The sequence below is a fragment of the Rhinoraja longicauda genome, chromosome 39, assembly GCF_053455715.1.
Source record: "Rhinoraja longicauda isolate Sanriku21f chromosome 39, sRhiLon1.1, whole genome shotgun sequence".
NCBI classification, from domain to species: domain Eukaryota; kingdom Metazoa; phylum Chordata; class Chondrichthyes; order Rajiformes; family Arhynchobatidae; genus Rhinoraja; species Rhinoraja longicauda.
The window spans coordinates 2,820,264-2,958,431 of NC_135991.1; the positions used below are offsets into that span (position 1 = coordinate 2,820,264).

Sequence of the window (138,168 nt, forward strand, 5' to 3'; positions counted from 1 at the left end):
TGGTGTCAGATCGGGGGCCTGCTTCAGGATTAATCGAAAGGACGACAGCAGACGACATTTGTGAGTAATTACTGCAGAGAGACGACTGTGGGGCCTACATTGTTTCCATTGATAGAGGGGCGGATTTATCAGGAGAATGGAGCAGCTGAAGCCCCCTAGGCAAATGAGTTTTGAGGCAAGGGACCTGCCAATGGAGTGGAGACAATGGAGGGAAGAGTTTGAGCTCTATGTTGATTTGAGCATGGAAGGAAAGAGGACAAGACAACGAGGAAACTGCTAATGTACCTAGTTGGACCGCAAGGGAGGGAGCTCTACCAAACGCTCGAGACACGGACGCCGGAGGGCAACGTACAAGAGGTTACGCTAGCGCAGGCACTCGATGCTTTCGAAAGCATTGTCAACCCGTGAGGAACGAGACCATCGACAGTATAGATTCTTTATAAGGAGCCAAGAGAGAGGGGAGACTTTTGATTCATTTTTAATAGAACTGAAGCTCTTGGCAGCTCATTGCGGTTTCAGAGAGTTGAAGGATTCACTGATACGTGATAGAATAATATGCGGCATAAGGGATGACATGCTGCGGGAAAGACTTCTCCGAGAAACCTCACTTGACTTAGAAAAGTGTGTGAAGGCATGCCAGGCTTCGGTGCTGGCCAAGGCCAGAGTTGATGTCCTGGTAGGGGACCAGCAAGAAGATGTCTGTGCAGTGAGGCAGGAGAGGAAACGATACCAGCCAACCATACAGTGCAAATACTGTGGATACAAACATGAGAGAAAGAAGGAGAAATGTCCGGCATATGGCAGGAGTGTTTCAAATGCCATCAGAAAGATCATTACACCTCACAATGCATGGAAAAGCAGGGACAGCAGAAGAAAGAAAAGAAAGGGGAAAAAACCTGTGCATGGAAGTGGAGAGTTCCAGTGATGAGGATGATGACAGTCAGGAGGATGATGAAATTCACACAATGGAACTGCAACCAGAAGCAGGAAAAGCAGAAAAGTGTGCACAGGATTGAGGAGACTCAATTCCCAAAGAAAATCTTTGCGACCATGATGCTGAAAGGGAAGGAAGTAAAATTCCAGGTGGACAGTGGAGCCACATGTAACATCATTCCCAAGATGCATGCGAAGGATGTGGATGAAACCAAGCAAGTATTGTCCATGTACAACAATACGACAGTGGTGCCTCTTGGGAAAAGCAAGCTGAGACTGGTGAACCCGAAGAATGGAAGGAAATACAAAGTAGAGTTTGTAGTCCTGGAGGAAGACTGCATTCCAATCCTGGGTAGCAGGGCAGCCCAGCAAGATGGGGGCTCATCTCAGTGTGTAAAGAGAACATAATGACTCTGAATGGCAGTGAAATCCCTCTGACCAAGGAAAGATTGATAGCGGAGTATGCTGATGTGTTTGAAGGGACAGGTAAATTTGAGGGCAAGTACCATCTGCTGGTAGCTGATAGCATAACGCCGGGGTGATCCACCCACCACGAAGAATCCCTGTAGCCTTACGGAGTAAACTGAAAGAGGAGTTAGGCAGACTGACAGAAGCGGGAAATAATTGCCCCAGTAGAGACCCACACACCATGGGTATCCAGCCTTGTGTGTGTAGAAAAGCCCAATGGGAAGTTGAGAGTGTGTTTAGATCCGAGGGATCTGAACAAGGGGCTTAAAATAAGTCATTACCCAAGGACGACGATCGAAGATGTCCTCACCGACCTGAATGATGCCAAGGTCTTTAGCACGTTTGATGCCAAGAATGGGGTTTGGCATGTGGAACTGGATGATGAGAGTTCTCAGCTTACGACATTTAACACACCATATGGTAGATATAGGTGGAGACGCATGCCGTTTGGTCTGACCACGGCACCTGAGGAGTTCCAGCGATGACAGAACCAAGTGCTGGAGGGCCTGGAAGGAGTGAGGTCTGTTGCTGACGACATCCTAGTGTTTGGGGAAAGGAAAAAACGGCAGAGGGAAGCAGAAAGAGACCATGACAGGAAGGTTTAAAGCTCTGATGGAGAGATGTCGTGACCGTGACCTGAAGCTGAACATAGAGAAGGCAAAGCTGAAGGTGAAGGAAGTCACTTTCATAGGACATAGAGTCTCTGCTGCAGGACTGAAACCAGATCCAGGAAGGTAGAAGCCGTGCTACATATGCCTAACCCAACGGATGTCCAAGGAGGTCAGCGATTTATTGGCTTTGTTAACTACTTGAGCAAATTCCTTCCTGGATTAAGCGACCTATGTGAACCGCTACGCAAGCTGACACAGAAGGATGTAGTTTGGTGGTGGGCACAGGTGCATGACAGGGCGGTAATGGACATAAAGAAGCTAGTAACTGCTGAGCCAGTACTCAGATACTATGATCCATCCAAGGAGCTGACAGTACAGGCCGACGCGTCAGAAACTGGACTTGGTGCGGCGCTGATGCAGGAGGGGGCATCCTGTTGCCTATGCCAGCAGGGCCCTGACGGATGCAGAGACCAGATATGCACAAATAGAAAAAGAATTGCTGCCAGTGATGTTTGGTCTAGAGAGGTTCCATGTGTACACATATGGAAGGCCAGTGAATGTGCAGTCAGACCATAAACCACTAGAGATAATCGCCACGAAACCACTTCATCGGGCACCAAAGAGATTGCAGAGGATGCTGGTGCAGATGCAGACCGATGATATAACAATAAGATACAGACCAGGGAAGGAGATGCAGCTTGCAGACACGCTGAGCAGAGCATATATTCAGACTGGCAAGACTGACAAGACCATGAGAGAACTGGAGACTGTAAACCTGGCAAGGCACATCCCAATAGCACAGCCTCTGCTAAATGGCATAAGGGATGCAACAGGAGAAGATGAGACTATGCAGAAACTGCAAGAGGTGATCAAACGAGGCTGGCCAGAGAACAAGAAGGATGTTGACCCAGAGCTACTTTCCTATTTCCATGTGAGGGACGAGCTGAGTGTTGGAGATGGTCTCATATTTAGGGGAGAGAGAGTAATCATCCCTAAAGCCAGGAGACGCGACATGCTCACAAGAGTACATGATTCCCACATTGGTGTGAATGGCTGTCTAAGAAGGGCAAGAGAATGTCTGCACTGGCCCAGAATGAGTGCAGAAATCAAGGACTTCATACAAAAATGTGAGACATGTCAAGCTCAAGGGAAAGAGCAACCAAAAGAAACGCTGCATTCCCATGAAATTCCAGAGAGACCATGGCGAAGGTGGGTGCAGATTTTGTTCCACTTGGATGGAAGGAACTATTTGATCACTGTGGACTATTTCTCAGGATATTGGGAAATAGACTATCTAGAGAAAACACTGGCAGTGAATGTCATCCATAAAATGAAAGGCAGTTCGCAAGATATGGAATACCAGATCAGCTCATCACAGATAATGGGCCACAGTTCACAGCTGAGGAGGTCAAGAGATTTACCAAGAAGTGGCAATTTGAACATACGAGCACATCACCCTATTATCCACAGAGTAATGGAAAGGTGGAGAGCAGTGTGAAAGTTGCGAAGTCATTGCTGAGGAAGGCTAAGGGTGCCGGAGCTGATCCTTACCTGAGCCTACTAGCTTTTCGCAACACACCAACACCTGGCATGAGTAGCAGTCCAGTTCAAAGATTGATGAACAGACGTACCAGGACCATTCTACCGACTACTCAGAGGCTACTCAACCCTGAAATTCCAAAAAAAGTAAGAGATGAGTTAAGAGCAGCTAGAGAACAGACAAGCAGACTACTACAACAGAGGATCTCAAGATCTGATTCCCCTGAAAGCTGGTGATCACTTCGAGTGAAGCCGACCGATAATCGACATCAGTCCTGGAGGAAGGCTGTGGTTGTAGGCCTTGTTGAACAACCCAGATCTTATAAAGTCAGAACCGAGGACAGCGTCATCTATCGTCGGAATCGGCGCATCTGAGGAAGACCAACGAGCCATTTTCATCGCGTTGATGTTGACCTGGATGACCTGGTGACGTTGCCTGAACCGGAGCGAGAAACTCGACCTATGAGCCGACCACCGACCTATGCCGACCTATGCCCAGGGAGCATCAAACCCTGACAACAAGATCTGGTAGATGCGTTCGAAAACCACGCTATCTGCAGGATTATGTGCCCACATAAGAATAGGGGCCTGTACATGTAGTTGAATATAGATGTAAAGGATATTAGGTATGTTTAAAAAGTTAATGTTATATTTTTGGTTATAGTTTGATATGTATTGTTTTATGTAGAAGTGAGAATCTATGCTATTAGCTGGTATAGTCAATTAGAGATATTATATTTTGTTGTAGTAAAGATGGTTTCTTTTGTTGTTTTAGCTAATATAAAATGGATGCTTATTTTAGGGGAAAGCAGTAAGATGGATGCTTGTGGCAGAAACGTTATCCTTGGGAACAGAATGTGTTTGTCCCTTTACGAATGATAAGGAGTGTACAGAAGAGATGGGCTATTGTCCTCTCCCACTCTGTCTGACTGCGAGTACTGTGTATTGAAACAGTAAAGCAAGGTCATGCAGCTGCGAGATTGCTCGTCTATAGAGATAAGAAAGTTTCTTTCTGAGTAACAACTCCTTATTTGGGTGCGTGTGAAAGTAGGGAAAGTTTGAATCCACGCTATGTAAATTGATGCGTTTCTCTAAAAACATGTGACTTATATTAATGGTTTGGTTTTTGAGCATGTGACCTGTATCAATGATTTTGTCTTCTCTGTAACCATGGAAATTGTATTAGATGTGTAATTGGTCATTGTATTAGATGTGTAATTGGTCCTTGATTTCTTTTTGTCACACCTCTCTTTTTCTGTATAAAAAAGTAAACAATGGTGGAGAAGTTGTTCTTCCCCTCCCCTGAGTTGAGGTCTCTTTAGACACTAGTGTTGTGTCTGGAGATCTTCTCGGGAAGAAACCCCATGGTGGAATAAATCTGATGTGCTAATCCAGTATCACGTGTGATTATTCAGACTGAAGGTAAAGAATTTATTTAACAGAAGTAGTGGCTAATAAAACTGAATAAATAAAAAGGGAAAGGGAATGAGGAACCAGACATGTGTTGTTCAAAGTTTAGATAATTCCGAGAACTGAACTAAGATGCCATGGAAGAATTTAATTTATGGCTATACATGTAAAGTCCCTGTACATATCTGTTTTGTAAATAAAGGGGGATGTTATGGGAATAGCGCACTCTGTGGTGCAGTACCGGGCATATATCACCCATGGGGCTGTAGCCAGAGTGATCCTGAATTATAATGGCTGAACCCAAGACTCGAGTGTAAAGCCTCTGTTAATTACTTGTGTAGCTGTACTGTAGCAGGTTACAGAAAGGAAACACAATAACAAAACACCCCCCTCCCTCCCTCACCCCCCCTCCCCTCAACCCCCCCTCCCTCAACCCCCCCCTCACCCCCCTCCCCCTCTCTTCTCCCTCTCTCCCTCTTTGCTCCCTCCTCTCTCTCCCCCCTCTCTCTCCCCCCCTCTCTCCTCCCCCTTCTCTCTCCCCCCTCTATCCCCCCTCTCCCCCACTTTCTCCCCCCTCTCCCCTCTCTACCCCCTCTCTCCCCCCCTCTCTCTCTCCCCCTCTCTCTCCCCGCTCTCTCCCCCCCTCTATCCCGCCATCTCACCCACTTCTCTCGCCCCTCTCTCTCCCCCCTCTCTCCCCTCCTCTCTCTCCCCCCTCTATCCCCCCCTCTCCCCCACTTCTCTCCCCCCTCTCTCTCCCCGCCACTCTCTCCCCCCTCTCTCACTCCTCTCTCTCACCCTCTCTCCCCCCTCCCTCCCACCACCTCTCTCCCGCCCCCCTCTGCATCTGCAGTTGCTGCCTGCACGAGTGGAGAGGGGGGGGGGGTGATGGTCAGATGGAGGTGGGGGGCAGAGACGAGTGATAGGGGGGTGTGATGGTCAGGTGGGGGTCGGGGCAGAGACGAGTGAGAGGGGGGTAATGGTCAAGTGGGGGTGGGGGGCAGAGACTGCCACACTTGAGGAAGGACGTCCTTGCTATTTAGGCAGTGCAGCGTAGGTTCACCAGGTTAATCCCCGGGATGGCGGGACTGTCGTATGAGGAAAGATTGGAAAGACTGGGCTTGTATTCACTGGAGTTTAGAAGGATGAGAGGGGATCTTATAGAGACGTAATAAAATGACTGGACAAGCTAGATGCAGGAAACCAGGGGCCACACAGTCTAAGAATAAAGGGGAGGCCGTTTAAAACTGAGGTGAGGAGGAACGTTTCCAGTAGTGAATGTGTGGGATTCTCTGCCACAGAGAGCAGTGAAGGCTGATTCACTGGATGGGTTTAAGAGAGAGTTACATAGAGCTCTAGAGGCTAGTGAAATCAAGGGATATGGTGAGAAGGCAGGCACGGGTTATTGATTGTGGATGATCAGCCGTAATCACAGTGAATGGCGGTGCGCACAAGGCTCGAAGGGCCGAATGGACTCCTCCTGCACGTGTTGTTTGTGTCTCTGTGTCAATAGACAATAGGTGCAGGAGGAGGCCATTCGGCCCTTCGACACAGCACCACCATTAAATATGATCATGGCTGATCATTCTCAATCAGTACCCCGTTCCTGCCTTCTCCCCATACCCCCTGACTCCGCTATCCTTAAGAGCTCTATCTAGCTCTCTCTTGAATGCATTTAGAGAATTGGCCTCCACTGCCCTCTGAGGCAGAGAATTCCACAGATTCACAACTCTCTGACCTGAAAAAGTTTTTCCCTCATCTCCGTTCTAAATGGCCGACCCCTTATTCTAAAACCATGGCCCTTGTTCTAGGACTCCCCCCAACATTGGGAACATGTCTCCTGTCTCTACCATGTCCAACCCCTTAATAATCTGATATGTTTCGATAAGATCCCCTCTCATCCTTCTAAATTCCAGTGTATACAAGCCTAGTCGCTCCAGTATTTCAATATATGACAGTCCCCGCCATTCCGGGAATTAACCTAGTAAACCTACGCTGCACGCCTTCAATAGCAAGAATATCCTTCCTCAAATTTGGAGACCAAAACTGCACACAGTACTCCAGGTGCGGTCTGACTAGGGCCCCGTACAACTGCAGAAGGACCTGCAGTGTATTTATGATATAGTTTATTGTGTATTTATGATATAGTTTATTGTGTATTTATGATATAGTTTATTGTGTATTATATGTCATAAGCCCTCTCTCTCTCTCTCTCTCTCTCTCTCTCTCTCTCTCTCTCTCTCTCTCTCTCTCTCTCTCTCTCTCTCTCTCTCTCTCTCTCTCTCTCTCTCTCTCTCTCTCTCCTCTCTCTCTCTCTCTCTCTCTCTCTCTCTCTCTCTCTACAAAATGTTGCGTAATGGTATATCTCCATTTTTTTTCTGTCACCCTCCTCTTTCTTTCTGCATGCCGTTTCTTCAGCACGCCTTCTGCCACTAAGAAGCCATGTCCTCACATATTCTTCGGGGTTGAATTTTGACAGAGGAGGTCCCACCACCTTAATAAATAGAAGAGTTGAGAGATGATCAGTTAAAGTCGTGCACGTTGTGGTGTGACATCGCAGAAATTCCTGCCACTGAAGCTTCTTTCACATTCTGCTGTCGATACCGGAATTGTATTTACAGCCGTTACCAGCTGCTGAAAATCTGCAGAAACTATCTTCCCTTTAGAGTCCTTGAATTCTCTGAAGGGTCTGACACAAAGCCGACCATTTAAGCCAAATTGTTCTGCCATTTCTTCTACATCATTATCCCCAAAGGTAAAAAGTGAATCTTCTGGAATATTGTTAATATCTAAATATTTCAACTTGTTAATTAACTTTTTTATATTTATCATTGGAAGCTGTTGTAGATTCAAGCAGCCTGGATTTCATATTATTGACCAAAGTCCTCAAAAACTGTTGTCTATGTATAGTAGGTACTTTACCAGCTCTCAAATTTATTCCATTAAATATCACCTGGCTTGTTGCTTTCTCCACTTGAGTATAAAATTTTTCCTGGCTTCTCTATTTGACATTCAAACAGTCTTGATAGTTCGTTTAATTTCCTCATGTGCTTTACTAAGAGTGCAATTTCAGTTCTGCAGTTGAAGTGACAGTTCAGACAACTATAGCAAAACTGTCCATCAACAAGCCCAAATTATTTACAAAAGCTGATGACTAATACTTTTTTCAGCCCCTCGTACTTTGCTCACTCTGCACTAGATCTTGAAGCATCACAGCGTGCTTTTCCAAAATGCTCCCAAATAGCTTTATAAGACTGCCACGTTGCCTTTACAGTTCAGTAAGACGAAGCAACCCATCTCACACTGAAAACACAACCAATCTTCAACAGTTGACAGTGAAGAGCCTCAGCACATGCAGTTAACTCATCCTGATTCTTTGGAGACCTATGATATAAGGAATACAATTTATCACAAAATATCTGAAAATGATTCAAACCTGCAACTTCATTTATAGCATCACCTACACTGAGTTCAAGCCTGTGACTGGCAGAGTGCCAAACAGTTGCATTAGGGAATCATCAAGAAATAGTTTTGCAACCCCTGCATTTCGTCCTAACATTACTGATGCACCATCAGTTACAAGTGATATCACATTTTTTTTAGGTATTGTATTGAAAAAACCCCCTCTTTGTAAGCAACTTAGAAGCCCATCATATATAGATTTTGCATTTGCACTAAGTTTCATATGTTCTAAGTCAAAATAGAATGATATAGGTTGGGAAGATTCACCAACTGCTGCTCTCAAGCAGACTACTAGAACAGTTTTCCTATTAATAGTAGTAGATTCATCAATCATAATAGAATTTTAAATTGTTTTGAAATTATATTTTCCACCATTTGTGTACAATATTATATACAGTTCTAAAAACTCGACCTGTTTTTGCCTCGTCCTTTTTCAGTGACATATACACTACATTTCCGATTGCTTTTTTTCAGCTGTTTCATTGGTTTTTTGGCATCTGATATGAGCTTCACTATTTTTGTGCTTAAAAATCTTTTTTCTTAAAACTCATTAACTGTTTTGCTTTGTCATCACTCACTGCTACTTCACATTAACACTGCACCACTCACGAGACAAATGAATTCCTTGTGTCCGTTCAAGTCCAAGATGACACTTGCTGCATACACTACATCCGAGTTTTCTGTTTTTAACAATTAGCCAGAGATATTCTTTCTTTTGTTTAAGTACATTTCTTGTGTCAAACAGTCTGGAAGATCACATTTTTTAATATCTTTTGAAATGTCTTCACATGCAGCATCAGGTGAAACGGCTGCATCAGTTACATTGTCATTTTCAAGTAATTTTGTCTTCTTTTCTGGCTGAGTGATTTCATTATCATTTATTTCTTCATCGATCCGAAGACGCTGTCTTTCAAAGTATCCCAGTATGCTCATTTTCACAGGGGTACACAAATCTGAAATTTATAGATATTTGATAGTGATTTGATATCGACATATAATAAAATTTGATAGTGATATATAATAAAATATTTCCACTTGCACTATTGTTTTGCTAAATAAAACCACTGTCACAGCCCCTGGTGGTGAGCCACACGAGGTACATAACCTTCGGCTCGTCAGAGGTCACGTGGTGCCCCGGGGCGGTATGTGTTTTGGCGCGGGCGGCAGATAAAGGAGTGAGTGGAGAGAGAGTAAGTGGTGCAGTGAAATAAAGTGTTGTCGGATAAACTTGGTCTGCTGCCTCGTTCTTGGATGGACACCTCCGTGTCCACTACACCACCCACAATAAAACATTCACCACTCACGATTTAGGCTGGAAAAAAACTATTGGTACTAATTATTTAATTTTCTCCCCATCCATTCTAATTTAACTGAAGCAACTGAGCCACAGCGGCAGAGAGGCACAGCGGCAAATAAAATAATGTGGAATAATAAAATAACGTGACTTTACCTGAGCCCGTGCTCGCTGTCCGGTCGCCCCGACAGTGAGTTTAAGATATTCTCCCTTAAATTTGATTTAAAGGAACGTGGTCATTAATACATGGTCAAAGCCCAATTACATTTACTGAGGAATGTGGATCGATGTATTGATGTATTGCTAGGTGGGATTGCTAGGTGGGGTTACTAGGGGGGGTTGCTAGGTGGGCTTACTGGGGGGGTTGCTAGGGGGGTTGCTAGGTGGGGTTGCTAGGTGGGGTTGCTAGGTGGGGTTGCTAGGTGGGGTTCCTAGGGAGGTTGCTAAGGGGGGAGTGGTTCTTGATGGAGTTGCCAGGGGGGTTGTTAGGTGGGGTGGCAAGTTGGGGTTGCTAGGGGGGGTTGCTAGGTGGGGTTGCTAGGTGGGGTTGCTAGGTGGGGTTGCTAGGTGTGGTTGCTAGGTGGGGTTGCTAGGTGTGGTTGATAGGTGGGGTTGCTACGGGCGTTGCTAGGTGGGGTTGCTAGGCGAGTTTGCTAGGTGGGGTTGCCAGGGGGTTCCTAGGGGGGTTGCTAGGTGGGGTTGCCAGGGGGGGTTCCTAGGGGGGGTTGCTAGGTGGGTTGCTAGGTGGGGTTGTTAGGGGTGGTTGCGAGGTGGGGTTGCTAGGTGGGTTTGCTAAGGGGGGTTGCTAGGTGGGGTTACTAGGTGGGGTTGCTAAGTGGGGTTGCTAGGTGGGGTTGCTAGGTGGGGTTGCTAGGTGGAGTTGCTAGGTGGGGTTGCTAGGGGGGGTTGCTAGGTGGGGTTGCTAGGTGGGGTGGCTGGGGTGAATTGCTAAAGGGGGTTGCTAGGTGGGGTTGCTAGGGGGGGTTGCTGGGTGGGGTTGCTAGGGTGGGTTGCTAGGTAGGGTTGCTAGGGGGTTGCTAGGTAGGGTTGCTAGGGGGAGTTGCCAGGGGGGGTTCCTAGGGGGGGTTTCTAAGGGGGGAGTGGTTCTTGGTGGAGTTGCCAGGGGGGGTTGCTAGGCGGGGTTGCTAGCGAAGATTGCTAGGTGGGATTGCTAGGTGGGAATGCTAGGTGGGGTTGCTAAGGGGTTTGCTAGGTGGGGTTGCTAGGGGGAGGGGTTTATCTAGGTGGGGTTGCTAGGTGGTGTTGCTATGTGAGGTTGCTAGGGAAGTTTGCTAGGTGGGATTGCTAGGGGGATGGTTTTGTTAGGTGGGGTTCCTAGGTGGGGTTGCTAGGTGGGGTTGCAAGCTGGGGTTGCTAGGCCGGTTTGCTAGGCGGGGTTGCTATGCGGGGTTGCTAGGCGGGGTTGCTAGGTAGGGTTGCTAGGTGGGGTTGCTAGGTAGGGTTGCTAGGTAGGGTTTCTCGGTGGGGTTGCTAGGTGGGGTTGCTAGGGACGTTGCTAGGTGGGGTTGGTAGGGGGGTTGCTAGGGGTGGTTGCTAGGTGTGGTTGATGTGTGTGTTTGACAGGTGGAGTTGTTAGGGGGATGCGAGCTGCGGTTGCTAGGGGGAGTTGCTAGCGGGTGTTGCTAGGTGGGGTTGCTAGGGGGAGTTGCTAGGTGGGGTTGCTAGCAGGGGTTGCTAGGTGGGGTTGGTAGGTGGGGAGTGGTTTTGCTCGGTGTGCTTGCTAGGGTGGGTTGCTATGGGGAGGGGTTTTGCTAGCGGGGGTTGCTAGGGGTGGTTGCTAGGTGGGGTTGCTAGGGGGATTGCTGGGGTTTTTCTAGCGAGGATGGGTTTGTTAGCGTGGGTTGCTAAGGGGGGTTGCTAGGTGGGGTTGCTAGGGGGAGGGGTTTTGCTAGAGGGGTTGCTATGTGGGGTTGCTAGGTGGGGTTGCTAGGTGGGGTTGCTAGAGGGAGTGGTTTTGCTGGCGGGGGTTGCTAGGGGGGGTTGCTAGGTGGGGTTGCTAGGGGAGGGGTTTATCTAGGTGGGGTTGCTAGGTGGGGTTGCCATGTGGGGTTGCTAGGGAAGTTTGCTAGGTGGGATTGCTAGGCGGAGGGGTTTTGCTAGGTGGGGTTCCTAGGTGGGGTTGCTAGGGGGCTTGCTAAGGGGGGAGTGGTTGCTAGGGGTGGTTGCTAGGGTGGTTTTCTAGGTGGGGTTGCTAGGTGGAGGGGTTTTGCTAGGGGGGGTTGCTAGGTGAGTTTGCTAGGGGGCTTGCTAAGGGGGAGTGGTTGCTAGGTGGGGTTGCTAGGGGGGTTGTTAGGGGGGAGGTGTTGCTAGGTGGGGTTGCTAGTGGGGTTGCTAGGGGGGGTTAGGGTGGGAGGGGTTTTGCTAGATGGGGTTAGACAACAGACAATAGGTGCAGGAGGAGGCCATTCGGCCCTTCGAGCCAGCACCGCCAATCAATGTGATCATGGCTGATCATTCTCAATCAGTACCCCGTTCCTGCTTTCTCCCTATACTCTCCCCTTTCTCCCCTGACTCCGCTATCCTTAACAGCTCTATCCAGCTCTCTCTTGAATGCATTCAGAGAATTGGCCTCCACTGCCCTCTGAGGCAGAGAATTCCACAGATTCACAACTCTCTGACTGAAAAAGTTTTTCTTCATCTCTGTTCTAAATGGCCTACCTCTTATTCTTAAACCGTGGCCCTTGTTCTGGACTCCCCCAAAATTGGGAACATGTTTCCTGCCTCTAACGTGTCCAACCCCTTAATAATCTTATACATTTCGGTAAGATCTCCTCTGATCCTTCTAAATTCCAGTGTATACAAGCCTAGTCGCTCCAGTCTTTCAACAAATGACAGTCCCGCCATTCCGGGAATTAACCTAGTAAACCTACGCTGCACGCCCTCAATAGCAAGAATATCCTTCCTCAAATGTGGAGACCAAAACTGTACACAGTACTCCAGGTGCCGTCTCACCAGGGCCCGGTACAACTGCAGAAGGACCTCTTTGCTCCTATTCTCAACTCCTCTTGTTATGAAGGCCAACATTCCATTGGCTTTCTTCACTGCCTGCTTCCTTTCAGTGACAGATGCACTAGGACACCCAGATCCTGTTGTACGTCCCCTTTTCCTAACTTGACACCATTCAGATAATAATCTGCCTTCCTATTCTTACCATCAAAGTGGATAACCTCACACGTATCCACATTAAACTGCATCTGCCATGCATCCGCCCACTCCCACACCCTGTCCAAGTCACCCTGCAACCTCACAGCAGCTTCCTCACAGTTCACACTGCCACCCAGCTTTGTATCATCTGCAAATTTGCTAATGGTACTTTTAATCCCTTCATCCAAGTCTTTAATTTATATTGTAAATAGCTGCGGTCCCAGCACCGAGCCTTGCGGCACCCTACTAGTTACTGCCTGCCATTCTGAAAGGGACCCATTGATCCCCACTCTTTGCTTTCTGTCTGTCAACCAATTTTCTATCCATGTCAGTACCCTAACTCCAATACCATGTGCTCTAATTTTGCCCACTAATCTCCTATGTGGAACCTTGTCGAAGGCTTTCTGAAAGTCAAGGTACACCACATCCGCCGGCTCTCCCCTGTTAATTTTCCTAGTTACATCCTCAAAGAATTCGAGGATTAGTCAAGCATGATTTCCCCTTCGTAAATCCATGCTGACTCGGAACGATCCTGTTACTGCTATACAAATGCTCTGCAATTTCGTCTTTTATAATTGACTTCAGCATCTTCCTCACCACTGATGTCAGACTAACTGGTCTATAATTTCCCGTTTTCTCTCTCCCTCCTTTCTTAAAAAATGGGACAACATTAGCTACCCCCCAATCCACAGGAACTGATTCTGAATCTATAGAACATTGGAAAATAATCACCAATGCGTCCACAATTTCCAGAGCCACCTCCTTAAGTACCCTGGGATGCAGACCATCAGGCCCTGGGGATTTATCAGCCTTCAGTCCCATCAGTCTACCCAACACCATTTCCTGCCTAATATGAATCTCCTTCAGTTCCTCCGTCACCCTAGGATCTCTGGCCACTAGAATATCTGGGAGATCGCTTGTATCTTCCTTAGTGAAGACAGATCCAAAGTACTGGTTAAACTCCTCTGCCATTTCCTTGTTCCCCATTATAAATCCCCCCGCTTCTGTCTTCAAGGGACCTACATTTGCCTTGACTATTTTTTTCCTCTTCAATTACCTAAAGAAGCTTTTACTATCCTCCTTTATATTATTGGCTCGTTTCTCCCCGTATTGCCTTTTTAGTCATCTTCTGTTGCTCTTTAAAAGAGTCCCTATCCTCTGGCTTCCCACTCTTCTTTGCTATGTTATACTTCTGCTCTTTTATTTTTATGTTGTCCTTGACTTCCCTTGTCAGCCACGGGTGCCTCTTACTCCCCTTAGAATCGTTCCTCCTCTTTGGGATAAATTGATCCTGCAATTTGTGCATTATTCCCAGGAATACCTGCCATTGCCGTTCCACCGTCTTCCCTGCTAGGGCCTCCTTCCAGTCAACTCTGGCCAGCTCCTGCCTCATGCCACTGTAATCCCGTTTGCTATACTGTAATACTGACACTTCCGATTTTCCCTTCTCCCTCTCAATTTGTAGAGTAAAACTTATCATATTGTGGTAAGTGTTGTGTGTGAGGGGGGGGGGGGGGGGGGGGGGAGACTGACTTTGAGACCCACATGAACTGACCATCGCAGCCTCTGATCCCTTGCCGGGGATCGACGCTCCAACCTCGGCCTGCAGACTTCAACATCGAGCAGCTCGCAGTCTCGGGTTCTACTAGCCGCGACCCGGGGTCCGATCGCCCGGCGCGGGGAGCTTGATCGCCCCGTTGTGGAGGGCCCAACCGGCGGCTTTGGGAGCCAAGATCGCCCCGTCAACGGGAGGCTCGAGCCCCCCGACCGTGGGAGGACAAAGAAGGGAAGTGAAGTTTTGTTTTACTTCCATCACAGTGAGGAATGTGGAGGAGTCACTGGGTGGATGTTCATGTTAAAATGTAGTTTGTGTGTTCTGTTGCTTTTTATTCGGGTGACTAAGACAAATGAAATTCCTCGTATGTTGCAAAACATACTTGGCTAATAAAGTATGATTATGATGGAAGGCAGCAACTCAACAGCTGTGCCACCATGCCACCCCATGCTTGAATCGGGAGTAAATAACTCACGAGTCAAGTAAAAAAGTAGATAAGTAAATAAGTGCTGGAGGAACGTGGGGGGTTCAGCAACCTCTGAAGAAATGGACAGATGACTTATCGGGTCAGGAGCCTTCGGACTGGAATACGGGAGAAAGCTGGAAATGAGGTGGGGGTGGGGCACTGCCTGACAGGTGATGGGTGGATACAGGTGAGTGGGTGATGGGCAGATGGGTGGAGTAAGTGACAAAGGCTGAAGGTGAAAGTGAGAAAACGTGTCGGACAAGGACAAGAGCTGTAAAATATAAAGCCAGAGGGAGGTGGGGTGGGAAAGTAAAGGGGAAATATGGGACAAGGAGATGGGAGATGAGCGTACTGACGAGGGAAATCCCCTCTTCCCCTTCACTCCCCACCCTGGTGTGCACATTCCTCACTAACCCCGCTAACCTCACTAACCCTGGTCCTTTCCTTTCTGATGTATGCTCAGTGCTCTCCTTATTTGGCATTTTGTCCCTTTCACCTTGAGCCTTTGGCACTGACTCCATCCATATGCTCTTCACCCCTCACACCTACCCACCCATTTACTTGCTGGCTTTGTCCTGCGTGCCTCTGCCTCTTTTCATTCTCTTTCATCATTCTGAGGGAAGTTCCTGATCTGAGGTGTCATCTGTCCGTTCCACTTGCGGTCAGGCAGATTGTGCCTGAACTGCTGAATGCCTCCAGCACTTTGTGTTTAGACATAGCCATGTTCCCCGTTTAAAGTAATTGTAGTTGGCCCCTGTTACGGGGAAAGTAGAGTTTAATATTGTGGCTGAGTCTCACAACGTTATTAATCCTGCCCTTCCAAGGACTGTAGTTTTTGCAATTGGTTTAAATCACAGATTTGGACACATCTGCATTGCCACAATTTCCTCGCCCCTCTTCCTCTGAAGGATTGACCAATTCCAGTTGGTTTCCACCCAATGTCTCCAAAGACTGGGTCAGGTGGTGCTAGAAATATTATGGGAGTATATATTTTGTATAGTGCACGAAATTCAGACATTCAAGTGTAACTGTGCAGCGTGTGTACTCTTAGGCATTCCTCAGTTAGCCTGGCATTATTCCTCAGTTAGCAGTCCTTAGATCCCTTATTCAATATTTGGTCCTTAGACTTAATCCTTAGGCATTCCTACTTTGGTAACCTTTGACTTAGGGATTACCTGTACACCATTATCTTTTTGTCTTGTCACATTTGGATGAAAGATAATAGTGGTAAGAGAAGAGATAAGGAAAGACATAGGCCTTTGGGTGATGGATGGATGTGAGGGATGGACTAGCAGGGAAATAAGGGTGGCGAGGTATGAAGGGATGTGAGCATCAAGATACAGATAAATTACTGAATGGGATTTAATGGTGACGGGACAGACGGGTGACTGCAAAGAAATGAATGACTGAAGAAAGGAGTGTGGGTATGAGGTAATGTAAAGAAGATAAGGGTTGGAATAATCCTATAAACATAGACTGCCCGATGTACTAAATGGACAGTCAGGGCAGTCAGGGCAGTCATGCAGTTGACTTCCTGATTGTTCCAGCCGTTGTTTGCAAATAAAGGCTTTTAACTTCTCGAAGAAATCTCCGTGTCGCCTGTCTTAATTTCGAAGCTAAAGAAAACCACGACAAAATTGGCGCAGCGAGCAGGGTCGGAAAGAGGCCCGTTCAATAACGGACGACAAGCTAAAGGCACTTCCAAGCCTGTCAGGGACTCCCCGGTTCAACAGGTAAAGGGTAGCCACTTGGACTAACAGCCTGTTGAAAACGGGGGACCTCTGGTGACACAGGAGCGCCCAGGCGGTCCAAGGGCCTCTCCGATCCAACAGACCCTATCGTTAAATTACTCTAAAAAAGGAGAGCCGGAGGATTGCTGGAGAAGGCTGCGCAGTGGGGCAAGTGGATAATAGTCGAGTAAGATTGTGTGACGTCAATAAGACCTTGTGGATACCGCCCTAAGAGGATAGGGGACTGGATAGACGAGGTGTCCTGTGGATACCGCTCTAGTTAACTAGGGATCTGCACGGGCAAGATAAGACGTCCTGTGGATACCACTCTGGTTGGCTAGGGGTCTGGCCGGGCAGGATAAGATGATCTGTGGATACCGCTCCAGTTAACTAGGGATCACTCTGGTTAGCTAGGGGTCTGGACGGGCAGGATAAAACGTCCTGTGGATACCGCTCTAAGTGAGTAGGGGTCTGTACGGGCAGAACAAGAATTGGAATAATTGGATAACATAAAAAATAAAATGGCAAAATATTAAAGGAATATAGTAGAACTGTAGAAGATAGAAATAGCGTAGTAGGTAGCATAGTGACTATAGAGACGTAACGGAGTGAGAACAAGGACTGCATTTAAACTGATTGACCAAGTGCACTAAAATAAGGCACGTACAATGAATAAAATAACTGCAGTTGAACTACTAAGTAAGAAATTCCCCATATCCAAAGAGGATATTAAAAAACATTCTGAAAAATGGGAAAAAAGGACGAAAAAATTGGTTACGAAATGGCCCAAGGAAGGCACGTTTGATATAAACATGTATGATGAAATGGAAGTGTTAATTAAGAACTATAAGCCTAAGGATAAATCAGAAACCCGAGTAACGAAAAAGGAAAAATAACTAGACGTGCTTAAATTGTTTAGAATTGAAGGAGAAAGGCTGAGGAAAACATACCAGGGAAAGAATACCACCCCAAACAAGGGTGAAAATCCCGAAAAACAGCATGAAAGTCAGGAGCTTCAGGAGAAAAAATCAACTATGTACCCAAGCCTAAGGGACCCTGGGTATCCCCCTCCCTATTCCGGCCAGGACGGAATAAAGCAGTGTCCTTTGGTGAAGGGAATAGTGGAGATAGAGGGAGAAGTCACAACTTGGAACGATGAGCAAGACATAAAGGAATATAGACAGAGAAGGGGGCAGCGAGAAAAGGATGAAGCAAGAAGAACGGGAACTAGAAGCAGACATCAGAAGGTTGCAGGACCTCAGGGACATAAATATTTATGAGACCCGTCAGGCAGCAAATGGGGAGTATGAGGGAGACAGCAACGCAGAAACACAGGCATGCAATCAGCAGGCATCAGAGAGAGGGCAAAGCTGTGAGAATGAAGCAGAATTAGAAAGTGATGGGGAAAGAATAATGGAGTGTAGAAGGGAAATAGAGGCATCCATGAAGCGCTTAGAGATGGAGATGAGGGAGTTGGAAAAAAGATATGGAAAGAGAAAGAAAGGAAAGCCAGGGGTACGCCAAGAGAAGAATGAGGTGGAAAGTATACAGATAGAACCACAACAGGAGATGGTGAACGAGAGACAGGAGCTGAGGAGTGGAATGATGCCATTACTTTTGAAAAAGGCAGGACAAACCCAGTATATTCCTTGGGCGACCCGTGACCTAGAAGGGCTGAGAAATGCCTTGCCCAACATATATGACGGGGCAGGAAAATGGATTAGGGCCTTTGAGGATGAAACTATGGAACGGTTATTGGCTATGGGAGATTTGAAGGCACTACTGGTGAAGGTAATGGGAACCACGAAATTCGCAGAGCTGTTTGAAATGGCTGGGATAAAAAACGCAAATAACCCGATGATTGATGGCCAGTCATTTGACCTAGTCAGACCGAGGGTATGGCAGGCCCTCCGAAACTGTTAACCGCTCAAGGTGGACCTAAAGATATTGAAAGGAGACCCGCTGGGGGGACACGGAGAACCCAGTGGCTTATCTGGAGGATCAACTGAAAAAGTGGAGACTCGAAACCGAACAAAACATCAAAGGACCCAAACATTCTTTCCAGGTGAGACAGAGGTTCACCTGCACCTCCTCCAACCTCATCTATTGCATCCGCTGCTCTAGATGTCAACTGATCTATATCGGCGAAACCAAGCGCAGGCTCGGCGATCGCTTCGCTGAACACCTGCGCTCGGTCCGCATTAACGCAACTGATCTCCCGGTGGCCCAGCACTTTAACTCCCCCTCCCATTCCCAGTCTGACCTCTCTGTCATGGGCCTCCTCCAGTGCAATAGTGAGGCCCGCCGGAAATTGGAGGAGCAGCACCTCATATTTCGCCTGGGCAGTTTGCAGCCCGGTGGTATGAACGTCGACTTCTCCAACTTCAGATAGCTCCTCTGTCCCTCCCTTCCCCTCCTCCTTCCCAGAGCTCCCTCTATCTTCCTGTCTCCACCTATATCCTTCCTTTGTCCCACCCCCGACATCAGTCTGAAGAAGGGTCTCGACCCGAAACGTCACCCATTCCTTCTCTCCCGAGATGCTGCCTGACCTGCTGAGTTACTCCAGCATTTTGTGAATAAATCGATTTGTAGCAGCATCTGCAGTTATTTTCTTATAAAACATAGACGGTAACGAGTTGATGACCGCTTTGTTTCGGACCGCTATAGTGGACGCCATGTCTCCTCAAGTTAAGTCCAGACTGGAGGAGGTGGTGGAATTGTCAACCATATCCCACTCCCAGTTCAGGGACCACCTGGTTCATGCAGTCGACAAATATCGTAAGGAGAGACAAAAAATGGTGAACCAACAAGAAGAGGTGCAGAGAAAGGTGATGCAAATGCAACTAGAAGAACTAAAAACGTTAATCCCATGCCAATAATAAATGTCTTTGGGGAGCTTCTCCTCAAATGTTCTATCAGGGGCAAGGCAGACCAGGGAATCAGCCCCGACCGGATTGGGGCCCTCAAGGGGGAGCACAAGGAAGGGGAAGAGGAAGGCTAGTAGGCAGACAGGTAGTTGATAGAATATGTTGGGGATGTAATCAGGTAGGGCACCTGAGGAGGAACTGCCCACACCGTCCGTGTCCCAGCCCGTACCAACAGGGACCCACAGGGGATGAGCAGGGTTTTAACCCAGAGCAAGTCCCAGCGGGCTCGGCCGGAGGCCCGATTGGACTCGTGAACCCCTATGCTAGATACTAGGGGTGCCCAGAGAACCCGGATGGGAAGGGACTTTACCCAATGATAACACAGGAGGCAGAAGAAGAACCCATGGTTCAGGTAATTTTGGGGGGACGGCTAACACGTATGATGATAGACACTGGAGCTACATATACTTGTGTGCAGCCGCAGTATGTCTCCCACCTTCCCATGTCAGGAAAATTTATTAAAACTGTAGGGTTCTCGGGAAAAACACAGTTAACGCGATACACGACCCCCGTAAGTTTGAGAATGAACAATAAGGAAATAGTATTGCCGGTATTGGTGTCCAAAGCAACCCCCATTAATCTGCTAGGTATGGATGCCTTGTTGAAACTGGAATTAAAGTTAGAATGTACCAAAAATGGCCTGAACGTAGAGAAATTGAATACCCAGTTGTTTATGGGGGAAGCTAGGAAAGCTAATGTATTTTGGATAGGAAATATAGAAGATCAAATTTGGAATACGTGGAATAGATGGAAAGAGGGAGTAATGACCATATTACCCGAAGCAACCCCGCCCAAAACGGAACTACATTGTACAATACGTTTTGACGAAACCCAGGGCATAGGGCAGGAAAGGTTGTGGCGCCTGGGAACATACGGTCAGCATCACTTAAGGGCAGAAGCTATAATAGTGGAAAACAAGGGGCAGCCTTACAGATCAAATGGAAAATCTTTTTTGACAAATGGTATGGGGTGCCGGGAGCTGCACCCCATGTGACATTACTAGTAAATAAGGGATATCAGTCCAGGGACTTGGGGCTCATGATGAAGCAAGTAAACACTATTGCTAACTGGAAAAAAATTACACCGAAGGTATGGAAATCTGAGGACGATAATTATATCAAGATAGTGGTGAGCATAGATATGGTGGGAACGACAAAAGAGGTTGAAATTAGTCCCCAGCTACATCTCTGTTTATTACAGAAGGGAGAATGTCAGACAAAGGAAGACATGTTGAACAGGCCGCCACGTGGCCTGTGGTCACAACATGATACATATGTTGGAAAAGTGAAATCCGCAAACCCGGTAGAAATAGAACTAAAGCAGGGGGCAATTTTGCCAAGGAAACCGCAATACCCCTTAAAGCCAGAAGCAGAGGAAGGCACAGCAATAACTATAGAGGGTTTGTTGGAGGCGGGAGTACTCGTCAAGACAAAAACTCCTTGTAACACCCCGCTGTTGCCAGTTTTAAAAGCAGACAAGTCAAGGTGGAGATTAGTACATGATTTACGAGCAGTCAACGAGGTGGTGAAAGATTGGCCAGCAGTGGTTCCAAACCCACACACACTGCTGACTAACATTCCACCGGAGGCAGCGTGCTTTTCAGTGATAGATCTTTGTTCAGCATTCTTTAGTGTGCCTTTAGCGGAAAGATGCCAGTTTTTGTTTGCGTTTAAGAATAAGGGGTAGGCCATTTAGAACAGAGATGAGGAAAAACTTTTTTAGTCAGAGAGTTGTGAATCTGTGGAATTCTCTGCCTCAGAGAGCAGTGGAGGCCAATTCTCTGAATGCATTCAAGAGAGAGCTAGATAGACCTCTTAAGGATAGCGGAGTCAGGGGGTATGGGGAGAAAGCAGGAATGGGGTACTGATTGAGAATGATCAGCCATGATCACATTGAATGGCGGTGCTGGCTCGAAGGGCCGAATGGCCTCCTCCTGCACCTATTGTCTATTGTCTATTGTCTATTTACTTACAGGGGCATTCAATATACTTATACTAGGATGCCGCAGGGATTTAAACACTCGCCTCATGTTTTCAATCAGGTACTGAAGGCAGATTTGGAAGGTATATCCCTACATCATACGTTCATACAGTATGTGGATGATTTGTTGGAGCAATGTGAGCAAGACACCCTGACTCTTTTGGAAAGGCTGGCATACGGAGGCCACAAAGTGTCCAGGAAGAAGTTGCAGTTTTGTAAGCAACAGGTGGATTATTTAGGACGACTGATCTCCGAAGGGGTAAAAGCTATAGCACCAGGTCAAATTGAGGCAATAATTAAAGCTCCCAAGCCTCAGACAGTAAAGCAAATGATGACATTTTTGGGAATGTCTGGATATAGCTCAGACTGGATTGGAGAATATGCTGAAATTGTGATGCCATTGAGAAAAATACTGAAGGAAGCGGGACACACAAATTTGAGAAATGTTTTACAATTGAATGAGGAGGCGGAGACAGCTTTTAACACCATTAAGCGAGAGTTACAGTCAGCCCGAGCCCTGGCCCTGCCAAATTATGAGAGAATCTTTCATCTGTATGTTTCCAACATGCGGGAGGGCTTCGCTGCAGCAGTACTGATGCAGGAAACAGGCATAGGTAAAGCTAAGCAGCCTGTAGCATACTACAGTACAAAATTGGATGAGGTGGCGCAGGGTTACCCACCCTGCTATCAGGGACTGGCTGTGTTGCACTATGCGTACAACAAAGCCTCATCTATAACCATGGGCTATCCTGTAACTTTATATACACACCATAAAGTAGTAGAGCTGTTGGAGAAGAGGAAGTTTGTATTAACACCGGCCAGAATCATAGCATTTCAAATGCTGTTGACATTCCCAGACATTACAATACAGAGATGCATCACAAGTAACATAGCTGATTATGTTCCGCTTGACTATGAGGGGGAACCCCATGATTGCGTTGGGGAAACGATGGTTTTTTCTAAATTAAGGACGGACTTACAATCAGAACCATTGAATGATGAGGACAAGAAGGTTCTGTTTGTGGATGGTTCATGCTATACGGATTATGATGTCAATCATGCAGGATTTGCAGTAGTGCAGCAGGACCAATCAGGTTTCCAAACAATCAGATTAGAAGCTTGCCCACAACCTTGTTCAGCCCAGTTAGCAGAGATTAAGGCTTTAACAACAGCGTGTGAAATAATGGAGGGTGAGAAAGCTGACATTTACACAGATTCAGCATATGCACATGGGGTCTGTCACCTGTTTGGGGCAGTATGGAAGCAGCGAGGCTTCAAGAAAAGCAATGGGGACCCTATACTGCATTTTCAGCTAATTTCAGACCTAATAAAGGCACTGACTAAACCTAAGGCACTAGCTGTCGTTAAATGCCAGGCACATAAAAAGGGAAACGACATGATCACGAAGGGCAATCATGCTGCAGACGAAGCAGCCAGAAAAGCGTCTGGATGCCAATCAGCTATTATTGCCCCGCAGGTAGATTTGGACCCACAACCCACACAGGAGGATATAGTTGCGATGCGAGTTAGGGCTACTTTAGCTGAACAAACAATGTGGAGACAGTGGGGAACCAAACAGAATGTAGAGGGCCTGTGGACTACGGACGAAGGGTTGCTGGTAGTACCTACACCTCTGCTGACCATTCTCATTTTAGAACCACATGGGCTAGATCACTGCGCAAGGGGGGAAGTGTTAAGGAAGATAAAGAGAGATGGGTTTTGGTCACTCTATCTACAGGCTTCAGTAGATTACATTTTGTCACGATGTGAGATATGTGCTCAAAACAATGTTAGAAAGGGAATAACAACACCTATAGAACATATACCTGTGCCCGAAGGACCATTTAGGCACCTGGTTATTGACTATGTGGACATGCTGAAAAAAGTAAGAGGGAAAAGGTATATGCTGGTATTAATTGATAGATTTACCAGATGGGTGGAGGCAGTACCATCTAAGGATTTAGGTGAAGGAACTGTAGTCAAGTTTCTGACAAATGAGGTCATCCCACGATTCGGCATACCAACCGAAATCAGCTCCGACAATGGAGCGGCTTTTATTCAAAAAACAGTTAAGTTGGTGCTGCAAGCCCTGAGAGTGAAACAAAGATTTGGGTGTATATACCACCCTCAGTCTCAGGGCATGGTAGAAAGAGTTAATGGAACATTGAAGGCTAAATTAAACACGATTTGCGCAACTACAAAGTTAAACTGGATTGATGCCCTGCCATTGGCATTAATGAGCTGTCGCATGCAAACTAATCAAAGAACTCATTTAACACCACATGAGATGCTGACTGGCAGACCCATGCCGATGCCTAGATGGAGAGGTCCTTACAAGGGACCAAGCCTGGAACAATTAGAGGTGGAACTTAAACAATACATGCAACAGTTAACTATGATACACAAGTCTATTTACACACAGGAAAAGCAAAAGGAGCCAGAGGCAGACCAGGGAGAAGGACCTATTAAACCCGGAGATCAGGTCTATGTGCGAGCCTTTCGACGAAGGTGGAATGAGCCGAGAAGGGAAGGACCGTTCACAGTAACTAAGGCCTCACCGACTGCTGTTCAGGTAGAGGGCCGGTCCACGTGGTACCATCTCAATCATTGTACAAGGACTGTCCCACAGGCACAACCTGTGAATGACCTCGAGGTAAACGGGCAAGAGAACGAAAATACAGGAGAAGGGGTAAGCGAGCGTGAGAACGAAAACGCAGGGGAAGGATCAAGCATTGACCAGATCATAAAGGAAGTCTTGGGGGACATTAGTGACTCTGAGGTTGTTGAAGATGAGGTTGTGTGCGTCTGTCCTCCTCGCGACAATGTGGACAGGGGCGACGGGGTCGGGGACAATAGTGCTTCTCCCGAATCAGACCGTGCCTCTCCCGAATCAGATCTGGGAGCCCTCGATTTTACAGCTTTGGACTGGGTGGAACCAGACTGGTCCTAATACTACCCTGCTAGAGTTAGGGGAACAGGGGCGGGATCGAAGGAACATTGAGGATAGGGATGGCGATGACTCACATAACAGTCGCATGGCGCCCAGCGACCACTAATGATTGGTATAAGTGGGCACAGTATACTGCACACACTATGCAACGATCACAATGTATCGTATGCGCCAAAGCCAAGGAAAAAATACTGGCTATACCAGACCCTCACAACTATACGCATTGTTCAAGATTAGACTCTTCAGAGGACATAGAATCTTGGCATATTAATGTTTACTGCCCAATCCAGTGTTTAAATGAAGCAGGATCATCCCAAGTGACGCCCTCAGAGTACTGTGCCGTATGGAATTTTACACAGGTCAGAAAACCTCACCCCATGCCACCGCAAGGGGTTAAGATAAATATAACGGAACAATTTGAGTGTTATTCTGCATTAAATGGCAGACGTCCAGTAGGGAGATTCCCAGGCAATTGTAAAAAGATCTGGATGTGCAATCAGGAAAATCCGACTCAGCTTGCTCTACGGGTGCCCATGCACAGTGGTATTGCCCTACTGCCAAGGTGTGACGCTATTTTGAGAGCAGATATAGCCATAGCAGATAGATTTTGGATGTGCGGGGGTGGCCCCAAGAATGTACTTCCACGTAACTGGACTGGGCTATGTGAAAGGGTAATGTTAGTCCAATCGGTCCTCGTGATCAGCCCACAGGAGGCATTTGAGAACACTCGGCAAAAGAGAGCGTTTGACCAAATGCCAAAGGGCGTCTACCTGGATGCGATAGGGCAACCACGGGGAATCCCCAATGAATTCAAAGCTATGAATGAGATTACTGCTGGGTTGGAATCAATATTTTTTTGGATCACACCTGCGAAAAACACAGAATGGATCAGCTACATTTACTAAAATCAGCAAAGGTTTATTAATTAAACTGAGGATGCACTATCAGCCTTAGGGGAACAGCTTGATGCCACTAGCAAAATGGCATGGCAAAACAGGCAGGCCCTGGATTGGTTATTGGCTGAAAAAGGAGGGGTCTGTGTCCTTTTTGGAGAACACTGTTGTACGTTTATACCCAATAACACCAGTCCGGATGGGCTTTTCACTAAAGCAATGGAAAAATTGAGAAATCTGAGGAAAGAGGTTAAACAGAATGCAGGTTACGGGCACCAACTCTTTGGCTGGCTTGAAAACATTCTAGGCGGATGGGGTGCGTGGTCGGTTAAAGTCGGGATGACTATTGGAATCACCCTGCTTATAATTGCTATTGTGTTGTGTTGTGTTTTTCCATGTATTAAATCTCTTCTAGTGAACGCTACTGCGAATCAGCTGCCGTTGTTCTAGGATACGGGCAAATTACACCTCCAAGAGAAACAGATCCCTCCGATAGAATACTATACTGTTGAGCAATTTACTCTGGAGGATTACTAAGAACGAAGTTGTAAGGGAAGCTGGGTCTTTTTCCCTACCCTAGACATATGGGGGTAGGTTTTTGGCCGAGTGACCCAGGATGTTAGCATGTTGGAAGGAGAACCCTGACAAACTGCACATTATTTATACAATCCTAAGTTGGGGAGCTAATGGTTGAGAGTGGATTTATGATTTGAGTTAACAACATGTTTTCTTTTTCTGTGAGACAATGTAGGTCTCAAAGGGGGGAATATGGGAGATAATACGATATTATTTTATACATTAGACATTGTTACGATATTATTTTATACATTAAACATTGTTGTTTAAGGTTTGTAACTACTTAGGCATTAGGCGCCTCTCTGTAACTAATTAAGGCGCTCTAGACATTCCTTACCCTTGACACGTGTTGGTAACTGCTCAGGCGGCACTCCTTTGCTTCAGCCTTTACCTATCCCTGTCAAAAGATAATTAATGGTGGAGCGAGGAGGAGAAACATATGAGTTGGAATGATGGATGAACCAGAATAGAATATAATGGTGGCAGATAAAGAAAGACATAGGCCTTGGGGTGATGAATGGATGTGAGGGATGGACTAGCAGGGAAATAAGGGTGGCGAAGTATGAAGGGATGTGAACATTGAGATAAGGATAAATTACTGAATGGGATTTAATGGTGGCAGGACAGACGGGTGACTGCAAAGAAATGAATGACTGAAGAAAGGAGCGTGGGTATGAGCTAATGTAAAGAAGATAAGGTTTGGAATAATCCTATAAACATAGACTGCCCGATGTACTAAGTGGGCAGTCAGATGGTTGACATCCTGATTGTTCCAGCCGTTGTTTGCAAATAAAGGCTTTTAACTTCTTGAAGAATTCTCCGTGTCATCTGCTTCATTTTGATCACCGGTAACCACAACAATGGACGTTCAAAGTTTATCGCAACAAGGATGATGAGAGAACAAAATGTTTCCGGGTTTCCTCTAACAGTGAAATTTTATGCTTCATTATCATTGCGAATAAACTTAGACATAGACCTTCAGCTGAGGTTAACTGAGCAGATAACTTTATTATTAACGGACTCTCGCAAACCCCTCCAGAATTCTTTCACGTTTTTTTTCTCATAAATATTTCAATACCTCAAAGGTAAATACATAGTTCCCTATAGTTGTTTCCCGGTTACAATAGACAATAGACAATAGGTGCAGGAGTAGGCCATTCGACCCTTCGAGCCAGCACGGCCATTCAATGCGATCATAGCTGATCATTCTCAATCAGTACCCCGTTCCTGCCTTCTCCCCATACCCCATGACTCCGCTATCCTTAAGAGCTCTATCTAGCTCTCTCTTGAATGTATTCAGAGAATTGGCCTCCACTGCCCTCTGAGGCAGAGAATTCCACAGATACACAACTCTGACTGAAAATGTTTTTCCTCATCTCTGTTCTAAATGGCCTACCCCTTATTCTTAAACTATCGCCCCTGGTTCTGGACTCCCCCAACATTGGGAACATGTTTCCTGCCTCCAATGTGTACAAACCCTTAATAATCTTATACGTTGTGATAAGATCCCCTCTCATCCTTCTAAATTCCAGTGTATATTACTTGCAAGCTAGCGCACTGTGATATATTGGCAAAACCCATGTATGTTTGCTTAAACATGTCCCACCTTCACTTGATTACGAACATAAGGAAATATGCAATGCAAAAAATGCAATTTCTGGCGAGGAATGTTGAGTGTTGAATGGTGACTGTGAAGTTGCCTGGTCTATGACTGACCCGCCATGGTACCCCAGCATTTCATGTGCATGTTTACCATTATGAATACAAATGGTTCAGTAATGATGGAGAAACTGGATGGAGTGTTGGGTGTGTTGTCCGCATTTCTAGCTGGGATATTGGCAATTGGGAGATCACATTTTTACAACAAACCGGGGCAAAAATAGACATTCTGTCGGAATAATTTATTTTCATCGACTGAGGCAATTATCAACAACCACCAGGGGATATTTCACCGCCTTCTTCAACTTCTCTCTGAATTTAGCCTGGGTCACTGCGTAAATGAAGGAATTCGTGCAGAAGCTGAGGGTCGACAGCATATTGGCGCTTTCTTGGAGAATGTAACGTGGATTTCTGAAACTGAAACCGGAGATGTAAGAACCGCCTTTAATCCGAACGAGCATAAAATTAATGACATACGTAACCCACAAGAGCAGAAAATTGGCGGAGATGCTGAAAAGTAAAATGATGGATTTTCTCCGGTTCTCCATTTCTCCATCTTTCCCACCCTCACGCTCCTTGTTACCACGAAGTGCACTGCGGATTCTGTTGGACACAAATATGTGTCTGACAGTCAGAACATTGAACGAAAAGATCAGAAGGAAAGGAAGAGAAGGTGTCAAAACGCGATCCAGCCAATCGTAGGCTTGCCAGACAGGTTCAGTGAAGAAGCTCAACTTAAAGTCACAAAACCAGGGCACTCCGTCCACTATATACAATGGTTGGTATGTAAAGTAGAAAGGGACGTTCTTTACACCGCTCACGACACACACAGCAGCGATTACCACAGCCGCGGTTTTCTCAGTGCAGTAACTATGTTTTAACTTCCGACAGCAAATGGCTGCGAATCGATCGAAGGTGAATGCCACCGTCAGCCACACCGAGGAATCCCTGCTGGTATAAATCATCACCGTGCTGAAACTACAGGCGGGAGTGGTGGAGAACACGCTGTTGATAAAGTAGATCCCGGTGATTCGATTCAGTATCACGGCGGAGACGATAACCAGTAGATCCGTCACCGACATGGCCACCAGGTAATAAGTAACACACTTGGAGAGTCCACACCTCGCTCTCGATAGGATCACAACGGCCGCTATGTTCGCTGTTAAGGGTAAAGGAGTAACGATAAAGGAACATTGGATGTAGTAACGTAGTGAGTAGTTACCAAAAAAATGTTCGAAAACGTCGTGGCGGATAGGTTGCAACGAATTCGACCGATTCCTGGGATTGCGGGACCGTGAGGGGTGGGATTGGCTCACTGGGGTTTAGGAGAACGAGAAATGATCCGACAAAGAGCATCAGCATTCAAACAATACAGTACGGGAGGAGGAGAGGGGGGGGGGGGGGTGTTTCTGATAACATCCAGAATCAAGATCCACGTGCAGTTTATACCAGGCATCCCTTTCCAACCGTGAGCTGGAGAAATATCATCCCACAAAGGGCGGTGAACCTCCGGTGCAGAAAGCAGTGGAGGCCACGTCATTGCACATATGCTGGAGGAGGTATCTGTTACTTTTATCAACGGTGAAAGGCTCCAGAGAGGAATCGGGAGCTGAATACCAAAATGCACGATCACCCATGGTCCCGGTGAACCTTTTGCCTCAGCGAACAAAGAACATTTCTTTCATTATCATCCCCTATTATCTGCATTTTTATACCTTACCTTTCCATATCTCTGTCCCCCCCTCTCCCCCGACTCACAGTCTGAAGAAGAGTCTCGACCAGAAACGGCACCCGTTATTTTTCTCCAGAGATGCTGCTTGAGCGGCTGAATGATTCCAGCATCGTGTGTCTGGTTTCAGTGTAAACCAGCATCTGCAGTTCCTTCCTACACATTGCCAAATTGATTTATTTCATTTTAAAGCAGGAAAGGGAGTAGACAATTCAGCTTGTCTCGCAGAAATGTCACCTCGTCTTCTGATTCGGCAACGTATCCCCCAAACACAGGCACCGAGACGGTCCCAGTGCTTATGTCCTAACATGTTGCAAAGGCAAAATAGAATAGAATGCAATAAATTCACCAAAAGTTTGTTCCGGATAATATTTAAATATAAAGTGAAGTACAATAAAATCGAACAAAACATTAAATTATCGAAATTACTCTCTCCGAAAAATAGATCCGTAATGCAGTTAATAAGATGAAAAATACAGCAGAAAATACCCAACTGGACAGCATCACATCATTGAACATAGTTTTAAATGTAATATGTTCTACAACAGACTTGCACCAAAAAATGAAAATTAATATCCACTTAGTGCCACTTAATGTGCCTGCGGAACTATGCACACGATTGAACCTCACCTTTTTACAGTTATAGTGCAGAATGATAATTAATGCATGATATCATATCTGTTAAAACAAACGATTCTGAAACAGCGGATGTCAATATTTTATGACTGATAATCGCTCATAAATTAATCTTAAGGTGGAAGGGAAAGCCGCACACTGATATTCACATCATCTTAATTAATATGCCAAAAGCGGAAACGTTATCAATAAGCCTTCACAAGCCGGAGAGAGCTACAGCAGAATGTCACTGAGTATCAGCAGCATCGCACACAGATCAGCAAAGAATGGAGGCTGGATACATAGAAACATAGAAAATAGGTGCAGGAGTGGGCCCTTCGGCCCTTCGAGCCTGCACGGCCATTCAATATGATCATGGCTGATCATCCAGCTCAGTAACCTGTACCTGCCTTCTTTCCATACCCCCTGATCCCTTTAGCCACAAGGGCCACATCTAACTACCTCTTAAATATAGCCAATGGACTGGCCTCAACTACCTTCTGTGGCAGAGAATTCCACAGACTCACCACTCTCTGTGTGAAGAAATGTTTTCTCATCTCGGTCCTAAAAGACTTCCCCTTTATCCTTAAGCTGTGACCCCTTGTTCTGGACTTCCCCAACATCGGGAACAATCTACGCGATTGCAGTGGACGATTTACAGGCTAAGATGACCTAAATCCCATGAAATTAGGAGTCACAGTTATGGATACACTGAAATTTAGCCGTTCAACAAAGGAGCAACTTACGTGGAACGCCAATGATTGCGAGAAAGGGATAGTAAATGGCGAACAAAAGCCCACTTGCTGGTCCGTGCATTTTCTTCAATGGGCGACCAGTATTCCCCAAACATCCAGCATATCACGTTTATATATTCAGCGAGAATCCCTGGTGAGTCAATTTATCTTCATTCAGATTCATGGCATTGTTGTTGTTTAGCACTCCGCTGTCTCGGAATACATGTACGAAATGGGAACAAATAAAATAAATTGGATACTCAATACATTCTGAACGTTGCCCTGCCAAAATAATATCTAGATGTTTCTTCCCTGCTCTGTTTATTGTCTGGCGTTACTGTAACTCCAACGTTCGAGCATTTAGACAATAGACAATAGGTGCAGGAGGAGGCCATTCGGCCCTTCGAGCCTGTACGCACCGCCATTCAATGTGATCATGGCTGATCATTCTCAATCAGTACCCCATTCCTGCCTTCTCCCCATACCCCCTGACTCCGCTATCCTTAAGTGCTCTATCTAGCTCTCTCTTGAATGTATTCAGAGAATTGGCCTCCACTGCCCTCTGAGGCAGAGAATTCCACAGATTCACAACTCTCTGACTAAAAAGGTTTTTCCTCATCTCTGTTCTAAATGGCCTACCCCTTATTCTTAAACTGTGGCCCCTGATTCTGGACTTCCCCAACATTGGGAACATGTTTCCTACCTCTAACGTGTCCAACCCCTTAATAATTGTATATGTTTCGATAAGATCTCCTCTTATCCTTCTAAATTCCAGTGTATGCAAGCCTAGTCGCTCCAGTCTTTCAACATATGAAAGTCCCGCCATTCCGGGAATTAACCTAGTAAACCTACGCTACACGACCTCAATAGCAATATCATATCCAATGAATTCTAACGAAATGCTAAAAAACTCAGCCTGCAATAAAGCATCACTTCAACAACATTCAATTTTGCTAAACGCGCACAGTAACATTAATGTGACCAAGCAAGATTAGTCCAGTCATGTTATTTCTGGTGAGTAAATATAGTTGGAGCATTCAAAGTCTACCGCTCACCTGCCTCATCATTGCCGATTTAATTTTTACCTCTTTCTTTTCATTTCCATTTAATGGTCGCTCTATTTGTTATACCATCTTTGTTTATCTTTACAAAATACCCTTTCAGAATGGCCTAAGTAAATCGGATTGCACAAGTGAGTAGCTTGATTAAAGTACATCCTACCTTCCTTTAAAGTGGAACGTTCCCCCTCCATCAGTCCCACCTGCCAGCGGTTGGCCCATATATTTCCCATTCATGCACCTATCTAAATGTGTTTTAATTATTTTTACAGTACCTGCCTAAACTACCCCATCTAGCAGCTCCTTTCGTACACCCCCGATGCTTTGTGTGAAAATAATTCCTTTTCTGCCCTGATAATTCGTTCTTCTTTTACATTTGAGCTTATGTTTTCTGGCCCTGGTTTATGTTTCCCCCAAGCTGGATACAAGCCACTGCACGTTCCCCCAATCTATTTCTCTCACAATAGTATCTACCTTTGCAAGAGCACATCTCATTTTCCTGCGCTCCATGAAAGAAAGTCCGAGCCTCCCCACATCCCTCCCTGTATTTCAGTCCCTCGGGTCTTGGCAACATATAATTCTTCAATGCTCACCAACATAATTGCAACAGTAGGGTGGACAAACCTGAACTAAGTACTCCGAATGCGGCCTCGCCAACGCCTTGTACAATGTTGACATGACATACTCATGGCCCTGGCTGATGAAGACCAATGCACCGAAAGCCTTAATTAATAATCTATCTATCGGTGAGATCAGTCTGAAAAAGGGTCTCGACCCGAAACGTCACTCATTCCCTCTCTCCTCGAGGCCTCCTGACCTGCTGAGTTACTCCAGCATTTTGTGATACCTTCGATATCTACTGGTGGTACCAATTTCTAGGAAATATGTGCCCACGCTCCCAGATACTTCAGCTGTACAACAGGCCGTAGAGTTCCGGTATGGACGTATGATGATGTAATGCTCAGTGTATATTCAAGCATCCATGTGTGCCTCCCTGTTGACTACAATAATTCTAAATTTCGATTTTAATTTTGCATCCATTGTCCCTCCTGAATCCCTCTCGCCTTTTCACTCATTCCTTTTCTCGTTATCCATTGATGTAATTGCGCCACTTGGTTGATTCAACGAAAGGTGTTGTTGGAAAACATGATAAGCACAAGGTAAAAGCTTCGTCTGGAACTGGCCACATTTGTCTGGTTTGTATGTTGAAAAACATTTAGGCACGCATATCTTTATTGAAGGCAAATCAGGACACCGAGCACAACTTTTTGTTTTAATTCTCTGCCACAAAAGGTAGTTGAGGCCAGTTCATTGGCTATATTTAAGGGGGAGCTAGATGTAGCCCTTGTGGCTAAAGGGATCAGGGGGTATGGAGAGAAGGCAGGTACAGGTTACTGAGCTGGATGATCATCCATGATCATATTGAATGGCGGTGCGTACAGGCTCGAAGGGCCGAATGGCCTACTCCTGCACCTATTTTCTTTGTTTCTATGTTTCTAACTCGCAGTCCAAGGAGCGCAGAGTAGAACGCAGTCAGCACGAACCATGGAACCCAAAGTACGGATCACAAAGCACGGAACACAGAGCACTGGGCGTCAAGCACAAAACGTGATCTTCATCGAGCTACCAGTCGAATGGAGAAGTGTTGCCCCTCTGTTTAAGAAAGGCATGGCGAATAGAAGGGAATTGCATGCCGGCGAGCATTACGTCCGTGGTGGTGGGGAAGTTATCGGATAAGATTCTTCTGGTTACAAGGAGATGAGACAGCCTATAGGGATGAAATCCAAAGGCTGGCAGCATGGTGTTCAGTGAACAATCTGGTCCTGAACTCCTCCAAAACAAAGGAACTTATAATTGACTTTAGAAAAACCAGTGGAGATTACGACCCACTCTACATCAATGGGGTCTGTGTGGAAAGGGTACCAGCTTTCAGGTTCCTGGGTACGCACATCTTACCTGGTCTACCAACACCATCACCACAGTAAAGAAAGCACAGCAGAGACTCCACTTCCTGAGGATCCTCAGGAAAACCAACCTGCAGGAGAAGCTCATGTTGTCCTTCTATCGCTGCTCCATCGAGAGTGTGCTGGCATACTGTATAACCACATGGTATGCCAGCTGCTCAGAAAAGGACAGGAAGGCCCTTCAGAGGGTCATCACGACGGCCCAGAAGATCATCGGCTGCTCACTGCCCTCCCTGGAGTACCTGTTCAGCCTACGCTGTAGAGCAGGCAAAATAATAAAAGATCCATCCCACCCCGGCCACCGTCTGTTTGTTCATCTGCCCTCTGGTCGACGTTTCAGGTCGATCAAATCCCGAACAAACAGACTTAAGAACAGTTTTTACCCCAGGGCCATACGAGAACTGAACACTACCTTTGCACTAGGCAACACCGTTAAAAAATCTTGTACTTAATATAATTGTATTTAATTGTATTTATGTATTTATTTGTTTTTGCATTTATTGCATATATGTTTGTACGCACCGTCAGGATTGGCTATTTTTTAATTTCGTTGTACTCGTTGCAATGACAATAAATGAATATTATTATTATTATTATTATTAAGGTGAAGGGCAGCAGATTTAATAGGAGTCTGAGGGGTAACTCTTTCACACAAATGGTGGCGGGTGCATGGAACATGCTACAGAGGAGGATGGGTCTGGCCAAACGTTTAAGAAACAGTTAGACAGGTACATGGATATAACCGTTTTGTAGGGATATGGACCAAACACGGGCAGGTGGGACTCGTGCAGCTGGGACATGTAAGCCTGTGTGGGCAGTTTGGATCGAAGGGCCTGTTTCCACGCTGTATCGCTCTATCACGATGACTCTATGGATAAAATATACTCGCATCCAGAAAAGGGTGGATTTTATTAGGGTATATTTTACAAATTCTTGCTATTGAGGGCGTGCAGCGTAGGTTTACTAGGTTAATTGCCGGAATGGCGGGACTGTCATATGTTGAAAGACTGGAGTGACTAGGCTTGTATACACTGGAATTTAGAAGGATGAGAGGGGATCTTATCGAAACGTATAAGATTATTAAGGGGTTGGACACATTAGAGGCAGGAAACACGTTCCCAATGTTGGGGTAGTCCAGAACCAGGGGCCACAGTTTAAGAATAAGGGGTAGGCCATTTAGAACAGAGATGAGGAAAAACTTTTTCAGTCAGAGAGTTGTGAATCTGTGGAATTCTCTGCCTCAGAGGGCAGTGGAGGCCAATTCTCTGAATGCATTCAAGAGAGAGCTAGATAGAGCTCTTAAGTATAACGGAGTCAGGGGGTATGGGGAGAAAGCAGGAACGGGGTACTGATTGAGAATGATCAGCCATGATCAAATTGAATGGCGGTTCTGGCTCGAAGGGCCGAATGGCCTCCTCCTGTACCTATTGTCTATTGTCTAAATGGTTGAATGTTTGAGAAAATGCGATGATGTTGGGGAGACAGAAAGAACTGCAAATGCAGGTAACGTGCGTTTAGTACAAAGTATTGGGGTAACTCAACGGTTCAGGCTGTACATCTGGAGACCCCAGACATACGACATTGACCCAATCGGCGGCGCCAGCAAAACGAGAGATTGTTGGACGTCGTCACACCGAGGGGACAGGTTGAGGTGGGTGTCAACGAAGAAGAGGATAAAAAGTGAGTGTAGGACACCCCAGTGGCTGAAACCCTTCAAAACTAGAACACCATCTCAGGAGCATTCGGGGTGGAGTAGCAGTCAGCGCTGTGGCTCCCCAAACCTTGCGCGAAAGCTCAACAAGGAACAAGGCCATCGGACAGAGCCGTAGAGGTGGGTGACTCGATAATTGGAGGCGCGGACAGAAGATCCATCGGCAGCAGTCGAGAGTACTGCCTCCCTGGTGCCAGAGTCCAGGATGTCTCGGTGCGGCTGTATGGCATCCTCAAGAGGGGTCGGGGGGGAGGGGTCGGAAGTTGTGGTTTATGTTGGCACAAAATATATAAGTAGCAAGAGGAAGTAGGTTCTGCAACATGAGTTTAGGGAATGAGCTAGAAGGCTGAAAACCAGGACCCCCAGTATAGTTATCTCGAGTGTGCATCCGGTACCTCGTGCTCGTGAGGGTAAAAACAGAGAGATAGGGGATATGAATGTGTGGCTGAGCAGTTGGTGCAGGGGAGAGGATTTAGATGTCTGGACCATTAGGGTCTCCTCTGGGGGAAGAATGACCAATACAAATGGGATGGCTTGTATATTAACTGCAGGGTTATCAACATGGCAGGCAGGTCTGTTTAGGCTACACGGGTGGGTTAAACAAGATTGGCAAGAGTGTGGAGTCTCATACATGACAGAGACTGGTGAGACGTTAGATGTTGGTATGGAGGGTGGTGAGAGAAAGGCTAGAGGACAGAATGGGCAGGGGAAAGGCGGAGAGGGATGGAGGACGATTATTAGAAACTGCATGGATTTTAATGCAAGAGGCCTGGCTGGTGAGGCAGATGGGCTTTGGGTGCGACTGAAAATTTGCAGCCAATACTGAAAACTGGTTAAGAGAGGGGCAGGACTGCCAGCTCAATGTTCCGGGATGCACATTCGTTAGGAGAAACGGGGGTGGTGGCAAAAGAGGCGAGAGGGTTGCATTAATGGTTATAAATATATAAGGGGGAAATGTTAACTAGAGAGAGTGCGGGACCCTTCCGATATCAAAGCGGTGATGTGTGCAGCGACAGGAGGTGGGCAAGGTCCTCAATGAGTAAAGTGTGCAGCGACAGGAGGTGGGCAAGGTCCTCAATGAGTATTTGTCGTCCGTATTACCGAGGAAAAAAGACCAGGATGACGGAGGAACATAGGGAAGTTAACGGAAGTGCCTTGTGAGTAGTCAGTGTTACGGTCGAAGAAGTAAGGTAGGCACGGTTGTGTATGACGGGCGACCAATCTCCGGGGCCTGATCAGGTCTATACGAGGACATTGTGGGAACTGTAGAGGAAATTGCGGGAGGCCTGGTTGAAATTTACGAATCGTCTTGAAATGCAGGAGAGGTGCCGGAAGACTGGAGAGTGGCAAATGTCGTGCCATTATTCAAGAAGGGCTGCAGGGAATATGCTGGGAACTATAGGGCAGTAAGATTAACATCTGTAATCGGAAAGTTCTCAGAGAGTATTCTGAGGGATAGGACCAACAGGCGATAGGATAGGCAAGGGCTAATTAGGGATAGCATGGTTTTGGATAGATCACCCGCTGGTGCCTGAACAGGTGATTTGCCCATCCGAGTCCTTCACTGTTTTCCGGGCGGACAGAACGGAATAATCCGGGAAATCCAAGGGCGGAGGAGTCTGCTTCTTGACCAATAATAACTGGTAGATAAGGTGGTTAAAAGGGCGTTTGGCACATTGCATTCATCAGTCAGAGAACTGAGTACAAAATTTCGGAAGTACTGTTGCAGTTGTATAAGACGATGGCGAGGCAACATTTAGAGTATTGTATTGAGTTCTGGACACCGTATTATAGGAAATATGTTGTCAATCGTGAAAGGCTGCAGTGACGGTTACGAGGATGTTGCCACGACTGGGGGGTCTGAGGTATTGGGGGAGATTAAGTAGGCTGGGACTCTTTTCGTTGGAGCGCGGAAGGAGAATAAGGGATCATAAAGAGCCATGATAGGAATAGATCGGGGAGAAACACTCTTGCTCAGAGTTAGTGAACCGAGGACCAGAGGACATAGGTTTAGCGTGCAGGGCAAAAGAGTGAATAGGAATATGTTTTTCACACAAAGGATGGTGGGTGTGTGGGACAGGCGGCCGGAGGTCTTAGTTGAGGCAGTGGCTAAACCAACGTTTAGGAAACAGCTACACAGGTACATGGATATGACAGGATTGGAGGTATATGGACCAAACGCTGGCAGGTGGGACGAAACCAGCTGGGACTTATTGGCCGTTGTGGGCACGTTGTCCCGATGGATCTGTTTCCACGCTGTATCACTCTATGACTCCACGACCCTATCATAAATTAAAGGAAGAAGGCGTTAAAAATTACTAATACCACCCCATTGTTGGACATGATGCACAGCTGGAGAAGGTGTTGAAGAATTATTTTTAAGTTCGCCTTCGTTAGTTAGGGTATTGATTATGGAATTTGGGACAGTCATGATATGTAACTTTTGACAAGGTGATGACGAGACTGCACTTAGATTATTGTATTCAGTTTTGGTCACCGTCTTGCTGGACGAATGCCATTATGTTGGAAATAGAGAGATGATTGGGGAGGATTTTGCTTGTACTCGAGATCCGGAAATACAAAGGAGGCTTTGACAGACTTGGACTTTATTTCTCGGAGCGCATCTGAAGCCAATCTTAATGCTGTGTACAAAATCATGATTATAGGCTTGGCGAATGCAGTCTTTTCGCTTGGGGCGAGAAATCAAGAACTAAGGGCAAAGGTTTAACATAAGCGCAAGAAGATTTAATGACCACCTGAGAGGCTAGGTTTTCAATCCAAGGGCTGTAGGCATATGCAATGAGCAGCCAGTGGAACTGATTTAGCAGGTAAAATAACATAATTTGAAAGGCACCCGGTTGGTAAATGGATAGGAAATATTTAAAGGGAAAAGGGCCGAACGCGGCAAATATGACTAATTTAGTTTGAGCATCTTCTTCTGCGTGAAAGGTTGGACTTAAATTTCTCTTTCGGCGCTGTTCGTGCCAATAACTCTACTACCTACAATGAATTTCGACAGAATGTTCGAATGTTATGTTCGTGCAGTTCTTTCAGTCAATGAGGAAAACTCATCTGGTCAGGTGGCATCTCTGGAAAGAGAAACCGGGAATATTTCTGATGTAGGATCTACAAAAGAGTTAAAGAGGTGTCGCTAGTTCAAACGTCAGCTATCCAGGCAGTTATTGCGGCAAAATATCACTGCGCCACGATACTCTTAACCGTTCCTTGGTCAGGTCTTATTCACTCTCTGCTCTCGCTATTGCAGTGTGACACAAATGACAGCTGCTAACCGGATTGCAGAAGCATTGACTAACAATGCTCGGTTTTGTTGATAAAGATAAACTTTAGTAAATGTCGTCAAACTCGACCAAGCAATGTTTATCATTGAATAAAGGAGCAGTGAGGTTCCGTTGCAGTTGTACAGGGCATTGCTGAGACCACACCTGGAGTATTGCGTACAGTTTTGGTCTCCTAATCTGAGGAAAGACATTTTTGCCATAGAGGGAGTACAGAGAAGGTTCACCAGATTGATCGCTAGAATGGCAGGACTTTCATAAGAAGAAAGACTGGATAGACTCGGCTTGTACTCGCTGGAATTTAGAAGATTGAGGGGGGATCTTATAGAAACTTACAAAATTCTTAAGGGGTTGGACGGGCTAGATGCAGGAAGATTGTTCCCGATGTTGGGGAAGTCCAGAACAAGGGGTCACAGTATAAGGATAAGGGGGAAGTATTTTTGGACCGAGATGAGAACGTTTTGTTTCACACAGAGAGTGCTGAATCTGTGGAATTCTCTGCCACAGAAGGTAGTTGAGGCCAGTTCATTGGCTATATTTAAGAGGGAGTTAGATGTGGCCCTTGTCGCTAAAGGGATCAGGGGGTATGGAGAGAAGGCAGGTACGGGATAATGAGTTGGATGATCAGCCATGATCATATTGAATGACGATGCAGGCTCGAAGAGCCGAATGGCCTACTCCTGCACCTATTTTCTATGTTTCTATGTTTCTATTGTTCAGAGGTAGTCGCACCGCTGAACAGAGGCTCTTCTTGCTCTGAATTTCAGTTCTTGAACGAAATTAGATCGAAGGATGGTGTAAAGTAAATCTCAGACATTGCGGTTTACTCCGAGCACAGTTCTTGTTGAAGTAACTTCACATTGAGGAATGGGTCCGCAGCGAAACGTCATATGCCCATTCCTCGTTGAATTTCTACGGTACTTTGTTTTTCAAAACAGATGTCGTTTTGGCATGTTATTAATATTCCAAATCAACTTCAATTACTTGATTTTCGAAACGTCGAGATTCTAGAGGAACACCCGTTGTGTAAATAGTCCGTGTAATAATTAACAGATACAGCTCGGTCACTCATGCATGCATCGGGTTAACCTCCTCTCTTCGACGAGAGTTTAGCAGCACCTCCTCTCTTCGACGAGAGTTTAGCAACCCTCCTCTCTTCGACGAGAGTTTAGCAACACCTCCTCTCTTCGACGAGAATTTAGCAACACCTCCTCTCTTCGACGAGAGTTTAGCAACACCTCCGCTCTTCGACGAGAGTTTAGCAACACCTCCTATCTTCGACGAGAGTTTAGCAACACTTCCTCTCTTCGACGAGAGTTTAGCAACACCTCCTCTCTTCGACGAGAGTTTAGTAACCCTCCCGTCCCCTCCTCCTTCCCAGATCTCCCTCTATCTTCCTCTCTCCACCTATATCCTTGCTTTGTCCCGCCCCCAGACATCAGTCTGAAGAAGGGTCTCGACCCGAAACGCCACCCATTCCTTCTCTCCCGACCTGCTGAGTTACTCCAGCATTTTGTGAATAAAAACCATTAACTACTACCGGGCTGCAGCTCAGGATTCCTTTCTCAACCGCATTTCATTTGTTCTCTGCTCACGCCGGAAGGCCCGTCCTCCTGCTCCCGTGATAGGTCGGCCCAGATCATGCTCTGTTCTCGCGAGAGTTCGAGCACGACAAATGACGGTTCTATACCTAAAATGGCTCAGCCGGCCACATGACACCCGCTCCCGAGAACCGGAGTATTGGAGGCTGTTTGGCTGACGAGTGAGGCGGCCTGATCGCGGGTACTCGTGGCCTGTGGTCGGGGTCGCAGCTGGCAGAGCCGTGGGCGGATGGGGACGCGACGGTTGTCGTCCTCTGCGGCGGAGCTTTGCCACTAGCACTGGTTGGTCCATGTTCAAATGCGCCGGCTTAAGACGGTCCACGGAGTCAGTCTCGTGACTGGCGCTCATGATGATGATGATGAAAGTCGAGTTGCCTTGTTATAATACCTGGAAGGGTCCCTCATAACGCCTTTGCAATGGCGTGCGCTGGGAATGCCGGCGAATGAAAACGTAGTGGCAGTCGTGGAGGGCGTGTGGTGAGTCCGTGGTGGTGAATCCGTGGCGGGACGTTGGGACTGGAGAGAACGTGGCCGTCTTCTCACGGATGCACGTCGGCATGGTCGTGGGCGGTTCCTGATCTTCACTTGCCGCCAGGGCGACTTCCCCTGGGACCGTAAGCGGGCGCCGTACACCAGCTCGGCTGAGGAAGTAGCCAGGTCCTCCTTTGGGGCAGTGCGGATGCCCAGCAGCACCCACGGCAACTCGTACATCCGGTCCGCGCCCGTGAGCAATGCCTTTTGGGATGCCTTCAAGTGTTGGTGAAAACGCTCAACTAGGCAGTTTGCTTGCGGGTGATAGGCCGTATTATGGTTCAGCTTAGCGGCAAGCAGCCGGACCATTGCTGACCACAACTCGGAGGTGAACTGTGCACCTCTGTCGGAGATGTCCACCAAAGCGGGCGATCCAGTGGACAGTGAGGACACGTGCACACGGCGCCTTGAAGGTATCCGAGCGGGGCAGCTTCCGGCCGTCCAGTGATTTGGTCCACGATGGTGAAAAGGTGGGTGAAACCTTTTGATGGAGGCAGAGATCATTGATGTCGACGTGGGTGTGGTCGAAATGTCGGTGTGGCAAGGGCGAAATTCTACAGCAGCGCTTTGCCGCTGAATATTTGAGGTTTGACAGAGGGTGCACGCACTGGCCCAGTTGCTAACCTGTTTGCGCAACCCGTGCCACATGGACTTGGCGGCAATCAGCCCCGTTGTTGCCCCGATGGAAGGGTGAGCGACACCGTGAACCATGTTGAAAATCCGTTGGACGTGGACACCTTGCAAAGGAGCGTGGTTTCAGAGTGCCCGAAGCGCTAATCCTCCGACAACAGGCCAGAGATGGCGGTGCGGTAGGCGAGCATTTCCTTATCTTCGCGCTGGGCATCCGCCACGAACGTGTAGTCGATACCTCGGGCCAAAGCGTGGATAGCATTGATGGTGGTGCGGGACAACGCATCTGCAACCCAGTTGATCTTGCCTGCGATGTGCTGGACGTAAGTCGTGCACTCTGAGATGTAGGCCAAGTGACGCTGCCATTGGGATGACCAGGGATCAGGCACTTTGGTAAAAGCAAACGTGAGTGGCCTGTGATCGGTTAAAGCTGTGAAATACTTGCCCTCAGGGAAATAGCGGAAATGCCGGATGACCAGGTAGAGCACGAGAGATCCCGGTCGAAAGCGATGTGTTTCAGCACGGGGCGGGGGGGTCTCAGGTGACGACTTGAAAAGGCGAGGGGCTGCCACGTGCCATTGAACAGCTGTTCCAGTACTACGCCCACGGCTGTGCCAGATGTGTCAACCGTGAGAGCTGGAAGCGCGTTGGCCCTCGAATGTACCAGCACCGTCGCCCTTGCCGTTGCTGAACGCGGTCGTGGCGGCATCGTCCCAAGTGAGCCCTTTCGGCTTGTTGGCCAGGGCCCTAGTGAGACCGCACCTGGAGTACTGTGTGCAGTTTTGGTTTCCAAATTTGAGGAAGGATATTCTTGCTATTGAGGGCGTGCAGCGTAGGTTTACTAAGTTAATTCCCGGAATGGCGGGACTGTCATATGTTAAAAGACTGGAGCGACTAGGCTTGTATACACTGGAATTTAGAAGGATGAGAGGGGATCTTATCGAAACGTATAAGATTAATAGGGGGTTGGACACGTTAGAGGCAGGAAACATGTTCCCAATGTTGGGGGAGTCCAGAACAACGGGCCACAGTTCAAGAATAAGGGGTAGGCCATTTAGAACTGAGATGAGGAAAAACTTTTTCAGTCAGAGAGTTGTAAATCTGTGGAATTCTCTGCCTCAGAAGGCAGTGGAGGCCAATTCTCTGAATCCATTGAAGAGAGAGCTGCATAGAGCTCTTAAGGATAGCGGAGTCAGGGGGTATAGGGAGAAGGCAGGAACGGGTACTGATTGAGAATGATCACATTGAATGGCGGTGCTGGATCGAAGGGCCGAATGGCCTCCTCCTGCACCTATTGTTTATTGCCTATTGTCTATTGGCCTTGAACAGCGGTTGTATGATCCGGACGGCCACTGGCACTAAACGGTGATAGAAATTGGCCATGCCAACAAACACTTGGAGTCCCTACACCGTAGAATGTTTGGGAAACTTGGGAATGGCCTCGACCTTGGGCGGGGACGGGACGGCACCGTGATGGTTGATGCGGTGGCCTAGGAAGCTGAAGGAAGGGAGGCCAAACTGGCATTTGGCAAGGTTGACGCCCTGGCCATGCTCCTTGAGCCGTGGGCAGAGCAGCCGGGGGGTGTGCGCGCTGTTCCTGGCGAGATCGGCCGATGACGAAGATGTCGTCGAGGTAGATGAACACAAAGTCCAGCCCGCGGCCCACCGTGTCCATGAGCCGTTGGAAGCCTTGGCGGCATTCTTGAGGCCGAAAGGCATCCGTAGAAACTCAAAGAGCCCGAACGGGGTGATAAGAGCCGTCCTTCCTTTGTCCCGCCCCCCCCCCCCTGACATCAGTCTGAAGAAGGGTCTCGACCCGAGATGTCACCCATTCCTTCTCTCCCGAGATGCTGCCCGACCTGCTGAGTTACCCCAGCACTTTGTGAATGAATACCTTCGATAAGAGCTGTCTCCCGGGCGTCGTCCAGGCGAACAGGAATCTGATGGTAGCCTCGTCCCAGATAGATTTTGGAAAAAAACCTTGGCGACGTCCAGATCGGCCGTGAAGTGAGAAATAGCCTACCGGTCGGCCGTTGTGACGTGGTTGAGATTGCTGTAGTCCCCATAGGGTCTCCAGCCCTCCGACGCTTTGGGCACCTTGTGAGCGTCGCACTGTGCCCTTATCCTCCAGTTGGAGCTTGTCGGGGGGCAGCCTGCGTGCGCGAGTATGGTGGTGAGGATACGGTGCTTGTCCTCATGATTGGGGCAGGGCGTTGTGAATTGGGGGGGGTTATCGAAACGTATAAGATTATTAAGGGGTTGGACACATTAGATGCAGGAAACATGTTCCCAATGTTGGGGGAGTCCAGAACCAGGGGCCACAGTTTAAGAATAAGGGGTAGGCCATTTAGAACAGAGATGAGGAAAAACTTTTTCAGTCAGAGAGTTGTGAATCTGTGGAATTCTCTGCCTCAGAAGGCAGTGGAGGCCAATTTTCTGAATACTTTCAAGAAAGAGCTAGATAGAGCTCTTAAGGATAGCGGAGTCAGGGGGTATGGGGAGAAAGCAGGAACGGGGTACTGATTGAGAATGATCAGCCATGATCACATTGAATGGCGGTGCTGGTTCGAAGGGCCGAATGGCCTCCTCCTGCACCTATTGTCTATTGTCTATCGTCTATTGTTATTATGTCGGGGAGCTCCTGGCCTACTCGTTGTTGTGGATGGTAACAGAGCCGAGAAGTGGCGCAGTCAATTCCGCGTGGCGCAAGGCGATCGACTCGAACGTCTTAGAATTGATGAGAAGTTGTCCCTTCACGTCGATGGGCAGGGAATGCGCCCGGAGAAAATCGGCGCATAGCAGTGGTTGGGAAACGTAGGCGATGGTAAAGGGCCACTTAAAGTGACGGGAGTTGAGAGGGATCGTGCGGACCCCATACGTCCGGATATTGCTGCCGTTGGAGCCGTTGAAATGATATTATGTTACTGCAAAGTTACTGGACTAGATTGTAAGGATTTGTAAATAGAACTTTTACTTTTTAAACAGATGGATTAACAATCAAATTAGTAATATAATGAGTTTAGCATCACTGATGGAAATTAATGTTCTAGATAGGTACAAAATGGTGAGGGACAAAATCACCTATTCTATGTTCTGATCCACATTCAGTTTTGCCTTTAAATATTGGCCAGAGCAGTCAAATAAATGAAAATGTGATTATGCTCTTACCTCACTCTTAACAATAAAACAATTTCTTTAAAAAATGTAATGTCAAAAGCTATTTTAGTTTAGTTTATTGTCATGTGTACCGAGGAAAATAATTTTGTTGCGCGCTCTACTGTCCGCAAAAGACTATACATGATTAAAATCATGAGATTACAAACATTCACAGCGTACAGATACAGGGTAAAGCCCCATAAAGTCCGATCAAAGATAGTCCGATGGTAGATAAGATAGATGAGAGGTCAGGACCACTCTCTAGTTGGTGATAGGATGGTTCCGTTGCCTGATAACAGTGGGAAAGAATCTGTCTCTGAATCTTGAGGTGTGCATTTTCACACTTCTGTACCTCTTGCCTGATGGAGAGGGGAAAAGAGGGACTGACTGTGGTAAGACTCATCCCTGATTATGCTGGTGGCCTTGCCAGCATGTTCTGTGAAAGGGGGAAGAGACAGAAGGGGGAACAAAATAATTAGACAAATGTATTTTGTGCATTCTGTTGCTTTTAATTGGTATGACTGTACGGCAAAACAAATTCCTCGTATGTTGCAAAACATACTTGGCTAATAAAGTATGATTATGATTAGAATAATAAGGGGGGAAAAAAAATCTTTTGTACCTTAAAATAGATTATAGTGGTGATGAATTTTGACAGTCTCTGAGGAAATGTAGGGGGAGGGTGGAAAGAGAAGAAACTGCCAGTTGGCAAAGTGATCAGAATTTTCTTTTTTTTCTTCTTTTAGGAGTGTTAGCTTGAGGCAATGAGAGCATTGAGAGTTTTAGGGCAAGAAACGAGAGGATAATTGATAGAAGTGAAGTTCAAAAGGTAACTTAAATAATCTATATACTAAAACTCTTGGGGAGGGGGGACGAGGGAGGGGGACGAGGGAGGGTGGACGAGGGAGGGGGACGAGGGAGGGGTACGAGGGAGGGGGACGAGGGAGGGGGACGAGGGAGGGGGACGAGGGAGGGGGGACGAGGGAGGGGGGACGAGGGAGGGGGACGAGGGAGGGGGACGAGGGAGGGGGGACGAGGGAGGGGGACGAGGGAGGGGGATGAGGGAGGGGGGACGAGGGAGGGGGGATGAGGGAGGGGGGACGAGGGAGGGTGGAAGGAATGGGAGATGCACCAATGCAGGAGAGATTTGGGCCCAACAGGTCCACTTGGTCTAGTTAAAAGATATAGGGATAGAAAACACAATGAGAGTGAGGGATGGAGCTACTTATGATTCCATTCAGCTGCTACCAAAGTCTTCCTGTCAAAAAGTTAAGAAAAATACAGAAAAAAAATTAGAGCAACACACCATTTAAGAGGATGATAAATGGCAAAGTTTTTGCATGTTGTGCAATATTATACCACAGAGATCCATCATGGCCTTCGGTGCACATGACATGTTTCTCTATTGAAGCAATGTTATCAATCAGCATGCTACAACTGATTTATCTTGTTATTAGGAATGCTGTACAGCGAATATAAGGGGCCTGAATAACGTACACCTGACTAGAGGAACAATGCTGGTTGCTCACCAACCTCCCGTGTGGTACCTTATCAAAGGCTTTCTGAAAGTCTAGATACACTACATCCACTGGCTCCCCTTCATCCATTTTACTTGTCACATCCTCAAAAAACTCCAGAAGATTAGTCACGCAGGATTTCCCCTTCATAATTAGGTCAGTATCATGTTGGACTGCAGCACCATCGGCTCAGACTTTTATCAGTGCTGTGGGCAGGAGGGTGGCACAGCAGTAGAGTCACTGCCTTTCAGCGCCAGAGACCCAGGTTTGATTCTAACTACGGGTGCTGTCTGTATGGAGTTTGCACATTCTCCCTGTGACCACATGGGTTTTCTCCGTGTGCTCCATTCTTTTCCCACGTTCCAAAGACATGCGGGTTTGAAGGTTAGTTAGTTTCTCTAAATTGTCCCTAGAGTGTAGGGTATAACTAGTGTACGGGGTGATTGTTGGTCGGTGCACTCTGAGGATCGGAGGATTCTCTCATGCTTGCTGGCAGCTGGTTCATTACGAGTCAGAGAGGGAGTATGGTTCTAAACCTACTCAGTATTTTCATAGGAGAACCGGCCTCAATGACCTTCACCAGGGACTGAGGCAAGTCTTCCATAAATATACATTTTCCAAATTAAGTTTCTTCAAATGAAATTAAAAAGCTTTCTTAATATAAAGATTTTAATAGAATGAATATCTTCCTGTGAAGTAGAGTTCAGCTTGCCGTCATGACCATCTAGTGTGCTTAGCACTACTGAATTTCTAGACATATGCGTTCCAAGTAAAACATTGAAGCAGGGTTACATTCACAAAGAAGTGACAACCAAGAATGCTCAAAGTCTCCTCAAAGAAAATCGTCAATACCGAGAATCAAGTTTATCGCAACTTTTAGGATATCTTGTATTGTGCTATTGATATTGAAGCATTTTGACTAAAACGAAATACAATCATAAAATAGCAAACATTACTATGTTATAACTTACATTACAACCCTAAAGATGCAACAAACAAACAAACGACCCTAATAAAATAATTTGAACAAGGTATTTGATTTAATCCTGAATTAATGCTGTCCATACCTTCTGCCTCTCGGAATAATTCAAGAGAAGAACAGCTATCTGTTCTTGTGGATGTAGATGAGTCCACAAGCAGCTCTGACTCTAACGATAGCAAGAGAGAGGGGAAAACTTCGGAAGACACAGACAATTCTATTAAGAGAGGAAAAACATTAAAGTTAGTATTCCAACGAGAATGATGCTGCCTTTTTATTCAACCTGGGTAGAATGATAACTTAACAACAATCGGAAACACATTTAATAGTAAAACCATTCAAATGGCCTGATGAAGGTCATTCACTGAAAGCATTAACGTTATCACCAATACTGCTTGGCCTACTGAATGATCCAGCATTTTCTGTTTTAAATAGAATCCAATTGATGTTAGATATAAGGGCAATAAAAAGCCGGTCAGAGAGAGGTGGGATTGAAGGAGCACGTTAAAGGACAAAAAGCAGATAACAGATAACAGGGGAGGTGGGGAGGGGAAAGGGTGAGGGGAAGAGGGGAAGGGGGTGGGAGAGGATGGAGGGAGGGGAGGGAAGAAGGGGAGGGGGAGAAGGGGAGGGGAAAGAGGGTGAGAGGGGACGTGAGGGAGGGGGGTAGGGGGGAGAGAGGAGGGAGGAGTGGAGGAGGAGAGGGTGCTGCACCAATGCAGGAGAGGTTTGGGCCCAAAGGGTCCACTTGGTCTAGTATTACTATAAATAACTGAAGTAACTTTATGGAAGAAACAACCTTTTGCTAGTTGCACTGGTCTGTTACCAAGTAAATTAGGACTTCATCTAAAAACTTCAAAATATACCTTTGTATCCAACTGCGCAAAAGAACTAGCATTTTGTTTTTAAACCTGCACAAAGGCCCATAAATAGGCACAACTAGCAAGAGTTGCAAATGGGATTAATTCAATCTGACACGTGGTAAATTTTATGCTGAAGATGCACCATTATAATGTTTTTTTTTGATAAACAACGAGATCACAGAAAGAAACATAGAGTTTCATGCACAAGTTAAGTCAAATTGTTCCAATGGTTGACGGAATTAAATACAGAGAAGTGGGAGGTGTTGCATTTTGGAAAGTCAAACAAGGGCAGGACCCACACAATAAATGGTAGGCCTCTGGGTAGTGTTGTAGAGCAGAGGGATCTAGGAGTACAGGTGCATGGTTCCTTGAAGGTCGAGTCGCAAGTAGATAAGGTGGTCAAAAGGGATTTTGGCACTTTCGCCCTCATCAGTCAGAGTATTGAGTACAGAAGTTGGGAGTTCATGTTGCAGTTGTTTTGGACGTTGGTGAGATTGCATTTTGAAAATTGTGTTCAGTTCCGGGCACCATGCTATAGGAAAGATATTGTCAAGCTTGAAAGGGTTCAGAAAGGATTTACGAGGATATTTCCAGGACAGTGGGTGTGAGCTATAGGGAGAGGTTAAGGAGGCTGGGTCTCTATTCCATGGAGCACAGGAGGATGAGGGGGGATCTTATAGAGGTGTACAAAATCATGAGAGGAATAGGTCGGGTAGATGCACAGAGTCTCTTGCCCAAGGGGAATCGAGGACCAGAGAAGATAGATTCACGGTGAAGGGGAAAAGATTTAATAGGAATCCGAGGGGTAACTTTTTCACTCAAAGGGTGGTGGGTGTATGGAACAAGCTGCCAGAGGAGGTAGGTGGGGCTAGTACTATCCCATCGTTTAAGAAACAATTGGATAGGTACATGGATAGGACAGGTTTGGAGGGATATGGACCAAGCGCAGGCTAGTGGGACTAATGTAGCTGGGACATTGTTGGCCGGTGTGAGCAAGTTGGGCCGAAGGGCCTGTTTCCACACTGTATCACTCTATGACTAAACTAAGAAATGCATAGAATAAAAGATATCTTAAGAGAAATGTACATTGGCAGCAGGCTTTCTTTCAAAATTGTGCTGACCCATTGATATATAACAGTGGCCATTTGTTAAAAATTGTGGGACCGAAAGTAACATAAGCAGCAAAAACTTTAAAGCAGAAGATGATTAAAACATTTAAATTCTATGGTTAGAAAAGCTTCTAATACTTTAAAAAATATTATAGAATTTTGGACAAAATGCCTTTGTTACCTGAATTAGTTTCCGTAGGTCTAAAACACATTGTGTACCTGGCATTACTTTGGGCAAATTCCTGAAACAAATGTATTATTGAGCTACAGTAAGTTTCTAGCTTTCATTTGCAATTGCAGTTCATGTAGAATTTCTTTCCCATTATACAAATAAAGATTTTACCAGAGATCCAAGTGAAATTAAACTATACTATTTTAGGAAATTATTATATGAGCAAAAAGTAAGTCAAAATAGTATAAATTAAGATTTTAATAGCTAGAATAAGTTGAATGTGGTGCCTTGAGAAGCTAATGAAGTAGATCATACTAGTTGAGTCCCAACATCTTAACCTGCTAACGACATTAATATGCTAACTCTCTGTACCCAACTGTTCTAATACTAAGACTTTTAACTATTTTTAAATGTCTCTGATAATCATGCAGTCGAATGTTGCACCTTCCACAAAGCTTGGACCTCATTTCAGGTATGCTTCCCACTGTACCTGTGGCAACTCTTTCAACCAAGGCTTATCTCAACAGTAAAGCAAGGATATGCCAGGCCCCAAGGTTAAAGTTGTGGTGGAATACAATTCAGTTGTGGCTGTTGGAACATAGTGTCAAATAATGGACAATTTAAGATAATGCAATTCACGCCTCTTGATTGGCTCTGGCTCTTGATCTTGAAAGATCTTTCTATATTATCCAAAGAAAAACTTGAAATACATTCACTTTCTTCACAATTGGTCTTACACAAAGTGGATCTCTCTTTGCTACTTCTTCTTCTTGCGTTTGAGGCAGCAGAAGTTATGTAACGCCCTCCAGGCGCTGTAGACAAAAGTGGCGATCCCATGGGCGTCGCTCTCGGTGCAGGCGCCCAGGGCATAACCAGGGATCTTCAGATGGGAGCTGTCACTTTTGTGAGTCTGTTGGAGCAGGATTGTAGTGACTTTGTGGGTCTGTAGCAGATGTTCAATGATGGTGGTCTTCGCCTTGGTGAGGCCTTCCGCATTCAGCTGCAGCAGGGTGATGCCCATCCGTTTCGACATCCGTAGGTGCACGCCCCAAGAGGGGCGCATGCTCCGTCCGGGTTGGCGCCAAGCTGCAGCGACTGAGGTTGCATTTGGGCTGCAAGCTGTTGTTGTTTGTTCGTTGTTATTTCTGCTATTTCTGCTTCCTGTATGTTGACGTTCGCCTGACCAAGGTCAGTTGACAGGGCTCACCACGAGGAGGTCTGCAACATGAGCCCCATGTTGCGTATCTCTTTGCTTATCAAAACCAAATACAAACGCCAATTAAATGTATCATTTCTGATACAAGCTCTGATACTGTTTCAGCACCATATTCACCATGTTCAAATTTATTTAGTATGATTGCAGGGATATAGTCCTATTTATGTTAAGAAAGATATAAATCAGAATGTCTCATTCGCCAAAAAATGTAGGACTAAAATGAGACAAAGGAATATTCCACTTTGTGTCACCATTACTTTAAAATATTTCCCTTTCATCCAGAAGGCAGAGAAAAGCAGTAACAAACAATTTTACTCTGTGACAAATTGTGCTTGTACCATTGGGAATGCAAATAGTATTAAGGCATCAGAACGAAAGGCAGCATTTCCCCTAATATCTCAATTTCACTACGATTGTAATAGATTGGAGCAATCTACAGAAGAATGTTTCCATTTAGTTTGAAACTATTTATTCCAACATTGTGATTACTGTGAAATAAGCGTACATTGCTATTAGAATAGAAACTGATATTTTGAGATTTTCAAATATTCAAAACCACACCAAGCAACGAAAACAAACCACCCTTACAGTTTTTTTTTCTATTTTAATTTTAATATTAATTTAATAATAATTTGAAACAGGCTTTGTCAAAAATCAACAATTCACAAGCCACATAAGTACCGTTTGTATTATTCCCTTAAAATGCCTGAATTTTGTTTTAAATCTGTAGGAAAAAGAGCCAAAACAACCACATTTTTATAAAATTAGCCTGAAACTGAGGAAATTAAATCAAATGACAATTGGTTATTTAAGTTACTATTCAAAATGAAATTAACCTAATTTACAATCTACAACAGTGAGCATAACTTCCTCTGTTGAAGACTAGGACTTCTGCACCAAAAAGGCTTAATTCCTTTCTTTTTCTTGTAAATATTTATTTGTGCAAATATTTTTTTTTTAGATAAATTCCTTAAGAGCAAGGAGACATGGAATATTTTTCACCACATAACAAAATATGCAAGTTTGCAATGTACAAATCTTGCAAATAATACAGAACTCAGGAATAATTTGATTCTCTAATGTAGAGGAGGCCACATCTGAGCACCGAAAGCAATTGGAGTCATAGAGTGATACAGCGTGGAAACATGCCCTTCGGCCCACACTGACCAACATGTCCCAGCTACACTAGTCCCAACTGCCTGCCTATATCCCTTCAAACCTATTCTATTACACTTAGAGCCCACTTGCCATTGCCCCTAGCACCCTGTCTGCTCCAATCTCAACATTCACAGGGAAGTACTTCAAAGTATTTTAAAAGGACATACCAAAGGTATTTATTTCACAAAATGCTGGAGTAACTCAGCAGGTCAGGCAGCATCTCAGGAGAGAAGGAATGGGTGACGATTTGGGTCGAGACCCTACTTCAGACTGATGTCAGGGGGGCGGGACAAGGGAAAGATATAGGTGGAGACAGGAAGATAGAGGGAGAACTGGGATGGGGGAGGGGATGACAGAGGAACTATCTAAAGTTGGGGAAGTCAATGTTCATACCGCTGGGCTGCAAGCCGCCCAAACGAAATACGAGGTGCTGTTCCTCCAATTTCCGGTGGGCCTCACTATGGCACTGGAGGAGGCCCATCACAGAAAGGTCAGACTGGGAGTGGGAGGGGGAATTGAAGTGCTCAGGCACCGGGGCATCAGGTTGGTTAAGGCGGACTGAGCGAAGGTGTTGAGCGAAACGATCGCCGAGCCTGCGTTTGGTTTCGCTGATGTAAAGAAGTTGACATCTAGAGCAGCGGATACAATAGATGAGGTTGGAGGAGGTGTAGGTAAACCTCTGTCTCACCTGGAAAGGCTGTTTGGGTCCTTGGATGGAGTTGAGGGGGGAGGTAAAGGGACAAGTGTTGCATCTCCTGCGGTTGCAGGGGAAAGTGCCCGGGGATGGGGTGGTTTGGGTAGGAAGGGACGAGTGGACCAGCAAGTTACAGAGGGAACGGTCTCTGCGGAACGCAGAAAGGGGAGGGGATGGGAAGATGTGGCCAGTAGTGGGGTCCCATTGCAGGTGACAGAAATGTTGGAGGATGATTTGTTGGATACGCTGGCTGATGGGGTGGAAGGTGAGAATGAGGGGGATTCTGTCCTTGTTGCGAATGGGGGGAGGGGGAGCAAGAGCGGAGCTGCGGGATGTAGAAGAGGCCCTAGTGAGAGCTTCATCTATAATGGAAGGGGGGAAGCCCCGTTTCCTGAAGAATGAGGACATCTCTGATGCCCTAGTGTGAAACACCTCATCCCAGGCGCAGATGTGGCGTAGACGGAGGACATACCCTCTCAACTGAGCTCATTACCATTGAGAAATTTCCAGGCTGTGATGTTTCATGATTTCATCTACAATGCTCACGAGGGTAAACATTTCAATATAAACAAAAAAAACAAATTCATCATTCCTTTCATAAACGGGGAACCCCCATATTCTGAAACTTTACCCACTAAATTTATTATTTTAAATCAGCATCCACCTTATCAAGCCTTCTCAGAATCACTAAGATGTTTCAATAAGATCATTTCTTGTTCTAAACTTTAATCAGTGTAAACCTGAACTTTTTTTTGCCAACAAGAATTAAACAAATGAAATTTCACCGAACTCTCCAAATAATGTGACCAAAATGTGCCCCCATATTGCAGTGGAACACAGTTGTAGCAAGTCTTCCCCACTATTCTATTTCTCCCCCTTCATAGTAAAAACCAGCATTCATCCTAAAATCTTCTAACAATATGCTTCCTGAAAGTTTCCATTCTTAAAATGAAATTTTGTAGTCAATCATTTCCAAATACACCTGATATTTTTCTTAAATGTCCATATCTTACCACATCATCACCAATGTACTAACCTACAAACACCAGGACCAGGTTTAGCAGTTGCAGATAATTCAGAATCCTCTTCACAAATCAATGACAACTCCTCCGATTTTGAGCTTGGGTTTGAATCTGCAACGATTGCTTGAATGCAAAAATCAAAATCCTTTCCAATTAGATGGAGCCATATTGACATCTGATACAAAAGTTATATTTATATAGAAAGAAATCCAATACTGGGGTATAAGCCAACTTTAGTGCGAGGTGTCGAATGATTGTGTACAAGGACGGTGACGGTGTGGTTCCCTGGCATACCGTCAGTGAGGAATAATACTTCAGTGAAAATAACTGCAAAAAAAAAAAGTGGACTGGATAATGGTGAACCAATTTGGTTACCATTCATTTTGCGCTAGCAGAAAAGTTGGGGTTTATGTCTCCATTATGTTTTATGATGCTGCATATTTATTAACAACTAAAGACACTAAACTGTTGCAGAACCAGCAGAACTGAAATTACTGTTCCACTTGTAACCAAACAAACTTAAAGAAATGGCAATGAATAGTCCATTTGGTTGCAGGTCATTTTAGTATATCTAGAAGTAAGACAGGTTGGGAAAAAGATCCATTAATTCAGATAACTGAAAGAAGTCAATATTTTCTTGCTAGATTAGTGGCTAAATTATGAAGTTGTCAAATATACTTTGTGCTGAGTTAACCAATTTGGTCTGGAAAACAGTGGTATGAATGAGGTATAATGATAATAATAATAATAATACATTTTATTTATATAGCGCTTTTCATATACTCAAAGACGCTTTACAGAGATTTTGAGAACATAGGGAAATGAATAAATAGATACATAAATAAATAAATAAATGAACAGAGAAAGGAGACAGAAGGTGAGGTGACCTTCAGTGGTTGAAGGCAGTACTGAACAGGTGAGACTTCAGCGATGTTTTGAATGTGGTGAGTGTGGGGGAGTCTCTAACGGTTTGGGGTAGTGAGTTCCATAGGGTGGGAGCAGCGATGGAGAAAGCCCGGTCCCCCCAGGATCTGAGTTTAGTCCGGATGTGGGGGGATAGGAGATTGGCAGCGGCAGAGCGGAGGGTGCAGGTGGGAGTGTGCCTGTGTAGGAGGTCGGTCAGGTAGGATGGGGCCAGGTTATGGAGGGCTTTGTAGGTTATGAGGAGGATTTTGTACTGGATTCTCTGGGGGATGGGGAGCCAGTGGAGTTTATAAAGGACGGGGGTGATATGGTCACGGATCGAAGTGTGTGTGAGTAGACGGGCAGCGGAGTTTTGAATGTATTGAAGTTTATTGATGATTTTTGAGGGTGCGCCATAGAGGAGGCTGTTGCAGTAGTCCAGACGGGAGGTGATGAAGGCGTGGATGAGGGTTTCTGCAGCTGTGGAGGAGAGGGATGGACGGAGACGGGCAATGGTTTTGAGGTGGAAGAAGGCTGTCTTTGTGATGTGTTTGTCGAAGGAGAGGGTTTGATCAAGGATGATTCCAAGATTCCGGATGTGAGGTAAGGTGGATACTGGGAGACCATCAATGTTGAGGATGAAGTTTTGGGTGGATTTGGTGAGCATTTTTGGACCAATGATGATGATTTCAGATTTGTTGCAATTGAGTTTGAGGAAGTTTGATTGAAGCCAAGATTTTATTTCAGTAATGCAGTTTGTCAGTGTAGAGTGTGTGGTGGAGGAGATTGACTTGGTGGAGATGAGGAGCTGGATATCATCGGCGAAGCAGTGGAAGTTGAGACCATGACGGCGGATTAATTGACCAAGGGGGAACAGGTAGAGGATGAAGAGGAGGGGGCCAAGGACTGAGCCTTGGGGGACACCTTGGGGGAGGGGAGCGGTGGGGGATTTACAGTTGTTAATGGAGATGAACTGGTGTCTGTCAGAGAGGTAAGATTTGAACCAGGATAGGGCTGTGCCGGTGATGTTAAGGGAGGTTTCAAGTCGGGTGGGGAGAATGGAGTGATTTATGGTGTCAAAGGCGGCGCTGAGGTCAAGTAGGATGAGGATGTTGAGGTTGCCAGCGTCGGAGGAGAGGAGAATGTCGTTTGTGATTTTGAGGAGCGCAGTTTCAGTACAGTGGTTTGAGCGGAATCCGGATTGGAAAGTTTCATACAGGTTATTGGTAGAGAGGTGGTATTTGAGTTGGGAAGCTACAGCACGTTCCAAAACTTTGGACAGAAAGGGTAGGTTGGAGATTGGTCTGAAGTTGTTTGGGGTGTCAGGGTTTAGACCAGGTTTCTTCAGAATGGGGGTGACAGCAGCGATTTTGAGGGATGGCGGGACGATGCCAGTGGACAGGGAGGAGTTTATTGTTGCAGTGATAAGTGGAGAGAGACAAGGAAGGCAGGCCTTGACAAAGCTGGAGGGGATGGGGTCCAGAGAGCAGGCGGCAGTTTTTATTCCTGTGAAGAGGTCAGAGAGGTCGGTGGTGGAGATTGGGGAGAACTGAGGCAGGGGCTGACAGGATAAGGGGGGGGGGGCAGGTGGTTTGAGGGGGAGCAGGTGCGTTGGTGGTTAAGGTGCTGTAGATGTTGTCTATTTTGCTTTGGAAGAATGAAAGGAAAGTGGTGCATTTGTCAACTGTGAATGATTGGGAGATGGTGTCCAGGGGGCTGAGGAGTTTGTTTATTGTAGAGAAGAGTGTTTTTGGGTTTCCGGAGCCAGAGTGAATTATTTGAGAGTAGTAGGTGGAGTGGGCATGGGAGAGGGCATCTTTATAGTGCTGTATGTGGTCTTTGTAGGCTTGGGAGTGAATTGTGAGACCTGTTTTGTTGCGGAGTCTTTCAAGTTGGCGGGCATGAGTTTTCATCACGCGGAGTTCAGGGGTAAACCAGGGAGCAGAGTGGGTGAAGGAAACTGTTTTGGTTTTTATAGGTGCAAGCTGGTCGAGGCAGGAGGAGAGAGTGGGTTGTAGTAGTCAGTGAGGTCAGAGGGGCTGTGGAGGTCAACGAAGGGAGAGGCGGACATTATTTCAGAGAGGGAGGATGAGAGCGAGGTAGGTGAAACAGAGTTCAGCTTGCGGAAGTTGATTTTGCGTTTTTGCTTTGGAGCTGGGGTGGGAATGTTGACAGACATGGTGATGGCTAAGTGATCAGAGAGGGTGGGGTCGGAGCCAGAGAGGTGATGTAGATTTAGTCCAGTAGAGCAGACAAGGTCCAGAATGTGCCCACGGTTATGGGTGGGAAAATTTACGTGTTGAGTGAGGTTAAAGCAGTTGAGTATTTCAGTGAAGTCAGCGGTTATTGTGGAGTCAGTGGAGTCCATGTGGATGTTGAAATCACCGAGGAGGATGATTGAGGGGGAGAGAGAACAGAACTGGGTCAGAAAGTCAGAGAAGTCAGAAAGGAATGATGGGTGTGGTTTGGGAGGGCGGTAGACAACTGCCATGACTAATTTTGTGTGGCCAGAGAGTTTGAAAGCCAGGTGTTCAAATGACGGAGCAGATGAGATGGAGATGAGGTTGATCTTGAAGTCCTGTCGGTGAATTACGGCAATCCCACCACCTCGGCCTTCCGAGCGTGGTTTATTGATGTAGGGGTATCCGTTGGGTGTAGTGAGGTTGAGTGAGAGATAATCCAGAGGTTGTTGCCAGGTTTCTGTCAGACAGAGGAAGTCCAGTTTATTTTCCAGGATGAAGTCATTCAGAATGAGGCTTTTATTGTTGAGGGACCGGATGTTGAGCAGAGTGAGCTTCATGTTGCTTTGTGTGGTGTGGATGGACACGGGTGATTTAGCCAGGGCTTGTAGACAGGGGGCACGCTCGTGTGCGTTGTTGTGATGATGTAATGGACGAGTGGAAGTCCGATCAGCTGACCAGAGTGCAGGGATGGAGTGACCGGTCTGGGAGTAGACAAACTTGTGACCGGAGCCTCTGTGGATGTATCTGGGTCGTCGTAGAAGTCCGTGGTTGATGATGGCAGAGATGCATGTCGGAGTGGAGTGGTTGTTGAGCAGGAGCAGCCTCGCAGCCAAGTACTTCAGTGCCATGCCAGGCAGGAGCGAAGGAGCATAGAGCCCAGAGAGATCAAAAGGTCACAGCAGGCACAACAGACTGATCCAGAGCAAGGCCTATGAGGATCGAGGAAGCTGAGCAGCCTGAGGGTTAATACGGAGCTGAGGACGTGCAGGCAGAGGAGGTAGCCAGGCAAGCAGGCAAGCAGGCAGCTGTTAGCGTTAGCGTTAGCGATTTGATGACGTCAGCGCTAGCTGTCAGATAACCCACAGGGAAGCAGTCCAAGCCAGCAGAGACAGGAGCACAGACAGGAGTGAGAGGTCCAAGGGTGCGAAGTCCAAGGGTGCGGAGACAGCGGTGGAAGAGCTGGGCAGATGATACCAGGTCAAGCAGAAGGATTAGTTTAAGTAGAGGGATTTTTTTCAAATCTGAGAAATCTTTTTAAAAAACGGCAAAATTAATCCAAAAATAGAAGTGGCGAGAAGCGGCGAACAAACAACGCCAGCGTCCTCTCACGTCACTTCCGGCGTTAAGTATCATCATTGGAGATAGTATCATCTCCAAGCTATTGGGGAGTGGAGAAAATGTGTGCCCATTTCCTAATGGGCATGCTAGCCAATCGTAGTGTTTGTTAGTAGTGATGTAGATGGACTATTGCATGCTAGCCAATCGTAGTGTTTGTTAGTAGTAGCCCCGCCCATTATGTGCTGTATATATTAAGAACTTGCCTGCGTCAGTCGGTAGGTGCAGCAGCTCCGAGCTGGAATGTACTGCACCTCCTGTGATGTAAGTGTTGCATTAAAAGCCATGTGTTGTATTACAGCGTTGGTATGATCACTTCATTACATGGTGTCAGTCGATTCGAACCTACTCCTCTGTGTTTATCGGGTTTTATTTTCTTTGTTTAGTTGCTCCTGTTTTACTCTATTATGGCTAATTCGTGCCGTCGCCCAGACCCTCTGGTTTTTGATTTAGACATTGCTGAACGATGGCGCATTTTCGAGCGTGACTATACTCATTATGCTCGCATCGTTCATCGCAATGACCCTCTTGATGTGCGTGCATCTGTTTTACTCAACCTTGCGGGTCCTGAGGCTATGAACCGAGCTGACAACTTTGTTTTGCCCCTGCTGTAGTGGGTGATGGCGACCAGGTTATCACTCCTGCCGAGACTATAGATGACCCTGCGGTTCTATTAAACAAATTCAGGGAACTGTGTGATATGCCTTCGAACCATATCATTGAGAGAACAAAGTTCTATGCTCGTTGCCAGCGGGCTGATGAACCGGTTGAACAGTTCATTAGTGACCTCCGCCACATGGCTGCGCGCTGTCGATTTGGTGCGTTGCGGGACGAACTTGTTCGACATAGGTTGGTAGGGGGCATGCTTGATGACAAACTTAGAGCTGTGCTGCTTCGCAACACTGAGTTGACCCTAGACCAGGCTATCCACTCCTGCCGTATTTCGGAGATTACTGCTTCCCATGCTGTTCCTGTCCATTTCAACCCACGCCAGCAGCATAGCGTTAACTTTGCAGACTTCTCCCGCAGACCCTCTAACGCGCCTGATGCTCGCTGTTTGAATTGCAACTATGTTCATGCGAAGGGTCGTCAGTTCTGTGCTGCTTCCGGAAAGACTTGCAATTCCTGTAAAAAGTTGAACCATTTCGCTAGGTGCTGTCGTTCTCGTGTGACTGCTAATGTTCCCAAGGCCAGTTTGCACCTGCTTCAACAGGAATTCGCTGATGACGATTCACAGGGGTCGGCCCCCGCGCTCTGCTCCGTCAGTGCAGATAGCAGTTTAGTTATTCATTCCCTCTTCCCTCCGTCTAACAAGCTACTTGACCCTGCAGTAACTGTGTTTGTAAATAGCAGGCCTCTACTCGCCAAGGTAGACACGGGTGCGAAGGTCAACGTTATGTCAGTAACTGCGTTCGACAGAATTCGCGCTGCTGAGTGTATTGATAAAGCCTCCTCAACGCTTCGGGCTTATGGGGGAGAGATCCTGCACCCACTTGGAAAGGTTCTTCTAAAGTGCACTGTTGGTGAGCAGACCCGCACCCTGCTGTTTTACATTGTTGCATCAAATTCAGAGACGTCGCTCGGTATCAACGCATGCCGCGATCTAGGCCTGGTGTTTTTCGGCCACGCGGTCCACAAACTATGCCTCGCTGATGAGCCTACTCAACAGCTACTGTCGCATTACAAAGACCTCTTTGATGATGAACTGGGCACGCTGCCTGCCACATATCGCATCACTGTGGATCCTGCCGTCACTCCTGTGGTCCGAGCGCCACATTGGGTTCCACATGCCATGCGTGACAGAATATACAATGAACTCAAACGCATGGTCTCAATGGGTGTTATTGCCGAAGTAGCTGACCCGTCTGATTGGGTTTCCACAATGGTTGTCGCAACTAAGAAAAATAAGCAGGAGATCCGCATCTGCATCAATCCCAGAGATCTTAATACGGCTATCAAGCGCCCTCACTACCCTATGCGAACCACAGAAGATGTAGCTGCACAGATTGGTAACGCAGCAGTGTTTTCGGTCCTGGATGCCAAAAGCACTTTTTGGCAGATTCCACTTGACCCGGACTCCTCCAACCTCACTACTTTCGCCTCACCTTTTGGCCGTTTCAAGTTTCTGAGGATGCCTTTCGGTATCAACTCCGCCAGCGAAGTTTTCCAACGTACCATGGAATAGTTGTTTGCGGAGTACCCGTGCGCCATCATCGTTGATGATATTCTTATCTAGTCAACATGCTCTCTATCGTATACGTGTTGAATCTTAATAAAGCATCACCATATACTGAATCTCCTCAGCCTTCCAAGGTAGTAGAAACGTTAATAAACAATTATTGCATCAATGTGCACAGTCCAGGACAGATCTTCAGAAATATGCACGCCCAAGAAATTAAGATGTTGGGGGGAGGGGGAGGGGAGGGGAGGGGGACTGGGAGGGGAGGGGAGGGGGAGGGGAGAAGGTGCTTCACCAATGCAGGAGAGGTTTGGGCCCAACGGGTCTAGTAACTTAAAAAATCTTTACTAGGTCACTCCTCAGCTTCTGACCCCCCTAAAGAAAACAATCCAATTTTGTACAATCTATTCTTCTCGTTGATATCTACAAATACAGCAGCATCCAGGTAAATACAGCAGCATCCAGGTAAATACAGCAGCCTCCTCTGCATCCTCTCCAAAACTTCCACATCCTTCCTGTTATGGATGACCAGAATTGCACACAAAGAGGCAAAATGTAGACCAACCAAAGTTTTATAAAGTTGCAACATGTCTTCCTGGGTCGTATACTCAATTCCCCAACAAAGACAAGCATATCTTACACCTTCTTTACCACTATGTTTGTATTGTTATGCACTTGGACCTCAAGATACCTCTGTACATCAATGCTGTTGAGGGTTCTGCCATTAACTGTATACATTTCCTTTACATTTGACCTCAAAGTGCAACAACTCCTTCTGCCATTTCTCTACCCATATATGCAACTGATCTAAATACCGCAATTTCCTTTGACATCCACCCTCTGTCGGCAACGCCACCAATTTTTATGTCATCTGAAAACTTACTATCTACAATTCCATTCAAGCCATTTTTATACAACACAAACGACCAGGTTCCCTACTCAGATACCAGCGGAACACCACAGGTCATAGACCTTCAGTCAGAATAATATCCCTCCACCAACTGACATGTGATGAAAGAATGGGTCAACTGGGCTCATATTCACGGGAATTTAGAAGGATGAGAGATCTTATAGAAACATATACAATTCTTAAATTCTTAGACCTTCCCCCAACTTCTCCCCGTTCCTGCACTCCTCGCACCTCCAGGCTCAGAGCCCCTGCTCCGCGCCTCGCTTCCTGAGGCTCTTCGGCCCCTCGCCGCTCCTGCTGGCCCTCCAACCCTTCCCGCCCGCTTCTTCAGCCAGGCTGCGTTTCCACTTGGCCGGTGTACAACATCTTGAGGCTGGGGCCGCTGAGCAGAGCCGTGCCTTGGTCGTTCGCCTAGGCTCACAGTGCCCAGCCCAGCTCTCGCTGCTGCTCAACCTCCACTGCCGATCAGCCTCTCCCCGGCTCCTCTTCCTCCTCCTCTTCAGGCTCAACACTCCGGTCCTCCTCCTCCAAGGCCGTCGACCACGGCTCTCTCGGCCCTTCGCCCTCAGGCCCCGGCGGGTCGCCGACCACCAGCACTCGCTGCTTCTGCCCCTGCAGACCCTCCAGGCCCTTCGGCTCGGGTTCTTCCCACTGCTTCTCTCCAAGCTCGTTCAACCCCATCCTTTCCTCCTCCTCCTCCTCCTCCTCCTCCCGCCAGCAGGTCAGCGGCCCTCTGCTTCTCGGCCTTGCTCTCCTGCCTCCCTTCCCGTCAGCGTTTCCCATTCTCCCTCCAGCTGGCCAAACGTTTCTCCTCACTTTTGGTATTCTGAAGTACAATAAATATCTCTCAAGGTTACCCCTATTTCCACAATTTCTTACAGCACAAAAATGAACCATTTTGGCGTTTTTCTCAAGGTAAGAATGTACGTGTTACATGTGTTACTAGTGTATGCCAGAAGCTGCCATGTACTCCAGATGGCTTGAGCGACTCTGTGCATCACACCCTTTGACCTTGTATGCAAGGGCTCTATTTAGCTTCCCTTCAAAACAAGATATTTGTTTCAACTACACTTCATGGAAGAACATTGCACAATCTTTTACCCTTTAGTTTTGAAGTTAATCCTGTGATTTCCAGGCTTACCTCTAGTTCTACACACATTATCTCTAGTTGGGATTCACTAAATCCCAATCCTAAATATAACCAATCAAACCACTGCAAACCATTCAACAAAGACCTCACTGCCTTTTCTGGACAAATGCGAGGGGATTTCTTCAGCCACTGCAGCAGAATCCCTTTAATGTAGACACAAGTGCAGAAGCTGGTTTACAAAAAGAACAAGGTTTTCCATAGATGCTACCTGACCACTGAGTTACTCCAGCACTTTGTGTCTTTATCAGGCTCCCTCCAAGCAGAGCGCACCATGGGAGCTGCACTCGCACCTCCTGCAGGACCTATGCATCGGGAGGTGCAGATCGAGAGCGAGCGGAATTATGGGGGACCCCTGCCGCCCCAGTAGCGGACTGTTCCAGCTGCTGCGGTCGGGCGGGCGCCTCCGCTGTCACGCTATGAAGGCGGAGAGGATGAGACGGAGTTTCTTCCCACGGGCCATCGGGACTGTCGGCTTCTGTAACTCCAGAGACTGGATTTTTGTCTACACTATAGTAACTTGTTGGCTTTATTTATATGCTGTGGCTGTGATTCTTTTTTTGCACAGTCCGCGGGCGTTGCCACTTTCATTTCGCTGCACATCGTGTATGTGTATGTGACAAATAAACTTGACTTGACTTGACTTGACTTGAGGAAGTCCAGAACCAGGGATCACAGTTTAAGGATAAGGGGGAAGTCTTTTAGGACCGAGATGAGAAAACATTTCTTCACACAAAGAGTGGTGAGTCTGTGGAATTCTCTGCCACAGAGAGTAGTTGAGGCCAGTTCATTGGCTATATTTAAGAGGGAGTTAGCTGTGGCCCTTGTGGCTAAAGGGATCAGGGGGTATGGAGAGAAGGCAGGTACAGGTTACTGAGCTGGATGATCAGCCATGATCGCATTGAATGGCGGTGCAGGCTCGAAGGGCCGAATGGCCTACTCCTGCACCTATTTTCTATGTTTCTATGTTAACCTGGCTGTGCAGGGGAGTGAAGAGCCTGCAGCCCCGGTTCCAATGGACGCTCACATTCTGGAGACAGACACCAAGTGGGTCAGGCAGCATCGCTGGAGAGAAAGGAATGGGGGTCATTTTGGGTCGAGACCCTTCTTCAGATGGACTAGATTTTTCCAACCATTTCCACTGCACTTAAGTAAACACCGACATTTATCTCCACGCCCGCCCACCTTGGCCTTCTGGTAACTTGTGCCGCTTTGGCGGACTGAGCCGTGGTCGAGGTTTGCAGCTCTCCGGGCCTGCGGTGAGGGCTTGTGGCGGTGAGCGCGCTGACATGGCCCAGCCCGGCCCCGCGCCTCGAGCACCCGCCTCACGCGCCCCGCCTCAATCACGTGCACGCGCCCCACCTCGCCTCACGCGCCCCACGCGCAGCCCCTTCGCGCTAACTGTCATCGAGCGGGAAACTTGAGGTGAGGCGCTCCCTCCTTCCCCCGGCGCTCCCTCCTTGCCCTCGACGCTCCCTGCTCGCCCCAGACGCCCCCCGGCGCTCCCTCCTCGCCGCAGCAGACGCTCCTTCCTTGCCCTCGGCGCTCCCTCCTCGCCCCCCTCCCACGTTCCCTCCTTCCCCCACGTTCCTCCTCGTCTCCCCGGCGATCCCCCCCTCCCCCCCCCGGCGACCACCCCCCTCCCCCCCCGCGGCGATCCCCCCCCCCGGCGTTCCCTTCCCACCCCCGGCGCTCCCTCCCCCCCCCAGCGCTCCTTCCCCCCCTCGGCGCTCCCTTCTTTCCCCCCGGAGCCCCCTCCTCGCCCCCGGCGCTCCCTCCTCGCCCCCGGCGCTCCCTCCTCGCCCCCGGCGCTCCCTCCCTGCCCCCGGCGCTCCCTCCTTGTACCAGGTGCTCCCTACAGAGATGATCGAGCAACAGTTTAATGGATGATGCTGTAAAATGAGATTACTTTTTGATTGAACGAATGAGCAGAGAGGACTGAGACTCTTTGGAAGAATGACACCAGACCTCATTTGGTCACTTGCACTGCCAGGACACGAGCCCTGACCGTAATGTTGCCACATAACGCCTTCTGGAGGACAAGGGGCGCACTGTAAGCAAGCACTAACCATGGCTGCCAGTAAAGCGGGACCGTCTTCCGTCCCAGCAGCCGTTGAATTGTCGCAGTTTTTTTTGCCAGAGAATGTGAATCCAAAATCGCCACTAAACTTGCAACACCTCAGTCCCAACCCAAAATATTTATGAATGGCACCACATAATTACAGTGCTTAATTTCAGCAGGCTGCTTAACTTCATCCGAATGAACATAGTACAGCTCCAAACCTCACGGTACATACCACAACATGCATACACTGCCTGTTGGACCATGTCAATCTCACCACCCCAGTGTAATCCACAACACTTCCTCATTCTTGTAGAAGACAGGTTTCTGCAATTAGAGGTAGCAAGAACTAATGAAAATGGGAGAGATTTTCCTGGAGGGCCTGACTCCCATGGAGAATCCAATGTTGGTCATTGTCAGAGAGACTAGACAGGACTGGATGAACATTTGAATTGCCTAGGCATAAAAGACTGAATGAAGTACTGTAGATGAGATTAATATAGCTAGGTTGTTGATCGGCAGGACATGATGGGCCAAAGGGCCTGTTTGGTGCTATATTCCTCTATGATTCTATGAAATGCTATTTGACTGCTGTGTTCTCACTATTCTTTATTTTTTGTTTCAAATTCTGTTTTTCTTTATCTTTTGGAAATAAAGGCCAAAACACCGATTGACATACAGCATTTTATTTTTTTATGTTTTATGCATCAGCACTCTTGTAACTCTTTACAGTGATATTTAGTAGAATGTTAACATTTTTCTAAATAAATCTGTTTTTGTTTTACTTCTTCGTGTAGGAGCCATTTTGTTTGTACTAGCTGTCTTGACATATTATATTATTTTGTATCTTGCTGTATTATTTTTGGACACTTGGTGGTTGTCGTGAGATGAATACAATGTATGGGCATAACATACTGGGAGGAGCCAGAACTAGGTACTATCTGGTAATGCAGAGACGGGATGCGTCAGACGTAGAGAGGCTATGGCAAAATACAGTTCTTACCAGACCTATGACGAGAGAAAAGCTTGGAGAAATACAATCTGTTTGTATTACTACTTCAATAAACGACTAATTAAACTGAAACGTCTTTAAGATCTCTCTGTTGTTGGTTTGTGTCAAGATCGTTCACTCCACTCCTCTGTGAAGTAGTGGCAGGCAGAGAGGACTTGGTGGAAAGGACCGAAGTTGCCACTGCATAATGTAAGAACTCTGAGTCAGCACTCCCCTCTGCAACTGGATCCACGACTTCCTGACCAACAGACCACAATCAGCGAGGATTGGTGATAAATCATTCACTACGATAATTCTGAATGCTGATGCTCTGCAAGGATGTGTTCTCAGCCCCCTACTATACTCCTTATACACTCACGTCTGTGCAGCCAAATACCAATTCAACTCATTCTACAAGTTTGCAGATGACACCACCATAGTGGGTCGGATATTGATTAACGACAAGACGGAGTACAGAAAGGAGATTGAGAATCTTGTAACTTAGTGCCAAGACAACAACCTCTCTCTCAGTGTCAGCAAGACAAAGGAGATTGTTATCGATTTCAGAAATCCCATTCCACATTGATGGCGCCGAAGTACAGATGGTCTAATTCCTAGGAATATATAACACCAGCATGTACGTATCAAAGTAAATAATTCATCTCATAGCTGAAAATAGACAGGATATATTCCTCAATATTTCTCCTTGCGAAACAGACCTTTTTTTATTCAATTTTTCTATTTTGTTTCCACCTTTCTGGAAATAACATGGAATATGGTTCTCTTTGCTCTGGTTCTGAGCTCTGGTATTTTCTCCATAACCCCCAGCAACTTCTTTCCAAAATTCTCCTTACCCTTACTCATTGATTGGGTGGACTAATTTGTCCTTGTGTTATTTTGTGCTATTTGTCGTAACGTTCTTTGGGACCTCTTTCTATGGTGAAGATGATATTTAAGTTTAAGATTACTTGGACCATCTCCGACATCTCCCTACCATTTCTGGATTTCACCATCTCCATCACAGGAGACAGACTAGTGGCCAACATCTACTTCAAACCTACTGACTCCCACAGCTATCTTGACTGCACTTCTTCCCACCCTGTCTCCTGTAAAAAGTATATCCCCTACTTCCAATTCCTCCGTCTATGCCGCATCGGCGCCCAGGATGAGGTGTTTCACACTACGGAATCAGAGATGTCATAAATCTTTAGGAAATACTCCTCTATATCCCGTAGCTCTGCTCTTGCTCCCCCTCACCCCATTCGTAACAAGGATACAGTCCCCCTTGTCCTCACCTTCCACCCCATCAGCCAGCGTATACAACAAATTATCCCCCAACATTTCCGTCACCTCCAACGGGATCCCACTACTGGCCACATCTTTCCATTTCCTCCCCTCTGCTTTCCGCAGAGACCGTTCCCTCCGTAACTCCCTGGTCCACTCGTCCCTTCCCACCCAAACCACCCCTCCCCAGGTACTTTCCCCTGCAACCGCAGGAGATGCAACACCTGTCCCTTTACCTCCCCCCTCGACTCCATCCAAGGACCCTTTCCAGGTGAGGCAGAGGTTCACCTGCACCTCCTCCAACCTCATCTATTGTATCCGCTGTTCTAGATGTCACCTTCTCTACATCGACGAGACCAAACGCAAGCTCGGCGATCGTTTCGCTCAACACCTTTGCTCAGTCCGCCTTAACCAATCTGATCTCCCGGTGGCTCAGCACTTCAACTCCCACTCCCACTCCGACCTTTCTGTCATGGGCCTCCTCCATTGTCATAGTGAGGCCGACCGCAAATTGGAGGAACAGCACCTCATATTTCGCTTTGACAGCTTACACCCCAGTGGTATGAACATTGATTTCTCTAACTTTAGATAGCTCCTCTGTCCCTTTCTTTCCCCTCCTCCTTCCCAGTTCTCCCACTGTCTTCCTGTCTCCAACTACATCCTTTCTTTGTCCCGCCCCCTCCCCTGACATCAGTCTGAAGAAGGGTCTCGACCCGAAACGTCACCCATTCCTTCTCTCCTGAGATGCTGCCTGGCCCGCTGAGTTACTCCAGCATTTTGTGATACCTTTAAGTTTAAGATGCTCTTTTGATGACAGATGATAAGCCAGATAACAGCTACAGGACTCATAAATCACCGTTCCTTGGGGCTTGTAATAACAAGGAACTGCAGATGCTGGTCTATACCAGAGAAAGGCACGTATGCCAGAATAATTCAGCAGGTCATGTAGCATCCCTGAAGAACATGGATAGGCAACGTTTTGGGTTGGAACCCTTCTTCAGACTGATCTGAAGAAGTGTCCCGGCTCAAAACATCACCTGTCCATGTTCTCCCGGGTTGCTGCCTGACCTGCTGAGTTACTCCAACACTGTCTTTTCCTTAGGTCTTGATGAAAAAGAGCTTACTTGTATGTTACAGTTACTTTTTCTTGTTTTGGTACACAGGAGACTAATTGCAGTGGCTCTGGTTAGATTTCAAAAGATATTCCTGCAAAGCCTGTAAGGTCATGGATACAAGTGGTGGAGGGATTTAAATCAGCTCACTTAAATGCTGGAATTGGAAGACAATAGAGACAGGGAGTGTAGCCAGGCTGGATTAAGTTAAGGAGAAAAGGATGGCCTAACAAAATAATATAGCGGAATCACAGAAGGGGAGCAGTGAGAGAGGATGTTGCTGAACTCGTCGGAGAGAGGAAAAGAACTTCTTCAAAGTAGACCTTGAGTAGATTTTGCAGTGGAATGGACAAAATGTGTAAGAAAGAAGTGCAGATGCTGGTTTAAATTGAAGGTAGACAAAATGCCGGAGTAACTCAGCGGGACAGGCAGCACAAAAACTGACCATTTTGATGGTTTTTTCCAGGTAAGAACGTACGTGTTGTGTGTGTGATGAGTGTATGCCGGAGGCTTGCTTGTCCTCCAGAACACTTGAGCGACTCCGTGCATCACACCCTTTGACAAGGGGCTTATGAAAAAAATGCTACTAATCCTATTTTAGATTTCATCACCTATTGACACTTCCTCCATTAATATATTTACCAACCCCAGAGCACCATAACCATCGCTTACATCGTTCACTCATAAGGTCATAAGCGATAGGAGTAGAATTAGACCATTCGGCCCATCAAGTCTACTCTGCCATTCAATCATGGTTGATCTATCCTAACCCCAATCTTCTGCCTTCTCCCCATAACCTCTGACACCTGTACTAATCAAGAATCTTGTCGATCTCTCCCTAAAAAATATCCACTAACTTGGCCTCCACAGTCTTCTGTGGCAAAGAATTCCACAGATTCACCACCCTCTGATGAAATAAATTTCTCCTCATCTCCTTCCTAAAAGAACGTCCTTTAATTCTGAGGCTATGACCTCTAGATCGAGACTCTCCCACTCGTGGAAACATTCTCTTCACATCCAGTCTATCCAAACCTTTCACTATTCTGGATGTTTCAATGAGGTCCACCCTCATTCTACTGAACTCCAGCGAGTACAGGCCCAGTGCCGACAAACGCTCATCATAGGTTAAACTACTCATTCCTGGGAACATTCTTGTAAACCTCTGGACCCTCTCCAGAGCCAGCACATCCTTCAGATATTGTGCCAAATATAGCTCACAATATTCCAAATGCAGCCTTACCAGCACCTTATAGAGCCTCAGCATTACATCCACTCTGTCAGTCTCTATTTCCTAATGGGTTCTTGTGGGTTTCTGTTCTCTCTGCCCAATCTCCATCCTGCAATTCAAAGCTTGTTTTATATCTAATGTATTCCAATTCGGATGAAAGGTTATCCACCTGAAAGGCCAAATAAGGTTCGCTTGCTGAGTAATTCCAGCATTTCTGTTTTAATTTTTCCAGCATCTTGCTCTCGCTCAAGGCTTTTAGGCGGCTAAGGAAATGTTGCTCCTGGCAAAGGAGTGTAGAACTAGTCATGATCTCAGGCTATGGTGTCAACTATTTAAGAGCGAGAGGAAGAGTATTTTCATGGGAATGTTTAACCCCAGAGAGCCGTGGCTGCCGATTTATGTGGAAGACTGAGGCAATAAATTTTGTCTGAAGAAGGGCAGGGTCCCGACCCAAAACGTCACCTATCCATATTCTCCAGCGATCCAGGCTGACCCACTGATTTACTCCAGCCCTGTGCGTCTCTTTTTGAATCGATTTTGGTCCTGTATTATGGGGATGTGTAGGTAAATAGGATTGAGGGTAAAGGGCACTTCTTACATGACTTTATTAAACAGCAGAGCCTGCTCAGAGGGGGCTGCAAAGTCTTGACTTTGTACCCGTTTATATTCCAATATTTAGATTAGCTAAATTTTCTATAAAAATAAGTCATATTATGGAAGAAATTATTTCAGTTAGAATGAATATTGTACTTCAGAGACAGGCAGATGTCACATCCATATTCATTGTGATGCAATCATATGTCATACCATAAATGTTTGCAGCATCACATCATAAGATGCCAACAAACTAATCCATAATGTGATTTTTTACAAAAATACAATGAAGTGCACTGAGATAGTATTGAATATTTAAACTCTGAAACGTGCATGTTGGGTCAACGTTCAGAGAAAATTTAACCCTCGAGGTCAGTTTCAATTTGATTTCTTGGTGACTAATATTTTGATTAACTTTAATTATGCTCTTTTCCATTCATGTGAACAATCCCAGTGTCTATATCAAAAGCATTAATGTCTTTAAAAGGTGTCTTGTTAGATCATTCTCAGGTTTCTAGAGAGAAAAAAAATAGCCTGTTCATTATTTCCTGATAAGTACCAACCGTGCAGTTGTGATAACATTCCCATATTTATTTTTGGATTCACTAGGCCCATTTCTCATTTTGAAGCAGAATCTAATCCTTATTTTAATTAACATTTTGTGGTAAATTTTAATCACAAAGCCAATTATCACTGGGAAACAAAATTGCAAAATTGTTTTAAGTTCTCAAATATAGAAATTTACATTAAAAATTTGTCTTCACGTGTAAAATAATATTCATTAAAATATTCACGTGATACTTCAATTTGGTTGAGATCCAGCATGGAAACAGGCCCTTCAGCCCACAGTTCCGCATAGACCACCGATCACCCAAGTTTTATGTTATCCTACTTTCCCATCCACTGCCTGCACCCCAGGGCAATTTTAAAGAGACCAATTAACCTATAAAGCCACACATCTTTGGGATGTGGGAGGAAACCAGAGCACCCAGACGAAACCCAAGTGGTCACGGAAAACTAGCAAACTCCATACAGGCTGCACCCGAGGTTAGGATCGAACCTGGGTCTCTGGCACTATGGGGCAGCAGCTCTACCTGCTGTGCAATTGTGCTACCCCTCACTGTTAATACTTCTGTAAACATGGCAGAGATTGTTAATTTTTTGCAAATCAGTTCATCCATTATATTCTATTATGTTCTATTTCATTATCTTCTATTTCTGATCTGTATTTACATCAAAAGCATTTTCAGAGCTCTGGCAGTTTTGTTTTAATTGGCATTCATGTGGTGGAACTGCTAGTGCAGTTTTATATCAACTCTTCAAATGATTCTCCATTGTTTGGGGTTGTACCAGTTTTTCTGGCATCTCCTTCAGTGATGTAGGTAACCAATGTATAATAGGTTTGAACTCATAACTCAAATTCATGGGAACATTGGGATATCATCAGATACAAATCTCTTATCTAATGCTTGTAATATCAACATCAAATGGTTCTGATGGAATGTGTGATATTGTTGCAGATCACAGAGCTTGCACAGCTCCTGTCACCAATTTCATTGAAGTCAAGAACATACTGTTATTCTTGCATTTTGCCTCTTTTTAAAAAGATAATATGAATTGTTTAATAATAAAGAATGAATTGTTGGCGAAAGTCAGCTCTAGTGAGCTCAGCAGCTTACTGAAATTGTCTGTATGCTGAAGACAATTAAGTATGATTACTCATCATTGAGGTATGGTATTGAACCTCAATGACATATGTTCAGATATGAGATTATTCAATCAATTATTATTCTATGATTTGAGCTGATGATCAAGGCCTATATTTTGAGGTTGAAGGTGTATTGTGCAGATAGAAATGCTATCCTTGAGCAATTGATTCTCTTTTCTTTTAAATTTAGATCAATGCAAACACTCCAGAGACAATTTTGAAAATAGACCAGGAGATTCTCAGGATTCGGGTCATCACATATGTGAAAATAAACACCATGTATCACATCAACTTATCATTTAAACACTTGGCCTTTGCATGTACCCATGCAAGTAAAGTGACAACAGTTCAAGATTGAACAGTACTTATTGATAAAGCACCTTAAGATGGTTGATGCACAGAAGGTACTATAGAATCACAAGAATGTTTTGTCTTCTGCTTACTTAAGACTATCCCATGAAGATTGAGTATCTGAACCAAGCTGAATTCTCGATTCCACCTTGCATTAAGAGCTTCCGCAGAGATTGTAGTCTTCACCCAGAATACAGCATAGACCAGGAAAGACAAGTAAACATTTAAACCAGGTACTTGGCAATATTAATAGATGGCCAGTTCTCATTTCACCTCTCAAGTCGACTAATACAATTTCCTTGTACTGTATTGATTCCTTAATTATAAACTTTCATTTTCAGATTATTTCCTAAACTGCAATGTCATGAATATTTATGATCCACAATTCAATGAAAATAATAACAAATTATATTTAATTTTAGTTCAATACAAAAATGCAATTGTGGTTCTGTCGGCAGCTCATGTGGAACAAGGAAAAACTATCTACTTCATGTATTGATGAGTTCATACAGCAGAATGTAAATGTTTGGAGAATAGACCAATTCTTGTACGTTTTGATTTACAAATGTTAAAGGATGACTTTTAGTAGCTTAACCCTTAACCTAGTAACTTTTTATTTCTCATTTTTACAAAATATGTACATTAGAATTTTAAGCTATTAATCACATCCTCTTATAAACAAAGTAAATTTCATTGTGGAAGAACATACAAAATTTGTTTCTATTATAGTGCAGCTTTAAAAAAGTCAAATCTTTAGTTTACATAGAAGATCTTGAAATTAAGCAAGAGACACTTTCCAGTCGACTGAAGAAAATTCATAGGTTTCTGAATATAATGAAAGAATATATTTCATACATATGTATTGTGTTCTTCACACAAGATAAGCAGCTGGCAAATAGGATTTTTTTAAACTCTCCCACACCTCCCACACCCCCACACCCCCTCCCCCCATACAAGATATCCACCAAATATTTTCATATAGAAGTGTTAGCATAAAGCTCTTCAATTTGTTTCCGGAAGTAATTTCTCATCTCCACTCTTTTGGCATTTAATGTTGGGGTCAGCAGGCCATTTTGAACAGAGAACATTTCACAGTGGAGATAGACATTTTTTACCTAGAAGCCAAGAAATCACAATTATCAATATCATCAAATCAATTAATTTGGAAAACAAAAATAGGTTACGTGCAAGGAACAAAATTATGGGAAGATATAATGGGATAACAGAATTAACGTGAATGGGTGGTGTGGACTCAGTGGGCCGAAGGGCCTATTTCCACGCAGTATCTTTCAATTCAATACAGTTAGTTACTACAGTTTTCCATTTGTAGTTATTCTAGTTGTAGAAATAAGCATTCCTTTATATTCCAATTATTTAAGTATTTCTAAATAATTCCAAGGGTTCTACGTGATGCTTGCTAAATGTCACCTCTCCGGTACCTTTTCATTTCAATTAGTTCAGTTTGGAAAGCAAATATGTTGGCATCTTATTACAATTGCATGTATGCTTGGTGAGACCATATCTATTATACTGTGTACAGTTCTGTTTTTAATACATAAGGAATTATATGCTTTCATTAAAGGTTTACTAAATTGATTCCATGGATGATAGATAGGTGGTTCCAGTGCAGAGAGAGTGAACAGTCTGAACCTACATCTAAATTTATTTACAATATTTTTGGTCCACTCAGCACGTACCAAATTTGCAAGATTGCCTGCTAAAAAAGTTATGTAAAGCCATAACAAAAAAAGACTAACAAATTGTTAAATGAGTACATTAATCTATTAGTGATGTGAATTATCAATGCTTATGAGGCCTGTAGTGATAGAAATATTAAATCTTTTTTTAAGATTTGAATTTCTTTCTTCTGCTGAGAAATGGAATAAAAATTCACAATACTTTCATAAAACATATGACGACATCCTAAGTATAAAGCCCACACTGCTCAGATCTATTATTTTCAGAAAGAACTGGTAAAAATTAAGGTTAAATTAACCAATTTTTTATGCAACTTGGCAATTTTAAGTCATTTTGATAGAAAGTGGTAAATCAATTTCTCCAATGAGCCTTAATTTAAAAAAATCATAATTCCAGATTTGACTTATTTTTTTTATTTCTGCTGGTTCTCCTGTCATATAGCTCTTCTTTCACAAGATATCCAACTAATCATAGCTTACTCAAATTCTTTAAATTAAAAATACCTTGCATTTAAAGTCCATTAAAATATGTCAAGTAACTAACATCAAATTTGATCTTGCATAAAATATTAATACTAGGAATTTACGCCTTAATAATCAAGGATCTAAAAATCGTAGTCCATACTCCTTACCTGTTCAAATGAATAAAGGCCAGCCTGTTGCCCCAGTTTTACCATGTCCTCCATGATAGCTTTTTAAAAATCCTAAATTTAATCAAAGCATTTTGTTATGAGTGTCTGTAGCTTTCTTCTAGAATTGACATCCAGCAACAGGAAATGAGATGCAAGTAGGCATGCAGAGCAAAATTAAATCATGCAGTGTTCTTCACTACCAACAGAGGTCATCTTATTAACGTTTTGCCCCAACAGGTTTAATCTTAAACTTATGTTGACTGCAAAATTATTTATAATGATATCAGGTTTAATGCATTATATATTCCAGATATGCATCTTTAAATGCACTTTAAAAACGTACCTTGGATTTACACAGTTCTCCATATGATCCATTAAATCCCCTTTTCCCTGCCCAGGCTTCTGTAGCTTCTGGATCTGGAACGACAATACCTACCAAGAAGGACTGTACCAAAGCAGTGGAAGGATGTTTATATGTCATCAGAAAATGAAATATAAATTTTAATTAAAATTTATAGATTCAACTTTCATGAGATGAAAAGTTATAATAAAATTTAAACAGCTTTTGATTGTTGTATTAAATATTAATAGCACCAGAAGTTGTCCCGTTAAATGATAACACACCATTTGATCTTGGGTAATGTAAATGCTTTTTACAACTCTGTTCTATTATATTATTAATACCAACTTCTGGATGAATTGTCAGTTTATGTTTGCTTGCAATTGTTCCCCATTCAGTCGGCCATTCTTTCCCTTAATTGCTCATTGTTAAGTCCCATTATCACAAGTTGATATTTATTATATTCTCTGATGTATTGTGTGACATATATCCAATACAACAACACAGGGACCAGTCAGTAGGATGAACTGCAAATAACCCGAGACAAAAGTATATTGAAAGAACCGGATTAATGGGTAATATTTCACACAGATGTTCAAATGCAATTGTTATATTTACCTGCAAACTATCTCCATGGACATACACTTGGGCCACAGGTTCACTCCGTACATAAATATTCTCATTTTTTTCAGGCGCAATGTACTCTCCTTGAGCAAGTTTGAATATATGTTTCTTTCGGTCTATGATTTTTAAAGTGCCATTCTATATTTAAGAAAACAAAGCAAAGACCTCCACAAAACTTCTGACATTAACTACAATGTAAATCACAATATTACTCTTGAAAAATAAAGTATAATGGAAAATTCTAGGTGGCTATTTCTATCATGTAATTGACCATCCCTAGTTGCCCTCCAGAACGTGATGGTGAGCTGCCTTCTTGAACCACTGCAGGTGGGGTGTGGATCACCTACAATGTAATCCAGGATTTTGTCCCATTGATGGCAAAGGAACAGCGATGTATTAGTCAGGATGGTGTGTGGCTTGATGACATTCGCTTGTAGGATCCTCCACATACTGCTCCAGAAAATCATTTCTCGTATACAATCCCCATTAAGTCATGTCATATAGAATTGCAAAATATTAAATTATTTTTCTTTCAATGTCTATTTGGGATGGGGTATGCTCTTTGGCCTGTAGAGTCTGTCCTGCTATTCAGTGAAGAGATGGTTGTTCTGTATTTAATTCCACTTTTTCCTCATACTTATCGATTCGTTTAGTTTAGAGATACAGCATGGATATAGGCCCTTCGGCTTACCGAGTCCGCACCGACTGGCAATCGCCCATATACTAGTTCTATCCACTAGGAACATTTTTGTAACTGAAGCCAATTAACCTACAAACTTGTATGCCTTTGGAATGTAGAAAACCAGAGCATCTGGAGAAAACCCACACGGGAATGGAAAAGGTACAAACTGTGCATACAACACCCAAAGTCAGAATTGAACCCGGGTCCCTGGTACTGTGAGGCAGTAACAATACCACTGCACTTGATACAGTTTAGTTAATTATATTGAACCAAGTTAATGAATTTATATCGCAATAATTATATTTGAATGGAAGTCAGGTGCTTCAAATAATCTTAAGAAACTATTAGCTATTACTGTTCTATATGTGGATGCACTCCATACTCCCATTTATATTTAGATACGAATTTATAACAATGATGACACTCCGGAGGGTATGTTTTACAAAGACTGTTTTATCAAATATATTTAAAAAATAGAGACCTTCAGAAAATGATCATTAATTAGCTAAACCGCACAATGAAACTAATTAGATGGTAGAGGCTTACCTTTAACCATTTGCCAATGTCCCCAGTATGTAGCGACCTGTCTTTGTCCAAGGCTTCAGCAGTTTTCTCTGTGTCTTTGAGGTAGCCTTTGAAGACATTTGGTCCTTTCACACATATCTACAATATAATGGTCATTTGAAACAGTCAGTCAAAAGATTATGTTGCAATTTTATTTTTCAATCTTCCACAATCGGGTTCCTTCTTTATAGTTGGAGATACCTCAGCATTAGTTTTAGTTGTCACTTTTGCACAATCAAGTCAGAGTCCCCTATCTACTACTTCAATGCAGTGAGTTGGGATGATAGAGATGGGATTTGACTGGGCAGTCAAAGTAGCAAGGGCAATAATAATCAAATTGCTCTACGAGGAGTATGTTATCATTTCTGAAGATGTTTCCTTCATGTGATACGTCCCTCAAATAGAATATCAAAGAATACCTAAAACTCGGGCTGAAATATCATGAGATGTAAATATTTACCTACCTCTCCTTCTCCTTTTGCAGAGAAATATTTCATTTCTTCTACATCAATAAGTTTGAGAAAATTACATGGTAAAGGAGCCCCAACATGTCCTGGAGAAAGTGGATTAAGCAATTTATTAATTGCAAAGCAAATCATTTTATGTCATGAAGGAGAATATAGATTTTAATACGTGTTTGGAGACAAGAACTAAAGTGCGTAAGTACAAAACTGATTAAAGTTTGCTTAAATACTAATGACCAGGAAAGGCATCCTATCCTCCTTGCCCATTCCTTTTGCGATTTTTCCCCTTGGTCCTTTTGTTCAACACCCTTTTCCTCTATTTTCCCTCTTCCACTCTTTGTACCTTACTTTTCTGCACAACTTGCTAGCCCGTATTCTTCTTGTCCTTCCTAGCTCTTCCCACTTGCTTTTCCTCCTCTTAATCCTATTTTGCTCAATTTATGTCTTACCTCTACTTTATTTTCCTTCTCTCCATGTCCCATCAAACAACTACCAAGCACTCTCTCTTCATATCATTACGTCCATACCATTATCTGTATACTTTCCTCCTGCAGTTCTTCTTCCCTTCCTCTCTTCCATTATTCTGTCTTTCCTCTACATTTTCCTCAATCTTCCCTTCTTCACCACTCTTCCAGTCTGGCCATCCATTTCATCTCCTTTTTCCCCACTACTTTTTTCATCCCTGCACTTTAAATAATTCCTCCTCTTGCCCTCCTCCAAATCTTTCATGCACTCACCTAAACCTTCCTTTACTTCCAGCTCCATGTTTTTTCCAAGCTCTTTCCTAGACAGTCCTCTCGCTTTCACATCTCTCGCCATTTTCCTTGCCTTACTTCTCTCCACACTACAATGCAATCATCCATTTACATCTGTTTTAGTCCCATTTTCCTCTCATCTATCTTATAAATGTGAGGTTATCCATTTTGGTGGTAATCTGAATGGTGTCAAGTTAGGAAATGGGGAAGTACAAAGAGATCTGGGTGTCCTTGTTCATCAGTCACTTAAAGTTAGCATGCAGGTACAGCAGGCACTGAAGAAAGCTAATGGCATGTTGACCTTTATGACAAGACGAGTTGAGTATAGGAGCAAAGAGGTCCTTCTGCAGTTATACAGGGCCCTAGTGAGACCGCACCTGGAGTACTGTGTGCAGTTTTGGTCTCCATATTTGAGGAAGGACATTCTTGCTATTGAGGGAGTGCAGTGCAAGTTCACTAGGTTAATTCCCAGAATGGCGGGACTGTCGTATGTTGAAAGACTGGAACGACTAGGCTTGTATACATTGGAATTTAGGATGAGAGGGGATCTTATTGAAACATAAGATTATTAAGGGTTTGGACATGCAAGAGGCAAGAAACATGTTCCCAATGTTGAGAGAGTCCAGAACCAGGGGCCACAGTTTAAGAATAAGGGGTAGGCCATTTAGAACAGAGATGAGGAAAAATGTTTTCACTCAGAGAGTTGTAAATCTGTGGAATTCTCTGCCTCAGAAGGCAGTGGAGGCCAATTCTCTGGATGCTTTCAAAAGCGAGTTAGATAGAGCTCTTAATGATAGTGAAGTCAGGGGGTATGGGGAGAAGGCAGGAACGGGGTACTGGTTGTGAATGATCTGCCATGATCACATTGAATGGCGGTGCTGGCTCGAGGGGCCGAATGGCCTACTCCTGCATCTATTGTCTCTTTTAAGATTTGTCCTTCTCCACTTTCCTTGAAAAATATAATAATTTCCCTCCTCATCTCTCCCAAATTCCCCTTTCCTCCCTCACCTTCCCCATTACTTCAGATTACTCCTATAACACTGCCCGCTTGGGTCTCTATCTTTGCATTGATCTCGCTTGTCCTTGCTACTTTGCCCTTCTCCGTTTACATCTTCTTCCTCCACATCATTAAGATTTTATACGTTTGAATGACTATCAATAAACGAAGACTTAACAAATCTGAAGCAAGTTTGCTCTATTTCTCGTAGCTGAATATTAATTTAGGAACCTTGTATAAACCTCCACATATATAGGGTGTTATTGCATTGGAAGCTAAAATTAGTATCAGATAGTACCTGATGTCCAGTCTCCAGGTGTGGTGAATGTACATCCAGCTGTGCACTCAGTCTGTCCATAACCTTCGTATACCTGACAATGGCAAGAAGAGCATTCTCAATAATTTCTTAAGCTCTACTGTATTGAGTGTCCATATACTAGCAGAATGGAAGACGTCTATACAACTGCTGATATCTCTCAATCTTTCTTATTTAACATTATTGGTTAAAACTAGATGAGGTATACACTTGATTATAATATAGGTTTTTTAAATGAAAAAATGGTAAATAACAGATGCAAGAAAAAGCCTCTGGTGTTAGGGATATTGAGGGACCTCAGAGTACAAGTTCATCGATCCTTGAAGTAAGTAGTATAAAGGTTATGCTCCAACTTTATAAAGGCTAGTTGCAGCTCTGGTCATTGAGGTGTAGGAAAGATTTGATGAACACTGGGGAGTGTAGAGGAGATACACCAGGATGATGCATGGGATGAAGCAGTTCAGTTGCGAAAAGAAACTGGAGAAGTTGGATAATCTCTTCATGCAGCAGAGGTGGTCAAGGGAGGGCATAATTGAGGTATACTAAATATGAGGGAGATAGATAATTTTGACTGCAGGGACCCCCCCCCCCCCCAGGGGGATTCTGCCTGACCAAGGTTGCTGTAATTGGTCATGTTTATTTATTGTTTTGGTGCATTAAAGTCCCTGTAAAAACTGCAGCAAGAATTTATTTATTTTCCGTTCCCAGCACAAATGACAATTAAACACTCTTGATTCTTGTTTGGTAGTTCTGATTTGATCAGTCACAATAATGGTGCAAGATTGTTTTTTAAGATCTGACTGCATACTTTTTTTTAATTAAAATTATTGTTGAATAAAAGATTTATGGAGTGATGGAAATTATAAAGGTAGTTAAGGAAAGATAGAATAATTATTGCACTGGACTGCAGAATAGGTTTCTCAAGACAGCCATTTATGATAAGTGGAATCTACATTGAGCCATTGGTTAATCACTATTACTGCAATATATTCCCCCTTACATCATCAATATTTAATAAATGTCACCAGTTTTCCGACAACTTTGCTGAAGGTAAATTAGATGATACGATATTTTGTAAAAGCAACATTGCATTATATCATGCAATATTTTACAACCATTTAGCCAATTTCAAGGTGCATTTCCTTTAAGGCCAGAAAATCCAACAACAACAATCCAATCTGAGGTCACACAAAATTTAATTGTAACTCAGGAATCAGGAGAGCTTGGAAGGCATATGATGGTTTAAGCTGTGGATCAGAAAAGCCAAGCATTTTTAAATTGGCAGCAACTGTCACTTGGAGCGTAAAATAGTGCATCCCCAAGCTTGTTTGAGCATTCAATATCTGTTATTTGTAGATTATCTGTAACTTTTGTTCATAAGCCCCAAAATACTGGACCATAATTTTACCTGGTAGCACCAATGTGAAATTGGGTTTGCACTCAATAAGCAAGAAGCTCGCAGTATTGAGGAATGCAGAGTCCAACATTCTTGTAGAGTCACTTACACAGTGAATGGCAATCTTCTCCATGGATTGTCACCTTGTCGTGGTGGAGAAGCTTGTGTGGTCCTGAGATCCTGAGAGCGATGCCATCTGGAGCTATGCTCCTGGTAGGGTCACCCATGGCAGTAAGATCGAGGGGAAGGTCCCTGACAAAGAGCAATCCAACCAAGACCTCAATGGTGGAACAGGCAGAGGATGATGGCTGACTTTAGTGGAGTGTCACAACGGCTGGGAAGGCGGATGAAGGCTGCAGCAGAAAAGGGTCCCCGGTCGTCGTGGACTCCTTGCCACTGGATCCTGACCCAGATCTGTCAAGGACCCTGTGGTGGCTATCTGTACACCAGTCTCCCAACGTTAAACAAAGTCATGCACAGGCGTCCTCCATAAAGGAGGACAGTCATACTTGCTTCAAGTGACTGCCGATGATGGATGGCAGGGCTCTGGGGAGTGTTGTGGAGCAGAGGGATCTAGGAGTGCAGGTACATAGTTCCTTGAAAATGGTGTCATAAGTCGATAGGGTGGCCAAAGACGCTTTTTGGCACATTGACCTTCATCAGTCAGAGTATTAAGTGTAGAATTTGGGTGGTCATGTTCCAGTTGTACACAACATTGATGGGACCACGTTTAGAGTATCGTGTTCAGTTTTGGATACCCTACTATAGGAAAGATGTTAAGTTGGAAAGGGTGCAGAGAAGATTTATGAGGATGTCGCCAGGACTCAAGGGCCTGAGCTATAGAGGTTGAGCAGGCTAGGACTTTATTCCTTGGTGCGCAGGGTATAAGTGGTCTTATAGAGGTGTATCAGATTATGAGAGGAATAGATAGGGTGAATACGCAATCTTTTACCAAGAGTAGGAGAAACAAGAACCAGAGGACAGAGGTTTAAGGTAAGGGGGATAAGATTAAATAGGAATCCAAGGGACTACTTTTTACACAAAGTGTGGTAGGTATATGGAACTAACTGCCAGAAGAGGTAGTTGAGACAGATACTACCACAACATTTAATAAACAATTGGACAGATGCATGGATAGGATGGAGGGGTGTGGGCCAAATGCAGGCAGGTGGGACAAGTGTAGATGGGGTATGTTGGTCAGCATGGGCAAGTTGTGCCTAAGGGCCTGTTTCCACACTACGAATCTATGGCTCTATAATTTATGACTCAAGAGTTTGCAATAGTCCCTACAAATATCACACCACTTGCCTTTTCTGCAGGTTAATAGAAATTAGTTGTACTAATGGCCACAGAGTCCACCATTCTTGTGGGGAAGAGGGAACAGCCACCCAGGAGATGTGAACTCAAACACCCATAGAGTCATCAGTACCAAGAAGGGTCCTGACCCGAAACATCACCTAACCATGTTCTCCCGAGATGCTGCCTGACCCATTGAGTTACTCCAGCACTTTGTCTTTTTATTTTGTAAACCAGCACCTGCAGTTCCTTATTTCTACAGTAAAGATGTTAAGTGTATGGACCATCTCTCTTTGCTATTTATGAGACGTTGAATGAGATGTAATTATAGATTTGGATTATTCAAAATAAAATTGTTCCAGTAAACTTGAAAAAGTAACAGAAGCAGGAAAAAACCTTGCGTACCTGGCAACCCAGTGCCGCTCTTAGGAAACCAAGTACAGCAGGAGAGGCAGGAGCAGCCCCGGTCACAATCATCCTAACCTGTCCCCCCAGACTCTCCTGTGCAGATAAAGATATTTAATTAACAGGGAGCACAACAAATTCTGGGTAACACATATTTAATGGAAACTTCACATTACATCATGACCTGGGAAATTTTTAGAAGTTTCTAAACTGCAAACAACATTTCACACGGTTTTCAAATACGAGAGGCCAGTTTCAATGAAAATCCAGACTTGCGCTGGAATACAAGTCAGGAGAAGTACAAAGGATCAGTACCAGCCTCTATATTTTCTAGTCCGTGCCAATTATTCTTGGCTCGGATAATTTCCCAGTTAGCTTTATAACTGATCTATAAATGTACCCCATAGAGTATCCTGCAAATTCAACTGTTGCGAAATACAAAGAATATTACTCCCCCTGGAATTAATAGATCAGCAAAAGGTTACAAAGAGAGCATTAACCAGACTTTCCTCCAAAGCTAGAAGATTATAAAGTTACATCATGTTAAATTTGGAACATGGTAATTAGTTTTTCTATGGTGACTTGGCGATAGGAAGCAATGCAGATGACTGTAGCATTTTAATTATGCAAGCTTGAGGGTAGTTAAATGGTTCACTTCATCCACTGAATAGTCTTCTGCATCCCTTTAAGAAATACATATCTGATCTTCCAATTGCCGACAGCATAGAGGAAATTGGAAAGATTTTCACCAGTATGTAAGAGAGTATGCTATTTCGTGGTCAAAATTAAAGATCAATTTGCCGTGGGATGATAATCAACCCTTTATTGAATGCGTGAGGAAAACAAACAAAAAAAAGATTGGCTTTATGAAAATTTGCTGACCTAAAGTTTATGCGAACATCCATCTGTATGTCAAGGTGCAAGGATTAATTTTCCCAACACAACAATCACAGAGTCTAAATGTCATGTACTTTCAAATGACGTGCAGGTTTGTAGGTTAATTGCAATAAAAATGTCCTCCTTGTGTTGAGAGTGGATGAGAAAGTGGAATATCAGAACTAGTGTGAATGGGTCAGCATTGACTCAGTGGGCCAAAGGGCCCATGTTCATGCTGTTCTCTGAACTAAACTTTAAACTAAGGTTAAAACGCAACAGATATGAGACCTGGTGTGCGAAGTATTGATGTTAAATGGTATGTAATGATAATCATGAGTTCCTTTTTTACCTGTATTTTCTTGAAGAAGATTTTATCCCAGATGCTATCATTCCTTATGATACCATTTCGTACCTCAGTTGCTTTTCTTCGAGCAGCAAATTCCAGTAGCCAGCGTTTTACTGGTGTACCCGCTTGACTAAATATCTAAAATAAATCGATTATATATATATATTGTACTTTAGTTGCATGACGTACTAAAAATACACACTTGAAATGCTTTAAAAGAGAACAATGCACAAACAATTGGGAGAAAGAAATAGTACTGGTAAAGAGAAAGAATATCATTTTAGATAGGAACAGAGTGTACAAAAGCATCAGCCGACAACAGTAGGTTTTGGACCTGAAATATTAACTCTTTTCACAGCTGCTGCCTAGCGTGGTGAGAGTTCCCAGCATTTTCTGTTTTTAATTACGAAATGATCTCATACAGGTTTAGGAACTTACGTAGATGCACGAGGTATATTATACAAGATTTGCAAAGTTGTAGGTGTAATTAACAATGTCAGGTTGTGGGGTTGTGACTATATTACACACGTGCAGTGCTTTTTATGTGACATTACATCGTACCAGCAGCTCGAGAAAGTTAAACTTCATTATTTTGTTTTTCAGCCACGTGATATGCATGTTTATTAATTATGTGTACTGGCATTTTTTGTGTACAATAAAAAGCAGCGAGTCATGGCTAAATAAATGATAAACAGTAAACCCTTGTTTAATGGACATGCTTTACCAACTGCCCCACTGTAACGTCCTGTTGTCTTAACTAGCAACACGAGTGCACATGTTATGTTATACCTACTAAATTGTGCATTCATTTTACAGAATAGATCTTACCTTATCGTACATTCTATTTAACAATCTTGGAACTACAGGAAATATTGTTGGATGTAGAGCCTTCATATCATCAGACAGGAGCCTAATGTCACCTTGGAAGAAACCAATCCTGCCTCCATGGCATATAACGACAGACTGAAAGAATATAGAATCCCAAAGACTTAAAATAGTCCCAAAGTTGATGTTCCTGTCACAATGTTTAAAGTACTTCAAGTTATTCAATGAATAAATTGAATATTTAAAAAAAAAGCTAATTTCAGATTAGAGTATGACATTTACATAAAGATAAAATGGCAGATGATCATTTTAAAGTGAACTGCATCATAGCGGAGGTAGTTAATGAATGGAACACTTTTTTTTGGAGGCACAAGTGACCTGAAATTGTTGATTAAGACTAATCTTGGGAGTGAGGATTTTAGAAGATATCCTTGGATCAGAGCTGGGACATTTATTGTTTGTTATCTACATTAAGGATTTGGATATGAATGAAGAGTATGAGTGCAAAACACAAATAGCCTACAAAAACCTTGTCCATTGTCATGCAACAGGTGATTTGTAGTAGAAATAAAGAACTAAAGGTGCCGCTTTACACCAAAGATACACAAAGTGCTGTAGTAATGCATGTCAGGCAGCATCTCCGGACAAAAAGAATGGGTGTCATTTCGGGTCAGAACCCTTCTTCAGACTGAACATTGGGGGTGGGGGTAGGTGAAGAACTGGAGGTGAGGAAAGATCAGGACCAGCCACAAATTACCTCAGGCAGTACGTTGCCTGGTAGGTGAGATCTCAAGAGAAACAATGTGGAGAACCGTGGAACTGGTAAAACAACTAGGGAGGAGGAGAATATGAGATGAAGTTACTTAAAATTAGAGAATGCAATGTTCATACCACTGGGTTGTAAGCTACCCAAGCAAAATAGGAGGTGCTATTCCTCCAATTTGCAGGTGGTGATCTGTAGCGTTTCATTGTCAAGGTCGGATTGGGCTTGCATGGATTGGTTCAAGAGCATGATAGGAAAGTAGCTGTCCCGAAATCTGGTGGAGTGCCGCTTCATGCTTTTGGTAGCAACGAGAAGAGGGACTGCCCTTGGTGGCGAGGATCCTCGATGATAGATGCTGCCTTCTTGAGGCAGCGACTCACGTAGATGCTTTCTGTGGTGGTGAGGGCTGTGATCGTGATCATTGGGCGAGACCACCACTCTGCAGTCTTTTCTGTTTCTATGCATTTGAATTGCCGTGCCAGGCATGATGCAACCAGTCAGGATCAGTCAGTCAGTCAGTCAACCAGTCACCAAGTTGATGTAGTAAGACTAGTCTGTAATAATATACTATAGTGGGAAAATTAAAGTGTTGGCATTTTGTAAGTGTATTATCAGGCTGTTAATGAAAGCTACTGAATGAGAACACCAAATTGTATGATGACATTTGAAAGAAAGTAAATCTACATTGCATAGTGTTGCTTTAATTCAAAGCAAGACGTTGTGTGTGATATATTGATACGAAACAGTTGGTCACACCAATCTAATAGATATTTAGTGTCTTAGAATCACTGGGATGGCATTGAAATTACATTCACTTTGATGACACAATTAGTTTTTGTTTGGAGATACAATGTGGAAACAGGCCCTTCGGCCCACCAAGTCTACACTGACCAGCAATCACATGCACACTAGTTCTATCCTACACACGAGGGACAATTTACAGAAGCCAATTAACTTACAAGCTTGCATGTCTTTGGAATGTGGGAGGAAACTGGAGCACCCAGAAAAAACGCATGGGGTCACAGGGAGAGCGTATAAACCCCATACAGACAACACCTGTAGTCAGGATTGACCCAGTTCTCTGGTGCTGTAAGGCAGCAACTCTACCGCTGTGCCACTGTGTCACCCTGTGATGCAATTTAGTTGGTTGTAACAAGATTTAGCATAAATATGAAGGAACTGCAGATGCTGGTTTACAAAAAAAGAATCAAAGTGCTGGAGTAACTCAGGCCAGGCAGCATCTCTGGAAGACATGGATAGGCGACGTTTTGAAGAGTAAACATCACCTATCCACATCCTCCACAGATGCTGCCTCACCCGCTGAGTTACTCCAGTACTGTGCCTGTGTGTCTATGTTTTTAAAGCATAAACATGGTTTTCAGTGAACATAATGTCATTAGTATAGTAAATATTTAGTATTTAGTCGGTAAATATAGTATTAATCAAAGTTAATACAGCTCTTAGTAGGGCTTTACTAAAAGCTTAAGCAGTTAAGAACAGAAAATAAATGCATTTATTTTCAACGTGATGGAAAACACTAATGTTACTTTGCTGCCCTTTTCCTTCTTACCTGTACCATTCTTTCAAACATGTGTGCTAATGGCAAGTAGGAAATATGTACATCTTCAGATGTAGGTAACCATTGGCTCTGTAAAATATAATATACGGCATAGGCCTGGTGAGAGAAAGAGACCGACTCTTACCTGGATAACTCTCTCAAACATATGAGCCAGGGGCAAGAAGGAAACAAGAACATCATCCTGTCTTGGAAAGATCACTTTCTGCAGAGGGTATGAGGGAATGTGAGACAGAGGAGAATATACTGACAGAGAGACAATGAGAAAGTTACAAAAGAAAAGAGAAATGGCATCAAGAAGAAACGGACACAAATTAAAGGAGCTTTGTCATCTGCTAGGTTGTGTGAAGAGGAAGAAAATGTTAGTTACACCCTACAAAATTGTGTTAATTCCCACATCAAAAATCATACCTCACAACACACCAAGCTTGAAATATCAACTTCACATCTCTCCACAAATACTGCCTGCCTTGCTAAGTGTTTCCAGCATTTTGTGTTTTTATTTCAGCTTTATAATTTAGCGTCTTGTAAAAAAAAGTTCTCCGTTTGTCAAAGCTTTCGTCAGATATGTACCCTGTCCTGAGGACAAGGGCTGTTCACAAGAAAGGCTCGCAGACAACCGATATAACACAAAGGGACTGTCAAACTGCGCTGTGCTTTAAATTGGGAAAAAAGCTCTGTGTAACCAATTTAATAATTTGCCATACACTACGTTGCAATCAAACGGTACACAGTTTCACGAAGATTCAGTGCCTCTGACCGATAAGATTTCTTTCTTCCTTCTGCTTTCTCACACAGTACAGGCACCGCATGTTTTACGCTGGGGTTATGTTCTTGGAAAGCAGTGCACAATTTTTTTAAAGCGCAAAAGTGTGATTTTTTGAAATGTGCACGTAAACTTGACGTTAATTAATCAAGTGCCTTGATCCAAAAATGCATAAATCAAACACAGGTAAAGCACAAGTTGCCTGTAGTCCCAAGCTGGCTGCTTACTAAATTGCCCATGAATTGTGTTATGGACATCAACACAGCAAAATGTTGTGAACACTATGACAGAGTAAATAATGAAATAGCATGTACATTTTTTTCCCATTAGTATAAACAAGCATATCTATATAATCTGTGTGGAAGATGCGAGTTTTCAAAACTCAATCAACACATTAACTGGAAAAAGTAAACTTGTTGTCTATATGGACTTCAGTAAGGCATTTGACAAGGTTCCACATGGAAGGTTGATTAAGAAGGTTAAATCGTTGGGTATTAATAGTGAGGTTGCAAGATGGATTCAACAATGGCTGAATGGGAGATACCAGAGGGTAACGGTTGACAATTGTATGTCAGGTTGGAGGCCAGTGTCTAGTGGAGTGCCCCAAGGATCTGTGTTGGGTCCACTGTTGTTTGTCATTTACATTAATGATCTGGATGATGGTGTGGCAAATTGGATTAGTAAATATGCAGATGATACTAAGATAGGTGGAGTAGTTGATAGTGAGGTAGATTTTCAAAGTCTACAGAGAGACTTGGGCCTTTTGGAAGGGTGGGCTGAAAGATGGCAGATGGAGTTTAATGCTGATAAGTGTGAGGTGCTGCATTTTGGTAGGACAAATCAAAATAGGACGTACAGGGTAAATGGTAGGGAATTGAGGAATGCAGTGGAACAGAGGGATCTGGGAATAACTGTGCATTGTTCCCTGAAGGTGGAATCTCATGTGGATAGGGTGGTGAAGAAGGCGTTTGGTATGCTTGCCTTTATAAATCAGAGCATCGAGTATTGAAGTTGGGATGTAATGTTGAAATTGTACAGGGCATTGGTGAGGCCGAATCTGGAGTATGGTGTGCAGTTCTGGTCGCCAAATTATAGGAAGGATGTCGACAAAATGGAGAGGGTACAGAGGAGATTTACTAGAATGTTGCCTGGGTTTCAGCACTTAGGCTACAGAGAGAGGTTGAACAGGTTGGGTCTTTATTCTTTGGAGCGTAGAAGGTTGAGGGGGGACTTGATAGAGGTTTTTAAAATTTTGAGAGGGACGGACAGAGTTGACGTGGGTAGGCTTTTCCCTTTGAGAGTGGGGAAGATTCCAACAAGGGGACATAGCTTCAGAATTGAGGGACAAAGGTTTAGGGGTAACATGAGGGGGAACTTCTTTACTCAGAGGGTTGTGGCTGTATGGAATGGGCTTCCGGTGGAAGTGGTGGAGGCAGGCTCGATTTTATTATTTGAGAGTAAATTGGATAGGTATATGGATAAGAGGGGATTAGAGGGTTATGGTCTGAGTGCAGGTAGATGAGACTAGGTCAGGGAGAATGGTCGGCGTGGACTGGTAGGGCCGGACAGGCCTGTTTCCATGCTGTAGTTGTTATATGTTATATGTTATATGTTATATGTTTCCAAATATATATGGAAAAACGTTTTTCCTGCATTGCCCTGGACCTCTGGGTTATTTTTCCATCTCATTTCATTTGCTGTAGCAAATTGAAGGATAGGCAATGCCGGCTCAACTATGTTGCAATGTATAGCCAGTGACTAGACTGTACTAAAGAACTGAGTTTTTGCTTTAGATTTTTTTAAACTATTGAATGTTGATTTTGAATGTTGATTTAATATGGCAGCAGAGTATAACTGGAAAGACAAATATCTCAAGTATAATGACACAAAAGTTACCATCAGATATTACATAAAATGGTCAAATTTCAGTTCTTCAATATTGAACAGGAAGATCAAACAATCTAATCCACCATTAAACACCACAGTTTTATGTTACAATTCTCCCTTTCTCAACATGGGGAATGCTCATTTCCTATATAAGATTCTTGGACTGCAACAAGTGTCAGAAGGTTGCAGCCCCTGTTCAAACAATGTGTGTGAAAACATACAACTGGACTCAGATTCATAGGCAAAGGTTTTTTAAAAACCATTTACTGAATGGAGTACCTGCCCTGTTGTACATGCCCTGCCCACACACCCTGCTACTTTCTAGGATTTATGAAGATAAGTATAATCCCTTTAATCTGCATCTGTTGTGAATCGTTTCTGCTGCTGAATGCAAGTTCAGTGTGTCTGATTGCTTATATTAGGAGCATTAGTTATGATGCTTAGGGTGTGAGGGGCTACATCTACATTTAATCTGTATCACTAACTGGAGATCGAGATTCTCCATACTTAAAGCAGCCATTACTTGTGGCTGTGAAGTCCCTTAACACTCAATCCTTTTAGTCCCATAAATGTGCTATTTAATATGGATAATTTGGAACTCAGTGTGTGCAAGTCTATACCATTCCATAGCTCTTTTCATTAAAACATCTGCTGTTGTTCATTGTTCTTTTTACTTTGCACTGATGTCGAATTCCTATATTTATCCTGTGGTTCACAGTCTTATTCACCTAATTGGCAGTTTTCTGTTCTCCTATTAATTGCTTCCAAGAATAATTGATTATATCTCACACTGATTAAGCAGCAGATAACAATTGGCGTAACAGGAAATAACTAACAATTGCCAGAAGGAGGAATATCTGAGGAAAGATCCTGACCAGAAACGTCACCCATCCCTTTTCTCCAGTGATGCTGCCTGACCTACTGAGTTACTCCAGCACTTTGTGTCTATCTTTGCCCAACCACATCATCAGTCCCTTCAATTTAAGAACACAGATTCCATATGTTCACAAGACAGAATGGAAGCAAGGTCAAATTCAATGAATTTCTCAATGAAGAAGAGTCCCGACCTAAAACGTCACCTATCCATGCTCTCCAGACATGCTGCCTGATCCGTCAAGTTATTCTAGCACTTTGTGTCAAGTTCAAATCAATATCGGTGAAGGGTCTGAGGAAGGGTCTTGACCCGAGGCGTCGCCTATTCCTTCTCTTCAGGGATGCTGCCTGTCCCGCTGAGTTGCTCCAGCATTTTGTGTCTATCAGTGATATCCAATGAAGTTTTAAAAGTGTGGTAATACCATGGCTGAACTTGTTTAAATTTCCATTTAATAACTAACATTTAATCTGTTTTACAAATTCATCCCAATATTTCGCAAATTAACATGGTCTACATATTTTTGCACAATGTTAATTATACAAGAGTAATGAGGACTGAAAATAGTGCTTTCTTTATGACAAGCTCCAAATGGTTATTTTACTTGCGGCCAAAGAGATTTTAGTTTCTATATTCACCTCTGTAACTTTCAAAAACCCTGAAAAATCAGCCACCACATTCCCATGTGTGAGTTTGGCACCTTTAGGATTTCCTGAAAAGAAACATATATCGTCAAACCAATCATAATTCTCAAAATAGAAAGCAACTAAAATAAAGTGAAAAATAAAGTGAAAGAGGAAAATTGATGTCGAGGCCTGATGTTTTCATGCACCAAATGACCACCGACAATGATGTAAAGTTGTAATGAAAACTTTGCCTAGCCATTTAATCTTGTTACTGTTTTTGTGGGTATCTGCTAAGTACATAAATTGAGCATTGCTTTTAAAAAAAATTTCTTCAGGCATGCCAATATTGATCACCCAACCATAACTCCTGGCTCTGAGGAAGCAATAAGATTCAAACATATTTGTGGGACTGGCACACTATACAAGTCTGCAAGGGTAAGGTTTCAGCTTGCCTTTCCCCGAGGGAAGGACATTACCAAATCAAATGGGTTGTTATTAACAAATCAGTAGTTTCATGGTTACCATCACCAATATCAGTTCATTAGTTAGATATTATTAATTATCATGAACACAAATTCACATAAAAGACAGGTCTGAAGAACAGCCTAAACCAGAAACATCTATCCATGTTCTCCAGAGATGCTGCTTGAACATACTCCAGCAAGGTGTACATTTGAGTATGAACCAGCATCTGCAGATCTTTGTTTCTACGTGAATTTAAGTTCCCCAGCTCAAGTGGTAGATTTGAACTCATCATCCCAGCCTCTGGCTACAAGCCCACTAACATAATCATTACTCTACCATATTTGGAGCAGGGACCATTCCAAAAAGTAGCGGGATTGAGAAAGACTATAAGTTATTTTTCCTCTGTATCTATAGACATATGCATACATATGTTTCCAGCTATGGAACTGAGGCACAGTGGTGCAGAATTGCTGCTTTACTCGGGAGTACCAGAGACCCCGGGTTCAATCCTGACAACAGGTGCTGTCTGTATGGACGTGTATGTATTGTACATTCTCCCTGTGACTGCGCGTTTTTTCCCCAGGTGCTCCGGTTTCCTCCCACGCTCCAAAGAAGCACAGGTCTGTAAGTTAATTGGCTTGTGAAAAAAAAAATTGTAAATTGTTCCTAGTGACTAGGTGTACAGTGTGATCGCTGGTCGGCGTGGTCTTGGTGAGCCGAATGGCCTGTTTCATATCATATATCATATCATATATATACAGCCGGAAACAGGCCTTTTCGGCCCTCCAAGTCCGTGCCGCCCTTTGATCCCCGTACATTAACACTATCCTACACCCACTAGGGACAATTTTTACATTTACCAATTAACCTACATACCTGTACGTCTTTGGAGTGTGGGAGGAAACCGAAGATCTCGGAGAAAACCCACGCAGGTCACGGGGAGAACGTACAAACTCCTTACAGTGCAGCACCCGTAGTCAGGATCGAACCTGAGTCGACGGCGCTGCATTCGCTGTAAAGCAGCAACTCTACCGCTGCGCTACCGTGCCGCCCACACGGTCTCTCTAAAGTCAGGCCTAAAGACTGATCAGCTTCCCTGCTGAGATGTGCATAGGCTGGGAGAAAAGTCCCAAGTTCACAACAGTGCTCAAATCAACAGATAATTCTAAGCAGTACATACCCGTTGTCCCACTTGTGAAACAGACAATCGATAGATCTTCAGGTCGGGAAGGCTGGGTGCGAAAAGAAACAGCAATGAAGGAACTCAGGGAAGCTGCAGGTAATGGAGGAAACCAATGTGTGCTGAAGACCACAAAACAATACTTTGTGCGCATCAATGCCGATCATTTCAAGTCGCTGTTTCCGAAATTATCAACATGTTTTTGGAATGTTCCAAAGAAACAGTGAGATTGTTGCTTGACTCACCACAGGAGATTGCCTGTTAATTTTTCCAAGATTCTGAAAGCAAGAAGAGAAGAAAGTAAATCAGAGTAAAAAAATGGACATGGATTATGACTGCTAATTTATGATGGGGTGGTTTTACAAGGAACGCTCTCCAATCAGTAATTAACTTCCAAGTTCGGGCAACTGCAGAAAGTGTCATTTTATTCTGGGACCTTTCATTGATAAAATACTGCAGAGTATAAACTTGTTGGGCATTAGAATGATTTGCAAAGGATTTGTGTCTCCATGGAAATAATACCATGCAGACGCAAGGAACTACAGATGCTGGAATTTTGGGCAAAACAATTTTGAGCTGGAGGAACTCAACAGATCAGCTGTGGAGGGAATGAACAGGTGATGTTTCCAGTCAGAATCCTTCTTCAGAAGAAACCAAAAGTTTGTCCAGTACTATTTCCATAATCTGTTTCAAAATAGTTTAAGCTAAGATTCTTTTGTTGACTGGATTTAAACAAAAATCAACTTTTGTATCCAGTGTTAACATCACGTACCCACTGGTTTAAAATAAAACAGACTAACCCAAACTCTATTCTTGCCTCAATGTTAAGAAATCACACCTGTCAACCTTGTAATGGCTATGTTCATGTGAATTATAACAAAACTTTGTGCAGTTTTGTGTTGAGCTATCAACCCAAATCATTTGTGAAGTTGTTCACACTAGATATCACTTTCTAACAATTTACAGGACAATTTTTAAAAATCACTGGCTGTATATGGACTGTCACGATTTAAAAAAATCAATAGTGAGCCATAAATTGTGACAGGGCAACTTCTAGAGCTCCTATCTGAAATGGTTTAGGTTTATTATTGTCACGTATACAAAGCTAGATGCTTTGTTTTGTGTTATCAAATCAGATAATACTATACATGAATACAATCAAGTACAATAGGTAGAGAGAAAAGAAAGATACAGAGTGCAGAATACAATTTCTCAGCATTGTAGCGTAACAGTTCCAGAGACAAAGACCACTGCCTGCAATGAGTTAGGTTGGAGAATTGGACTGTACCCTGGTTTATGTTAAGACCATTCAGAAGCCTGATAACAGGGGAAAAGAAGCGATTCCAGAGTCTGGTGGTGAGTGGGGAAAAAGGAGGAGAAAGGTCTTTGATTACGTTAGCCTCTGAGATGATGCCGAGGCTAAGACATTCAGAGTGACCGTGCCCTTCAACTCACTGGCAGAGCAGACCAGTTACACAACCCTGACAATATGACCTTTGAAAACCATGGTGGTGTTTGTCTGAGCAATCGATGAGAGTGTGCAGCTCCCTGCATTTATTCAAGGATTAGACTTTGAGGTGTTATTTTTCTTCCCTTTCTCCTTTGTCACCCTCGGAATATTCACTCTACCTTTGGTCATCCCTTGTTGCTCTGCCTAATGCAGTATACATGGCAAAACCACTGCTGGAGCAAGGTACAAGGGTAATGGCTGCAGATATGACTTTACAAACTTCAACATAGCTCATGTGAACATAGATCAGTACGGCACAGGAACAGCCCCTTCGGCCCACAACATCTGTGCCGAACATGATGCCAAGATAAACTAATGTTGTCTGCCTGCACATGATCCATATCCCTCCATTCCCTGCATCTCCATATGTCTATCCAAAAGCCCCTCAAAAGCCAGCAGTAGAGTTGCTGCCTCACATTGCCAGAGACCCGGGTTTGATCCTGACTACAGCTGCTGGCTGTACGGAATTTGTTCATTCTCTTTGTGACCGCATGGGTTTTCTCTGGGTGCTCCGGTTACCTCCCACACTCCAAAGGCATGCAGGTTTGTGGGTTGATTGACCTTGGTAAATTGCCCCTAGTGTGTGTAGGGTGCAAAACTGGGATAACATAGATTTCAAATACAGCCAACAATGCCATTTTGTTAGCTATTTATACACTATTTAAACCAGGCATTATTTTCATCAAATAATGAGGCCATGGCCTTTAGAATTTAATGAAAATATTTTTGGGACACTTTTTCCCAGTAGATAGTATAGGCGTGCATTGTTTTTGTCTTGATGATATCACTTGCAAGTGACATAATGCTATAATGTGTTTCACGGTGTCATGGGTAAGTGTCATTGAAAAATTCATGCCAAACACGCTTTCATGCATCTTTTAAAATGGTGAAATAAAATGATTTTCATGTAGACTTCATCTCCTGAAGTCGGGAGAAAAATACAAGAAAAGAAATTGAAAATATTTTTTTTTCTGCTGACAAGCAATACATTTTAAAAATCCAACTGTCTTGTGGACCTGTAGGTGTGAATAAATATGATTATCTTGAAGATTTGTTCTGGGAGAATTGCATTTAAATGGAGGACTTTGAAATAAAATTGTTCCTTGGCACAATTGAAAAATATTAGGATCAGCAGTTCATTTAGCTTAGTTTAGAGATACAGCGTGGAAACAGGCCCTTCAGCCCACCGGGACCACGCCAACCAGCGATCCCCGCATAGTAACACTATCCTACACCCACTAGGAACATTTGTTTATTTACCAAGCCAATTAACCAACAAACCTGTATATCTTTGGAGTGTGGGAGGAAACCGAAGATCTCGGAGAAAACCCACACAGGTCACGGGGAGAACGTACAAACTCCATGCAGAAGCACCTGGGTCTCCGGCGCTGCATTCATTGTAAGGCAGCAACACGACCGCTGCGCCACCGTGCCGCCCTAATTGTACTCCTCGAGTGTTGGTTTTGTGTTTAAATTTATTCCAATTATCTCAATGTTTCTTTTTCTTTTCTACTAGCTTTTGCTCCAAGTAGCAGAATGTCACAGATCAACACTAAAGTGATGAACAGAACATAGCACAGGAACTGGCCCTTCGGTCCACAATGTCCATGTCGAAGATGATGCCAAATTAAAGTAATCTCCTCTGCCTGTACATGATCCATATCCCTGCATATCCAAAAGCCTCTTAATTGTCATTATCATACCTGCTTCCACCACCAAACATGGCAGCGCATTCCAAGCACCCACCACTCCTTGTAAAAACAACTTGCCCCACACAGCTCCATTGAACTTTACCCCATCTTAAGTGCTTGAGATTTACACCCTGGGAAAAGGATAGACTGTCTACCCTATCTATACCCCTCATGACTTTATATCCTTCTGTCATCTTCCTTCAACCTCCAATGCTCCAGAGAATAACATCCTATCCCTGTCCCAGATCAATGCAAAGAATGAAATGATATCAATATAAAGACACCCAAAGAGTTAATTTTAAAAAACAGGATGAGTGGGAGGAATATACAAAATATTTGACAACTAACTGCTTAAAGAGGATACCCCTGTACTGGGGGGAGACAACATCGTTTGGTCCCAAAACCCAAGTTTCAACAAATGACATAATTCACTTGTTGTGACATTTGATAATTCAAAAGATATGAATAAATATCAAGTAATTTATATTTCCATGAAGCCATTTTTGTTCCAATTAGGGAAAGACTATGCACACTTCCAGACTTGTTATATACTGTAATTCCTTCTGTAAAACAGGCAACAATGTATAGTTTCTTCATGATTTACAATGGATTGGAATATTACAGATATGTGAATTTATTTTGCAAAACAGTTTTTCCAAAGCAATCTGTTCGAGGTAATAAATGTAAGTATTGAGCATTTATTTTAATTGCATCAGTAGAATACTGTTTTGCAATTGTATGGTTTTACAATATAAAGCTACTAGTTTTTCTATGAAATGTTTACTGCAGAGTTTGCAGGGAATTTGAAACTTAGAAGATCATTATTTTTAACCCTTGAAGTCAAGGATCCTTTGATTTCACCTTTTTTTGGCATTTAAGTTCAGTAAACAAGGTATAGTTTTGAGAAGTGTGTTCTTATTACCTGTGTTAATAATGTAGCGAATGGCTTCAGCTCCAAGTGTGACATAAAGTGGCACTATCACCATGGAGTAGGTATAACATGCCTGCTCGGTAATAATCCACTGGTGAGAAGTTGTAATTACAAAAATACAAAAAATAAACACTAAAAAGGAACAAAACCTCATGCACACAAACAAACAGCAAAATAAGTTTTGTTTTTAAACTTGCTGCAGCTATCTCTCACCTCAGGCCTGTTTTGTGCAAAGACTCCTATGAACTGGTCAGGTGATGGCCTGCAGTTTTTCTGGAGCAGCCACGATCCCAAATCCATGGCTCTGTTGGAAACCTGGAGGAAAATGGTATTGCTTTCGTCATACCGTACACAGAGCAAAGAAACCCAACGAAACAGTGCCGCCCTTTTTATCAAATGGCAATTTTTCATCTAATGAGATTTCCCAATATAATTGATGTCATCTCCGTACGTACATTTGTTTTAGTGTTATAGTCATGCAGAAGATAGGCACAAAGTGCTGGAGTAACTCAGCGGGCCAGGCAGAATCTCTGGAGAAAATGGACAGATGACATTTCGGGTCCTGCCACTTCCTCAGACACGTTTTCCCAACCCGAGACATTACCCATCCATTTTCTCCAGAGATGCAGAGGTACTCCAGCATTTTGCGTTTATCTTTGGTATAAAGCAGCATTTGCAGTTCCTTGTTATTACAGTCACACAGCATGGAAACAGATCCAAGAGCAATAAGTTCATGACAATCTTCAAAACATCATTTACGCTATCACATCCTTCAGCCCACAATGTCTGTGCCAAATATGATACCAGGTTACATTAATCTCCTCTGCCTGTTTGCAATCCATATCCCTCCATTCTCTGCACATCCACATGTCTATCTAACAGCTTCATACGTGTCATTATTACATCTGGCTCCACCACCCCTGGCAGTGTGTTCCAGGCACCCACCATCTTCTATGTAAAAACAAACAACTTGCCCCACACATCTCATTGAAATTATGTCCCTCTCACTTTAAAGTTATGCCTCTCGTCCTTGACATTTTCACCCTGGGTAAAAGATTCTGACTGTCTACCCTATCTCATAAATTATATATACTCTGTCAGGTTTCCCAACAACCTCCAACATTCCAGAGAATAACATCCCAAATCTGTTCCACATCAATGGGAAAAAAAATAGATTGATATCAATAAACACCCAAAAGCAAGAATTTAAGGCAACGTACAGAATATACAAAATATCTAGCGGTTACACAATAAATGTAAGGGCACTGGGATGGTGTTGTAGAACAGAGACACCAAAGAGGATCAGGTGCATAGAGCCAGGAAAGTGGCAACACCTTGTCAGAATGGTGAAAAAGGCATTTGGCTTTGTTGCATTTCATTGATCAGGGCATTGAGTACAAGAGTTGGGATGTCATGTTACAGCTGTATAGAAGTTGATAAAGCCACATTTGGAGCACTGGGTACAGTTCTGGTCATCCTATTGTAGGGAGGATGTTAATAAACTGGAAAGGTTCAAAACGTTTTGAGATGTTGTCAGGTCGATGTTTGGAGGAGATAAGGAGAGGCTGGGTCTGTTTTCCCCCCAGAGCATTGGAGGTCAATGGGTGAATTTAAGTGTACCTAAAATCATGAGGGGGAAAGGCGAATAGCCACAGTCCTTGCTCCAGGGAAGGGGAGTCGGAAACTACAAGGCAACTAGTCTGATGAATCTTTGCTGCATCCTTTGGCAGATATATCCCTTGTTTTTGAGGTGAAATCTCACCAAGCCCCCATATAAATGTACGGTGTAAATCAAGGAATTGCACTATTCAAAAAAAAAATCAAGAAATTATCAGATTTAGTACGTTGCCAATGAGTGAAATGACAAAATATCTCTCAGAAGACTCCTTCAAATATTTTCTCACCTCATTATAGGAAAGCCATTGATAGGGGCTTTTAGGTTTTCGAAACCCTAAACAAGGACCATCACCTAAACAGTGAAGGAGCAGTGTAATTATTTAATACATCAAAATACAAACAGAGCTTCTGTGATGAGCCTAATGGCAAATACGATCATAAAATGTCACACAAAGGAGCAGAAGGTATAAAAACATTATAAAAATGTTCTTTTTAAACAAATAAACCATGACACCAAGTTGAGTGGATGCAAAGTTAGACACAAAATGATGGAGCAATTCAGCGGGTCAGGAGATAAAGGGTGATGTTTCGGGTCGGAACCCTTCTTCAGACTGAAAGCAAAGGGGAGGGAACTGGAGGTTCCAGAACAAATCAGGGACGGCAACAGATGACCATCGAAGGGTGGAGCCCCTATTGGCCCCACAGCTGTTTGGGAAAGTGGTGATAACAAAGGGATACAAGGATGCAAACAGTGGAACTGGTAGGATGACTAGGGCGGGGGGAGGAGGAAAGCAGGGGGTACTTGAAATTAGAGAAATCAACATTGACTTGAGCTTGTTTGGGCATTACATTCACTGGATAAATTCCAGTATGGTGACCAAAGTGGTCATCTCACGAGCAGCATGGTGGCGCAGCAGGAGAGTTGCTGCCTTACAGCGCCAGAGACCCGGGTTCCATCCCGACTACAAGTGCTGTCTGTACGGAGTTTGTACATGACCATGTGGGTTTTTTCTAAGATCTTCGGTTTCCTCCCACACTCCAACGACACACAGGCTTGTAGGTTAATTGGCTTGGTATAAATATATATATATATATAGTGTGTGTGTGTGCGTGCGTGCGTGCGTGTGTTAGTGATAGAGTTGGTGTACAGGGATCACTGGTTGGTGTGGACTCGGTGGGTCAAAGGGCCTGCATCACAAAACTAAACTAAATTGGGCGAGTGTTTTAGTAAATATCGTGCTTCTTCCCACTGGAATAAGCAGAGTAGAGATCGGTCATTATCAGCTGAAGTGAGTGAGCCCACAAGTGCAGGGAGTCACTGGCTGTCTCGACTGTGGGATGACACAGGTTAACATGGAGATGCAGCATAAATGGAGGGAATTTTATATCAGCATTGTCTGGCTCGTGCTGGACTAATACTGCGTGATAAATGCCTAATAAGAGCATCTGGCAAGAGTCAGGTTTGTTGTCTGCAGCAATCCATTGTGCCTTGTACGTTGAGCCATTGAGTCATCTCGGGGGACCAAGCAGGAAATAAAGGAACTCAAAGCAAAATTGGAAGTATTTCGAAAAATTGGAAAATAATCTGCTTATTCCAGTGGGAAGAAGCATGATATTTGCTAAAACACTCGCCAAATGAGGTGATCTTTTCTACCATGCACTTTGGTCACCATACTGAAATCTACCCAGTTGACCAAGAGTAATTTTCCAGGAATGAAGTCTTGATGGTGCTAGATTCTTCTTCAGGGCCATTCTTTTGGACTACGTATCTGAGGAAGAATGTGCCGGCCTTGGAAACGGTCCAGGAGGTGGTTTACGAGAATGACCAAGAAACCAAAAGCTGGCGATTCCAGGAAGGGAGTTTCTAACCGATTATGGGAGCAACTACACATACAGTTGGCATGTCATTTTGGCTTTCTCATAGCACAACCCAAGCTTTAATCTTAAATAACCAGAAATTTCACCAGGACTGAAATCTTCAATGCGACAATTTTGCTCGGAAGGTTCCATTGATCTTGTTTGAGGACAACACCCCAGCTTCCATTTGCATTTGTAGAAACCTCATGTATAAACCAAGAAATGTTTCATAATGCAGCAGGATTTTTTCCTTTTAAATATTCATTCCTCAAATAACATCAATGAATAAACCATACCAATAATCCAGTCATCATCTTATCACTATTTACGTGATCATTGTCAGTGTAATTTGGTGACTGCATTGATACACTTCAATTTTGTTTCAAAGTGAAACAGATGTAATTGGCGTAGGGGCCTGGAGAATTAGAGACACAAAACATGAATATGCGCTTGGTTTTATCTACACCATGTTCGTAGAATCAGAGTCATACAGCACGGAAACAGGTAATTCGGCCCAACTTGCCCATGCCGATTGAGACACCCCATCTACACTAGTCCCACCTGCCTGTTTTGTAACCCATATCCCTCCAAACTTTTCCTCTGTGTATCTGTCCAAATATCCTTTAAATGTTGTGATAGTACCTGGCTCGCGCACCTCCTCTGGTAGCTTGTTCCATAAACTCACCACCCTCAGTGCGAAAAAAAAATGCCCAAAGATAGATACAAAAAGCTAGAGTAACTCAGGTCAGACAGCATCTGTGAAGAAATGGAATAGGTGATGTTTCGGATCGAGACACTTCTTCAGAAATTGCCCGTCAGGTTCTTAAAAATCGTTCCCCTCTCACCTTAGACCCATGTCCTCTGGTTCTTAATTCCCCTACACTGGGTAAAACAAATGTTCCTGCAAACTAAATGTTCACATGTGCCCTCCAATTAGTTTAGTTAGACCACAGAGACCCATTTGATTTGATCTGTCTATCTGGTATGATTTTCCATTCTACTCAAGAGAAAAGGAACTGATGAAGCCCGACTATGTAAGTATTGTGGGAAGTGTGTGATCTTCACAAGAAGGTTAAACTTCCCTTATAAGGCAAACCATTGGGGGTGAGGATGACTCACTTCCTCTCCAGTTCTGGGGGTTGCAACAGTTACAGTTAAGTCTGTCATGTGTACAGAGGTACAGCAAAAAGCTTTTGCGGCATCAAGGTGGGTGATCAGGTCAATGTGGGGACTGCACACTCCATCACAAATAAAGCAGGAGTTGCTTAGCAGACTGGAAGCTCTTTGCCTCTTCCACCATTCTAACTTGTGCTCCACACATTACTGTTGAAGAGATTGGAGGTGTTCACTGGCATTCCGACTGCCCCTACCATGTTTTATGCAGCCGTTGGCCAGAGATTCCCAGGAATTGGTGAGGAGGTCATGGATTTTCAAGCAGGCTTTGAGAACCAAGTGTCAAGAGAGAGTCAAGAGCGTTTTATTGTCATATGTACCAAAACGGAACAATGAAATTCTTACTTGCAGTAAACAGATATGGAATCTTGAAGATTATGAAATTGTGAAAATAATTTCAAAATTAAGAATTGCGAAAACATAAAACCCACAGATGTTGGAAATCCGAAATAAAAACAAAACAAATAAAATGTTCTGTCGTCAGGCAATGTCCATGGAAAGAGAAATGGAGGTATTGCTTGAGGTCAGATTGAAGTGTTTAATTAGCCCACCTGGAAATCTCTTCTACATTAGAGTTCAGAGCACTGTCAGTGTTGGAAGGTCAGTATCAAATTATACAATTGATTTGCCTCACTCGGTAGAGTTGGCAGAGTGCAACTAGAATTTTGATGCTGGGGATATTGGCCTGGAACATGTTCAATGACATTGGTTGGCTTATCCAGATGATTTGCAGATACTTCTTCAGTGCTTTGAGGTGCTTACTGCACATCGGAAGTCAATGTCTCTGGCGTATACAGTAATGTGTGGATCACATCTGTCCAGTGGACCAAGAGTAATTGGCCAGGATTGATGTTTTGATGGTGTTAGACTCATCAGATGGCTAATGATGTACTGACATGGGGGAGGACATAGTGAATTTCATCCCTCAACACTGGTCTTCACTGAGCGGTGGTTTCCAAAGGTGGTGGGTATACGGAACGAGCCATCAGAGGTAGCTGACGTAGTAGCTAGAACAACATTTGGACGAGTACATGGATGGGAAAGGTTTAGATAGATATGGCCCAAACACAGGTAGGTGAGACCAGTGTCGATGGGACATCTTGGTCAGCATGGATAAGTTGGACCAAAGAGCCCATTTCCATGCTGAATGACTCTAGGACCCTATATGGAAAGTGGGAATCTTTATAGTCAGGATAGGTGTTGTTTGGAAGGGGCAGGAAAGCCCTATTATGGATTAAAATAAAAATAATAAAGAATGGGTCTTCAACATGAAAAGTTAACTCTGCTTTTTTCCCCCACAGATGCTGTCTAACCTACTGAGTTTTTCCAGTATTTTCAGGTTTAATTTCTCCTTATGGATGCTTGGTGCAAGTCTTATTCTTTCACATCTTTGTAGAACAGATCAACAGAGTCTGGTGTGCACATGTGCAAGTATTGCTCCATGACCTGGGTAGAGTGACCCTTGCTACCACCACTCCTGATCAATACCCCATTCATTTTGGAAATGAGTGGAGAGTCTGTGGGGAGTCTGATGAGAGTTGCAATATTCTGGTGAGCAAGATTGAAAGGAGGATTGGAGCAATGACACGACCTTGCCTGACCCCACTCTGCACTGGGATACATTGTAGACCCTTTGGCCAAGATCAAAAGACCAGGAGCAGAATGAGGCTAATCAACCTTTCGAATCTGCTCAACCATTCAATCATGACTAATCTATTTTCTCCAGGCTTATCCCCATAACCTTGGACACTCTTAGTAATCAAGAATCTATCAATCTCCGCTATAAAAATACCCAATGACTTGGCCACCACAGTCATCTGTGGCAATGATTTCCACAGATGCACCTCTGGCTAAAGAAATGTCTCCTTATCTCCATTCTAAAGGTGCGTCCTTTTATTGCGAGGCTGAGCCCTCTAGTCCTAGACTCTCAAAGTACTGGAAACATCCTCTCCACATCCACTCTATCCTGGCTTTCATGTCATCTCACTGTAGTTGTAGAATGGAGACAAGTTTCAGAGGGCAGCCAAATGATTACACGCCAGGTCTAGTAAAGAGGAGTGTTGGGTGGGGAAAGGAAAAGCCCACATGAAGCTCTTAAGAACATTAAGAACTTAATGACAGAGACAAAAAGAAAGTGTTGGATAAACTCAGTGGGTCAGGTTGCATCTGTGGTGGGTCTGACCACTCTGAAGAAAGGTCTCCACCTGAAATATTGTCAGTCCATTCCTTCCACAGATGCTGCCCAACACGTCGAGTTCCTCCAGCACTTCATCTTTTGGTCAAGATACCAGCATCTGCAGTTTGGCTTCATTAAGGAAAGAAAGATGACGAGGCAAATAGGAATTCAGACAGAAGAAACTGGCCACAATGTGAACCATTTAATCCAGTGAGTGGATCAGAGATGTGTAATTACAGATATGCAGAATTTAAAATGCAATTACCGAATCCCATCATTGCTCTGAAGTATTGAACATTTTAGAGGGTTTCATTCGATGCACAATTATTATTAAGAAAGACCAAGTGGACCCGTTGGGCCCAAACCTCTCCTGCATTGGTGCAGGACCCTGTCCTCACCCCCTCCCCTCTCTCCTGACCCCCCCCCTCCTCTCCCCCTTCCTTCCCTCTTCCCCTTCCCTTCCTTTTAAACTTTAAAATGTGAATAACTTTAAAAATATAAGATCAATATCAATAAAACTACACTCATTATCAGTAAAGTGACAATGGTGAGTAAGGTGGGCCTAAAATGTTCGCGCTATCGTGTACCGTTTTGGCTGAAGTTCAGTCACAAACAAGATAACAAACGAGAGTTTTAGTATATAGATGCAATATTAGTCTATTAATGTCCATAACTAATTCTTCATGAAATTAATTTGGAAAGTTGAAACTTGCCTGAACTGTGTAATCCTCGCTAGTACACTTCATACATGGTCCTTGCATCATCATGATAGTGGGTCATTAGCTTGGGGCTGTCGCCCAATACAGACCGGCGAGCTTGCTCAGAACCCTAAGGAGCAAAGCGATACGCTGTGTTACAAACCTGCAGAAGCAGTTGATGCAAGATTGCATTATAAGGAACACCTCATTTGTCAGTTTCTCGCCATCTTGAGAAGACAAAGTGCTGGAGTAGCTCAGCGGGTCAGGCAGCATCTCTGGCATTTTCACTGCTCTGGCCATCTTGAATTAGGTGATATTTCAATCAGTATTTCAATAAACTCTACAGACACTGACATACTACTTATTGTACCATGGCAATAGGTTTTCAGAGCGGGTTGAAGGACAAGGACGGACATTTGACTGAATTAGAGAGTGAAATAAGCTGACGACCTGTGTACATTAAAAAATATATATATACTGGATATTGTGCACACACTGGTCCAAAATATATATTTTTATGCTCTTAAAGTCATACAACCCCTTCGGCCCAACTATTCCATGCCGACCAAGATGTTCCATCCAAGCCAGTCAGAGTCATACAGCAAGGCCACAGGATCTTTGGCCCAACTTGCCCATGCTGACCAACATGTCCCATCTACACTAGTCCCACTTGTGCGTGTTTGGCCCATAGCCCTCTTAACATATCCTCTCCATGTACTTGTCCAAATATGTTTTAAATGGTGTCAGAGTACGTGCCTCAACTATCACCTCTGGTGATTCCATATACGCTCAACCCTCAATCAAAATGTTGTCCCACTGGTTCCAATCAAATCGGTCCCCCTCTCACCTTAAACCAGTGTTCTCTGGCTCAGGATTTCCTAACTCTGGGTAAAAGACTGTGCATTTACCCCATCTATTCCCATCATGATTTTTTGTACACCTCTATAAGATCACCCCTCATCCTCCTGCATTCCAAGGAATAAAGTCCTAGCCTGCCCAACCTCTCATCGGCTGCCCTCCAGTCATGGCTACTTATCAGTTGGCAAATACTTCCTACTTAAGTAAATTGCTTATTCTTCATTGATTTAACAGGAATGGATTTTTTGCAATATGCATTTCTTAGAATCAGCTTAAAATGCTGCCTAAGCATTATGAATCAGCAATTTGGATAAGCCTACTAAGATGGAAGACAAGTTTCTGCCAAGTTGAAATGAGAATGCAGCTGAAAACTAGACACAAAGTGTTGGAGTAACTCAGCGGGTCAGGCAACATCTCTGGAGAAAAAACATCGTGACATTTCAGGTTGGGATCCTTCTTCAGACTGGTATAGACCAGCAGCTGTAGTTCTTGGTTTCTACAAACAACAGAAAGCCTTCCTTTCTTGGAAAACACATTCCTTTTTTTTCAGCAATTAAACAAATTTTCCCCTTAATATCAGGTGATATTTATTTTTCTCTCCCTTCTACATTTATTTTGAATGTAGAAAGCTAAATTTTGTACATATTACCGTAAAACTTTCTCTTTTCTTTACAGTCTATAGTATTTGTGATAGGATTTGTCAAATATTGAATTTTACATGAAATATCATATATCTGATTCATTTTAAAACAATATTTTACACGGATCATTGATTTATTTTGTTCTTTAAAGTCAAAGTTGCTTTAGTTTAGTTTAGAGATAAAGCATGAAAACAGGGCTTTTGGCCTGTTGAACAGCGATCACCCGTACACTAGGGCAGCACAGTGGTGCAGCAGTAGCGTTGCTGCCTTAGTGTCAGAGACCCGGATTCAATCCTGACTTGGGTGCAGTCTGTATGGATTTTGTACCTTCTCCCCATGACCAGTGTGGGTTTTCTCTGAGATCTTTGGTTTCCTCCCACACTCCAAAGACGTACAGGTTTATAGTTTAATTGGCTTGGTATAAATGTAAATTGTCCCTAGTGCACGTAGGAAAGTGTTAACATACGGGGGTCGCTGGTCGGTGCGGATTCTTGGGCCGAAGGGCTTGTTTCCGCGCTGTATCTCTAAGCTAAGCTAGTTCTATCCTACACACTAGTGACAATTTACAGAAGCCAATTAACCTGCAAGTCTTTGGAATGTGGGAGGAAACCGGAGCACCCGGACAAAACCCACGCAATCACAAACCCAGGTCTCTGGCAACTCTGCCACTGCACCACCGTGAAGCCCTAAAGGGTTGCAGGTTTCTTCCTAGCTAATCTTCCTGCCTTGGAAATGAATCACAATTTCTTGCCGATTGTCAAGTTAAAATACAAATGGTTAATTGATTTATTTTGTACTTTGAAATCAAAGTTATTTAGTTAAAATAATGTTATGTAGAACATCAATTGCATTATAAATGCATTGTACCATTGACTAGTTTGCTAGTATATTGACATTCTGACCTTAGATTCTCTTTTTGTGCAACAAAATCTAAAGGCTTCCTCTGGTTGAAGTAATAAAAAAAGGCAGAATTATTTATCTGACTGTTAGTTGAGCTTCTGTCTCACAGGTCCTGAGAGCAGAGTGCAAGTCTGACTTTATCAGGCTTCAGTTATTATATTCTTACACTAAATGTTGTATCTTTTATCTGTGCACTATGGAAAGCGTGATTGTATTCATGTACAGTCTTTGACCGGAAGCCACACAAAAAGCTTTCCACTGAACCTCCGGGGTGCAGTGCTGGCGGAGCTCACTGGAGCGCCGCTCCGGCACCTCTGTAAAAAAAACACCAAAATAAACCGGGAAATTCTAACTAGCGGGGAATTTAACAGGGGTCGCCCCGGCACCAGTGACAGCTCCGGCACCTAAAAAAATAGCACTGCAACACTGCTGTACCTCGGTGCACGTGATAATAATAAATTAAATTTAAGAAAGCCTGGACTTACCTCAATTTCCACAGACTGTTGTGAAAGATCGCAGGGAGGTTTAAGTGTTTTGGGTCTGGTAGCCAGCCAATACGCTGTGATAGCCACGACTGAAGCAATTCCTACCAGCGTCGGAGGAGGGAGAGTGTGAAAGAAATGTCCAAATTCATCCAATTCCAACAGCCATAGACTCCTCAGGATTTCCTTTATTTGCATCTTCTCGACCAGAAAGCTAAGAAACCCTGGCGCACAAAGGGAAAAGTGAATCAGTGACACCTTCCAAAATGTGAAGGGAAATTTGAAGTCTCCAATAAAGAATGGTTGAAGCTGGAGCACACGACCTTCAGCCAATGTTCAGCTCAATAATGGCATATTCTGTTTCAGCTGCCCACTGAAAGAAATGTTTGTTCTTTTAGTTTGCATCAACAACTATTTACATCAATGTCAAAGGCAAAATGACATTGGCATCAGGCACAGATAAACATTGAATTAAACGCTGGGTATCCACTTACAAAAACAAAATCTCAGGTAATTGTTTCAAACCTTTCCATAAATATAATCAACAGAATTAAAAAAACATGTGCACAAGTGATAGGAGCAGAATTAGGCCATTCAGCCCCTCAAGTCTCCTCCCCCATTCAATCATGGCTGATCTATCTTTTCCTCTCAACCCCACTCTCCTGCCTTTTCCCCATAGCCCCCAGCACCCGTACTAATCAAACCAGTGAAACAGCTCATGGCCCGAATGGTCCTTTTATAATTTGCACCTCGAGAAGCTTATTGGAAATCTATTTGGAGATGCAAGGAACTGCCGATGTTGAAATCCAGAACAAAATAACAATGTGCTCAATGGGTCAGGCAGCATCTGTAGAGGGAATGAACAGTCGACGTTTCAGTCTGAAGAGTACCGAACCAAAACGACTGTCCATTCCCTCCACCAGATGCTAGCTGACCCATTAAGTTCTTCCAGTATTTTGTGCTTTGTTGGGAATCCATTTGTTTTTGTGCATGCCTGGCCCTTTCCACATTAAATTCGGAGGGCATTGGGCTAAATAGGGTGATCGAAGGTCGTCATGGACTCAATGGGCCTAAGGGCCTATTTCCATACTGTATCAATGGTAGCATCGCAACATTTAAGAAACATTCAGACAGGTACATGATAGCACAGGCATATGGGCCAAACGCAGGCAGGCCCATATTGGTCGGTGTGGGCAAGTTGGGCCGAAGGACCTGTTTCCACGCCGTATGACTATCTCTAAACTAAACATCTCTAAATGCTTCATGGACATCTAAATAATTTAAGATATTATAGTAATTCATTATTTATTCTCAACGAAATAGCTACCTGATAATTTCCTTTAGTAATGTTGACTTCAGGAAAATAAAGTACAAGACACCAAAGATAATGTAAAAACAAACTGCAGATGCTTGTTAATACACAAAAAGGACACAAAGTGCTGGAGTAACTCAGCAGGCCAAGTAGCATCTCTGGAGAACATGGATAGGTGACGTTTCCGGTTGAGTCTCTTCTTCAAACGGATTGTGGGTGGTGGGGGGGGGGGAAGAAGAAAGCTGGAAAAGGGGAGAGGCAGGACAAAGCGCGGCAATAGATCGAAGCAGGTGGGGGGGGGATTTTTTGATATTCATTGTTCTATGCCAAAATATTAACACAAAATATCTATATTCATCCAGGAGAGTCAACAGGGCCACAGTTTAACGTTTCGCCTGAAACACAGTTTACCTGTAAATTCTACGGTGCAATACTTTTCAGGAACTGATTGCTACATTGGAGAATCAATCTACATCGATGCTTCTCAGGTTTCTTTTAGTCAGGGTGGTGAACCTGTGGGAATTTACGGACGGCTGTGGAAGTCAAGTCTTTAGGTATTTTTAAAGCAAAGATTGACAGGTTCTTGATTAATAATTGTGCCAAAGGTTATGGGGAGAACAGGGTTGAGAGGGAAAGATAGATCAGCCATGATGGAATGGCAGAGTAGACTTGATGGGCCAAATTGACCCAATTCGTCAGCTATCCTAGGCTGAGAAAGCTCATTTGCACTGGGAGGGTCCAGCAATGGTCACTCTTTAGACTTGAGATATAGCCTGGAAACAGGCCCTTCGGCCCACCGGGTCCATGCTGACCAGCAATCGTCCCATACACTAACATTATCCTATGCACACACTAGGAACAATTTAAAAATTTACCGAAGCCGATTAACCTTCATGTCTTGAGTGTTGGAGGAAACCAGAGCACCCAGAGAAAATCCACACAGGTCACGGGACCCTTAGTCAGGATTGAATCAGGCTCTGGTGCTGTAAGGCAGCAACTCAGCCGCTGTGCCACCCAACGAAATCCTGGTACAACGTGATACAAGTTTTTCCACAATGTGCTGAAATGTCTGTTCCAAGTTATCAAGCCTTTAACAGTACTTGCTTGAAAATTATGTGGAGGCACATGGGCAACACATTCAAATGTGTCCAGTTGAATTACTGGAGAAAGCAATGAACCAGAAATAGGCATTTAAGGAAACTAAAAGTGGAGTTCTGCAATGGATTTTCCAAGCATTTTTGGAAAAAAAAGACTACCCTTCAAACACATGGTGCCATTTGTCATTAGTATACAGTGTTTCAATCCACTTTATCTAGACCAAGGTTCACTTATCTTGGCGATTATGCCTTAATGGCTCAACAAGGATCCTATTGTATCCGAAACACAATGCCCCACTTCACTGGCAGCGTGCAAGTGGCCTTGAATCATATCTAGCACCTATTACTGTGTGCTCTCATGTAGGAAAGATGTGCAAAGCCACATTTTTTTTTTGAAAAGCAAAGATTTTTTGCTGATCTTTCCCCTCATTTCTTTGCAGTAAATGCGAGGAAATGAAAGATATAAATTATCAATGGAAGAGATCACCTTGCTCATCACAGGAAGTTAAATTTAAGGACAGTAAATTAAAGATATCACAAATTATCATTCCAACTTGTATCTGACATTGGAATGCTATTCTACCACATTATAAAGTTACCTTAAATACTGCCCTTTTCATCAAGAGGAACACAGTGGTACAGCTGTAGCGTTGCCACCTTATGGCACCAGAGACCCGGGTTTGATGCTGATTACGGGTGCTGATGTACGCAGTTTGCACCTTCTCCATGTGGGTTTTCTCCGGGTGCTCCGGTTTCCTCCCACACTCCAGAGACGTACAGCTTTGTAGTTTAATTGGCTTCAACAAAATTGTAAATCGTCCCTAGTGTGTAGGATAGTGCTAGTGTATGGAGTGATCACAATAGACAAGACAATAGACAATAGACAATAGGTGCAGGAGGAGGCCATTCGGCCCTTCGAGCCAGCACCGCCATTCAATGTGATCATGGCTGATCATTATCAATCAGTACCCCGTTCCTGCCTTCTCCCCATACCCCCACCACTATCCTTAAGAGCTCCATCTAGCTCTCTCTTGAATGCATTCAGAGAATTGGCCTCGACTGCCCTCTGAGGCAAATAATTCCACAGATTCACAACTCTCTGACTGAAAACGTTTTTCCTCATCTCAGTACTAAATGGCCTACCCCTTATTCTTAAACTGTGGCCCCTTGTTCTGGACTCCCCCAACATTGGGAACATGTTTCCTGCCTCTAACGTGTCCAACCCCTTAATAATCTCATACGTTTCGATAAGATCTCTCATCCTTCTAAATTCCAGTGTATACAAGCCAAGTCGCTCCAGTCTTTCAACATATGATAGTCCCGCCATTCCGGGAATTAACCTAGTAAACCTACGCTGCACGCCCTCAATAGCAATTTCGGGTTGGCGTGGACTCGGTGGGTCGAAGGACCAGTTGAGTTCAGCAGCAGTTTGTTTTGTGATGGAAGAGAAAACATTTGGCCTCCAAACAGAGGAGAAAAAATATATATTTCACTTCTCAAACAAAAGGATGGCGAGTATTCTATTGCAGCGTTTCTTTGCGATGGGGTGTGCTGCTGGACATCCTCCAAAAGGTGTAGTTATTATTTCATATTCCAGCCATGTTTCACGCATGTTTATTAATTGTGCATTTTTTGGCACCTTCGTGTAAAAATAAATTGCGTTATTCTATGAATAAGATTCTGAAATACTTCATATTTAAACTGAATAATAGATAAGATAGTAGCATTTAAGATGCTTTTAGATGGGCACATGGGTATGTAGGGAATGGATCACATGCAGGCAAAGGACATTAATTATGTTACAAAATTATGTTACAAAACTATGTCCTGTAATTATGTTACAAAACTATAAAGTCACCAGAGATCAGTACGGCACCCTCTTCATAAACCTGTCCTTGCCTCTAACGCCTGAAGCACCACTTTAAATGCAGCAGAATAGTGTGGACACGTGGCATGCTGCTGCTTCTTTTGATTCTTGCTGGCTCTTTTTTCTCTCAAAGGACTTCTGCTGCCATCTCTACATTTATATATTTCACTGTACCTTAATTGGAACATGTGCTGATAAACTTACCTTTGAACCTTAGATATGAAAAAGAACATGATAGCGCTTCCTAACAAGGTCAGAGGGCAGGGATGTCATCCGTGCTTGGACATTCCCAACCAACTGGTGGTGTGGAAGCAACTGCGAAGATACCACCTGTCTTGATCACACAAAATGTCAACCTTAGCCCAGCGATGCCAATTGTGCCTCAGAATTTGAGTGGCACAGCGGTAGAGTTGCTGCCTCATGGTCCTAGCGACCCAGGTTCGATCCCGACTGCGGTTGCTGCCTGTACAGAGTTTGTGTGTGCTCCCTGTGACCATATGGGGTTTCTCCAGGTGCTCTAGTTTCCTCCCACGCTCCAAAGATGTGCAAGTTTGTAGGCTAATTGGCTTCTGTAAATTGCCCCTAGTGTGTAGGGTAGAACTAATGTTGGTTGGTGCGGACTTGGTGGGCCAAAGGGCCCATTACTTCACTACATCACTAAACTAAACTAGATTGCAAAATTGTGAGTTTAACTCCAATGTAGATACTTGAGCACACAATCGATGCAGTAGTGAGGAGGGATTTCCTGCTACATTTCATCTGAGATGTTGAACTATTAAATTACTTTTTACTAACACAGATCTGGCAGATGGAAAATATGGATGTGGATACAAGGAACAGCAAATGCTGGCTTACTAAAAAGACACAAAGTGTAGGAGAATGATCAGCCATGATCACATTGAATGGTGGTGCTGGCTCGAAGGGCCAAATGACTATTGACATTCCTGCACCTATTGTCTATTGAGTAACACAGCAGGTCAGACAGTATCTCTGGAGAACATGGATAGATGACGTTTTGGTTCAGGGCCCAACTTCAGAAGAAAAGTATTAGAATTTCCCCCGAGTACTCGGGCCTTCTCCCCATACCCCCTGACTCCTCTATCCTTAAGAGCTCTATCTAGCTCTCTCTTGAATGCATTCAGAGAATTGGCCTCCACTGCCCTCTGAGGCAGAGAATTCCACAGATTCACAACTCTCTGACTGAAAAAGTTTTTCCTCATCTCAGTTCTAAATGGCCTCCCCCTTATTCTTAAACTGTGGCCCCTGACTCCTCCCCTCTCTCTCCCACTCTTCCCCCCTCCCCCTCTCTCTCCGCTCACTTGTCCCCCTCTCACCCCACACTCCTCCCATCTAACCCTACAAACCTCTCCCAACGAAGGGATTTCCAGGTGTCCCTGCTTCAAAGGGCAGCCAGCATTATCAGAGACTCGCAACACGCTGGCCACATACATATTTCACCCGTGCCATCGGGTGGAAGGTACGGGAACCTTTAAACTATAATGTCCAAGTTTAGGAACAGCTTCTTTCCAATAGCCACCATCTTATTAAACACTAAAACTTTTTTCTCACGTTTATTTTATAGTTTACACGACAATATGTTTACAATTCTCCCTGGGAAATATGATAATGAACCACTCTTGACACTTGACTCTTGACTCTCTCTCCCACTCCACCTCTCTCGGCACACCCCCTCTCTCCCCACACATCCCACTCTCTCCCCACTCTCCTCCTTCTCTCTCCCCACACACTCCGACTCTCTTCCCACACTTTTGTGTCTCCCCTTACGTCGCTTCTCTCTCCCTACACTCCACTCTCTCTCTATCCATACACTCCTCTGTATTGCTCCCACGCACCTCCCCACTCTCTCCCCAATCCCCCTCTAACTCCCCTCTGCTCCGGCCCTTTGGCTCTCCACGGCGCTCTCTCCCCAACCAACCGTTCCTATTCCCTATCGAAGGTATTGATTCACAAAATGCTGGGGTAACTCAGCAGGTCAGGCAGCATCTCGGGAGAGAAGGAATGGGTGACGTTTCGGGTCGAGACCCTTCTTCAGACCCGAAACGTCACCCATTCCTTCTCTCCCGAGATGCGGCCTGGCCTGCTGAGTTACTCCAGCATTTGTGACTAAATACCTTCGATTTCTACCAGCATCTGCAGTTATAGAGAATAGACAATAGACAATAGGTGCAGGAGTAGGCCATTCGGCCCTTCGAGCCAGCACCGCCATTCAATGTGATCATGGCTGATCATTCACAATCCCTCCATCCCTCCTCCCACTCACCTCACCCTGCCACCCTGATCCGGTTTGGTAACCCTGCTGTACGAAGGATGTCATTAAGGTGCAATGAGTGCAGAGAAGATTTTCGAGCATGATGCCAGGTTAAAGAGGTTACAGAGGCTACTTAATTCCCTGGAGGGCAGCGGGCTGAGCCGTGATCTTGTAGATGTACATAAGGGTATAGAAAGGGTAGATGCAGATTCTCTTGCATGGAGTAACGTAATCAAGGATCAGAGGGCAAAGGTTTAAAGCGAGAGGAAAAAGATTTCACGACGACATAATGGGCAACATCTTCACTCAAATTGTGGTAAATATATAGATGGAGCTGCCAAAAGAGGACGTTGAGCGGAGAAATACCAATACTTAAAAAGCATTCGGACAGGTACATAGTTCAGAGGGATAATTAACAAAAGCGAGCATTTGAGACAAATGTAGATGGAGCAATTTGGATGGCACAGACGAGTTGGTCTAAAGTGCCTCTTTCTATGTTGAATGAATCTTTTACCCGTGGTAGAGTAAAAAATAAGTTTGGGGAAAACTGCGGGAGTTATTTCATCCAGAAGTGTTTAAAATGCTGCCTCAAATGGCGGTGCTGACATGTATTTTCGTAACAGGAGAACTTGATTCGCCTGAGCATAAAATGTCAGGGCCAAACGTTGATTCCACCGGTCGTCTCTCCCCCCACTTTTCTGGCCATCTCTCCCCACAACCCGAGCACCGGCCCTTTCTCTCCACACTCAGCCGTGCATCTCACTCCCCACTCTGGTTCGCCTTCCCACTTTCCGCACTCCTTTCCCCTCCTTTCTCACTTTCTTACTCTCTATTTATGTGGATAAATGTGAGGTTATCCACTTCGGCGGCAAGAACAGGAAAGCAGAGTATTACCTGAATGGTGGCCAATTAGGAAAAGGGGAGATGCAACGTGACCTGTGTGTCATGGTGCACCAGTCATTGAAAGCAAGCGTGCAGGTGAAGCAGGCAGTGAAGAAAGCGAATGGTATGTTGGCATTCATAGCAAGAGGATTTGAGTATAGGAGCAGGAAGGTTCTGCTGCAGTTGTACAGGGCCTTGGTGAGACCACACCTGGAGTATTGTGTGCAGTTTTTGTCTCCTAATCTGAGGAAAGACATTCTAGCCTTAGAGGGAGTACAGAGAAGGTTCACCAGATTAATCCCTGGGATGGCAGGACTTTCATATGAAGAAAGACTGGATAGACTCGGCTTGTACTCGCTGGAATTTAGAAGACTGAGGGGGGATCTTATAGAAACATATAAAATTCTTAAGGGGTTGGAGAGGCTAGATGCGGGAAGATTGTTCCCGATGTTGGGCAAGTCCAGAACCAGGGGTCACAGCTTAAGGATAAGGGGGAAGTCTTTTAGGACCGAGATGAGAAAACATTTCTTCACACAGAGAGTGGCGAGTCTGTGGAATTCTCTGCCACAGAAGGTAGTTGAGGCCAGTTCATTGGCTATATTTAAGAGGGAGTTAGATGTGGCCCTTGTGGCTAAAGGGATCAGGGGGTATGGAGAGAAGGCAGGTACAGGTTACTGAGCTGGATGATCAGCCATGATCATATTGAATGGCGATGCGTACAGGCTCGAAGGGCCGAATGGCCTATTCCTGCACCTATTGTCTACTGTCTATTGCCATACCCATATTCCATCTGTCTCATCCCAACATCCCCAGCCCTGCCTCCCCCCATTCGTCCGGACCACACATCCGACCCCCTCTCCCCACATCCTGTCACTTTCCCCAAACCTTCGGCCATCCATGTCCCCACTCCTTTGTTGCACTTTGTTGCACTCTCATTCTTCCGCCTCCATCTCTCCCCCCTCTTCCGGTGTTCCACTCACCTCCCCCACCGCATTCCACAGGCTCTATCTTCGCACATCTCATCATACGCTCTATCCCCTTTTCTCCATTTCCATACATATCTGGAACGCTGTCCCTCACTCATCCAACCCTTCAACCCCTCTCCTCCTGCTCACACACTCCGTCCGCCCCTGCAACCAGCTCATCGGACCCCTTCCTCTCTACTCTTTCACCCTCTTCTCGTTTCAATCCCCCGTTCTCGCTCCGCACTATTGCGATCCTCTTTCCCCCAATCCCACACATCTCAAGCCTCTGCCCCACAGCTCCGGTTCACCATCTCTGAAACTCTCAATGTGTATCGCTACCACACGTTTCCATTCCTCTCAACGCCCATTGCTCGGGTCCCCTCTCACCATTCCATGCCTCTCCAAACCCCTTATCCCCCACCCACTGTTCTACCTTCTCTCCTCGATCTCCCTCCAAACGTCTGAATGTCCATTTGCCAGCTCCTCTCATGATCCCTTCCAGTCTTCTGGCACTCTCTCCTACCACTCCCTTGGCCTTCTCCCTCCTTACTGCTCCGGCCCTCTATCTATGCTCTCCTCCTCCCTCCGCCCTCCCATTTGCACAGTTCCGTTTCCCCTCCTGCACTCACCCTCTTCACACTAAAGCACTCCATCATTGCCCTCCTCTCCCTCTCTCATGATCAAATCACTACCTCTCATCACTCCCCGTATTTCCCCAACAAACTGTTATTTCTCTCCCCACCACCTCTGCCTCTCAAATCCTCTCACCGCTTCCTCTCTCCCCTCCTCCTCTCACTCTCCCACCACACCGTTCCCTATTTACCCCTCACGTCACTCCTACCACATCACAACGCTCCCTATTTGCCCTCCTCCCCATAGCTTTTCAGCTGGGCAGCTGGATAATCCACAATGACCAGAAAATATGCTTCGGAGAAACTACCGCAAGAACTGCTTCTACGAAAGAGTGACAAGCTGAGGATCCACAAGTTACCTGTTTGTGCACAGACTCAGCAGAAGCACTGGCATCCCGCGGCAGGTGGGAGGGGCGACAATGGCTGGACGTGAGAGGTGCGAACTGTCTAACTTTGCAAATAAACAGATGAAACAGCAGCCGCCGAATTGACGTTGTCGGATTGCCGAGGTCGACCCTTGGGTCTGGGCTTAAAATTAGGCGAATCGCCCTCAGGAGGAAGATCGGACAGTGCTCCCTGGGAGAATGTTGGCCTTCGTAACAATAGGAGTTGAGTATCGGAGCAAAGAGGTCCTTCTGCAGTTGTACAGGGCCCTAGTGAGACGGCACCTGGAGTACTGTGTGCAATTCTGGTCTCCAAATTTGAGGAAGGATATTCTTGCTATTGAGGGCGTGCAGCGTAGGGTTACTAGGTTAATTCCCGGAATGGCGGGACTGTCATATGTTGAAAGACTGGCGCGACTAGGCTTGTATACACTGGAATTTAGAAGGATGACAGGAGATCTTATCGAAACGTATAAGATTATTAAGGGGTTGGACACTTTAGAGGCGGGAAACATGTTCCCAATGTTGGGGGAGTCCAGAACAAGGGGCCACAGTTTAAGAATAATGGGTAGGCCACTTAGAACAGAGATGATTGAGAATGATCAGCCACGATCACATTGAATGGCGCTGCGTACAGGCTCGAAGGGCCGAAGGGCCTCCTCCTGCACCTATTGTCTATTGTCTATTGTAACGATGCCGCTGCCAATTTTCATCCCTCAGTCTCACATGGAAAAATACAGTTTCCGGAATTCCTCAATCAATACCCTGAATAGATTATAACCTGTCACATCGGTGATTTCACTTGGCTGATGTAATCTGTTTGTCATTATTTTCAAAATCTCTATTTTTAACTCTGTTGAATTTTCAGTGTCCCAGCGGAAATGATAAATGGTATAAAATCTTCGGAAATGTTCTTCAGCAGCATTCTGTTCGAGTGTTTACCGGTGCATAAGGAGACGCATTGCTGGCACAAACATACTTGGAGGAGGAGCCAGCGCTGCCCTCGCAGCTGCGGCTTGCCTGCAGTCCGTCTGTCTTTTGTGTTTTTTTGTTGTTTTTGTATGAATTGTAGTTTTAATATGGTGTAGTGTTTGTATGTTATGTGGGAGGAAACGGGAACTGTAAAATTCACTCTCCCGAACGGAGACGCGACCTTTGTTTCTCTGTCGTGTCTCCGTTCCCGCTGCGGCCTACCACCGGCCATGCACCTGGGACAACCTGGGGCTCTGTTTCGCAGAGCCCGCGGCCCGGATGCTGCGGGAGCGGCTGCGACTCGTCTCCGGAGGCTACTCCGGCCGCGGGCCGCGTGGATGTCGGAAGCCCGCAGGCCCCTGGGCGGGGGCCGACATCGGGACCTCCGGCAGCGGCAGCGACAACGTCTTCGCCCGCCCCGAATCGCGGGGCTTGGGTCGGCCCGCCGCGGACCTTTCACCGTCCGGCGCGGCCTGGAATAGGCGGGGGCTTCAATGTCAGGAGCCCCGACCGCCCTGACATGGCAAGTTTACCAGCCTGACCACGGGGGAAAACGGCAGGGAAGAGAAAAAGACATTCTGGCCTTCCATCACAGTGAGGAGGGACTGGAGGAGACTCACTGTGATGGATGTTTCTTTTGTTTGGTGTTAGTTTATGATTGTATGTGTTATTGCATTTTTATTGATTATTCTTATTGGTCTTATTGTTGAACTGCGGGTAATGTTTCATTTCACTACACATTTATGTGTATGTGACAAATAAACGACTATTGACTATTGAAATGTATTGGCAATATATGAACGTGGAGAAAATTGTGTACGTAATTATTGCGGTTATCGGAGTCCCTGGTAAGTGAGCAGAGCAATCAAGTCTTATAACGCTTTGTGTTAACCGGTGTTGACCTAAAACTGATTGTTTTACAAGTTTTCCAACTGCAGGTCATTGCATATGAATTACTCAGTGATATCAATCCTCTCACTTATGTTTTACATTGTAACGTCCACTCTGCCTGAGATGACACACGATCCTGTGGGCACATTTCACAATGGAGTCTGTCTAGTCCGATTTCACTGTCTATTGGTTAATAATTGGATTGATCACCTGAACTAAGTGCCCTGGATCAACCTGAGTTTATTGTTAACGAAGTGAACATGCCGTGGGATGAATCCGTTAACGGTCCCACGGCTGCGGGATTCTAGGTTGTCCCTGTGTTCCCTCTGGAACCCTTCTGGTCCTCATCAGATGACGAATTCCCAGTCCTAGTTGAACATTGCCCGTCACGGTAAAGTCTGTGAAACCAGCCTTATCAGGGACCGTGAACCGGATTAAGTATAGACCGCACCATTTGCCTTTTGTGGCGGGTGGTTGCTCGTTTTTCTCGCCGACCTTTAACGCGCACTTCGCCTTATTTCTTCTCCATTGGAGCAGGCATGTAGGGAGTCTGATCTGACGTTGTTAAACTTGCAGCAACGCGCTGACTCCAACACTTTTGCCCATCAGCTGAAGGTTGAGACGGTGTACATCCCCGGAAAACGTGTTCAGTAATGTCCAGTGCCCGTTTCCTTCACTTTCTGCAGTGAATTGCGTGGCGATTGTGATCTTGTCCCGGAGAAAGTGCGGCATCTCCAGCTGCACCACTCATTATTTGCTGGCCATGGCAGCGGCCGATCTACTAGTCCTGATCACCGAGGTCATTTTGTATTGGATCAGAGCTCGCTACTTTTACTGGAGTTTTCTGTCCATCACCCCTGTGTGTAGTATTATCGAAGTACTGACGTTTGCAGCTACGGACTGTTCTGTATGGTTCACCGTCACTTTCACCTTTGATCGGTTTGTCGCCATTTGTTGCCAGAACCTGAAAACAAAATATTGCACCGGGAAAACTGCGGCTGCGGTTCCCGCAACAGCCGGTGTTCTGCTCTGTCTGAAAAACGTTCCCCGCTATTTCAGAGTGGAACCCCGGAGAATCATCAACAATGTCCCGTGGGGCTGTGACATGAGAGGGAGTTATTACACTGACCCCGGGTGGGTGGCGTTTGATTGGCTTGACACGGTTTTAACTCCGATCCTCCCTTTCACTGTAATCCTGACGCTCAACGCTCTGACAGTCCGGCACATTTTAGTGGCCAGTCGGGTCCGAAAGGGGCTGAGGGGTCAGAGCAAGGGGGAGAAGCGCAGTGACACGGAGATGGAGAGCAGGAAGAGGTCTGCGATTTTGCTCTTCTCCACCTCCGGCAGCTTCATCCTCCTGTGGTTGACGTTTGTTGTAAACTTCGTCGGTTATCAGATCACGGGAACTGGAAAGGACAAGAGTGTTTCTGAATGGATATTTCACGACATCGGATATTTGCTGAGGAATCTCAGCTGCTGCACCAACACGTTTATTTACGTGGCGACACAGTCCTATTTTAGGGAGCAGGTGAAGAGAGCAGTGAAATATCCTGTCACCTCATTGCTCCGGCTCATTAATAAATGCGCGCCCTGAGCACATTCCATAGGCAGCCGCCTTGAGCACGTTCCATCTCCTGACCTGTCTGCTGTGCCCTTAGACAATAGACAATAGACAATAGGTGCAGGAGGAGGCCATTCGGCCCTTCGAGCCTGTACGCACCGCCATTCAATGTGATCATGGCTGATCATTCTCAATCACTACCCCGTACCTGCCTTCTCCCCACACCCCCTGACTCCGCTATCCTTAAGAACTCTATCTAGCTCTCTCTTGAATGCATTCAGAGAATTGGCCACCACTGCCTTCTGAGGCAGAGAATTCCACAGATTCACAACCCTCTGACTGAAAAAGTTTTTCCTCATCTCAGTTCTAAATGGCCTACCCCTTATTCTTAAAATGTGGTCCCTTGTTCTGGACTCCCCCAACAGCGTGTCCAACCCCTTAATAATCTTATACGTTTCGATAAGATCTCCTCTCGTCCTTCTAAATTCCAGTTAATACAAGCCTAGTCGCTCCAGTCTTTCAACATTTGAAAGTACCGCCATTCCGGGAATTAACCTAGTAAACCTACGCTGCACGCCCTCAATAGCAAGAATATCCTTCCTCAAAGTTGGAGACCAAAACTGCACACAGTACTCCAGGTGCGGTCTCACTAGGGCCCTGTACAACTGCACAAGGACCTCTTTGCTCCTATACTCAACTCGTCTTGTTACGAAGGCCAACATTCCATTGGCTTTCTTCAGTGCCTGCTGTACCTGCATGCTTCCTTTCAGTGACTGATGCACTAGGACACCCAGATCACGTTGTACGTCCCCTTTTCCTAACTTGACACCATTCAGATAATAATCTGCCTTCCTATTCTTACCACCAAAGTGGATAACCTCACACTTATCCACATTAAACATCCCCATTTTTTCAGCAAAAGGGATAATGTTTCAAACTCCATCATATCCAGCTCTCTACCTCGTGTTGTTTGTATAATTTCCTTAGATCCGCTTCAACCAGCAACGGAATCCCAATTTCGAGGAAACGACTCTGGGCCTCTGGTGTCTAGTGTGAAGATGGACTGAGCGACCTTTCGCGGAAGGTTGAGGAAATTGTTCAACAGATCACCATCCACACCAACGCAGCCATCAACTAACTTCACATCAAATTGCACGCGGTATCGGGAAGACCGTACAAACTCCGGACAGACAGCACCCGTAGCAAGGAGCGAACCCGGGGCCTATGGCGCTGTAAAGCTGCCTGTCTTTGAGTGCAGCTCGGGCAAAGTACATAACTTCAAGCTCATCAAAGGAAGGAAGGTTAGGAGTAAGTGTGGGGATTGGCTGAACAATTAGATTGGAAGATTGGTAAATTGAACAATTAGTCAATTTAGCATCTGATATAAGCAAGGCTTGCTCAAGGGGTGCGGCCCCGTCGAGGGAGTCCCCTGTGAGAAAAGTGCATGTCTTTGGCTGTGAGTCTTCGGCGAGGAGGCTGAGGGAGGACGCCACACCAAACGCTGGAGAGGGTGAGATGCAAGAAGGAAATGCCAAGAAAGCTTATTTAGTGTGAAGCTTGCAGGATGTGGGAGGTCAGGGACACTGCTGGTGCCTCTGGCTGCTACAAGTGTGAGCAGTGTATCCAGGTACAGCTCCTGAAGGACCTTCTTGGGAACTGGAGAAGCGAGTGGATGACCTCAGGTCCGTCCGAGAAACTGAGTCGTTCCTCGACAAGTCCTACAGTAAGATTGGTACACCAAAGGTACTGGAAGAGAGAAGTTGGGCGACGGTGAGAAAGGGAAGGAAACTTGGAGTGCAAAGGTCCCCGGGTGTTGTGCCTCTGGAGAACAGGTTCACCCACTTGGAAGCTGTCGGGGAAGAAGACGTTGCCACACTGAGCGGCAGACTGGCCTGCGAAGCAAAAAGTGCTGTTGAGCCAAAACCAAAGAGGCCGACGTCAGGCAACGCCGTGGTAGTAGGAGACTCCATTGTGAGAGGCATGGATAGGGGTTTCTGCAGCAACAGGCGGGATTTGAGGATGGTTTGCTGCCTCCCTGGTGCCAGGATCCCGGATGTCACGGACAGAGTGCAGGAAATCCTCAAGGGCGAAGGTGAACAGCCGGACGTGGTAGTGCATGTCGGCACAAACGATGTCGGAAAGAAGGGGATGAATATTCAGCAGCGTGACTTGAGAGAGCTCGGAAAAATGCTGAAAAGCAGGACCTCCAGGGTAGTTATCTCCGGTTTGCTTCCAGTTCCTCGTGCTGGCGAGAGGAGGAACAGGGAGATACAGGACGTGAATTTGTGGCTGAGGAAATGGTGCAGGGGGCAGGGATTTAGATTCTTAGATCACTGGGATCTGTTTGGGGTAAGGGGGAATTGTAAAAAAAGGGACGGATTGCACCTTAACAGGTGGGGGACCAATATTCTGGCAGGCAGGTTTTCCACTGCTGCACGGGTGGTTTTAAACTAAATAAGGGGGGGGGTGTCAAATAGGATAGTCAAGAATGGAGTTAAAGGGAAAGAGAGTAAATGGATAATGACCCCAAAATTAACGGAAGCGAAAGCTCACAAAGGGATAGGAAAGTATGGCCAAGTGTAATAGGGATCGATGTGAAGGGTGAGATGAGTAAGGAATTAAATGTATTGTATATGAATACGCGAAGTATAAGAAGTAAAGTAGATGAACTTGAGGCTCAGTTAGAGGTTGGTAGATATGACATTATGGGGATTACAGAGACGTGGCTGCAGGAGGATCTGGCCTGGGAAATTAATATTCAGGGTTATACATCCTATAGAAAGGACAGGCATGTGGGCAGAGGCGGTGGAATAGCTCTGCTGGTGAGGAATGAAATTCAGTCCCTTGCGAGGGAAGACAGAGGGAGGGATGAGGTAGAGTCACTGTGGATTGAATTGAGGAATTGTAAAGGCAAGAAGACATTAATTGGTGTTATCTACAGACCCCCAAATAGTAGCCCGGATGCAGGGTGTAAGATGCAGCAGGAGTTAAAACTGGCATGTAAGAAAGGTAATGCCACTGTGGTGATGGGCGATTTCAATATGCAGGTAGACTGGGAAAATCAGGTTGGTTCTGGACCCCAAGAAAGAGAGTTTGTAGAGTGCGTCCGAGATGGATTCTTAGAGCAGCTTGTAATGGAGTCTACCAGAGAAAGGGCAATTCTGGATTTAGTGTTGTCCAATGAACCAGATTTGATAAAGAGAACTCGAGGTAAAGGAACCGATTGGAGGTAGTGATCATAATATGTTTAGTTTTAATCTGCAACTTGAGAAGAACAAGTTTAAATCGGATGTGTCAATGATGCAGTTGAACAAAGGGGACTATGAAGGCGTGAGAGAGGAGCTGGCCAAGGTAGACTGGAAAGGGATCCTAGCAGGAATGACGGTGGAACAGCAATGGTAGGAATTTGTGGGCATAATCCGGAAGATGCATGATCATTTCATTCCAAAAAAAGAAGAAAGAGGCAACCGTGGCTGACAAGGGAAGTTGGGGATGGAATAAAACTAGAAGAAAAGATGTATAAGACAGCAAAGAGTAGCCGGAAGCCAGAGAATTGGGAAATTTTCATGGGACAACAGAAGATAACAAAACGGGCAATACGGGTTGAAAAATGAAGTACGAGGGGAAGCTGGCCAAGAATATAAAGAAGGACGGTAAAAGCTTTAAATATGTTAAGGGAAAAAGAGTAGCAAAGTCAAATGTGGGTCCATTGAAGGGTGAAATTATTATGGGTAACAAGGAAAGTCAGAAGAGTTGAACAGGTACTTCGGATCTGTCTTCACTCAGGAAGACGCAAAATCTCCCAGATGTACTGGAGGACAGAGGATCTAGGGGGGTAGAGGAACTGAAATAAATTTTCATTAGACGAGAAATAGTATTGGGTAAACTAATGGGACCGAAGGATGATAAATCCACTGGGCCTGAAGGTCTGCATCCCAGGGTCGTCAGGGAGGTGGCTCTAGAAATAGTGAACGCATTGGTGATAATTTTCCAATGTTCAATAGATTCAGGATCAGTTCCTATGAATTGGAGGATAGCCAATGTTATCCCACTTTTCAAGTAAGGAGAGAGAGAGAAAACGGGGAATTACAGACCAGTTACCCTGACTTCGGTGGTGGGAAAGATGCTGGAGTCAATTATTAAAGAGGTAATAACGATGCATTTGGATAGCTGTAAAAGAATAACTCCAAGTCAGCATGGATTTATGAAAGGGAAATTATGCTTGACTAATCTTTTGGAATTTTTTGAGGATGTGACAAGTAAAATGGATGTACAGAGGATGTCTTGTATCTAGAGATTCAGAAAGTCTTGATAGGGTTTCGCACGGGAGATTGGCGACTAAAATTAGAGCACATGGTATTGGGGGTAGGCTGTTGACATGGATTGAAAATTGGTTGGCAGACAGGAAGCAAAGAGTAGGAGTAAACGGGTCCTTTCAGAATGGCAGGCAGTGGCGAGTGGAGTGCCGCAAGGCTCGGTGTTGGGGTCGCAACTGTTTACCTTATATATTAAATGATTTGGAAGAGGGAATTTGAAGCAACACTAGCAAGTTTGCGGATGACACAAAGCTGGGTGGCAGTGTGAACTGTGAAGAGGATGTGAGGAGGTTGCAGGGTGATGTGGACAGGTTGAGTGAGTGGGCAGATGCGTCGCAGATGCAGTATAATATAGATAATTGTGAGGTTATCCACTTTGGCGGCAATAACAATTATTATCTCAATTGCATTAGGTTAGGTAAGGGGGATGTGCAGCGATACATGTGTGTCCTTGTACACCAGTCACTGAAAGTTGGTGTGCAGGTACAGCAGGCAGTGAAGAAAGCTAATGGAATGTTGGCCTGCATAACAAGAGGATTTCAGTATAGGAGTAAAGAGTTCCTTCTGCAGTTGTATAGGGCCCAGGTAAGACCACGTCTGGAGTATTGTGTACAGTTTTGTTCTCCTAATTTGAGGAAGGACATCCTTGTAATTGAGGCAGTGCATCGTCGGTTCATGCGATTGATCCCTGAGATGGCGGAGTAGTCATATGAGGAAAGATTGAAAAGACTAGAAACATAGAACCATAGAAAATAGGTTCCGGAGGAGGCCATTTGACCCTTTGAGCCAGCACCGCCATTCACTGCGATCATGGCTGATCGTCCCCAATCAATAACCCGTGCCTGTTGCCCATATCCCTTGATTCCACTAGCCCCTTGAGCTCTATCTAACTCTCTGTGGCAGATAATTCCACAAATTCACTAGGATTGTATTCACTGGAGTTTAGAAGGATGAGAGGGGATCTTATAGAAACATATAAAATTATAAAAGGACTGGACATGCTAGATGCAGGAAAAATCTTCCCAATGTTGGGCGAGTCCAGAACCAGGGGCCACAGTCTTAGAATAAAGAGGAGCCCATTTAAAACTGAGATGAGAAAAACCTTTTTCACCCAGAGAGTTGTGAATTTGTGGAATTCTCTGCTGCAGAGGGAAGTGGAAGCCAAATCACTGGATGGATTTAAGAGAGAGATAGATGGAGCTCCTGCGGCTAGTGGAATCAAGGGATATGGGGAGAAGTCAGGCACGGGTTATTGATTGGGGACGATCAGCCATGATCACAATAAATGGCGGTGCTGGCTCGAAGGGCCGAAGGGCCTCCTCCTGCATCTATTTTCTATGTTTCTATGTTTCTATGTTTCGGTCCTAACATCGGGAATCATATCTTGGAGATTTAAAACTGTATTGGTTCTAGAACATCTCCTTCCCCACAGCCACGCTGCAATCTCTGAACTCTATGCGCGTGTGTGCGCGTCTGTGCGTGTCTGTGCGTGTCTGTGCGTGCGTGTGCGTGCGTGTGCGTGTGCGTGCGCGTGTGTGCGCGCCTGTATGTGCCTGTGCGCGCGTCTGTGCGCGTGTCTGTGGGTGTGCGTGTGTGTGCGCGTGTGCGCGCGTATGTGTGCTTGTGTGCGTGCGTGCGCATACGTGCGTGAGTATGCCGGACATTTTTTCGTTTATTATATTGTTCATTGTTCTAGGTTGTGCTGCTGTTGTGCTGCTGTTTATTGTTAAGTTTCGACATATGACCAGAAAACAGTCTTGCCATGACTTGCGAATTGTATTATACCTGTGTGCGTGTGTGCGTGTGTGCGTGTGTGCGTGTGTGTGTGTGTGTATATATATTAACAAATAAAAGTTTTTACTACAAATAAACAAAGACTAATCGTACAAAGACAAAAAAAAGCTTCTAAGAGTATATCGTTCTGAGTTTATTTGAAGGTTTTAGTATTTAATAGTCTGATGGGTTTTGGAAGAAGCTGTTCACGAAATTACACGTTTCAGTTTGCAGGCTTGGCCAGGGCTCTGTGGGCCTTTGATAATGCGAGCTAACGTTTTGAAGCAGCGATACTTGTACACCCTTTCGATGGGTTGGAGGTACTTGTAATGGACTTGATAAAGCTCACTACGTTTTGCAATCTTCATCCCTGAGCGTTCAAGTTGCCGAATCAGGCCATGATACGCCCAGTCAATATGCGCTCTACTGCACACCTGTATAAGTTAATGAGCACATTCGTTATCACACCGAATCTTTTCAATCTTCTGAGGAAATAAAGGTGTTGATGGGCTTTATTTATGATTGGATCCATGTTATGTTCAGGTCAGATGTTCAGAGACATGCACTCATATGTATTTGAAGCTTTTGACACTCCCCTCCATTCTCCCTTCCAGGAAGACAGGTGTTTTGATCCTCGTTCAACCTCTTCCAAAGTCAACAATCGGTTCCTTCGCCCCACTAACGTTCAGAGCAAGGTTAATATTCTGGAAGCTTCTGGTCAATCGAACGATTCCTCTCTTATAGTCTGAATCTTAGTCATCTGTAATTCATCGGGCAACGGTGGTGTCGTCGGCGATCTGGAAAATGGAGATCGAATTGTGTCCGAGTACACAGTCGGGAGTTTAGTGTGTGGGGGGGGGGGGGGAGGGGGGTGATCACGCTAACCTGAGGTGCTACCGTGATGATGGTGATCAAGATGGAAGTGTTGTTGTCAATGCGTAGAGATTGTGATTTGTTGAAGAAGAAGTCGAAGACTCTTTCATATAAACATAGAAACATAGAAAATAGGTGCAGGAGTAGGCCATTCGGCCCTTCGAGCCTGCACCGCCATTCAATATGATCATGGCTGATCATCCAGCTCAGTAACCTGTACCTGCCTTCTCTCCATACCCCCTGATCCCTTTAGCCACAAGGTCCACATCTAACTCCCTCTTAAATATAGCCAATGAACTGGCCTCAACTACCTTCTGTGGCAGAAAATTCCACAGACTCACCACTCTCTGTGTGAAGAAATGTTTTCTCATCTCGGTCCTAAAAGACTTCCCCTTATCCTTAAGCTGTGACCCCTGGTTCTGGACTCCTCCAACATCGGGAACAATCTTCCCGCATCTAGCCTCTCCAACCCCTTAAGAATTTTATATGCTTCTATAAGATCCCCCCTCAGTCTTCTAAATTCTAGCGAGTACAAGCCTAGTCTATCCAGTCTTTCTTGATATGAAAGTCCCGCCATCCCAGGGATCAATCTGGTGAACCTTCTCTGTACTCCCTCTAAGGCAAGAACGTCTTTCCTCAGATTAAGAGACCAAAACTGCACACAGTACTCCAGGTGGGGTCTCACCAATGCCCTGTACAACTGCTTGAGGCATTCTTATATAGCTTTACAATTTTAGCTATCCTCCTGTCTTCGGGCACGTCACAAGTGTCTACATATTCAGATAGATCAACCAGGGCATCGCTAATTTCGTCACTGTCTTCTCATAGATACATCTCTGATACGTCTGATCAGGCACGGGATGTTTCAATTCTGAACAAGGATCTCGACCCGAAAATTCACTTATTCCATTTATTTGGAAATGCGGCATCGCCCGCTCGGTTACTCCAGCAGTTTGTGTCCATCTTCAATCTAAACCAGCATCTGCAGTTCCTTCCTGCACATGCGAAGCGTTCACTGTACATTGGTGCACGTGACAATGAACTAAACAAAAACTAAAATATACTACTTTCATACACATGAGGATGTCCAGCGAATGTAATCCGAACTGTTCCTAACACATTTCCATTAATTGCCTCCAAATTCTCCAGTATACGTTTCATTTCTACCGGAAAAAAAGGAGAGGAAAAATACTCATTTCGGACCGTGTCCAATCCCTGCTGTGCCACCGTGAAGAACGCCTTGTTTTCTTGGGGGCGTGATTGTCTTTCTAGTTATCCTCTTTCTCTTAATGTTCCAATATCATCTCAATGGAAGTTTTATGTTATCATCCAGCGGTATATCCTGCACTCTTTTCGTCCTAATTTCCTTCTTACGTATGCTCCTCAGTTCCCGAAGCTCCACCAGGGATATACTTGATCCTACAATCAAGAGTCAAAACTGATATTGTCCTGAAACGGAACAATTAAATTCTTACTTGCAGCAACACAATAGGTTTGTAAACAGAGCACCAATTAAATTCCATAATAGACAATAAAGTGTTCAGTGGATAAAAACTACATGTAAATTGTTGGTCAAAAACAATAACTGCTTGGATTGTATGCACTGGAATTTAGAAGGATGAGAGGGGATCTTATCGAAACGTATAAGATTATTAAGGGGTTGGACACGTTAGAGGCAGGAAAAATGTTCCCAATGTTGGGGGAGTCCAGAACCAGGGGCCACAGTTTAAGAATAAGGAGTAGGCCATTTAGAACGGAGATGAGGAAAAAGTTTTTCAGTCAGAGTTGTGAATCTTTGGAATTCTCTGCCTCAGAGGGCAGTGGAGGCCAATTCTCTGAATACATTCAAGAGAAAGCTAGATAGGGCTCTTAAGGATAGCGGTGTCAGGGGGTATGGGAAAAAGCAGGAACGGGGTACTGATTGAGAATGATCAGCCATGATCACATTGAATGGCGCTGCTGGCTCGAAGGGCCGAATGGCCTCCTCCTGCACCTATTGTCTATTGTCTTTTGTTTCATTTTCGTTTCTATCTGGATTTGCCTTGTCCTCATCATTTCGCCATATTCTTTCCCTCTACACGCCGTCTCCTCTTTACCGCTCTTTCAATCCAATCATCTTTCCTGCCCCGGACCCAACGTCTGCACATCTGCATCCGCCCTCAACATCACCTTTACCACCACTGTCTCTCAATATTACACTCTCTTTTCTTTCTTTCTTGCCCCATCTCGCGATCTGACTGCCCCTCCATCCTCCATGTCTTTCCCCCACATCTGTCTTCTCCCTTCACTTTGCACTTTTCCCTCTTCCGCTGCCCCACCTAATGCTGCTTTAAACGGCAGATAGACACAAAAAACTGGGGTAACTCAGCGGAACAGGCAGCATCTTTGGAGAAAAGGAATTGGTGACATTTCGGGTCGAGACCCTTCTCCAGACCGAAGGAGGGTCTCGACCCGAAACGTCACCCATCCCTTCTCTCCAGAGATGTTGCCTGTCTCGCTTAGTTACTCCAGGTTTTTGTGTCTATCTTCTGGAGTTTATAGTATTGCTGGAAAGAAAGGACCTGGTGCTTCCTGAAAAGATGCTACTACTGAACCTGGACGTTCCAGTTTTTAGGCTCATATGCCAAGTTCCCGATGACAGGAGTGAAATGAGAACGTAGCTTCCAGATGATTCTGAATACCTTTTGGAGGCTGCGTCTCCATAGATCAGTTCGATGGTTGGCGGTCCATACAGGTGATGGACTGGTCGGTGTCCACCGATTTTTTGTAATGTCCTTCTTCCCCCGGCTTAGATTTGCCTAACCAGGCCATGATGCAACTGGTGAATATACTCTACCGTATATCTTCTGAAGTTCAAGAGAATATTCGATGACATGGCGAAACGTCCCCATCTTGGAAAGTGCAAGTATTCATCCCAGGGATGATTGGGTTAACATATAATGAGCGTTTGACGGCAATGAGACGAAACTCACTAGAGTTTCGAAGGATGGGCGGGGGGGGGGGGGGGGGGGGAATCCTCATTGCAAGTCACCGAATAGTGAAAGCCCTGGATCGAGTCGATGTGAAGAGGATGTTTCTCCTAGTGGCGGAGTCTCGGGACCGAGACTATATCCTTTGAATATAAGGACGTACCTTTACAAAGGAGACGAGGAGGAATTTATTTCGTCAGCGGATGGGGGATCTTTGGCATTCATTACCACAGAGGTTGTGGCGGCCAAGACAATTGATATTTTTATGGCGGAGATTAATAGGTTCTTCGTTGGTTCGGGTGTCATGGGATATGGGGACAGGGCAGGTAAATGGGGTTGAGTAGGAAATATAGATCCTGAATATACTTGATGTGCCGAGTGGCCCAATTATGCTCCTACAACATGAATTTATGAACATTAACCTGCATGAACCTGCATTTCAGGGAAAGGAGCTGCAACTGTTTCCTTGCAGTGTGCGATTGTAATCTCCGACGCTCCTGGGGGTTCGAGTTGCCGAACCAGGCTGTAATGCGACCAGTTAATATGGCCCTTTGCAGAGCTCCAGGAGAGAATTCGTCGACATACCTAATCTCATCCCTCTTCGTAGTAATTACAGGGGTTGATGGGCTTTCTGTATGATCAGAGAGCCCCGTTAGATATGCACGCCCAGGAAGATGTAATTGTTGTCTCTCTCCTTCTCATCGAAGATAGGGTTATTAATAATAGAAAGGTAGAAACGTAGAAAAATAGAAACTATATGTAGGAATAGGCCTTTCGGCCCTTCGAGCCAGCACCGCATTTCAAAATCAGTACCCCGTACCTGCTTTCTCCCCATATCCCTTGATTCAGTTAGCCCGAAGAGCCATATGTATCTCTCTCTTCAATACAACCAGTGAATTGGCCTCCAGTACCTTCTGAGGCAGAAAATTCCACAGATTCACAACTCCGTGGGTGAAAAATTGCATCCCCCGTTATGTACTGTGGCGGCAGGCAAATTGTTGTGGGTCTAGGTTCATCATGAAGGAATGTTTGAGATGCGCCCTAACCAACCTCTGAAAGCATTTTCCCATCACGGACATTCGCTCCACCATCGTCGGTCATTGAGACATACTGTACATTGCAGACAGATGCTCTCAGCAGTTATAGAGAGCGCCACCAGGTAAACTATCAGGTCTAGACCTCGGATATCATCAGGTCCAGCTTTAATGAACTATATTTTGACGTCGGCCTCGATGGCTGAGTTTGCGTTGCCGTTGTGCACTACGGAAGCCCGAGATGGCATAATAGTGTGCTCTCTCTCTCGAAGCGTGCGGAGTTGGTGTCGAACTGGTTAGAGAGTGATGCCTCTCTGTTACTAGAGATGCCCGCAGCTTCGCCTTGCATGAAGTGATGGTAGCGCAAGCCCTGTCACAGCTGCCGAACGTAGGTCTCTTCCTTCGGTTTGGAGCGAAAATCCCGAGTCGTCTTTTTGATGGCCTTTGACGGTTCTATCTGCACCGTACACGAAACTATGTCAATAGACTGGAATACCCGACATCTGGTCGGCAGGAGTTCATGGGAGGATGTCTATACCTTTCCATGCTTATTTTTGCCTGACCTAGTGGTCAATGTCTCTCATAATCCAAACGTTCTTACTCCCACCTTCGTGCCACGTCCTCTTCTTGCGTTTGAGGCAGCAGAAATTATATAACGCCCTCCAGGCGCTGTAGCCAGTGCAATGTGCTGTTGTCGAGGGCCGTGAGGTCTACCAGGGGGACGGAGGATAGTGCAGTCGAAAAAGACGTGCTGCACGGTTTGCTGGTCTGCTCCAAACATGCGGGCTGCTGATGGGCGCAATCCCCAACGATGCTTGTTGGTGGTCCATCACTAACATAGAAACATAGAAAATAGGTGCAGGAGTAGGCTATTCGGCCCTTCGAGCCTGCACCGCCATTCAATATGATCATGGCTGATCATCCAGCTCAGTAACCTGTACCTGCCTTCTCTCTGTGAGTCTGTGGCAGAGAATTCCACAGACTCACCACTCTCTGTGTGAAGAAATGTTTTCTCATCTCGGTCCTAAAAGATTTCCCCCTTATCCTTAAGCTGTGACCCCTGGTTCTGGACTTCCCCATCATCGGGAACAATCTTCCCGCATCTAGCCTCTCCAACCCCTTAAGAATTTTATATGTTTCAATAAGATCCCCCCTCAGTCTTCTAAATTCCTGCGAATATAAGCCTAGTCTATCCAGTCTTTCTTCATATGAAACTCCTGCCATCCCAGGGATCAACCTGGTGAACCTTCTCTGTACTCCCTCTAAGGCTAGAATGTCTTTCCTCAGATTAGGAGACCAAAACTGTACACAACTGCATAGCAAGAGAGGTTAAATAAATGGGGCCATGTGACGGAGAAGTGGGGGAAGTGGGAGGAGGCAGACAGGAAATATTATCGAAAGAGAGGGGAGCGGGGAAGAGTGTGAGCGCCGGGTAGGGGAGAGTTAAAGGGAACGTGCGACAGAGAGGAGAGAGAGTGGAGCGAGGTAAATGTGGAAGCAAGGGGAAGCATCAAAATAGGAAGTGACGGAGGAGGAGAGAAAAAGAGAAGGTAGTGGCAGGCAGATGGGAGGGATTTGTGCGGCGGAATCTGAGCCAGAGAATGATGTAAACATAGAACCATAGAACACAGGTGCCGGAGAAGGTCATTCGGCCCTTCGAGCCTGTACGCACCGCCATTCATTGAGATAGACAATAGACAATAGACAATAGGTGCAGGAGGAGGCCATTCGGCCCTTCGAGCCAGCACCGCCATTCAATGTGATCATGGCCGATCATCCACAATCAGTAGCCCGTGCCTGCCTTCTCCCCATATCCCTTGTGGGGGAGCGGCAAGGGTGGTAAGAGAGAGAGAGAGGGAGAGAGAGACCAGCGGATAGAGAAGGCGTTTTGTGTGCAGGGCATGGGAGAATAAGTGTGAGTAAACGATGGGGGAGGGGGGGGGGGTTGTAGGGGCTGAGAGTGAGGCAGAGACGGCGGATGCGGGATAGAAAAGGGAAAGCTAGAGAAAAGGTTGGGGCGGCGGAGGGCAGGGTAATAGAGATGAGAGCGGGCAAGGAACGGGGAATGTGGTGAGTGGAAGTCGTGCAGTGAGCTGGAACGATATAGACGGAGAGATGATTGATTAGTAGGACTAGATGTTACAATCCCGAGGGTTTGCACTACAATTGACTGGTGTTGTTCCTGGGGGTGACCACTAGGTAATGTTGCTTCCATTCAGACACGTCTTCAGTTGGGTACCTCAACGTCACTGGGTGTTTCGGCCTTTATCACAAGACACCCTCAGTCGAGGCAGGCCCACCGCAGGGTGATCAGACCTGGGTGTGTGTCTTATGGTTAGCCTCTAGATGGCCAAGTGGCAGCCCAGACAGCATATTTTCTTTTCAGCCACAGACAGTGACTGCACCGTTCGGCGGCATTTGCAAGTTCTTTGATTGCCCTCCTTTGGGCCTGCCCTCTGACTCCAAATTCCCTCAGGAGCCTTGCAGTGGAACCGGCTACAAAGCCCCTGCACCCCACCTCCACTGGACGCACTCTTACACTCCAACCTCGCTCCTCTGCCTCTACTGCAAGGTTGGAATATCTCAGCCTTTTCCTTTCAAATGCCTCGTCCACAGCCTCCTCCCAGGGCACCGTCAGCTCAATGATGTAAACACGCCGACAGGAGTTGGATCAGAGGACGAGGTCTCGTCGCAGGTTGGTAGCTGCGATTTCAACTAGGAAGGAAAGCCTCTGGCCTAGGTCAACCCGCATTTCCCAGTCTCTGGCTGCGCTCAGTGGGCATGAGTTGAGAGGCGAGGTGGTAGTCTTCCGTTTCTCTCCTTCCCGGATGAACGATTGGATTTGCGGAAATGTTAGCTGGGCATTGATAGGCATGGCGTTGGTGGTAACTCTCTTGCACTCGAGTGCAGCTGCCAAGCACCTCAGCACCTGGTTGCGAACGAGGTTCGGAATAAAAGTTAAATTAAGGTGAGAATGGGTTCGTTGAGCGAGGGATGTGGGGAGAAAGAGGTGGTGCGCGAGGGAATATCGTGAGGGAGGATTGGGGCGGGAGAGAGTTGCGAGTGACATAGAGATGTTATAGGATTGGTATGGAACGGGAGAGATAAGGAGGCGAGAGACGGGTGGAAGCAAGATTGAGTTGGAGTGTGAGAGGGAGTGGAAAGTATACTAGGTGGGGCAGCGGAAGCGGGAAAAGTGCAAAGTGAAGGGAGAAGACAGATGTGGGGGAAAGACATGGAGGATGGAGGGGCAGTCAGATCGCGAGATGGGGCAAGAAAGAAAGAAAAGAGATTGTAATATTGAGAGACAGTGGTGGTAAAGGTGATGTTGAGGGCGGATGCAGATGTGCAGACGTTGGGTCCGGGGCAGGAAAGATGATTGGAGTGAAAGAGCGGTAAAGAGGAGACGGCGTGTAGAGGGGAAGAATATGGCGAAATGATGAGGACAAGGCAAATCCAGATAGAAACCGAAATGAAACAAAAGACAATAGACAATAGGTGCAGGAGGAGGCCATTCGGCCCTTCGAGCCAACAGCGCCATTCAATGTGATCATGGCTGATCATTCTCAATCAGTACCCCGTTCCTGCTTTTTCCCCATACCCCCTGACTCCGCTATCCTTAAGAGCTCTATCTAGCTCTCTCTTGAATGCATTCAGAGAATTGGCCTCCACTGCCCTCTGAGGCAGAGAATTCCACAGATTCACAACTCTCTGATTGAAAATGTTTTTCCTCATCCCTGTTCTAAATGGCCTACCCCTTATTCTTAAACTGTGGCCCCTGGTTCTGGACTCCCCCAACATTGGGAACATGTTTCCTGCCTCTAATGTGTCCAACCCCTTAATAATCTTATACGTTTCGATAAGATCCCTCTCATCCACGAGAAGGATGAGAGGAGATCTTGTAGAGACATATAGAATTTTAAAAGGACTGGACAAGCGAGATGCAAGATAAATGTTCCCAATGTTGGGGGAGTCCAGAACCAGCTGCCACAGTCTTAGAATAAAGGGGAGACCATTTAACACTGAGGCGAGAAGGAACTTTTTCACTCAGAGTGTTGTGGAATTGTGAAATCCTCTGCCACATCGGGCAGTGGAGGCCAAATCACTGGATGAATTTAAGAGAGAGTTAGACAGAGCTCTATGGGCTAGTGGAACCAAGAGATATGGGAGAGGTTGGGCACAGGTTACTGATTGTGGATGGTCAGCCATGATCACAATGAATGGCGGTGCTGGCTCAAAGGGCCGAATGGTCTCCACCTGCACCTATTTTCTATGTTTCTATGAATTGGTACAGCAAGAGTGGAGATTTTGGGAGTGGGGGATTGGGAGAAAGAGATGGAGGGAAGGCAGAAAGTGTGAGTGGGAGGGTTGGGAATTGAGGAAGGAGAAAGCGTTGGAGTGGAGAGGAAGAAATAAGGGTTGCGAGAGTGGAACCGAGAGAGGAATAGTTTAGTTTCAGTATGGGCTGCGAGAGAGGAATAGTTTTAGAAAAGACATGGACGGAGACGAGCCATGAAGTGATCTGGATAAGGGAGTATATGAGATCTGCGAGAAAAAGGCAAGGTTAGAGAGAGAAGAAGGGAGAGTGTTAAGGGGTGGCGATACAGAGAGTTTCGTTTACTTAATTTCTTGTTGTCGGATGTGTGAGATAAAGTGGAAAGTTTATTTTCCATGCTACGCAGCGAACGAGAGAGCTGGAGTGGTGAAGGTTATCGGGGTGTGAAAACCCCCCAAAATTCCGTGGAGAATGAGGGGCGAGAGAGTGAGGGAGGGACATGGATGGATTTGAACCAAGCACGCCGAGTGAAAAGGAAGAGAATGATATGAATGAGAGTCAGTGAATGGAAACAGGTGGGGCAGAGATGAGCGGCGAGCGAAACAAACTTACACTTAGAAAGTTGATTGGAGTAGTTTGTTTGTTTGTGGGCAAACGATGTTTTGAAAAGTGTGATGTAATGAGTTCAGGACGTGAATGTTCTTGTTAGGGCATTGGTGAGACCGCACCTGGAGTATTGTGTGCAGTTTTGGTCTCCTAATCTGAGGAAATACGTTCTTGCCTTAGAGGGAGTACAGAGAAAGTTCACCAGATTGATCCCTGGGATGGCGGGACTTTCATATGAAGAAAGACTGGATAGACTAGGCTTGTACTCGCTGGAATTTAGAAGAATGAGGGGGGATCTTATAGAAACATATAAAATTCTTAAGGGGTTGGAGAGGCTAGATGCGGGAAGATTGTTCCCGATGTTGGGGAAGTCCAGAACCAGGGGTCACAGCTTAAGGATAAGGGGGAAGTCTTTTAGGACCGAGATGAGAAAACATTTCTTTACACGGAGAGTGGTGAGTCTGTGGAATTCTCTGCCACAGAAGGTAGTTGAGGCCAGTTCATTGGCTATATTTAAGAGGGAGTTAAATGTGGCCCTTGTGGCTAAAGGGATCAGGGGGTATGGAGAGAAGGTAGGTACAGGTTACTGAGCTGGATGATCAGCCATGATCATATTGAATGGCGATGCAGGCTCGAAGGGCCGAATGGCCTCCTCCTGTTTCTATGCTGTATGTATCTCCGATCTCTCTCCACTCTCTCCCCTTCCTCTGTAGCTTTCCTCCGCTCGCTCACTTCCTCATTCTCTATCCTGCCTCAATTAACGTGACCCCTCTCTGCTCTACCGCTCTCTCACTCTCTCTCTTTCTATCCGCTCACAAATCCTCTCTGTTTTCTTGGTTGTCTCACCCTCTCCAGTCCTCTCTCCCCTCCTGCCTCGCGCTCTCCCCTCCTGCCAGACTCCTAAATGTTTCCATACCTTCCATTCAAGCGCTCGGCACCTCCCTGCCACTCTCCTTCTCGAAACTCTCTCCCGTTCTTCCTGACACCCCATCTCTATGCTGCATGTGTCTCTACGCCATCTCTCTCTCTCTCATCCCATACCGTCCTTCAATTCGATCTCTCACTCTGTCATTCGCTTATGTTTTGCCCACTTCTCTCCAATACCTCCGCCTTTCTCGTGCTAGATTCCCCTCTCTCCCGTCTATCTCTCCCGTCTGTTTCCTCCCCTCCATCTCTCTGTTAACCTTTTGTCGACCACCTTTCTACATTCTTCATTCTCTCCCTCCATCGTTCTCTGACTCACCCTTACAGCTCAGCCACTCTAGACCCTCATTATTTTCCTTCAATTCGACTGCCCATTCCCGCTGCCTTCTCCCTCCATGCACATTCCCCGTTCTTTGTGCCGTTCTCCATCACCTTGATAATAATAATAATAATAATAATAATGCATTACATTTATATAGCGCTTTTCATATGCTCAAAGACGCTTTACAGGGATTTAGAGAACGTAGGGAAATGCATAAATAGATAAATAAGTAAATAAGTAAACGAACAGAGAAGGAGACAGAAGGTGAGGTGACCTTCAGTGGTTGAAGGCAGTACTGAACAGGTGAGACTTCAGTGATGTTTTGAATGTGGTGAGTGTGGAGGAGTCTCTAGCGGTTTGGGGTAGTGAGTTCCATAGGGTGGGAGCAGCGATGGAGAAAGCCCTGTCCCCCCAGGATCTGAGTTTGGTCCAGATGTGGGGGATAGGAGATTGGCAGCAGCAGAGCGGAGGGTGCAGGTGGGAGTGTGCCTGTGGAGGAGGTCGGTCAGGTAGGATGGGGCCAGGTTATGGAGGGCTTTGTAGGTTATGAGGAGGATTTTGTACTGGATTCTCTGGGGGATGGGGAGCCAGTGGAGTTTGTAAAGGATGGGGGTGATATGGTCACGGATCGGGGTGTGGGTGAGTAGACGGGCAGCGGAGTTTTGAATGTATTGAACTTTACTGATGATTTTTGAGGGTGCGCCATAGAGGAGGCTGTTGCAGTAGTCCAGACGGGAGGTGCTGAAGGCGTGGATGAGGGTTTCTGCAGCTGTGGAGCAGAGGGATGGACGGAGACGGGCAATGTTTTTGAGGTGGAAGAAGGCTGTCTTTGTGATGTGTTTGATGTGTTTGTCGAAGGAGAGGGTTTGATCAAAGATGATTCCAAGATTCCGGATGTGAGGGGAGGTGGATACTGGGAGACCATCAATATTGAGGATGAGGCTTTGGGTGGATTTGGTGAGCGTTTTTGGACCAATGATGATGATTTCAGATTTGTTGCAATTGAGTTTGAGGAAATTTGATTGAAGCCAAGATTTTATTTCAGTGATGCAGTTTGTCAGTGTAGAGTGTGTGGTGGGGGAAATTGACTTGGTGGAGATGAGGAGCTGGATATCATCGGCGAAGCAGTGGAAGTTGAGACCATGACGGCGGATTAATTGGCCAAGGGGGAACAGGTAGAGGATGAAGAGGAGGGGGCCAAAGACTGAGCCTTGGGGGACACCTTGGGGGAGGGGAGCGGTGGGGGATTTACAGTTGTTAATGGAGTTAATGGAGACTGGTGTCTGTCAGAGAGGTAAGATTTGAATCAGGATAGGGCTGTGCCGGTGATGTTAAAGGAGGTTTCAAGTCGGGTGAGGAGAATGGAGTGATTTATGGTGTCAAAGGCGGCGCTGAGGTCAAGTAGGATGAGGATGTTGAGGTTGCCAGCGTCGGAGGAGTGGAGAAGGTCGTTTGTGATTTTGAGGAGCGCAGTTTCAGTACAGTGGTTGGAGCGGAATCCGGATTGAAAAGTTTCATACAGGTTATTGGTAGAGAGGTGGTATTTGAGTTGGGAAGCTACAGCACGTTCCAAAACTTTGGACAGAAAGGGTAGGTTGGAGATTGGTCTGAAGTTGTTTGGGGTGTCAGGGTTGAGACCTGGTTTTTTCAAAATGGGGGTGACAGCAGCGATTTTGAGGGATGGCGGGACGATGCCAGTGGACAGGGAGGAGTTTATTGTTGCAGTGATAAGTGGAGAGAGAGCAGGAAGGCAGGCCTTGACAAAGCTGGAGGGGATGGGGTCCAGAGAGCAGGTGGCAGTTTTTATTCCTGTGAAGAGGTCAGAGAGGTCGGTGGTGGAGACTGGGGAGAACTGAGGCAGGGGTTGACAGGATAAGGGGGGGGCAGGTGGTTTGAGGGGGAGCAGGTGCATTGGTGGTTAAGGTGCTGTAGATGTTGTCT

The 138,168-nt window shown here is 45.0% G+C and overlaps 1 long non-coding RNA gene and 1 pseudogene across 1 annotated transcript; both read right to left on the bottom strand.

Moving 5' to 3' along the window:
- Positions 1 to 51,436: 51,436 nt before the first annotated feature.
- On the bottom strand, positions 51,437 to 63,417 carry LOC144611273 (uncharacterized). Its single transcript, XR_013549503.1, has 3 exons — positions 63,276 to 63,417; positions 53,388 to 53,496; positions 51,437 to 51,468 (listed from the first exon to the last, which is right to left on the bottom strand). It is a non-coding gene; the product is annotated as an uncharacterized LOC144611273 (long non-coding RNA).
- An 8,960-nt stretch (positions 63,418 to 72,377) lies between these two features.
- LOC144611097 (long-chain-fatty-acid--CoA ligase 6-like) lies at positions 72,378 to 106,501 on the bottom strand (annotated as a pseudogene).
- Positions 106,502 to 138,168: the final 31,667 nt, after the last annotated feature.